Raw genomic sequence first — 109,010 nt, forward strand, 5'->3', positions numbered from 1 at the left:
CTGACCTATGTCCCCAGTGTTCTCTCTCTGACTCTCTCTACCTCTCTCTGTCTCTTGCTCCCTTTCTCTCTTTGTTTATTTTGAGACAGTCTCACTGAGTTGCCCAAGTTGGCCATGAACTTTCAATCCTCCTGCCTCAGACTCCTGAACAGCTGGGATGACAGCTCTGAGACCTGGCTGAGATTTTCTTTTTCTAACTTCCTGTCAGACATTTTGACAGTTTACTGTGCTTGTGTGTTAGAAAGAAAAAGCCTTGGTATTTTGGGTGTGTGTATGTGTGTGTGTGTGTGTGTGAGAGAGAGAGAGAGAGAGAGAGAGAAGAGATTGTAGTGTGTATGTGGTGTGTGAGAGTATGTGTGTGAAAGAGAGAGGGTGTGTGTGTGTATATGTGTGAGAGAGAGTGTATGTGTGTGGTGTGTGGCATTTGTTTCTGAGAGGGTGAGTGTGTGTGTGTGTGTTGTGATCGGTGTACATGCGCATGTGCAGTGTCTACGGGGTGTGTGTGTAGTGAGGTGTATGTGCAGATCTAGTCTTCTCGTCACACTCCAGCCCACCACATTTACAATCTGGAGGGTCTGCAAGGGTGGGCTGATGCCAGGGGGAGCCTTTCTCAGAGATGAGGTGAGAGGCAGAGGCGCCTTTCTCTTAAGCATCAGGGAGCTGTGCTGAGGTCTGTGCTAGAAGGGCTTGCTGTGCTGCTGGCTGGCCCCCTCACCACCCTCCATTAGCAGAGAAGGTGGTGGGGCTCCCTGGTTGCAGCCTACAATATCTCAATTTGTCTGAAGTGCCCAGGCTGGCTGAGCGCCACCCTGTGCCGCCACACCAGCCTCTCATGGTGGGCTCAGCCAGGGGGGCTCAGCCAGGTGGGCTAGCCGGAATAGCAGAGCCGGAATAGCAGAGCTGAGCTTTGAGGCTGGCTCCGGGTGTTCCTTTGAGGCGGGCTGTGGTATCGCAGAACCACGGACGGGCAGCCTGAAACAAAACAGAATATTGCCCCTCCCTCCCCTGTTCTGAAGTCTGCTCAATGTGTGGGCAGGGCTGGTTCCTCCCTCCGCTTCTCTCCAGGGCTGACAGATGGTGTCTTTATGTGTCTGCCACTGTCGCCTGCTCCAGCTGACCTGCCAATCCATGCCCAGACACCGGCTGTGAGGCAGTGGGAACAACTCAGCGTTCTGAGCCGCACTCCTGGCTCAACTGTTTTGTACAGATGACCCCTCTGCTCAGTCTTACCAAATTGCCACGGGGTGGGGGTGGGGGTGGGGGTGGGGGGGATTGCTTCATATCTCCTCCCTTTCCTGCACACAGTGGGTACTCAATAGCTGTGCCGACGGAGGGTCAGTCATGCAATGGCTTTACAGGCCTGGTTGACCCCAGGACCCCCCTAGGGAAGCTAGTAGTGCTGGGGTCTAAACTCCCGCTTGTGGGTCAGTGTGAGTGAATGTGTGTGCACATGCACTCGGACACCAGAGAACATCCACGGTGTTCCTCAGGCACTGCTGACCTGGCTTTATTGAGATGTGTGATGGCTTGTTCTGCTCTGCCCTCTGGAGATGGAGTTCTGGGCACACATTCCCAAGCCTGGTTTTTGTTTTTTTTTTAAACACAGGTCTGGGAATCAGAACCAAGTTCTCATGTTTGCATGGTAAGAACCCTAACAACAACATTCTCCCAAGTTCCCATCCAGGAGCCCTGCCAACATCTGAACTCTAGAGAGAAACAGCACACACATCTGGTGTGGGAGCATGAATTCCCCGTGTTTCCTACACTGTGTAGTTAATGTGAGTGGTGTGTCTTCTAGAAGGCCATGCATCCGGGTGCAGTTCCAGCCTGGACTCCACATAGACAAAGGCATTGGGGGACAGTGCACGCGGGCCTCTCTGGCAAGAGGATAGGTTTTTGTCTGTTTTAGCCAAGGCTGCCCCATCTACACTCACAGGGCAATGACTGGACTAGCCCTATGTGTCACACCCATTGTCGGTTCTGGTTTGGATATTGTGTGTCCGATGTAAGGTTCCTCATAGGGGAAACGGCATGAAGGGTCTGTAAGTATGTAAGTCCCTGCAAGATTATCTTCAGAACTTCCCAGGAAGTTGGAAGTTGTTTTTATTTCAACATGAGCTTAAAGTCCAAGACATTTTAACATCTTTGAAATTTTTAAGTTACATCTCTCTCTCTTTCTGTGTATGTGTGTGATGTGTACATGTGTGTGTATATGTGTGCATATATGTGTATGTGTATGGGTGTGTATTTGTGTGCATGTGTATACGTGTGTATATATGTGTGTATATGTGTGTATATATGCGTATTTGTGTGTGTATATGTATATATACATATGTGTATATGTGTATATGTGTATGTATATGCATGTGTATGTGTGTATATATATGTGTGTATGTATATATGTGTATGTGTGTATATGTGTGCATGTGTGTGTATGTGTGTATATGAATATGTGTGTATATGTGTATGTATGAGTGTATATGTGTGTGTATGTGTGTTAATGTGTGTGTATATGTGTATGCATGTGTGTGTATGTGTGTGTATGTGTGTATATGTGTGTATATGTGTGTATATGTGTGTGTATGTGTGTGTATGTGTGTGTATGTGTGTTTATGTGTATGTGTGTGTATGTGTGTATGTGTGTGTGTGTGTGTGTGTGTGTGTGTGTGTGTAGGTCAGAGGACAGTTTGTAGGAGTCAGTACTCTCCTACTATGTAGGTTCAGGGAATTGAACTGAGGTCATCAGGCTTGGTAGCAAGCCCCTTTACTCACCAAGCCCTCTCAGTGGCCCAAATTTTAACACCAGCGCTAGTGTGTATGTCACCGTCATACCCCCAGCTCAGTTCTTCCTGTCACCGTGTTCAGCCCATGGTGGTTGTGACATCCGCACGGCTCAGTTGCAGCCCCCAAGGTGTCTCTGGCATGGCTACCCTGGAGGCAGAGATGCCATGCTGCCTCCGCATCGGCTGCTTGCTGGCTGGACCAGCTCCTGATCTTCCCGCCACGCCCCTGAGTAGGAACGATGAGGCTGCCCAGCCCCCTACAGAGCTGTCTGAGGGATAAATGACATTCTTCTTTCCAGGGTCTAGCCTGGGCGTGGTTCATTTTAACCACAGGGCAGGAAGTTGGACCACCTCATTTAACTTGAACCCCTGCCTGACTCTTGGTGGACCTGGGTACCCTGGCCCTTCTGTAGAGAGTTAGACGGAAGGGAAGAGGACAGCACAGAGGTCTCACAAGCCTCTTGTGAAACTGAGCACTTCCTCCGCTCTCCTGGGCCTCCCTTGGTGGCTGGTGGGTGGCTGCTCTTGGCCGTATAAGGCAATGTCTCCTTTCAGTGACAGGTGAATAGGCCACCACAGGCCTCTCTTAGCAAAGCCGCAAACTCTCCCAGCTGTGCCGCACACAGGGGACTTCAGCGACAGAGTGACTTTATCACCTTTTATGGCTTTGGAGGAAGACAAGAGACCTGGGCTTCACAAAACAGAAGCAGAGCCTCCCTCACCCCGTGAGATGTGTGGGTTGTACTCAGAGTGACACCACAGAGCCAGCCTTTGCCGGGTCACATGGGCACTGCACAGAGACAAAATAGGAGGGCTGGAGACCCTGCGGGGGGACAGTAATGGGACAGAGGGCAGAGAGTCCTCCAGGGCCGTGCCCTGGGTCGTCAGCACAGACATCTGCTGTTTCTCCAGCTCAGGGCTGGGTGAGGGCCATGACTGTGAAGCTTTGGGTGGGTGTGAAGGTTCCGAGGGGGGCCATATTGAAGCAGAGGCCTGAGCGGGGGTGGGGATGAGGGGGAGAGGTGGGGCGCTCTGGGAAGAAAGGAAGGTGGGGGAGCATGGGTGTGGAGAGATGTGGGGGATCCGATAGGGTGAGGCTCTGATAAGGCGGCAGGCAGAGCTCATACATGCATTGTCTTTGGAGTCAAGAAAAAGGTGTTGGGTCCACCATGAGCAGCTTCAGATGGTTGTGAGCACCATGTAACTGTCCTAGGTTCCTGTGTGGGTTCCTCTCCGCCCACTCGTCTCCACCCTCTTCCATTCTTTCAGCCCCCTAACGCAAGAGGAGAGAGAAAACGATAGAGAGGAAAGGAAAGAGAGCTCTGAATAAGGTCAGAGGTCAGAAAGGGGTCAACATTATTGTTAGTCTACTTCCTGCTCATTAGGGATATCGAGTTCCTCGGGGCGAGTTTGACCTTCGCTGTCAGAATATCTAATTTGTCTTTGTTGTTGCTTCTCTGTACACTACAAGACTGCTTAACAAACAGATACCAACAGCAACCATCACCAACAGTCAATCAACAACCCATCATGGGGTGTGGGGGGTGGGGGGAGGGGCTAGCATCTATATACCCTCTAAAAGGTCCCCAGAATGCCAAACATCACATAATCACAGAAACTAGCTGCAGCTGGCAAAACCAAGCACTGGGCAGACCATAGTCAGCTGCTGTGAACAGTCTGAAGCACCCCCATACCTCACACCTGGGATTAAAATGACAACCTATTCCCGTATTTCTGTGTTTTTTCAAAGAAACCAAAACTCCAAATTCATCACCACACTGCCATGTGGGTGCTGGGAATCAAACCCGTATTGTGGGTACAAGTCAATGCTCCAACTCCCCACCTCTGTATTCTTTATTATTATTATTATTATATATTTTTATTTTTTATTTTTGGTTTTTCAAGACAGGGTTTCTCTGTGTAGCCCTGGCTGTCCTGGAACTCACTCTGTAGATCAGGCTGGTCTTGAACTCAGAAATCCACCTGCCTCTGCCTCCCAAGTGTTGGGATTAAAGGTGTGTGCTACCACTGCCCGGCTATTCTTTTGTTTTGTTTTTGTTTTTTGGATTTTTTGATTTTTGGTTTTTTTGAGACAGGGTTTCTCTGTGTAGCCCTGGCTGTCCTGGAACTCACTCTGTAGACCAGGCTGGCCTCGAACTCAGAAATCTGCCTGCCTCTCCCTCCCAAGTACTAGGATCACAGGCATGCGACACCACTGCCCGGCCCGGTTATTCTTTTTTAAAAAACTATCATAGTGATGACTTGAAACAGGGTTCACGTACCCAAGGCTGGCATTGAACCCTGATCTACCTGTGCTGTCTTCCGAGTGCTGGAATTACAGGCGAGTGCCATAAGGACCTGCAAAGCCAAGGTTTTTTTTTTTTTTTTTTTTTTTCCTCGTATTTAAGAAGGCGCGGTAGTATTTATTTTGCAGCAAGCATGAGTGCCCTCTCGTGGACACAAGCCTATATGGCATTGCTGTGCCCAGGAAGAGCTCTCTCAAAGATGTGTGGTGCAGAAAGTGGAGGGGCCTGTCTCCTGCCCTTGGACGACTCCTTCCTTATCCGGGGAGGAAAGCCCTCAGCAGCCCTAGAAATCCTGAGCAGCCGCTGCTGCTGTCTGCACTTTGAGCTGACGCATCCCACTGTGACTGACCTGAGATAGCATTTGGGGGATGGCTTCATTTCTTGCTGTAACCCCCCCTCCTGTTTGGGGATGACTAGGATAGACTGCCTCCCCCTCAAAGGGTCCCCCACCCCCACCCCAAGGCTTTTTCCTTTACATTTTTTTCTGTCAACCTGTACGCAGCCAGGGCCCAGAGTCACTACTGTGAGAGCAATTTCAATCCATTAAGGTCCACAGCGGGGCAGATGCAGGACGGGGTCTCCCCTTTCGTCCCCTGAACCCCCAGTACGTGCTTTTGCTTTTACTGATGTTTTGTTTCATGGTACTGTTTGCTGTTTGTTGGTGTTGTTGGTGGTAGTGGTGCTGTGTGTGTGTGTGCGCGCGCACGTATGTCTTGTTTTGTGACAGGATTTCTCTGTATAGCCCAGGCTGTCCTGGAACTCAGAGATCCACCTGCCTCTGCCTCCTAAGTGCTGGGACTAAAGGCGTGTGCCACCACCGCCCAGCATGCTTTTTGTTTGTTCTGTTTTGTTGTTTTGTTTGTTTATAAGAGAGCCGTCACATTTCGTGCTGCTCTTGAATTTTCCACATAGATGAGGATAACTCTGAACTTCTGACCATCCCGCCTCTACCTCCTGAGAGCAGAGCTCGCAGGTGTAAGCACTATGCTCACAGTATCATGAGCTGGGTCCTCCCGAGATGCTGGGGCCATCTGAGAAGCGCTCTCCATCTCAAGGTCCTTGTCTTAGTTGGGGTTTCACTGCTGTGAAGAGACACCATGACCTTATAAGGACAACATTTAATTGGGGCTGGCTTACAGGTTCAGAAGTTCAGTCCAACGTCATCAAGGCAGGAGCAAGGCAGCATCCAGGCAGGCATGGTGCAGGAGAGGCTGAGGGGTCTATATTTTCATCTGAAGGCTGCTAGAATAATGGCCTCCAGGTAGCTAGGATGAGGGCCTTAGAGCCCACACTCACAGTGACACACTACTCCAACAAGGCCATACACACTCCAACAAGGCCACACTCACACCAACAAGGCCATGCACACTCCAACAAGGCCACACCCACCCAACAAGGCCACACCCACCAAACAAGGCCACACCCACCCCAACAAGGCCACACCCGCTCCAACGAGGCCACACCCACTCCAACAAGGCCACACTTCCCAATAGTGCCACTCCCAGGGCCAGGCATAAGCAAACCATCACAATCCTGGACTCACTCCCACCCACAGAAGTCCTTGGTTATGAGCGACGGCACACACAGACGGGCTAGCGATCAGGCAGTCAGGACAGGACCATCTTTGGGAGCAGGCAACTTTGCTCCATCTGAGCCTAGCTCGGGTCTCCCCCTGTCTCTGTCCTCATGGTCGCTTTGGCACCTCCTGCTGGCCTTATGATCCCAGATTCCACATGGCTGGTGGCTTCCCAACTACCTATTGAAGCCCATGGGCTCTCAGAGCCTGGCTCCCACTGCAAAGGTCCCTTCTGTACTGACTCTAGGCAGCTTGGTCACGTCCTGATGACTGGGTGCTGGCACCTGCTGAGGGGACGGTGGCAGGGCTGACAGGTGTCTTCATGGGAAACAGATGAGAGGTACAGCCAGGCCAAACAGTTACAGAGGTAGTGGAGACACAGAAGACAGTTCAGGGGTCACGGGATCGGAAGGTCTGACGGTGGCAGTGTGGGGCTGTTTGGCTCAGGGGGAGCTGGACAAGGAAAGGCTGAGGAGGTCCAGGCACTGGCAGGTAGCTGAGGCTGGCTGTCATGAGGGAGGGGGCAGCCCTGGCTGATATGAGGAATTTGGTGACAGGTGAATTTGAAAAGAATAAACGGAGGGGGGCGAGTCTTGTGAACCGCAGCAGGAAACCTCAAGAGTCTTTCAGGGAGGGTGATTGTGATAACAGCTTTGTTAGGATGGCTCTGGCCACTGAGAGGACACGCAGTAAGGGTGGCAGCCGGCCAGACCGGAGGCTGCAGGGTGGTGCAGTGGGCAGAGCAGTAGGCCATGTGCAGGCAGTGGGCAGAGAGAGAGAGAGAGAGAGAGAGAGAGAGCCCTTCCCACACTTTCCACATCTGGCTCTGATACCTTGAGCTGTGATCCTTGTCCCAGGTAGCTGGCATTTTCTGTGCAAACGTCTCCTGCCAGGGCTCTTTCTCCCCGGCAGAAGGATGCAGTAGAATCCCTGGACCGAGCCGTTCTCGGATGCCTTTTTCAGAGGCTTCAGTTACGTCACGTGAGTGCCCCACCACCACCACAGGGGGATCTCACAGGGCCCTCTAGAAACAAGGCTGGACACGCCTATCACCCCAGCATCTGGGTGGTAGAAGCAGGACTGAAAGTCTGGAGACACCTCGTCTCAAAACAACGGCAAACACCAAAAAACTACAGGGCTCAGTGGGTAAAGCAGCTTGCCACCAAGTCCGATGACATGAGTTCGATCCCAGGCACCCGCACGGGGGAACGAGAGATCCAGCTCCCACAAGCTGTCCTCTGACGTGCATGCTGTGGCATATGATGTGACAATAGTACCAACAGTCTCCAAAAATCCGAACCTACAGAGACCATCCTTTTCTCAGGAAATGGCTGCCAGCCCACATGCCAGGTTAGTGGAAAGAGCCCTCGGCGTGGCACCAGGACTGCCTGTGCCCCAGCTGTGTGTTCCTGGGAAATTCACTTAGCGTCTCTGAACCCTGGCTCAGCATAGGGCCGATTATGAAAGGCCTGGAAAGGTGGTTGAGCCATGGCATAGAATTTAGCTTGCTTGGACGAATGCTCGGCCTAGGCATCCAGTGGGATCCTTATAACCGTCTGGTTTCTGGCTAGTAGCCCCTGAACATCAGCTCCTCTCTATGGTCACTTGCCCAACCCCCATCTTTCACCCACAGCCACACCCTCTCCCCTTAGTTTACACATGCCAGGAGGGGACTGAATGAAGGAGGAGGGTGCTAAGGTGACAGAAGAGGCCTGACACATCTCCATATGTCACAGACTGTTGACCCGAGAGGCCCCGGAGGACCCAAAGGCTGTCCTGGCTGCCTCAGTCTTACTCCCCATGATGGTCCCTGTCCCCTGACCTGAGCTCCAGGCTCCGCCCACTGACTCTGGTCATTTTTGCAGGGGCTCGCTGGAGGATGAGGGTCAAATCAATTCAAGATGTCTCAAGCAGGGGCTGGAGAGATGGCTCAGCGGTTAAGAGCACTGACTGCTGTTCTGAAGGTCCTGAGTTCAAATCCCAGCAACCACATGTTGGCTCACGACCATCCGTAATGAGATCTGACGTACTCTTCTGGTGTGTCTGAAGACAGCTAGGGTGTACTTATTTATAATAAATAAATCTTTGGGCTGGAGGAGCAAGTGGGGTGGGTGACTGGAGCGAGCAGAGGTCCTAAATTCAATTCCCAGTAACCACATGTAGGCTCACAACCATCTGTACAGCTACAGTGTACTCATATACATAATATATATTATATATATATACAATATATAATATATATATATATACATATATATGTATATATATATTAAAGTTGTCTCAAGCAAGGTCAAGACTGCACTCTTCATTCCCAAGGTCTGGGGTTAAGATGACTGTTGAATGCTGCGGACAAACGCTGGGTGGAGCTTGGTTGAGCGAAAGGCAGATGGCTTCTGGTGGACATGTGACTTCTGTCCGCTAGGGGGAGCTAGCTGCCCATTTTCTTTTCTCCTTTGCTCTCTCCACTCGCCTTTTCAAAACTTCCAGTCACAGTATCCCAGGCTGGCCTGGAACTCACTGTGTAGACCAGGCTGGCCGCAAACTTGAAGCAATCCCCCTGTCTAAGCCTCCTGGAGTGCTGAGATTACAAGTGTGTGCCAACACACTCAGCTGGGCCGGTGTTAATGACAATAATAATAATAATAATAATAATAATAATAATAAATGTGTAGGTGTTTTGCCTGATGTGCACCATGTGTGCAGTGCCTCTGGAGGCCAGAAGAGGGCGTCGGATACCCTGGAACTGCAGTTACACGCAGGGCTGAGCTGAAGTGTGGGTTCTCCTGTGTCCTCTGTTAGAGCAGCAAGTGTTGAGCAGCAACTACTCTGCCAACTCTCCAGCCTCTGGTGTCCTTTTTCCAGCTACAATTTCAGACAGCAGTTTCTGTTACTGTGGGGTGGGGAGTGTATGTGAGAGGAGTTCCTTTGCGCCACTCGGACCGTGGAGTTCGCAGGAAGAGGCTGCCTGACAACGGGGATGTCACTGCTGAGAATTCTGGAGCCTTCCTGTACCTTGCCTCTGTTGTGTCTGTCACCAGCACCAGAAAAGGCCTGGTAGGGCTGACAGCAAGCTATCCCGCTCCTGGGGACGAGACCGGCCGGCATCTGCTTCTGTGTGTCAAGTGCTCCATTGGCTAGTGCAATGGACCGCAGGAGGTAAGGAGGTCAGCCTTTCCGCCCTAGGTCTGGGGGGCTAGCCCCAGCTCAGGCCTTCTGGTCACAGTTCCCCTGCTCCCAGCATCCCTACTTGCTCCCAGATCCTCTGCTCTCAGATCCTCTGCTCCCGGCTCCTCTGCTCCCGGCTCCCCTGCTGGAAGCCCCTGCTATCAGCTCCCTGCATTTAAACCCTCCTGATCCGCCCCCAGGCCTTCAGCAGCTTCCCAGCACCTCCTCAAGCCCCACGCACAGCCTTTGCGGAGCCCGCGCCACTGTCAACCATCCGCAGGTGTTCCACTGGTACAGACTCAGGTCCGATCCCAGGCCCCGCCCACTCCCTGTGGACTACAATCCCATTGGTTAAGATCTGACTCGGGCTCCACCTCTAAGTAGTCCTTCTCCAATTGGTGCTCATGACCGTCCGTCATGCTGTTGCTAGGGAATGGGCTAGGCGACCCGGGCAACCTTGCTGCCTCCGACGCACCACCGGAAGGAGCTCGGTCCCCGTAGGCCAAGGCCGGTGAGCCGGAGGGAAGGAGTCCTGGGCGAGGCTGGGGATAGCTCAAAGAAGGAAGGAAGGAAGGCCTTCACGGTGGCCTGAGCAGCCTCCAAGGAATCTTCCCACAGTTAAAGGGAAGCAGAGAGCGCCTGGGAAGGGTGAAGCTGGCCTCTGAAGGGATCCGTGGGCCTGCCTAGTTTTCCAACAAACCCAGCAGGGTTCCTTCAGAGGCACGCTCAAAACCAAGTTAGGGGGAAGCGAGGAAGGTACCCCGGCCTGCACCCCTGCGCGGGGCTGGGACAGATGGAGGGCAGCCAGCTGCAGAGACCCCAGGAGGCTCATGGGCTGGGCTTGGCTGTTCACACGCGGTGGTGGCCGTTGACTCCTGGAAGCAGACAGAGTAGTGTCATGATCTCTTGGAGGCTGTATGGGGAGGAACCCTACTCCAGTCTGTCACCAGGAGCTTGGGGCTGCAAAGAGCTGGCTCTTCCATTCTTCCTCACAAACACAAGGAGCCCTTTCTATTCTCGCGAGCCCTTCTGTGTCTGGCTTTGGTTTCCGGGAAGCAGGACCAGGTGGCCTGATGTTAAACGATTCGCCCAAGCTTTTTTTAAAAAAAAAGATTTATTTATTATTATATGTAAGTACACTGTAGCTGTCTTCAGACACACCAGAAGAGGGCGTCAGGTCTCATTTCGGATGGTCGTGAGCCACCACGTGGCTGCTGGGATTTGAACTCAGGACCTTCTGAAGAGCAGTCACCCAAGTTTATTAAAGCATGGCAAGCCAAACTCCTTTTAAGGCCGTGGGGTGGTGATTTAGTTACGAGGTTTCACAGTTGGGGAGAGGCTGGGCTCCTCTGGGAATGGATCACCTGGTTGCAGGGGGAGGTGGAGTATTGAGGATGGACTGTTGCTGAGACCGCAGTGTCAAGGAAGCCCACGGGTGGGTTTAGGAGACGCAGATCTGGCCGGCCGGGGAAAGGCTTGCCCCTTGATTGTGCCCAGGTGGGAGAGCAGTCATCTGCCCATTGTTTTGGAAAAAGTGTCGGGTATGGCCACCTATGTCCAGATTGCGACTGCACAGCTCAGGTCCCATGTGGAGAACGGTCAGGGCTGTGGGTGACCTTTAAAGGGTCTCTCCTGTTTGGTTCCTGGCCTCCGCCCAGTGGATGTGAGCAGCGTCCCACCCAGCCCCCTTTCTGATAAGAAAAATGGCTTTGATCCTCGGCAAATGTCTCTTTTGGGTTGCAAGGCTGATATTGCTATAAGCGACCTTACCGTAACTGAGCGATGTCTTCACCTAAGAAGGGTGACATAAGTTGCCAGGGGAAAGTGTCCCCCGTGTACCCAGGTGTCCCCATGGAGGGACACATGTACGCCCCCCCTGTACACCAGACAGAACTTGCCTCTGACACATCCAGGAAGCTGACAGATTTCTGGCTGTATGACAGAGCTTGCAGCCTGGGGGGGGGGGGGGGGAAGGAAGGTGGCCTTTCAGCCGTGGCGGCTGGGGTGGTCCAGGGTGCAGCACTGTATTCTCAAAATCTCTCCCCAGTCCTCCCTGGGCTGTGGGCTCCAAACCTGCCCTTCCCTCCCTTGCCCCGCCTTCCCCACAGAGCAGCCGAGCTCTGGCTCTGTCCTGACATCTGGTCATGACCTGTGCTGCCCCTGGCTTGTTTTCTGTTCAAGGCTTGGTGTTTAGCAATTACTTTCTCAGTAAGTCCCCGCCCCCTCCACCGCTGCGGCTTAGTACTAGCAGGCCATGGGTTATGCAGCTGACATCACTGTGCAGGGGCGTGTCGTGCATAGTGGGGTGACCATGGGGTTCTCATGAGGTCAGGGTGGACTTGAGCCCTTGGGGGCTTCTTAGGACCTGGTCAAGAATTAGCACTAAGAAACCCACAGAAATGGAAGGAGAAGGTGGCTTCTGTCTTTTCTGTCCCTGTGACCAAACACCTGACAAAAGCTATTTAAGAGAGATAATATTGATTTTGGCTCACAGTTTGAGGGTACAGCCTAGGGAATTTGGTGCCTCCCACAGGGGGAGTCTTCCTCCGTCAATCAGCTTAATCTCAAAAACTCCTCCACAGGCCCACCCAGAACTGCGTCTCCCAGTTGGCAGGCAAGATTAGCTATGACAGAGAGCAAACCACCTCCTGAGGGGATCTGTACACGTCAGCACGCATGTCCTGGTACCTCAGGCTAAGGCACAGGCGGGTGGTCTTGGAGCAGAGTCCCTTCTTGTGGCCTTCAGATTGGAGTCAGGCATGGCCTGAGGGAAGGGCTATAGGGTCAGGTGTTGGGGTCCCCATGGGGGACAGGGAAGGACAAGGAGAGGGAAGGGTTCGCCCCTGGGTGGGGACTACCAGGGAGGTCCTCGAAGGATGAGAAGGAATCAGCTTGTGGCACTTGGCAGGGTCTCGTTGGAGTTGGGGTGTCAGCAGCACCGAGCTCGTGGTCCAGAGGGCAGGATGGCACAGGGTCCGTGCAGTCTCGGAAGCGAGGTGGGGGAGGGGGCTTTTCAGGAGAAGTTACGAATGCCAAACAGTTGGAAATGGGAGGTGAAGAAGGGTAACGAGGGCTGACAAGGAGGAAGAAAGCCTCCCTGAGAAGGTATGTCTCCCATCTCACAGGCCTTGGGAGATTGGCGGGGTAGGAGCAGACACCAGCAGCCCCTAGCCTCCATCCCTGACCGAAGGCTACTGTCTGCAAACCGTCCCCTTAGTAGGTTTCTTGAGGCACAAGTGGCAGAAACCCTCAGACCTTCGGATGTCTGCTTGCTTATATATATATATATATGGAGAGAGAGAGAGAGAGGAGACCTTACTATGTAGTCCGGGCTGGGCCTTGAACTCACTACCCTGCCACAGCCTCCAAGTGCCCAGATTACAGTGTCACCACCAAGCTAGGCTTCCTTCAGATTTTCTAGGACCAGGGACAGTGGGGATGCTTTGAGGCTTAAAGCCCAGCCTGCGGGTGGAATATCTATATGCCTGGATATATTGCCACCGGTCCGTTGTCTGCAGGGAGGGTGTAGGGAGAAACAATGGCAAAGTTTTTGGTGACACGGTAAATCCACATACCTTTTGGTACGGGAGAGGTAAAACTTGAGATCGCTTGTAGCCACAGGTGATGCCCCAGAAAGGCCCAGGGCTGCAGGGCTATGCCCTGCCTTCTGCCCTGGGTGAGTTTAGTGTGTGCCAGCCGATAGCCGCCCTGTACTGTGGCAGGGGGCAGGCTCTCGTGGCGCACAGACAGTCTGCCGCAGTGGCGTCATTAAGGGCCCCTGCGCAGGGCAAGGCCAGGCTCACAGATGAGTGCAGGCACCATGTATGGACCCAGCATCTGTCTTCCCCCAACCCCCGTGGCCGCTAACCGCTCTTCCTAATTATGCCCTAGCCCTTCTGCACCCTCTTGCTTCTTGGGTGGAAATTAAGATACCGAGTCACTGCACTGTCCCCTCCCGTGCAGTCCTCCCCACACCCTGGTCTGCAGCTCTGACCCCAGGCCTGGAGCTATGCTGGCATTTTCCATTGTAGTTTCCCAAAGAGGTGGTCACCACACTGTTCCCAGTGGCCAGATGGTTTCAGTGGACTGCAGATGCAATGCTTCCCCCGCCCCCCTCCCGTGACACCCCCCTGCTGTGCTTCCAAGCCTGGGTGACCAGCATAGCTGTCACCCTGAACACTAGAAGTCTGCCCTTCTAGCTGCTCTGAAGCCCTTTATTCTACACCGTCACCCTCTTAAACAGCCCCCCTTCCCTAAACAGCTGCAACATTGTATCTGGTGACCACAGCACCTGGAAGTCTGCAGCTGCGGCTGAGTCCCAGATGGCCGAGCTGCTGCTCAGGGTTGCCGTCCCAGAGGTCTGCTCAGTGTGACCACACAGGCTGTGACCCTGGAGGGATGGGGTTCAGCCACGCTGCTGTCTGTCTGCTCTCAAGGTGAGGCCAGCCCAGTGCTCCTGGCTGTGGACTGCAGGCTGGAGCTGCCACTGAGAATCTTCAAAGCAGTTAGGTTGAACTTTGGGGGGAGGGGCGTGATGAAGGAGCCCCATTGCCAGCCTGCTCTTGTGAGCCCTCCAGAGGGACATCTTCAGGAGAAACTTGGTAGCATGGAAACCTGCTACCATGGAAGATCAGCCCCCCCCCCCCGCCCCCAAAGACAGCAAAGCGCAAAGGTTGGCAAGGATGTGGAGGACGTGGAACCTTGTGCTGCTGGGCTGGTGGCAATGTCAATTGGAGAACAAGATGCCAGTCCCTTAAGACATCAAAGCGCCACTCTCCTGGTGTCTGAGACTTGAAGCCTGTGGGTGGAATATAGAGACCTGAGAAGAGGGGCTCAAGTACACAGGACTGCAGCAATGCTATCTGTGACAGCCACCACAGGAGAAGCAGCTCAGATGCCTGCAGTTAGTGACCGGCGAACAAAATGTGGTATGTCCACACAATGGCATATTATACAGTCAGGAAAAGGAGGGCTAAAACATAACTGTGTAGCTCAGGCTGGCCTCAAGCTCACAACCCTTGCTCCAGTCTCCTGAATGGTAGGATTATGGGCCGTGACACCACACCAGGGCCAAGGAGTGTGTTTTCAGAAGGAATCCAGGCTGCTTCAGTTGACTGGGGGGGGGGTGGCTTCGTACTTCACGTGTGTGTCCACTGTTAATTTCCGCCCCATCAGATTAAAACTTCCGTGGAGAGTATTTTAGCTGCATTTTCTGTGCCTCTCACATTGTGGCTTTTCTCTTTCCGGTCTGCAGAGAGCGCCAGAGAACAGGCAAGATGGGGAATGGCAAGAGCATGTCGGACCAGAAGTCAGGCTCCAGGTTCCTGCCCGAGGAGCAGGCGGAGGTAGACAGGCTGTTTGATGCCCTGTCAGCTAGTGAAGGCGGCACCACGAAGGGGACATTCTCTCTGGAGGCACTGAAGGCAAGAGCGACCACGTGGTGGTGGTGGTGGTGGTTGTGGGTGTTTAGGGTCTGCAGTTGTGCCAAGCGTTTAAAAGCTGTTTTTTGGTGAAAGCCCCCTTTTCTGGGGCATGGTTGGCTCCAGGACTATGTCACAGCTACCGATCTGTCCCCGTAGGGTGGCAAGTAGCCATGGGCCATGGGTGACTAACACCCTTGCCCTGGTTTTTTTTTTTGAGACAGAGTCTTGGTATATAGCCAACATTGGTCTAGCCTGGAACTCACTGTATAGCCCAGGCTGGCCTTGATAAGTGGTTCTCCCCGCTTAACCCTCTGAGTTGCTGGAACCGTAGGTGGAAATGTAGAGTGTTATGTGTACTAAATCGGGGACCTGGTGCCCAGCATGGTCTCGCACGCCCGTGGTCCACACACTCGGGAGGCTAAGGAAGGTTGCTGAGACGTCAGGGCAAGGCTACGTAGTGAGGCCTTGTGTCAGGAAACAGGAGAAAGGGTCAGAGGGAGGGAGGGAGGGGAAGGGACAGAACTTGGAATCCCATTGTGATGGGATGGTGTTCAGGACATCTCTAACTTGACATGTGACATCGGAGAGGGGAGCAGCTGCGTCCTTCCGGGTGGTGGCCGGGACCACGCTGGTGTCTCGGCCATCTGTTTTCTCTAGAGCGTGGTCAGGGAATTTCAGAGCATCCTCACTCAGCACTAAAGTCTCAGTTCAAGAGGGGAGAGGCCATGTCCTTGGGATGTCTGACTGCCGCGCTTCTCCGGCCCGGGACACCAGCAAACACCAGCTTATCTCCAGAGGCTGGGGGTGGGGGGTGGGGGATGGGTGTGGTCTGCAAAGCCATTCAGAAGCTTTATCCCCTGGGGCAGTGGTTCTCGACCCCTCTGGGGGGGTCAGCCGACCCTTTCACAGGGGTCCCCTAAGACTATCAGAAACCACAGATATTTATTTACCTTACGATTCATAACAGTAGCACAATTACAGTTATGATGCAGCAGCAAGAATTGTACGGTTGGGGTGAGGGTCACCGCAGCATGAGGAACTGTATCAGAGGGGCGCAGCCTTAGGAAGGCCGAGCGAGAGCCGCTGTTCCAGAGCACTCCGAAGGCAGCGGGAGGGGGCTTTGGGGACCCCACCACCACGTTCAGCCAGACAGCTGCTCCGTCATTTAAGGGACCCCCACATGTGGCATACGTGGATATGTGCGCATGCGCATGCCTGTATGCGTGCGACTAAGGCGCAACTGGGCACCTTGTATTGCAGCTGGAGGAGACAGTCCCGTCGAGCCCACAGTGTCAGTCGAGGTACACGGTGACGGGTTGCCATGAGGCTTGTGACTCTGTGACTCTTCTTTGGGGGAGGCCATAGTGACTATGCCTCAGGATTTTGAGGAAGGCCCTTTCCACGTGCCTGGCAGCAACCGCAGCGTTCAGCAGGGGCAGGCTGTGGGTGCGCTGATGCAGGGAGCATCCGGCACGCGGTCCCTTTGTTTGTGAGAAACATTCTTTTTTTCCACTTCACTGTCAAAGTTGATTCTCCAGCAGGTTGTTAAAGGTCTTAAGAGTTGGCCAGCGCTGTAGTTCAGAGGGAGAGTGTTTCCCTGGCATACTTGAGGCCCTGGGTTCCCTCTGCAGCACTGCAGAGGGGAAGGAAGAATGAGGATAGTTTAAAACACAGAAGGAATAAGAGGCAGCAGCTATTACAGAGCGGCCCGATGTAGAGACCACACTACATCCCCACAGATGGGGCCCACATGCTCATGAGCTCAGACAGACGCTGCAGCTAAAAGAATCTTTGATGGGGGGCAGGGAGGGGGAGCCCAGGCAGAGTGAGAAGTAGAGGTGGGAAGGATGTGCCTGGTCTGGGGAGACTGGGGACTGAGGTGCAGGCAGTGACGGGACAGGAAGTGTCTTATGTCCATGCTGAGCTGGAGGCCTTGGCTTCTATTTCTTTATTTGGGTTTTCTGAGACAGGGTTTCTCTGTGTAGCCCTGGCTGTCCTGGAACCTGCTCTACAGACCAGGCTGGCTTTGAACTCAGAGGATCTGCCTGCCTCTGCTTCTGAGTACTGGGATTGAAGGTGTGCACCACCACGGCCCTGCTGCTGCTGCTGCTGCTGCTGCTGCTGCTTCTCCTCCTCCTCCTCTTTCTTTCCTTCTTTCTTCTTTCTTTCTTTCTCTCTCTCTCTCTCTCTCTCTCTCTCTCTCTTTCTTTCTTTCTTTCTTTCTTTCTCCTCCTTCTTCTCCTTCTCTCCCTCCTCTTTTTTCTCCTCCTCCTTTTCCTCTTCTTCCATCTTCTCCCTCTCTTCCTCCTCCTCTTTCTCTTCTTTCGTCTCCTCCTCCATCTCCTTCTCCCCCTTCTCTTCCTCTTCCTCCTTCACCTCCTCCTCTTCCTCCATCTTCTTGTTGTTTTCACCACTACAGATCAAACCCTGGTCCCATCCACATGGCAGTGAGCCCTCTACACTGAGCTCTGCCTCAGACTGAGCAGTACACTTTGGGATCTTGTGGTTGGGAAGATGGCACCATGGGTCACAGGAAGGTCTCGCAGTTGCAGGGGGCATCTGCGGAGCGTCAGTTGGTCTTGTCCTCCGCTTGTTTCCCAGTAAACCCTGCTTATCTCTTTTCTGTTTGTCCCCAACAGAGCCATGTCAAGGAGGCCCTTCCCCCAGCAATGGTCACCAGACTATATCACGGCATGTGCAGGGTGAAGCCCACCGGCAGGGCACATGGGGGCTCCAAGAGCATTTCCAGGGAGCAGTTCACAGCATTCCTGTCCCAGCTGCTGAGAGGGAGCTGTGAGGAGAAGGGCCTTATGGTTATGAACATGATCTCAGCTGCGGAGGGTCCTATAAAGACCAGAGATGTCCAGAAGGTACACACTCGGTGTCCAGGGTTGGTGGGAACTTGGGACAGCGGCTTAGGCAGTGTTGCTGGCCAGCCTCAGCGAGCTGAGCCCACATAACCGTTTGGCTGATTTGGAACTCTTGAACTAGGGTTTTGGCAAGCTTTCAGGGGAGCTAAGTGCATAATTAGAAAAATGAAAGCCAGGCCTGGTGGTGCAGGCCTCACATCCAGCTACTCAAGAGGTCAAAGGTCAGCCTAGGCATCTCGGTAAGACTCAGTAGGTGTCATAACTTTTGTTTTTGTTTTTTGTTTTTTTTTTTTTGGATTTGGTTTTTTGAGACAGGGTTTCTCTGTGTAGCCCTGGCTGTTCTGGAACTCACTCTGTAGACCAGGCTGGCCTCGAACTCAGAAATCCGCCTGCCTCTGCCTCCCAGAGTGCTGGGATTACAGGTGTGCACCACCACTGCCCGGCAGGGGCGTCACAACTTTACAAAAAGGGGAGGAGGGCTTAGGGATGCATTCTCACATGGCGGGATGTTCACACGACACCCACAAAGCCCACGGTTCCCTCGGCAGCAGCTCTTGAAGCAGGTATAGTGGCCCACATCTGCAATCCCAGCCCACGCTGTGGTCCGCTGTGGTCGGTACTGAGAGATAACCACCACCGTCTTCTCACTGTGATGTGCTGGGGGCAGGGCGGGGCGGCAGGGTTTGGCTTTAACAGTGAAGTATCTCCCAGTTCACAGAGGACCTGGTGGCCTCTGTGGTACACGTGCTGACCCACCGGCATGAGCTTCGAGGCTGGACCTGGAGGAAATCCACGGTGCCCCCCGACAGTCTGCAGGCGATGGTTGCCCAGCTGCTCTCAGAGATGAAGTTTCAAGGCAAGTGCGGGACCGCCCTCTTGATTCCGACCTTGGCGTGATGGGGGCCACAGCTGTCATGACTCGAGCCTCCCAGGGAGGCTCTGCTGTGGCGTGTGCCTGCCTCCCTTGGTCTGCGATTGCTGTGGGATATCCTTGTGCACCTCAGCTGTGCAGAAGCCGTTGTGACATCACATGCCCTCCTCTGGTTTCAGTATCTGAAATCCTTTTCCTTGGTCAGTCTTATAGAAACGGTCTCAGTATTTTTGTTGATTTTTAAAAAAATCACAGTTTTTAATAAAAAGGTTTATTTTTACATGTGGGAGTTGCGTGTGTGTATGAGTGTGTGCATGCATATGCCAATAAAGGCCAGAAGAGGGCGTCAGATCCACAGGAGCTGGAGTTACAGGTGGTTGTGAGCCTCCCAGCGTGGGTGCTGGGAACCAAACTCAGGTCCTCTTCTAGAGCAGCAGCTGTCTAACGTGCTGAGCTCTCTCCAGACCATGAAATTAAAAACAAAACTATTTTTAAAAGCAGTCTAGGAGATTCTTCTCTCCTGCTTTTCTAGTCCATTTTACCTCTATTTGCATTAAACTTGATAGTGTCTTTATAGTTTCTGTGTGTATGTATGTTTGTGTGTGTGTGTGTGTGTGTGTATATATATATATTTCTATGTGAGTGTATGTTTATATGTTTGTATTTCTATGTTTGTGTGTGAGTATGCTTGTATATGTGTATAAATGGATGTTTCTGTGTATGTATGTATGTATATGTTTGTGTGGTATGTGTGTCTGCGGTGTGTGTATATGTATATATGTATGTTTGTGTGTATGTGTATATATATGTTTGTGTATATATGTATGTTTGTGTGTGTGTGTGGTATGTGTATATGTTTGTGTGTGTATGTGTGTGTATGTATCTCTGTGTATATTGTATGTATGTATATGTATGTGTGGTATGTATATGCATGTATACATATGTATCTCTATGTGTACTGTGTGTGTATATATATGCATGTTTCTGTGTGTGTGTACATATGTTTGTATGTCTGTATATTTGTGGTGTGTTTATGTACACTTGTGTGTGTATGTGTGTATGTGTATGTATCTATCTTTGTGTGAATTGTCCGTTTATGTGTATGTGTGTGTATATATATATATGTTTGTGTGTGTGCGTATGTATCTTTGTAGTGTGTATGTATATATGTGTGTATGTATGTATCTCTGTGTGTATTATGTGTGTATGTATGTATATGTATGTATCTCTGTGTGTATTGTATATGTGTGCGCATGTGTATGTATGGTATGTGTGTATATATGTTTTGTGTGTCTATATTTGTGTCTACATACATATCTTTCTGTATAGTATGTACATGTGTGTATATCTCTGTGTGTATTATGTGTTTGTATGTGTGTGTGGTGTGTGTATGTATGTATGTATATGTATGTTTGTGTATGTGTGTGGTGTATGTCCATATGTATCTCTGTGTAGTGTGTGTATATGTATGTATCTCTGTATGTATTATGTGTGTGCATGTGTATCTCTGTGTAGTGTATGTGTGTATCTCTATGTATTGTGTATATATGTGTATGTATGTATCTCTGTGTGTAGTGTATATGTGTACATCTCTTTGTATTGTATGTATGTGTGTATGTATCTGTGTGTAGTATATGTGTGTATATGTGTACATCTCTTTGTATTGCATGTATGTGTGTATGTATCTGTGTGTAGTATGTGTGTACATGTGTATCTATGTATAGTGCATGTGTGTTTGTATCTCTCTATTGTGTGTGTGTATGTATGTATCTCTGTGTAGTTAGTGTGTATATGTGTGTGTCTGTGTATGTATTATGTGTGTTTGTACATGTTCATGGTAGGCATCTTCTTTAACCACTCACTGTCTTATATTTTGAGTCAGGATTCCTCCCTGAGCCTAGTACTTTCCTGTCGGCTAGGCTGGTTGATCAGGGAGCCGAGGGGTGCACCTGTCTACCTCCCCTCTCCAGCGCTGAGGGTGGAGAGACACAGCTGTGGGTCCAAATTCGCGTCTTCAGATTTGCTTGGCAGGGGCTTTACCAGCCAAGCCGTCCCCTGAGCCGTTCCCTGAGCTGTCCCCTCAGCATCCCCTGGGCCATGTTTTCCTAGTTTCTTACAGTTTATATGATGAAGTTGAGGTCAGCTTTCCTCAGGGTAGGTGTTTGTAGCTGTAAAGTTTCCCTGTGAACGGTCCTCTGACTGCATCCCAGAGGCTCCCATAGCAGCAGCTTTTTCCATCGCCCTTAGTGTTTTAACTCATCTAGTTAGTTTTATTTATGTGCGTGTGTGAGCATGTGTGTGAGTGCCTGCCAGGCCAGAAGATGGTGTCAGATCCTCTGGAATGGGAGTTACAGGTGTTTAAGACAAGGGTATTGGAAATCCAACTTTACCACCAGGTGTGGTGGCACACACCTTTGATCCCAGCACTCAGGTGACAGAGGCAGGTAGATCTTTGAGTTTGAGGCCAGCCAGGTAGGTCCACAGCGCGAGTTTTAGGACAGCTAGGGCTACACAGAGAAACCCTGTCTCCAAAGCCAACAGCAGCAGAAAGATCAACCTTACTGAGTTCACACTTAGGTTTCCACTCTCCAGAAACAGTGTGAGCAGAGCCTTTGTCTCTTTCTGTGAGTTTAACCATGTGTGTTTCTCCTGTCTCTATAGCAACAGAGCAGGCTCTAGCATCACCTCTGCTTTATACCCGGGGACCCCAAATTGAAATCCCAATGGTGTTCCACAGGTTATCCTGCAACCCCAACTCTTTGGAGTTAGGTAGTGGAGCGCCATACTGTGAATATTTTTGGGAAGAGGCTTGGTTAGTAGTTGATGAAACCTGCTCTTCCCAGGTAGACCAGTTGGTGCTCCATGAGCCACACCCCACCAGGTCTCCAGCCTTCTGTTGCCCCTAGCTGCATGTGATCTCTGCAATGTAGACATCGGAGCTGAGGAGTTCCCAGGCTGGGCTTCCTTGTAAAGACCCTCCCATTGTTACGGGCTTCCAAAGAGCCATTTGAGGACAGGGAAAAGCTGAGGGGGTATCAGAGTCAAACTGTTCAAATCAATACCAGACAACGAATAGGCCAGCACAGTGGTCACATTAACATAGGACAAAGGTAGGCTTGAGGTGTGGCTCAGTTGGTAGTACCTGGCATCTACAAGGCCCTGGCTTCGAGCCCCAGCACACACACATCAGTGACTTCAGCTCTTGGGAGACAGAGCCGGGGGATGAGAGTTCAAGGCCACCTTCAGCTATGTAGTGAGTTTGAGGCTAGCCAGGGCTACATGAGATCCTTCCTCCAACAAGAGCAAAACTGAATGAAGAAATAGAGAAGAGAGGTTTACTAATATATTCAAAATATGCTTCTGATCTATATAATGTGAATATTGTAGTACGTTACAGTAAATTGTCATAGCTCAAGTGTTTAAAATTGGGAGTGTCCATTAGACCTGTGACATGCCCCAGCTCAGATGAACCACCTCCCAGTGACTTGTGATTTTTAGATTGGTTTTGGAAGGCTTGGACAGTGACCATAAGGTGGCACAGTGCACTTAGCAATCCTGATTTTCTTCTTTCCTTAGATGGTCACCAGTTTCTGGGCCCTCAGAGCCTGGACCAGATCTGCGACCAAGCCATGATCGAGGAGTGGGTGTTCCACGTCCCTCGCGTGGGCATGTTTCTGAGTGTGGTCATCCACAGGGGCCTGCACCTCCTGGCCTCATCCTTTGACCTTTCCACGCTGGTCCCTGAGTGCCACGTGGACCAAGGCAGGCGGTTTGAGAGCATCCTGGACGTGCTGTCCGTCATCTACCTCAGCGCCCACCTGGCAGCCGAGCACCGGCACCGCTGGCGCCTGCTGTTCTCCACGCAGCTCCATGGGCAGAGCTTCTCCCAGCTGTGCAGCCACATCACGAGCCAGGGGCCCAGCTTGGTTGTCCTTGAGGACAGGGATGGCTACGTCTTTGGTGGCTTTGCCTCCTGCTCTTGGGAAGTTAAGCCTCAGTTCCAAGGTAAGCGGTGGGCACCATGCTGGGCAGTGGTAACCGCCAACCTGGCAGAGTCTGACACCTGAGAACCCCTGAGGAGGGTGTCGTGTGTTGGAGGTCACACTGTGAACGCCTCCCCCCCAAGATTGTGTTATTTACTGAGAATGCATGTTTCTACTTGTGCTGTGGGCTCAGTCCTTCATATATGCCTCTAATCCAAACAATGAAGGTAAAGTTAGTTTGTAGAAGAAAGCAGCCATGTTTGAAAGTGATGTCTAACTGAGAGGCAGACAAAGTGACGAATCAGAGAAAGATCTGACAGAATAGGATCTGATCAACTCTGGGGAGAAGAGAGAGGAAAGGGAAGCTACTTAGGGAGAGGGCGAGAAGGAGGAGGCAGTTTAGCCAGGACAGTTTCACAGAGACAGGCTGAAGAGAGAGCAAGCTAGGCACAGGCGAAGACAGAACAAGCCAGAGAGTGAGAAGGAGCCGTACGATAGAACAGAGTACCAGAGTTGGAGGTTAGGCAGAGCAAATGTTCAGGAGAGGCAGGGAGAGGGAGGGAAGCCAGACTGAATCAGTCAGCACGGAGAGGAGTTTGAGTGAGAACAGTTGAGTCGAACTACCCAGCTAGAGATCAGAAAGAACTAGAAAGGGTGAGTTTATTCAGTAGCCAGTCTCAGAACCTCAAAGCATTCTAGGCCTAAATGAGATTGGACAGAGGCTAGAAGCTTCCGGGACTGGGCCTAGGTTAGCAGACAGAGGCAGTGAGCCTCAGAGACAACACTTACACCAGGAGAATAAAGATACCGTGACAGTCTCAGATATTGTCCAGAGCAGACTGTTAATTGATGTGGGAAGATCCCTTTCCTTGTCAGTGGCACCATTTTGTAAAGAAAGCTAGTTGAGAGCCCGTGAGTGTTGTGGGGGTGCTCCCTCCCTGCCAGGACTGTGGATGTGGCGTCCTCAACTGCTTGAGCTCTTGCCTCGACTCCCCTAAGATGATGAGCTGTAATCGGGCACCATGAGCCAAGCCACTGCCAGTCTGGGCTGCTGGTTGTTGGGGTCTCATCAGAGCAACAGACACGGAACCAGGGCACTGAGTTTTATTGCTGTGACCTGACCAAGAGGCTGTGCTGTGGCTTACGGTTTTGAGGGGTACAGTTCATCATGGGGGTCAAGCCGTGGTGGAGACAGCTGCCTGCCTATGTCTTGGTGGCTTTAGAAGCATTGTAGCAGGGCTGGGGAGACGGTCCTGGGCTTAGAGCCCTGGCTGCTCTTGCAGAGGGCCCCAGCCCTTACACAGTGGCTCACAACCGTGTCACCCCAGTTCCAGGGCATCTGATGCCCTCTTCTGGCCTCTGGGGGCACTAGGAACACATGAGATACACACACACACATACACACGCACACACACACACACACACACACACACACACACATTTCTGTGGGGGCAGGGCAGAAGTGGCCCTGGGCTGTAACCTCTAAAACCAGCAAAGCTCCTCCTCCTCCTCTACCTAAAGGTCCCATACCCTCCAATCATCTCCACATGTTCAGACCAGTGAGCCTGGGGGGCGGGGGCGGGGAGGACATTTCACACTCGAATCAGCAGGAGTCTCAGCCCTACTCGAAGAGGCTTGCTTGGGGAGGGCTGGTGAGATGGCTGCTGCCTGGGCACAATCACTGTCTTCCATACATGTTTACACAGATATGTGTGCTCTTGAGCGCGTGTGCGCGCTGCGCGCACACACACACACACACACACACACACACACACAGGTTCCTGACTCTCCAGTTTCATATTATGTATATGAAAACATTTGTACCTGTCTTCGACACACCAGAAGAGGGCATCAGACCCATTACAGATGGCTGTGAGCCACCATGTGGTTGCTAGGAATTGAACCCAGGACCTCTGGAAAAGCAGTCAGTGCTCTAACCACTGAGCCATCCCTCCAGCCTCCTCCAGTGGTTACTTAACTGTAATAGAAGTTCCGTGCCCCTGTTTGGTACCACAGACCTCTTCTTTGGCCCTGACTGGGGGCTGGGGGTGGGGGCTGTCAACCCTGCTTCCGGGGAACAACACAGATGTCACTAGATGGACGCCCAGGAGGGGATGTGAGTCACCTCCTCACAGGGACGCTTCTACTCACGGCTCTGCCCCTCTTGTCGGGCGTTGCCTCGCCCATCTCCTCGCCTTCCTGCTTTTGTGGCTTTGTTGGCTGTGGAGGCTCCATGAGTGGCCGAGTCAGTTGGACCCTTTCCTCACTGCCCTCACAGGAGCGGTCCCCAGCTCCTCCTCGGGCGCCAGGCTGCTTCCTGTGCCCACAGATGGCGAGCTCTCACCCACGGTGCCAGCACTGGTGCCTCTGTGTTACCTCAAACCTCAGTGGTGCCCCCGTGTTCCAGCTCACCTCAGTGCTTCCTTCTCTTCCCTCGGCAAATGTGGCAAATGCGGCTCTGGAGCCCGGGGTGGGGTGAGGGCGGGGTGGGGCGGGACTGCCACCCCCAGGAGAGCTTCCTGTCAGAACATGTGTGTGCTGTTTGCTGTGTTGTCTTAGGAAGCGCTTGCCCTGCACCCCACTAGACAGTCCAGGGCAGGCTGCACCTCACCGTGACCCCACAGGCTCCGCTCGAGGGTTGAGTGAGAGCTAGAGGAACCCCACTTCCTCCAGAGCCTTTGCAGTGCTGCAGGTCTCAGTGGTTTTGAAACAGGCTGGCTTGACCCTGCTGAGGAGGGAGCTTCCAGACCTCACTGGCTCTGTGACCGTGAGCCGGGCGCTCCAGCAGAGGGCAGTCATGCCTGCCTGAGGAGCGTCCTGTCATGGGTGGGGATCCCACACCAGGTTTGCTCGTGCTAGCGTTAGGCCCTGTTCCTTGTTCCGTCACTGTGCCTCAGCTCACGCTGTGTTTCCTTCATGTGTTAGAGACTTTGGCCTGAGCAGCCGGGACTTCGCGTCTCAGCTCCGGCCTGGTGCTTGTTCTCTGGCGTCCTTTCCCTGCGATGCTCACTTGTGTTTGCTGCACGTAGAAAGAGCTGTGCTGTGCTGTGCTGTGCTGTGCTGTGCTGCGCTCAGCTCAGAGGGGTGCAGCAGGGCTCTTTGGTCCTCGCTGGTGAACCGGGGTGTGATCATCACAATGTGGCCTCCTGAGCCCAGGCTGTGGTCCTGTCCTTTTGCCTGGTGTCATGGGGCCCAGGAGCCGTTGAATAGCACTGGACCTTGAGAAATGCCAGTTGGCCTTTTCATTCAAATGCGGAGGCCAGGAGAATGTGGGGGGCCTTGTCTGTGCCAGGGCTTTGACTGACTTCCCCAACCCTAGTCCTCCCTCCCTCCCTCCTTCCCTCCCTCCTCCTTGGATTTCTATTTGTTTGTTTGTTTGTTTGTTTGTTTGTTTTTGAGACAGTATGTGGCCATGGCTGTTTTGGAATTCCATATCTAGACCAGGCTGCTATCTCAAAGAGAGATTCTGAGAGCTGAGACGGAAGGCACGGGCCATGTATACATCCCTCTCCCTCTTCCTCCTCTTCCCCTCCCCCATTCCCCTCCCCCTCCCCCTCCCCTCCTCCCCCTTCTTTCCTTCTTCCTTGCTCTTTCTCCCTCTTAAGAGAGCCGTGCTATAGCTCAGGTTGATTTGGAACTCAGTAGCCCAGGCTGGCCTCAGACTCAAGGCAATCCCCCTGTCTTGGCTGCTCCTGTATTAGGATTCTAGGAGTGTAACACCTGGCTCAGTGGCACCCTTTTAATCTCCCGTGTACCCACCCCTGCATCCTGGGCTGATGGCAGACAGTGACTGTGCTCTGTTCCCATCCTGGCTGCCCTGGAGGTCCTGCAAGGAGTGTTTGTGTGTGTGTGTGTGTGTATGTGTGTGTGTGTACGGGGGCAGCCCCGCACCACGTTGCACACTGGCCCGTGCAGGCTGTGCAACAGCTGTCCACACCTCCATGGTGATGGTTCTGGCCAGTCCATGCTAACACTGGGAAATGGTGGCAGCGCTCTGCTCTCAGCTCCCATGGCCAGGCCTGAAGATGGCCGCATTGTCTGGTCACTGCTGTCAGATCCTTGGGCCCTCACCTTCTCCATCTGAGTTCCCAGACATCCGTGGGGCTTGTCTTGGGCAGGGTCTGGGGCCTGCCCCCGCCAATCACCACTCTATACCCCCCCACCCCCAAAGATGCACAAGATCTTTGTTGCTGTGTTCTGAGATGAAGCCTGTTGGTATCTGCAGTCCTTTGTGCCTGCTTCCGAGGTGGTGACTATTTCCTTGGCTCTCCGTCACTTCCAGGGGACAACAAATGCTTCCTGTTCTCCATCGCCCCCAGAATGGCCACGTACCTGCACACGGGCTACAATAACCACTTCATGTACTTGAATTACGGACAGCAGACCATGCCCAACGGACTGGTAAGCAGGCAGGGAGGGGGCGTCCCCCCAGCCAGGTGTGAGTGCTCTCCGTGAGGTAAGTGCTGAGAGCCAATACCAGGACCCGTCTTCCTCAGTACGGGCTGGATCTTTGCTGGATTTTCCCATGGTTTGTGTGCGGACAGCCTGGCCCTTTCCCTGGACCCCAGAAGATGGGTCTGTGGCAGACACATCGCACGTCACTTGCCATCCTGCCTCACGTCAATACCACCGCCCCATGTGCTAGGCCTGAGCTGAGGGCTCTGGGCACTGGGTCTAGTTAGCAGTAACTCGGGAGACAGAAAACAGGCTCTGCTTGTGGTAGCCATTTTCTTGCCTGTTGCTATCAACAGGAATGAGTGGAGAAGAGAAGAGAGGAGAGGAGAAGAGAGGAGAGGGAGCGGAGGGAGAGGGAGGTGAGGGAGAGGAAAGGATGAGAGGGAGAGGGAGGGGAGGGAGAAGAGAGGAGAGGAGAGGACAGGGCGGGGGAGATCAGCAATGGCAGCTGGATGGAGCGGGACAGAAACCTACAGGGATGTTTGGCATGGGTGAGAGCCACTCGACCTGCTGGCTTGTTTTTCTCTGCTTCCTGACAAGTCTTCTCATCTGTATGCGGTGAGCTGAGAGCCAAGACTGCCTGCTAGACAGGGTCAGGGGTCACCTCGCAGGTACTGCAGCAAGCAGGAGGGACATGGCCAGATCACCAGGACATCAGAGTTTAGGCACCGGAATGGGCTTGTCTGTCAGCCTCAGGATCGGTCTCAACAGCAGCTTCTAGACATAGGCTAAGATCCCTCTATGTCCAAGATGGAAGGCTGTCACATCATGTTCGCCAGGCCCACCAGGGACAAGAGGGTGTGATGGAGATGACATCAGGACAAAGCTGTCAGGGAGTCAGGGCAGCAGCTGGCTCGAGCTGGCAGTGGGACTTTGCGGTGGGAAGGAGCAGCTGAGTTGCCGCTCCTAGCCTGGCGCCTTTTCTGAGGGAGTCATTGGGCGCAGGCTGGTTCCCTGTGGGGACAGGACACAGATGGGTTCCCAGGGATCTTTCTGCTCACCCCGTCCCTGAGTGCTGTCTGGGACACGCAGGGAATTTGCAGATTTTCTAGCCTGCTGTCCCCTGTGTGTAGCCTCAGGAGGTTGCTGCGGAGTGTGGTCTGCTGATGACCATGACTGTTTAGCAATTCGGAACATAATTATAGTCACAGCCCAGGAAAAGAAAACTGGTCCTGAATTCCTACTTTCCCCATGTCTCTGGCTGCTTCCACCCCCACCCCCCATTTTTGAGACAAAGTCTTTTAGACAGGCTAGCTTGGAACTCTCTGTAGCTCAGGCTAGTCAAGAACTCAGGATATTCCTGGTTTTCTCGTGTGACCAAGCCTGCTGTTTCGGAAGCCCCTCCCCAATGGCTGCTGACACTGTCACCTGTCCACACTTCTCTACAGGGCATGGGTGGCCAGCACCATTACTTTGGGCTTTGGGTGGCTGCCGACTTTGGGAAAGGACACAGCAAGGCCAAGCCGGCGTGCACCACCTACAACAGCCCACAGCTGTCTGCCCAGGAGGACTTCCTGTTTGATAAGATGGAGGTGTGGGGACTTGGCAACCTCTTAGAGGCATATGAGGTGAGTCCTACATGGCAGTGCCTTTCTGCTGTGTGTGTGTGTGTGTGTGTGTGTGTGTGTGTGTCTCCTCTCCTTCTGGGGATAGTTTGGCTTTACTAGCTATGGGCCCGTGCCAGGATGCATGTAGCAGAGTGGAGTGTGGGTCTGCCTCCGGAGTGGGGCCTACCTAAGACGCACACCTTGCCCGCCCTACCTGTCTGCATGAACAGTAGATTTCTGCATGACCCTGGCAGTCGCGTCCCAACCCCAGGAGGCTCCAGGGTACCATGCCACCTGGCTACTATGTGGCTCTAGCCTGATATGCCAGCCGCTGGGAGGAAGTCACTGCGTGGTCTAAGGTAGTGGCCGCTGTCATCTCCCCGTGTCCATCGTCCTGACCCCTCCCCCTCTTTCCCAAGGGCAAGAACAAGAAGAGCATCCTGGACTCAAATCCCGAGGCCCGCAGCCTGCTGGAGATCAGCGGCCGGACTCGGCACAGCGAGGGGCTGCGGGAAGAGCCCCAGGATGAGGACTGATGGACGCTCCCAGACAGAGCTTCCTGGAGCAGGAGCGTCGCGCCCCCAGGGATGCAGGGCAGACGAGCGAGCAAGCGGCATCTCAATGCTGGGCGAACAGAGAGAGCTCTTCTTACCCTCTGTCCTCACTCCTGCTTGGCCTTAACACAGAGCCGCATGGTTGCACGCAGACCATCACGGACATACTTAACTCAGAACACAGCCATGCCGAGAAAGATCCCTCCGAAGCCATAACTGATGGGTATTGCCTCCCAGGGGCCCTGGGTGCAGGTTAGAACCTTGGCCTTAAACTTTGTCTTCTGTCTTTTTTTTTTTATTAGATATTTTCTTTATTTACATTTCAAATGTGATCCCTTTTCCTCATTTCCCTTTCTAAAACCCCCATCCCATCCCCTCCCCCTGCCCACCAACCCACTCACTCCCACTTCCCTGTCCTGGCATTCTCCTACACTGGGGCATCGAACCTTCACAGGACCAAGGGCCTCTCCTCTCATTGATGTCCTACAAGGCCATCCTCTGCTACATATGCGTCTAGAGCCATGGGTCACAGCATGTGTACTCTTTGGTTGGTGGTTTGGTCCCTGGGAGCTCTGGGGGGGGGGCACTGATTGGTTCATATTGTTGTTCCTCCTATGGGGCTGCAAACCCCTTCAGCTCCTTGGGTCCTTTCTCTGGCTCCTCCATTGGGGACCCTGTGGTCCAATGGTTGCCTGAGAGCATCCACCTCTGTATTAGTCAGGCACTGGCAGAGCCTCTCAGGAGACAGCTATATCAGGCTCCTGTCAGCAAGGGCTTGTTGGCATCCACAATAGTGTCTGGGTTTGGTAGTCTGCTGTCTTCTGTCCAGGGCATCCAAAGACAAAGAGGCTTGAAACCTGCTGGGACTGGCGGTTCGTCGTTGGGGCGTGCATTCTTGCCTTGTGAGGAGGCACCACATGGCCTGTGCTCTGAGGGTCCTGTAAGCACCCTGATAGCCCATCATGAAAGATCGGTGCTTAGATGAATATCTCGGTACTCTGTGAGAATACCCTTCCCACAAACACACCCCCAGCATCAAATTTGTGTGTTTGCAGCTGAAAGTCTGAAGGAAATGTCTCTGGGGGCAGGTCCTCAGAACAGGCTTGTCGTGGGGGTTCTATGTAGCTTTCTCAACTCTTTTTAAGCGAATCTAGTGAACAATTGGGAAAACCCAACCTATTTACCCAGAGACCAAACCTTTACTGTGCTGCTAACCCAAATGCAGGAGCTGGGACCTTTGGAGACTTGAAGTTCTTGTGTTTGCATAACGCCCACCCATCTCAGATGTGAGTGGTGTGTGATGTCCAGCCTTGGCCTCTAGGTGCCTCCTCTGAGGTCACAGCTCAGGGCTCCTCAGGAGGAGGTTGGATAATGGGACAGCATGACTTCCTTCAGACAGACTCCAGTGGTTCCCAGAGATTGACAATGACTCAGGCGGCCAGACTGCCCATCACACTGTGAGTGATGGGCAACCAGCTCTGTGCACCCAGAGGGCCTGTGGGCCCCCGAGACCCTGGTCTTGTTTGTCTTTTGCTGTAAACTCCAACCTTTACGGATCTGATACAAGTTTTACTTTTGAATGTACAGTTTGCCTCAATCAAAAGCCACAGTGAAGTCCGGTGTGTGTATTTTTCTAGTTCTGCATTTTTTTTTGCCCAGGAAGCTCCCAGAATACCCCACATAACAACCCTGGCCTTCCAAACAAAAGTGCCATTTCTGTGCACGGAGGGGTGGGTGTGTGGTACTGACAAGGGCTGGGCCATTTTGGTTTTCTTGGCAAGAAGCCAGTTGTCAAGTGGTCTGTGGGATAGAGATAGAAAACACTAGAATCTCCAGACACCCCCCGTGTAACTTCACAGAAAACACTAGAATCTCCAGACAACCCCGTGTAACTTCACAGAGCTGGGTCGCTGTGCTATGGAGTGTGTCTTTGTTTTGCGTTTTTTTTTTCTCTTGAGACAGGCTTTCTCAGTGTAGCCCGGGCTGTCCTTCAACAAGCTGGCCTCCACCCCAGAGATGCACCTGCCTCTGCCTCCCAAGTGCTGGCATTGAAGGTGTGCACCACCGCTGCCTGGCAAGTGGCAAGTGTTTTTTGTTTGTTTGTTTTAAATAAAAATGTAGTCGTGTCTTTCATTGGTAGCAGATTTGGCGTGACGCCTCAGGAGGTCATGACACTACGGTCCCCATTCTTTCTGACCTCTGTGCTGGGATGGGATTCTGTGTAAGACAGCGCCGTGACTGGAGGGCCTCACAAGCGTTTGCTCAGAGAGCACAGCCCTCTTGCATACAGGTGACAGGGTTTGCTTCCTGCACCTCTAACACATTTCTCAGGGCAGGAACGCTTGTGGGATGTCAGACAGAACCTTGAGGAACTTCTCATTCCTTATAAATGAGGACTGAGGTCTTCTGTGAAATGGGCAGAAGAATGTCGCTGTGAGCGCCAGAGACCTTCCGACAGGTGGAGGCTGAGCCGAGCCCAGAAAGTGCTAGAAGGAAGAGGTAAAGAAACGCAGACCGCCAACAGTGCTAAATACGTGGTTGTTATGAGCGCCTGGGTGAGGGGCTGGAAGGATGGAGAGGAGAGAAGTATGCCCCCTCCCCAGGCTCCTTGGAGGCCACTCTCTGCACACTGGGGCACAGCCGTGTCCACACGCGCTCTGTCCCTCAGTGGGAGTTGCTCAGGCTTTCTCTCCCTCTTTCCTCACGATGTGTGTGTCACCTGTGCAGATGCGGCATCCTGGATTGGAGGCTGACTGTTGCCATAGTGACCACCCTTCCTGTGTCTGGCCCTGTGTCTCTGGGATGGGCTGAATGACTGGTTTAAGAGATGCCTGTTTTTCTTTCTGGCAGTGCTATGGAATGCACAGGGTGTGGGGTGGGTTGGGCTTGGAGCTAGGCAAGGGCTCCCTACTGGGCCTTGTCCCCCAGCCCTTGGTGTTTTGAGACAGAGTCTTGTTTATAGCCTAGGCTAGCCACGGTCCCCCTGCTTGTGCCTCCAATGCTGTGGCTATAGTTGTGCCCCACCACACCTGGCTGAGGACCACGCCACCTTTACCTCAGCCCTGTATTACCAGGTGCCTGCTCACCAACGCGAGGGGGCACACAGCTTTCAAAGTATCCCTCTGGCTCTCTACGGTGCCCTTCTCCACCTTGATCTTATAAGAACTTTTATTTTTCTGAGGGTGGGAGAGATGCCTCAGGAGGTAAGACTCTGGGTTATAGGTGAGCACTCCTGTAGCTGGGTCTTCAGAGTCCTGGGTCCTGAACTCCCATTGTCCGACTTTCACGGCTCCACTTTACCCTCTGGGCTGCCGTCTCCTCAGCCCCCGATTCCCTTGGTGTCGAATGGTAGGCCTTTCCTCGACTTAAGTTACTTTAAAATTTTTACTTCTATGCTATATATAAATGGGCATTTTTGTCTGCATGCATGTCTCGGTCTGCAGGTGCACATGCATACGAGTGTGATGCACGCCTGTGTGCAGGGGGGACCTATGCCTGTGTATAGATATGTGTGTGGACATATGCCTGTGTACACATCTACATGTGTGTTGGGGAGCATATGCCTGTGTACAGATGTATGATCTGTACAGAAGTTCATGTGTGTGTTGTATGCCTGCGTGAGAGAGTACACTTGTGCACACATGAGCACACGTGTGTGAGACTTGTCCCCGATGCTTGCTGAGTCCCTTCGTATCATGACCCCTGGTCATGAGTGTCACAGATCCTCCTGTCCAGCCTCTTGAGATACAAGAGCGTGGGTTTCCCCTTGTTGGAGAAGTGCGAAGGGACCTAAGGGCCCACGCTGCCAGCCGGTGATGCTCCGCCGCTGGTCCCAGCTCCCTCTGACAGCCGCCATCATGCTTTGTGTTCATCTGTAGGTCGCCTTTGGAGTGTGCAGGCATGGCTCCTTCAGCGACGTCACACGTGTCCCCGTGTCCATGCTTTCAGTGTGAGACTGAGCCCTGGGGCTCATCTGCCAGGTGGACCCTCAAGCGCTTGCTAAGCCCAGCCCTTTTACTTTAAGGGGCAGAGGCAGGGGGATCATGAGTCTTGCTGGGTTGCCCAGGCTGGCCTCGAGCTGGTAACCTTCTTGCCCTAGCTTCCCGAGTACCTGGCATGTCTGGTAAGTGCCCAGCTCAGTGACACCTCCACTGCCGCCGCCTTCTCCTCCCCGCTTCCCATGGAGAGTCTCAGTTCTTTCCCCACAAGGTGTGATGCCCACATGTGCTTTGAGATGTTGGGGGGGGGCGTCCGTTCCTGTTTGCATCTCTGAGGCATCCCTGTCAGGAGTGGGGTTCATTTTGGCATCCACAGAGCGAGAGCTTTGCAGACACTAGGCACTAGCACTTCCACCAGAGTGAGTGTCAAGTCTGTGGGATTTCAGCTTTTCACCTCTCACTAATTGCCCCGTCCACGCTTGGCGACACCACCGTGCTTTTGTTTTGAATCAGATTTTACATAAACCAGACTTTCGGAGTTTTTAATCCCCCTCTGGAGCACAGGGGATTGAACTCCAAATCACGAGGCAAAGCTCTTGGTAGAACAGAACCTTAGATGGGGATTGCAAGGCGTCTGTGGGCAGAGTGGCCGTGAAATCCTGGGCCACTGCGTTGCTCAAGCACAGAGAGACAGGTTAAATAAAAAACACGGTGGTTTAATAAATAGCGCCATGTTTTAGTATAAACTCCACCCCGACCTGGGCGGCACGTCCCAGGAAGACAGGCGGACCCAGTGTCCGGTGCTGCACGGTCTGAAAATTTGCCTCTTGAAGTAGACAGTACAGAAGCATGGGGACAGGCCAGAGGCACGCAAACACACAGGTCAGTCAGGGATGTGACACACTGGTTCCATCACACGGCCTCTGGGAGCATCTGAGTGGGCCTGGCTCTGGAGAAGAACTTTTCCGACAGCTTGAGCAGCTCCGACAGAATGAAGACAGATGAGGCCAGGCCAGTCAGCAGCAGAAGGTCTGTGGGAGGAGAGTCCCAGAGAGTAGTGCCCACCTGCAGGCCACCCGCCGTGTTCTCTGCCTTCCTCTTCAACCTAACAGACTTGCGGGGCTGAGGGGAAGGGGCTTTGCCACCTTGAAGAGGCCAGGGTCCTCCTGTAACATTAGACACCCAAACAAGCAGACTATCTTCCCCACCACGGAAAAGGCTGCTCAGAAACGTGCTTGTGGGTTCCCTGCCCTTCTGAAGTGCGTCTCAGGTAGTTCAGGTTAGCCTCACGCTGTGCAGCCGAGGACTTCATACTCCCGAGCCGCCTGCCTGCACTACCTCACCAGAGCCAGTGTTGGGATTACAGGCCTGCTGAGGTCACGAGGTCACATGGAGCTGGGGATGGAGCCAAGCTACGGAACACTTTGCCAACAGAGCCCGTCCCAAGGGTTTTCTTGAATGTTCAGGCAAAGGCCAGAGATTGACTCTAGCGGCCTCTGCTCTCCACCTTCCTTTTGTGAGACATCATCTCTCACTGAACCTGGAGGTCACCATTTCCAGCTAGGCTGGCCACTGAGCTCCTTGAGTCCCTAGCAGTAGCATGGGTTCTGAGGATCAAACCTGGGTCCTCAGGCTGACCTGTGTCCCCAGCTCCAGGGATCCTTTTCTTTCATTTTTTTTCCCTAAGAATTTCATGTATATGATTACACTGTAGCTGTCCTCAGACACCGGAAGAGGGCATCAGATCCTATTGCAGATGGTTGTGAGCCACCATGTGGTTGCTGGGATTTGAACTCAGGACCTCTGGAAGAGCAGTCAGTGCTCTTGACCACTGAGCCATCTCTCCAGCCCCCTGGGTTCCTTTTCATTGCTCGCTCCCATAGAGTACTCACTGGGGCCCAGTGAGGGACTCGGATTTTAGGTCACAGGGAGGGCTGCCCTTCCTGGCCTGCTCTGAGGTTTCAAGTGCTTGCTCTACTTGCACACCCGTGTGGCCATTTTGGGCCTGTAGTGATCTGTGCTGGAGCAATGGCCTGCTCTGTACTAGAACTGGGAGCTGATTCTATCCCCTGCTCCTGGATGGAGGTGGCCACTGACCAACGTGGGACAGAAGGGAAGGGAAGGGACCTGCAACTGCTGTTCCTGGGCTAGTTTCACCGCAGGACTCATCCCTGCAGGCCTAGGGACTGTTTTACTTCTGTCCCTGCTTCTGTTTGGCAGTGTGGGAGTCCTGGGCTCCAGAGCTGGCACACTGGCTGGATGCCACCCTTGGGCATCCTGTGCTACATCATTTCCCTCACGCTTCACCCCGTTGGTGGTCAAGTCTCCGTTCCCATCACTCACCGAGCGCACTCAGGTTCTCTGTCTGGAAGACCTTTTGCAGGGGCGGGGCATAGATCACGGCCAGCTGCCCAAGGAGGGACCCAAGGATGGAGTACAGGAACATGCGGTTCCGGAAAAAGCCGATCTCAAAGATCAGCTTGGTCTGTGGGGATGAGAGGCGTGAGCGGGCTGGTGGAAGCACGTGGTGTGGGTTCAGGAGCTGTGCCCCGGGGACACTATGCAGTCTATGCCCATCCCCCACCCCCAAGTTGGCAACTGGACAGAATGGCAGGTGCTGGGGGGTATTGGAGCTGGAGCCCCTGGGGGCATGAAAGCTGTACCCCTCTCCCCAAACCTCTGCCTGGAGTGTAGAGACACAATGCCGCAGGGTCCCGGTCTATGGCACCCGGTCATGGGTCCACAGAGGCGGGGCCAGCTCTGCTCACCTGAGAGCGACAGCTTAGCGCATTGAAGAGGTCAAAAAACACGAAGCAGGTGAAGGCCATGGTGGTGGTGCGTGGGGTGCTCGTGCCGTCCTCTGGGATCTGGAACACAGTATGTAGGCATGCGCATGGCAGAGGAGAAAGGGGCCTCCCTGCCTTAGAGCCCAGGGGTGCAGTGTGCCGGGGTGGCCTGTGGGTGCCGCCTGAGCGACGATAGCTGATTGGTCAGCCCAGCCCCAAAGGTTTACACTAGAAGCTGGCTCTGAGCCCTGTGTTGTGCTGGCCCCAGGAGACTCCCACCCTAAGAGGAGGCAGCAGAGAGGAGAAAGGCACCTTCCCCTGTGGGTCATGACCCCTCTGGGATGAATGACCCTTTCACAGGGTCACCTAAGACCATCAGATATTTCCACTTCACAACAGTAGCAAAACCACAGGCGTGTCGGACCAACAAAAATAATTCTATGGTTGAGGGTCACCAGAACATGAGGAGCTGTATTAAAGGTGCTCAGGATTAGGAAGGTTGAGAACCACCATCCGTGTGGGTAACTGCCTTGCAGGTCATCCCACTACACAAACCCACAGGCCAGACCCCATGTCCTATGAGGAGCGTGGGACAGCTGACCTCAGAGATAACTCAGCATGGTAAGAGCGTCTGTTGCACCCAACCCTGTCTGTCCGGGCTGGCTCGCAAGGACTGGCCACAGCCCCCGTGAGATGGATTTGTCGGTGCACGGATTCAGACGTGTTTGCCTCAGTTTTCCCCAACCCAATGGAATCCTTTCCAGGCTGGAACACAGCTCAGTCCCGTGTATATCCCTCCACCCTGGCTGCCAGGCAGGCTTTCAGAACCAAGTCCCCAACTGGATGCCCTGAAGGACATGTCTACACACAACAGGGATTCCTCAGCCTACCAGGTGGCTCGTATGACCACCTAATTCCTCATCTTGGCCATGTCCAACCTTGCCAGAGGCTTCCCGGCCCAGTGGGCCAGGAAATTCACCCATGCTAGGATGGGCTCAAACTGGAAGGGGGGTCTTGTAGCTTCCAGTGATAATAAAAAATGGTGGGGCCTCCTCCAAAAACCCAGCGTCTATGCTCTGGCCCCAGCACTTGACTTCTGTACTTCTCCCCACTCAGTACCCACTCTCTGGGCCCTGATAGCACCAAGCTGTCATGTGTGAGTATATGTGTGTGTGTGTGTGTGTGTGTGTTTGCACACGCACACGCCTTGAGCGAGCACCCAGTCCCCAGTGCCCAGTCCTGCACAAGGCCCTCCCCTTCTTGTCTAGTCTCTGCGAGAGCCCACGCCATGCCTTGCTCACTCACCTCTCTCCAGAAGATAAAGAGGGTCCCCCCTATGATGACAGCAGCCGACATGAGGACCTTCAGGATCAGGGCTCTGTTCAGGATCGTGTCCCTGACGCTCCGTGGTGGCCTCCGCAGGGCGTCTCTGTCCACAGGCTCCACCCCTAGGCTGCACAGGAAGACAAGGGATGCTTTGAAATTGTACAGCAGGTGGTGCACAACCTGTAATCCCAGCTTTCGGGAGGCTGAGGCAGGAGAATCTCTGGGTTCAAGGCCAGCCTGGGCTTCATAGTAAATCCCCAGGCCAGCCTGGACTACACACTGAGAGCTTTCCTCTAAAATAGGACACCTGGCATGGACTCAGCCTCGTCCTCCAAGCTGTCACCTGTGAGCGGGGCCACTCTTGTTCCTGAGCAACTATCCTATGGATAGCAGTGTCTGTCTGTCTGTCTGTCTCCCTCATCTGTCTCCAAATAGCCAGATGCGGAGAGGCCAGAGAACCTAGCAAGGGCCCACACTGGCCTTCAGCCTTCCCCATGTCACGGCCTCCTAACCCCCATGTGTCCCCATTACCATAAGGGGTCCTAAGTGGGTCGGAGACACAGGGTCCAGCTCTGACACCCAGAAACATCAGGAGAGCCCAGATGCACATGGGGTAGAGACCTGGGAGCCGCCCGACCTGCTGTCTCACAGGAGCCTTATGGGAACCTCAGTCCCTACTGGGCTCTGGGGAAATGGGCTGGGCTCTCCCTCTGCACAAGCACAGATGATGACACTGATGCTGACAGAAGCATCCGTGTGTTTGTAATGACACCTCCCTGTGTAAGCAACCAAAGCTGTCGGGCACACGGGCCTTCTGTACCCTCCAGCCAGCCCACAGGTCCCTTCCCAGGTGCTCCTGCGGCACCATGAACATCCCTATCACGCAAGCAGCATCCTAAGGGTCAAGGGGCATCAGCTCCATGGTAACCAGCTAGAGTGGGGATGGACCCAATCAATCAAAACAGTGACACTTTCCCCTCCAGGGAAAGGCGGGGCAGAAGCTCAAGGATGAGGTCACCACTGGTCAGTAATCAGAGAGGACTTCCTGGATGTGGTGGCCTGACTTTACAGTGGGACTGAGCCATGGGCCCCAGGAGCTCCAGTCGGCCCTTCCCGAAACTGTTCACACTTAAGCAGCCTGGAGATTCCTTTCTGGGAGCGGGCACACGTGGTCCTGCCTGCAGTCCACTGCCTCACCTCTGTGCCGGTGGCCCGTCCATGATGATATTCACCCACAGGATCTGCATGGCGTTGAGAGGGCTGGGCAGGTTGCACACGGTAGACAGGGTGATGAGGCTCAGGGCTGCGATGCTCCTGTTGGGCACAGGCGACAGCTTCTCAGTGCACACACCAGACACTGCAGCCAGGGGGCACAGGGTGGGGGTGGGAGGGGAGATCCAGCTCTGCTTACGTGCTGAGTTGGAAGCGGACAAAGTTCTTGATGTTGTAGAAGATGCCCTTGCCTTCCTCCACTGCACTCCTGAAAGGGAGGTAGGAGCATTTGTGGGCAAGGGGGATGGGGGGGGGAAGGGGGCTCAGCCACAGAGAGAGTGGTCAGCCCAGGTACAACAGGGCAGGTAACCCTTGCTGGCACACCTGGGGCACACTGGTAGGCGTGTCCCTTCTGTGCAAATCCTGTGTGACCCCTCATGCTCAGGATGCTGAGGGTTCAATACACCTGCAGCTCAACAGCAGATGAAAGAACTCAGGTTCCACACTGGAGGCAGAGCAAGGGGTTCGGAGACATCACTGTCCGTCTGTCTGTCCTGTGTGTATGCACCTGGACATGTTGCATGTCCTGCTGTCTCTGCCTTATTCCTGCAAATCAGTGATTCATGGAGCCTAAAGCAAAGCTAGCAGCTGGCAAGTCCCAGAAATCCAACTATCTCTGCCCCTCACAGTGCCAGGGTTACAGGCGCTCCTGTGGCTAAGTCCGTAGGGACACAGACAGACACCCACGTGCAATCATGCTTGGAAGAGTATTTCTAATGGCAGAGAAACTTTGCTATGATGGCACCTTTGTTGTTAAAAAACAAAACAAAACAAAACACCCTTCTAAGTGTTCTGTGCTCCAACTATTGGGATTTACTTAAAAGCAAAGTCTTTCAGCTCGTTAACGTTAAATCCAGAGGAGGGCAACTTCAACCCTCCTACCTCTGCCTCCTGAACTCAGGAGTCACATGTATGTGCCTCCATGTTGAGCCTCCAACCATGGCTTTTATTTATGCCAGAGAACAAGCCCAGATGTCATCTGCAGGAAGGTGATCTCTGACTGGCCTGGAGCTTGCCAGTCACAGCCTCTACCACCCTGCGTGCGTTTCTATGACGACGCAGGGTGCCACATTCATGTCCCCATGCTTCCAGGCCAAGTGCTTTGGTGCAAGCCATTCCTCAAGCCCCTGAGCATGAATTCCAACAGCCGCCCCTGGTTACTGGTCAGTCAAGTGACTCTAGGCCTGTGGTGCCCAATCTGTGGGTCATGACCACTTTGGCAAACCTATCTCCAACAATTTGTTATGCTTCGGAACTAACAAAATTACAGTTATGAAGTAGTAACGCAATAGCATTGTGATTGGGGCTCTGCACTAGGAAGGCTGAGACCCACTGCACTAGGCCTTTATATTCCACAGGGAGGACAGGGCAGCCCCAGGACCCTGCCTGGAGACACTGCGTCCATCTGGAGTGGGGGACTTGTGCCACAGTGATAAGCCTGGGATGGAGCTCTCTCCCCAGGGACTCCCCTGAACCCCATGAGAACCCCCTTCATATCCACCACAGTACATTCTGGGACGCAGGTACGGCCACTCACATAATGGCCGAGAAGTCGTCGTCCACCAGAATCATGTTGGCGGCCTCCTTGCTGACGTCTGTCCCCATCTGTCCCATGGCGATCCCAATGTCCGCAGACTTCAGGGCAACTGAGTCATTCACACCATCCCCCGTCATGGCTACAATTGCCCCTGACTCCTGCAAAGCCTGTGTGAAGAGCAGCGGTGGAGGCTCGCACACAGCCCGAGGGCGCTCTTACACCTTTTCTGATGCCCTCCCTGTTGGACCACGGGGTGGAGGCAGTAGCCACCTTTCCTCCAGAAGCTGGGGCCAGCTGGCCTAGTCACAGTCGCTCTACTGCAGGGGCATGGCCCTGAACTACTCAGTTTAGTTTCTTCATCTGCAAGGCAAATGACAGTCACCATCCCGGCCTCAGGGACTGCACGAGACCCCAGGTAGGACAACACGAGTGGCTTGTAAAAGGTACTGTTAGTGAGCAGTGAACTAAGCCAGTTCTCGGGGCTAGCAAGATGTCTCCTCAAGTAAAGGAGCTTTGTCACCAATCTTGATGCCCCAAGTGTGAGTCCCAGGACCCATGTGATCAATAGGAGAGAATGGATTGTCACGGGTTATCGCGCACCTTCACACATGCACTGGGGCACGTATGCACCCACATTCATATACACACGCACGGATATATGTCTCTGTCTCTGAATAGGGCCTTTCTATGCAGCCCAGACTGTCTTAGGTCTCATGATTCCCCTACCTCAACCTCCTGGGTACTGGGATGATAATTGTGAGCTACCATGCATTAATTCTTCAGCATTAAAATCCAAATATCCCAGAACTCCCTCAAACATCCCCCAAAGAACGAAATTCAGCTACCAAAGAGCTGAGCAAACCTCCAAGAACAGATGTGGGCAAAGGGCCTGAAACTCACAGACTTCTGGGTGACAAAGAGAAACCAGGCCAACTCCGCGTGGGCCACCTGAATATCTCCTTACAGCATCTAGCTCCCCCTGCTGTTTCCAATGTCTGTGGTCAGTGGATCCCAGCTTTCCCACAACCACATCTGTAGGGCCCACTCCTGTTTTAGCTGTGAAGTACCCAGCCCATGGGAGATCGCATTTCCCAGCAATCTTTGCAGCTAAACATGAGATGGCGATTCCGCCCTGTAAATGGGGATGGGTGCGAGGGATGCACGCAGCTGCCTAAAATCTAGAGAGAAGAGAGTGACAGCCGAGTCATCTGAGAGCCTGCCCCTTGGACCATTCCTGTCACTTGGCCAGCTGAGAGCCTGCCACCCCGGATGGTCCCACCCTGGATGGCCCCCATCCTTTGGCTCAGTTACCTTTATGATTTTAACCTTGTGCTTTGGGCTGGTCCTGTAGAACACAGACACCTGGAAAAGGGAGTCAAAGAACCGTCAGTGGACATGGGAGATGGAGGGCCCCTCCGTCCCTGCCCTGCCCGCCCGCCAGGAGGACCCACCTGCCTCACTCGGGCCGCCAGTGCGCCCTGCTCCACGCCCTCCACCTCCTCCCCGGACATAGCTTTCAGCTTCTCGTTGTATAGGCCGATGGTTCTTCCTTTGAGAGAGTCGGGGCTGAGGAGTGGCTCCTAGGCCTGGACGGTGGCCCTGACCCACTCGCATGACATACCTGACTCTAACCCATCTTCACCATGTCTGACATAACCATGGTGAACCTTCCTTTACCCATGACAAGGAAACTGCAAAAATTGGCTTCCCCGAGGCCACCCTGCTGGGAAGTGGTATTACTGGCACCTGACATGACCGCTCTGTGACCTCTCAGCACTAGCCTTAGTGGGACAGAGTCGACATGACAGCCCCTAACCATAACGGTGGGAGGCAGCAGAGGCGGCCTGTTGGCCCCCTCATGATGAAGATACTGGAGCATCTGAGTGGTCTTATGACATGTCAAAGACGCCCAGCCACTGGAGGAAGCCAGACTGGAATTACACGGTATAGGATGCCACTTGTGCATGGACATCACAGCCCAAAAGCCCCTAAACACATAGTAGGTCCGCTAGTCTCCATGGAGACTTTCCCCCTTTTGGACACAAGGCAGAGCAGGGAGCACTGGGCGTGAGGCCTCTTCCCTCCCTGCCCCTCACCGTGGTTACCTATGGCCAAGGCCGTCTCCAGGGCATCCCCTGTCACCATCTTAACAGACACACCAGACTCAGAGAGGACCTGGACCGCTTCCTTCACGCCAGCCCGCGGGGGGTCGATGATGCCCACGAGACCCAGAAATGTCAGTCTCCCCAGCTCAGGTCCAGATGCCAGTGCCAGCACTGTGAGAGATAGGAGGACAGCTTGGTGGGAGCTGGGGGCCATCTGCTGTCCCCAGCAAGCCCTACTGTGGCTCTAGGGGCAGCACAGGTGCTCTAGACAGGGAAGGGCAGGTGTGGGAAGTAGGCCAGGTCATACAAGGCAGATTGTCCACTCGCAGCCCCTGGGAGCTGGCGAACAGGCACCTGGGACAAAGCCTTGCCCGCCATGGACTCAGCGTTCCTAGAGTAGGGAGGTGGAGGTGATGGGTAGGGTGAGTTCCCCACCTCCCCTGCCCCCATGGAATACACACATTCCAGGGAATTTTCAGAGTTTTTTTCTCCAGGGACCAGGCAGCAAATGGCACAAGGGTTTTAACATCAGTCTGATGGGGAAGACATTGGCCATGCAGTCAAGAAAACGTCAAAGCGGTCATGGGTCTCCAACAGAGTTCTAGGTTTTGTGGCAAAAGGCAGGGAGTTAGATAGTGCCTGAAATTTAGCTCACGGCACAAACTCCGTATGCACCTAGAGAATGTGGCAAATGACGCTCCAGTACACAAGCCACCACGCCTAGATCGGCAGGGGTCACAGGTGACTGGGTGGCCCGTCCTGACTCTGCAGTTTCACACTGGGCCTTGCTGTCAGCCTACCCCTGTCTGCCATTCTGGATGGTGGCAGATTTGCCCAGAATCCTGTTCTTGTGCATCCCAGTAACACTACAGGCAAACCCCAAGCCCCAGTGAGCAGGGGAGGGAGATACGGCACCAACCCCGCAGGCCAAGCGAGCCCATCTTCTTCTCTTCCTGCTGGCAGTAGGACTTCTGCTGGGGCGTCAGAGGCAGGGGGATGCCCCCATTGTTATACATGCTGCAGTGATGGATCACTTCCTCAAAGGCTCCCTTCATGAAGTAAATGTCTTCCTGATCCTTGGGAAGAAAAGGAAAAGAATCCACCACCGTCACTGGGTGCTTCCTGCTGCATAGACAGCTGCCTCACACTTGAGCTTTTATCAGAACCCCCAAAACACACAGGTCCCCAGTGTCCACACCTGGACTTTCCAATGCAGGTCAGGAGAAGCCTGAGAACCCCACATTGTGGCTGGGTCAGGATCCCCACTGTGACCACCATGGGTCAGAATGCCGAGTTCATAACTGTCATCTTTCTGTTTGGAAGCCCCTGGAAGGTGTAGGGCACCCCTCTTTCCCTTCCCCAGGTGTCTGTGCCTTATTTTGGCTTGAAGGAAGGATAGCATCACAGACATGGTGTATTCCTCTCGTCCCAGTTCTCAGATACTGAGGCAGGAGGTCCCCGAGTTCCAGGCTGGTCTGCGCCCCTTAGTGAGACGTCTCAAGAGAAGCCAAGCTCACCTCGCTCTTCGGGCTGCACTGTACCGCCATCCACTTCTGCTCTGAGCTGAAGGGAATTTCCTTTTTCCGTACGTAGGAATCTTTGATGCCACCTAAGTTCATCTGGGGTGTGAGAGGGGATGTTTTCAGGGAGTCATCCCGAGCCAGGCTGCATGCTAAGCTCTGTCCGTGGAAACCAGCGTTCCAACCTCGGAATCCCAGGCAGTAGCCGTGGGAAGGAAGGCTGCCTGTTTTCGGAGGTCTCACCCAGGAAAAACAATTCCTTTTCTCTGGTCACAGAACCAAGCCTTTGCCTCAGCTTCTGGGGAACAAAGACATTTGGGAAGGTGCAGCCTGGGGCCTGCAGAGCCATCTTTGTATGGTCTTTGAGATGACTTCCGGGCCTGTTGCTCCCCAGGTCAAACTCAGTTTCCCAAAAACAAATTGGCGTTAGCTGGTATCTCATGCACTAGAGATAGTGTCTGGGGGGGAAAGGAATTCCAAAATTCCAGTAACAGTGGTAGATGTGGGAGTGATTTAGGAAAGAAGTAGCCATGAGGACTCTAATCCTCTACTGACACAGGGCCTCACACTGTAGCCCTGGTTAGCCTGGGATTTGCTACATAGATCAGGCTGGCCTTTTACTTACAGGGATCTGCCTAGCTCTTCTTCCTCAGTGCTGGGATTAAAGGCGTGTGTCACCACCCCACCCCACCCCACCCCACCCCACCCCAAGCACAGCTATGCCTGCAGGCCCCGCAGCAGGGAACAATGGCTGAGCTGTGGAGTGCTGTCCTCCGAGAAGGACAGCCATCGGCATCTTCATCAGAGAAGTGTGACTCATCCCCAGAGACCCTCCAGATGAGACCTGTTGACATTCCCTCAGGAAGAGAATCATGGCGGGGCTCTGACCCTCGCCTCCTCATCCCGGATTCTAGCTTCCTCCTCAGCCACACCCCAGATGCAGAGGGGACATGCTAGAGCATGGAAGAGGCAGACGGTTCCCTGCAGGGGACATGCCAGATCGGGGGCGGGCTCTGTCTCTGCAGCTCGGGGGATGTCACACCCAAGCTGGGGTGGGCTTTGCAGGGACACGGCTGTTTGGGGTCACCGTGCTACTTTGAGCAAACCCAATGAACTCAATCAGGGGTAGCGTGTGGCTTAGCCACAGGCCCTAGGTTCTGTTCTCAATACCTAGAACTAAGTAATGACATCGTGAAGGTGATGAAAGACAGGGGTGGGCAGATGTCTAGGCCTGGGGAGGTGGCTTGGGACTAAGAGGCCTTGCAGTGCCAACATGAGGACATGAGTTCAAATCCCCAGCACCCATGTGGGCTAGTCAGTGTCCTCATAGGAACAGAACAGGTAAAAATCAGTACAATGACATGAAAAAGAGAGAAAAGAAAACAAATATCTGCAAATATATATGTACACACACACATATATATGTGTATATATACACACACATATTCTCTCTCTCTCTCTCTCTCTCTCTCTCTCTCTATCTCTCTTTCTCTCTCTCTCTCTCTCTTGGTTTGTTGAGACAGGATTTTTTTGTATAGCCCTGGCTGTCCTGGAACTCACTCTGTACTGTAGACCAGGCTGGCTGCAAACTCAGAAATGCACCTGCCTCTGCCCTCCAAGTGCTGGGATTAAAGGCATGAGCTACCACTGCCCTGCGACACAGTCTCTCTCTCTCTCTCTCTCTCTCTCTCTCTCTCTCTCTCTCTCTCTCTCTCTCTCTCTCTCTCTCTCTTAACAAAGCATTACAGAACACGTCGGTTATAATCCTTGTTTCTATAACTGGTCATGCGACCTTAGCTGGTATTTGTAACTACCTTCCGCTATGACCCATTCTGTATTTCCCCCACCCTCACCCTCAGCAAGCACCTCAGCAGGTCTGGGCCCTTTTCCTGGAGGAGTGACCCACACCCTCATCCCTGAAGCACCTGTGCCCTTTGCCATCCTGCCTGGATTAGGCCGTTGGAGTTTCCCATTGACTTTAAATCACAGGACATGGTAGCACCCAGAGACACCCTAAGGGGTCTCCTCCACTCCAGACGCTTCCATCGTGGAGAAGAAATCTAGTTTCCCCTTGTTTACGGGATCAGTCGGTCCTCCTGACACTGGTAGTCCCTTCTTAGCCTGTTGGCTTCTGAGCACCAGGAGCCCACAGTGGCCAGGGGGACGGTCTGAGTTTCCACTTCAGTGGTGGGAGTTCTTCCCACTCTAGAACCCAAACTTCTAGGCCAGCAAGTGTGTTGTCACCTCAGTGCTGTGGGGGACGGGAGGGTAACAGGAAGATTTCTGAGGATTGCTCACTGCCAGCCTGGCTCTAAGCTCAGGGAGAGAGCCTGCCTCAGAGGAACAAGTGGAGAGTCTCAGAAGACACTCTCTGACCTCTTACCTTCATAGCCAGCACCATCAAGGCCCCTTCTGTGGGCTGCCCCATTACAGCATTCTTCCTGATGACAGCGTTGTTGGCCACGCAGCCTGCCTGAAGCGGGGAGGGTTTGCAATATCTGCAGTCAGTATTGGAAACCAGCGCCTGGACCCTGGGCTCACTCACACCAGGAAAAGGCTGGACGCTGCAGGCATGGCCTCACAGCTGCGCCAGGCTATGAGAGTTTCCTTCAAATAAGCCACCCCCTCAGACACACACAGGTGTGTGCTCCCCTTCCCTCCCCCACACTCAGGACTGGAACTCAGCGCCACTCACATGCTGGGCAAGTCTTCTGCCCCCTGCGCTGTACCCTAGCCTTAGCTTTAGTTTTTTCTTGTTTTACATTCTGAGGTAGGGCTTGCTAAGTTGCCCAGGCTGGCTTTGAACTTGCAGTTCTCTTGCCTTAGCCTCTTGAGTAGCCAGGATGCCAGGTCTGTATCTCCGGGATAGGAAATGGCCTAGGAGGAGGGCTGGTTCTAGAAGCTGTCATAGGGGAGCCTGGCACAGGTGGACTGGCGTCTGAGGTGGGGTGGTGGGGTGGGATGGTGGGGTGGCAGTGACCGCTAGTCCAGTCTCTACTTAGGGTGACACTGTGCTCTGGAGCTGGAGAGCTGCGGTGACTACAGGGGGGAGGGTGTGTGTGTGAGCAGGTGTCACCGAGCCACAGGCTTTATGAAAGTATTCTGCAGCAATTAACTTAGGGAAAGATCTAGGCTAGAAACTGAGAGCATGAGCAGCTGCTGCTTTCCCGCCACACCCGGGCTGAGCTCCGCCCTCCAGCGCTGTCTCTGAGCGAGTTCCTGAGTCTGTAAGGCTGGAGCTGAGGGGGCTGAGGGGAGGGAAGGCAGCTGAGCAGAGCCCATGTAAGAGGAAGGAGTGCTGTGCAGGATGGAGGCTCCCGGAGGCCACACAGAGAGGGCAGTGACCTAGGTGGAGGAGGATCAGGATCCACCATGAGCCCAGCCAGGTTCCCGCCTTCCTCTCCCCTCGGCCTTCCTGTCCATAGGGGTGATGTCTGAGCAGACCCCTGAGGTCAGTCACACGGTCACCCCACTTCATTTCAGGCAAGTCACACACTTTTCCACTCCGGTCATGCAGTTCTCACCTCCACCAGCTTCCCCACTGACACATTGCTGAATCCTTTGATTACTTCTTTGGACGGCAGAAGACACACAGTCCCTTCGCCACTGTATCCGACGCCACTGACCTGGAAGGACATGGCAGGAGGGCGTCATCAAGAGCCAGCCTTCCCCCCACCCTGTACCCTAAGCCGAGAGGAAACACTGTGGCTTCTGCAGCTCATAGTCCTCTGTCAGCGAAGACAGCGAAGACTGGGGCTGAAAAGCAACCAGGTATCTAATGTTTACAGATCGGCAGGGCAGTGTGCCCAGACAATGTGGTCATCGTCATCATCATCATCAATTAATTTATTTTTTACACTCCATATTTTATTCCCCCCATCCCACCCCCCATCTATATACCCTCTGACTGTTCCACATCCCAAACCTCCTCCCCACCCTCCTGTCTCCACGTGGATTTCCAAGATAATGTTATTAAGAGGTGGCCCAAGGGGTGGCCAGTGGTTAAGAGTGGTCTTATAAGGGACACATGTTCAGTTCCCAGCATCACCACTAGATGGCTCCAAACTGCTTGTAACACCAAGTTCAAGGGAATCCAACGCCCTCTTCTGGCCTCCAAGATCACTGCATTTATGTGCACACAGGCATATAGACAGGCACATAATACATCTTTAAAAATAAAAAGGGGGGGGGGTGTCATTTTATCCACAAGAGCAGGCCATGGCTGGTGATCTACCACTTGGTGATCCCTTTGCTCTGGAAAGTTCCATGAAAAATATCCATGCCCCAAACTGCTGGTTAAGGGATCATTTGGCTGCGCCACGGGAGAGGCAGGGGACAGTGACTCAGGGTCAGTTTGTCATGGGTGGTGACAGGTACTTCTGTAGCCTTTAAATTTTGTAAAGAGCTGGGTGTGGGGACTCAGGCCTGGAAACTCCATCATATGGGAAGCTGAGACAACAGATTTACTACGCAGTAAATCCTGGGCTCCACAGCTAGGTTCAGCCCTGCCCAGGCTACAGAGTGAAACTTTGTTTCAAAAAGCTCCAGGGCAGATGGGCCTAGTGCCTCAAGCCTGTCGTCCTCGATACCAGAGAGGCTGAGGTCGGTGATCTCAAGTTCAAAGTCAGCGTGGCTACAGAGGAAGACCTTGTCTCCAAATACAAGTGAACAGGGAGCCAGAGTGCGGCTCAACCACAGTGTTTACCCAGCATGCCAGGCGAACCTCAGCGCCAAAAAATCAGGCTAGGAGTGTGGAGCAGTAGTACAGTGCCTGTCTAGCAAGGAGGAGACCCTGAGCTTCATCCTGCAAAAATATAAAAAGTGAAATTTGATAATTAAAAAAAAAAGAGGAGCTGAATGGAGTGGTGGTGGTCCTTTAATCCCAGCACTCAGGAGACAGAGGCAGGTGGATCTCCGAGTTGGAGGCCAGCATGGTCTACAGAGTGAGTTCCAGGACAGCCAGGGATATACAGAGAGACCCAGTCTTGAACAAAGCCAAACCAAACCAAAATAAATGAATAAATAAAATCAAAGAGGCCATCTTAAATTGGTTACAATACTTTTGTTTTGTTTTGTTTTGTTTTGAAGACAGGGTTTCTCTGTATAGCCCTGGATGTCCTGGAACTCACTTTGGAGACCAAGCTGGCCTTGAACTCAGAAATCCACGTGCCTCTGCTTTCCCAAGTGCTGGGATTAAAGGCATGCACCACCACTGCCAGGCAGGTTACAATACTTTCTTAGACCAACCTCTGAGGTATTTACTTTTTCCTGGCTGTTCTAGAGGACTCTGTCATTTCCCCGGGCAGGAGAGGGCGGCAGGGCGATACCTTGGTCTCCTGCCTTGAGAGAGCATGAGGCTTACCTCGGCCTGGAAGCCATCAGAGGTGACAAGCTGGGTGGCTGTCATTTCGTTGGCTGTCAGAGTGCCTGTCTTGTCAGAACAGATGACATTACAGCAACCTGGCACCACAGAGACAGGTTTAGAGAGGTGAGCTGTCGCCACGCCTGGGTTCATACAACCCAAGCCCGTATCATCCCCTGACTCCGTCTGCACGGGAGGGGGAGCCCTCACCAAGGGTCTCTACGATGGGCAGCTTCTTCACGATGACCCGCTTCTTAGCCATCCGCAGCACCCCGAGGACCAGCGTCACCATGACGACAATGGGCAGCCCCTCTGGAATGGCTGCCACAGCCAGGCTGGGTAGAAAAGAGGAACCAGACTTAACACACCAAAGGGTGATAGAACTCTCAGCTGGCACCCGCCAGTGATGACGACTTCATCTAGGGAAGCTTGTCTTTGCCCTGGCGAACATTCTGTTCAATTTCTAATCCCATGATGCACTGGTCTCCTGTACTATTTCTGCCCTGACCACATCCCTGGTAAACTACATCCGTAACTCAGGAGAGGCTCTCCAGTCATGCAGTCACATGTTAGTGTGAATTGGTGCCTGCTATGTCTTTTAGCATTTCAAGCATTCTTGTTTATGAGAATCACGAGGTAGAGTTTCTGGGGAGGCACTTGGCTGTTGGGAGGTGAGCTGTGCACAGGTAGCCTGGGACCAGGTTGAGCACAGACCTTGAAGCCCGGTGACCTAGTAGGCGGGGCTTCCCCCCCCCCATGGGACAGAAGGAGTTTGGTTACGCCCCCCCTGGGCTCCCTGGCCCCTGTCAGTTACAACCCCCACAGCTCCCTGTAGGAGAGGTGTGTGACTATCAGTTATGGGTAGGAGAAGCACCAAGCCTTCCCACATGTAAATAAGGTTTCCCAAGCTCTCAGTCCAAGTCAATGAGAAATACCTGCTGTCAGACCCTGAATAACCCCCCAAACTGTATATAAATCCTATATACCTAAAGGTGTGCGAGAACTACTCCGTCATCTGAGAGCTTCTGTCATAAGAGCTGTAACACTTGGGAAGAGGTCTGCTCTCTGGGAACGCCATCAGCAGCTCCGCTGCAATCCTCCCTGGCTAGGCGGCCTTTCGGCGGCCCACCAGACCCGACTCAGTATAGGGCGACACAGGTAACCAAGACATGGGAGTGGCAGAAGCGACTTCCCTACCGGCTAACCCCCTCTCCTTTCTGCCAGAACTCTGGCACCCGGCCAGGACTCTGCCCCATTGGCCCACACTTGGTAGTTCTGGACTCGGGAGACTAGAGAAGGTGGCGGCTTTGGCATGTGGACTCTTCTCTGGGTCCCTTGAATTCCAGTGGTCACTGGCTAATTTAGTGGTTTACTATTTTTCCTGTGGCTACCAAAGAAACCAAAGCAGAGGGAAGCCCCCACCCCACCCTGTGCACACCTTCACAAGAGTACATCGGATGTCTGCTCACTTCATTACTGAGCCCCTAGCACTGTGACCCCCAAGCTGAGACCCCAAGAGAAGCTGGCCACACCCACCATCCAATCCCCCTCCTTTAGCCCTAGAGTGGAGGTGGAGATGTTCTACTTGTAACCACAGTGAACTCTCAAATATTTTCATTAGAGGGGGCTGCCCACAGTAATTTCTAGAAAGTGTCTACTTGGGTTGTAGACATGATAGGGAAAGCTGTTACCTGAGAAGCCACACACAAGATAAGAGAGGGGTCAGCCCAAGCCATGCTGAACACGGGAGTCCCAGGCCAGGCCTTCCCAAAGCAAACTGTCACTCAGCGGTCTGGGACAAGTGTATGCCAGATCAGCTATCCTTCCCAAGAAACTGGAGGCCAGGTGTTGTTCTAATAAAGTTACTATATCTGGTTTTTACAAGAGAGTGTCTCACACAGCTCAGGCTGGCCTTGAACTCACTGTGTAGCTAGAGATAACCTTGATCTTACTTCCGCCTTGACTGTGTGGAGATAGACACAAGCACGGCCACACCTGGCTTCCATGGTGCCTGAGTGGAACCCGGGGCTTCGAGCTTGCTAGGCAAGTGCCCTACCAACTGAGCCCCATATCCGGCCTTACAAGGACCTAATGTTTAAGCATTAGTAACAGAAAGAAAAATTAAATATGACAGAGTTATAATTGAGAGTCACTTCTGGCTGCGTTGAGGCGGGGGCAGCCACTTCCCCTCGCTACATCTCTCAGGCCACAGGTATTTGTTTGATACATGCTAAAGGGTCAGGTGTGAGCTCCTGGGTATCGCGAGGACCTGACCCTCACTGGCGGGTGCAGGGTGAGCATTCGGCTCAGGCTGGTGAACAGTTAGAAGAATTGGCCTTGGCGGAAGCTCACAAGCCCTTCATCACCCAGGCACTTGAGTGACTGGATAGACCCAGCGCATTATGTTTGGGTTTCCCACTGAGAAAAGAGAGAGGCTGCTGAAGGGACTCAGGTGGTAAAGATACTTGCCCCCGAGCGCTCACGACCTGAGTTGCATCTCCGGGACCCACGTGGTGGGAGGGAAGCGCCGACTCCTGCAATTCGTGCCCTGATTCGTGCTCCATGTGCACATCTCCAACAGAGCCCCGTATGTGCCTACTCACCCCCAAACTGATAAACTTTTTTTTTTTTAAATGCAGTGTGTATGGTGTAGTATGAGTTTTCTGGTCTAAGCTCGCTGGTCAAGCATGGTGGCTCCCACCTGTAATTCCAGCACTCAAGAGGTAGAGGCAGGGGGATCACCATGAGTGTGAGGCCAGCCTGAGTTATACCATCAGACCCTGGGCTTTAAAAGCACAAAACAATCAATCAAACAAAAAGAGGAAAGAGGAGAGAGAAGCGCCCGCGCGCGCGCGCGCACACACACACACACACACAATGAATAGTGTGACCTTTCACCTGGAGACAATGAGCCATTCAGAGACAAGTTATATAAACCAGGATTACTGAATTTGGCCGGGGTGGGGAGTCGGGGGGGGGGGGGTCAGTTTCCAAGGTAACGGCAAAGCCAGTTTCCTTGGTTTTATGACCCAGGCTGGATAGACCAGCTAAACAAACATTTACTTTAGATTATGAGGGGGACACCCCCTATGTCAAGAGATGGGTGTAGTGTGCACGCCTGGATATGTTCATAGCATAAAAAAATAATCCACAAACTAATAAAGATCGGGAGAGACCAGGAAGAGCAAGTTCCTTGAATCATCTTTAATAATGCTCTGGCCATCGGGGCCTGAGGTAGAGTTTCTTGAAGAATAATTGTCCACTTTTATTTCCTTTGCAATGTCTCCTTGGTGTCTCTTCTGCTTTTCTACCTTCTGGGTCAGTGGTGCTCCCCTCCTACTATCTCTTCCTGCCTGGTGCTCCCCTCCTACTATTCTTTTCCTGCCTGGTGCTCCCCTCCTACTATCTCTTCCTGTCTGGTGCTCCCCTCCTCCTATTCTCTTCCTGCCTGGTGCTCCCCTCCTCCTATTCTCTTCCTGCCTGGTGCTCCCCTCCTCCTATTCTCTTCCTGCCTGGTGCTCCCCTCCTCCTATTCTCTTCCTGCCTGGTGCTCCCTTCCTCCTATTCTCTTCCTGCCTGGTGCTCCCCTCCAGCTATTCTCTTCCTGCCTGGTGCTCCCCTCCTACTATCTCTTCCAGATGCTCCCCTCCTCCTATTCTCTTCCTGCCTGGTGCTCCCCTCCAGCTATTCTTTTCCTGCCTGGTGCTCCCCTCCTACTATCTCTTCCAGATGCTTCCCTCCTCCTATTCTCTTCCTGCCTGGTGCTCCCCTCCTCCTATTCTCTGCCTGCCTGATGCTCCCCTCCTACTATCTCTTCCAGATGCTCCCCTCCTCCTATTCTATTCCTGCCTGGTGCTCCCCTCCTGCTAATCTCTTCCTGCCTGGTGCTCCCCTCCTACTATTCTCTTTTTTTTTTTTTTTTTTTTTGTTTTATTTTGGTTTTTTTTTTTGTCTTTTGTTTTTGTTTTTGTTTTTTTCGAGACAGGGTTTCTCTGTGTAGCCCTGGCTGTCCTGGAACTCACTCTGTAGACCAGGCTGGCCTCGAACTCAGAGATCCACCTGCCTCTGCCTCCCAAGTGCTGGGATTACAGGTGTGCGCCACCACCGCCCAGCTCCTGCTATTCTCTTAACTGACTCTTCTCAATTCCCTTCTTCAATATCCCAGAGAACACACCCTGGGCACTTTCCCAGTCCCAGTCCCTTCCTAGCTCCTTCTCAGTCTCTCTCACAGCATTTCCCACAGTGTCCCAATACAGCATGGATGCTAGGCTGTAACCGCATTGCTCATTTGTTAGGATTTATTTATCTTTTACTCTATGTGCACCAGTGGTTTGCCTACATGTGCGCCTGTGAAGGTGCCAGATGTCCTGGAATTGGAGCTACATAGAGCTGTGAGCTGCCGTGTGGATGCTGGGAATCGAACCCAGGTCCTCTAGAAGAGCAGCCTGTGCACTTAAACCACTGGGCCATCTCTCCAGCCCTGGAACTGCGTTGTTAACCCACACTTAAATCATTCACATTTACTTTCTTCTCCAGCACTGATGACGTAATGGCCAGCCCATCAACACTCAGTCAATATTTGTAGGCCAGAGATGGCTGCCAGCTGCCAAGGGTGGGGACAGAGCCTTAGCAAGTGAAGGGTCCCATCCTGCCACGAGAGATGGCTCAGAGTCTATCCTCCATTCCTGGATTCTGTAGCCATGGGTAGCTGTGGCGCCTGAGTCTCAGTTTCCCCACTTATAAAATGGAGCGTGTGTGACCTTGTGGAGCAGAGCAAAGACCAGGTAGCATCACATGTTCAGTTCCTGCTCCTTGTCCTAGTACCAGGAGATCCAGGCTCCCGGTCCTGGGTACCCCAACTCTGGGCTCACTTCCCAGCAGATCATATATAAGGTACGTGCAGGATATCAGAAGCTCAAGGCCAGCCTTAGCTAGATAAGAGCCAGCCTGGGCTATATGAGATCCTGTCAGAGACAGAGACAGAGACAGAGACACTGATGGATTCATCCAGATCCTAACCCTGGGTGTATGGCTGACCTTAGCTGAGAACAGGGTCTTGGTAGATATAATCAAGCCAAAGTGAGTTGTGCTGAGCTTTTGTGGTGCAGGGAAGGAACCCAGGGCATGCCAGTGATAGTGTACTGAGCTCCGCCCTGGTCCATGTTAGAGTCTCTGGACTGCCAGCTTGATTGGACAGAGGAATCAACAGGAGATTAGTAATGCAAACCTCTGGGTGTAAGAGGACTGACTGAGGGGTGGGGGGGGGGGAGTAGTGTCACCCCAAAGGGCCTAGATGGAATGAAAGAGGAGAACCAGGAGCACCTGCCTGACTCCCTCCCTCCCAGATTTCTGCTGCCAGGAGAATTTCAGGCCTGCTGCACCTTCTGCCACAGTGTCTGGCTCACCACAGGAGCAAGGTGACTGTGGCGGGAGGGGGGGGTCAGGGGGGCCCTTTGAAACCTTGAGCCAGCCAGGTGGTGGTGGCTAATCCCAGCACTCTGGGAGGCAGAGGCAGGTGGATTTCTGAGTCCGAGGCCAGCCTGGTCTACAGAGTGAGTTCCAGGACAGCCAGGGCTACACAGAGAAACTCTGTCTCCAAAAAACCAAAAAACCAAAAAAAAAAAAAAAAAAAAAAGAAAGAAACCTTGAGCCAAAAGAAATTATTGCTCCTTGCTCCTTGCTTCCTTCCCTCGTGTGTTTTGTCACAGTGACTAGACGCTGATAAGCAAGGTCAGCGTTGGGGACACACTCTTACTTAGACAAGCTACTGTGTGTAGCCCAGGCTCTCAGCTGGACAGACCCAAGCCCTCAGCAAAGAGGGATGCAAAGGGGTCTCCATGTTCTATACAGTGCATCCCCTCCCCCCCACACCACTGCAGACCCAGTTTGGTGGGGCCAAGACGTTTCTCCCCCATCCCTGCCTGCCCTGCAGCACGCCACCCGCTCTGCTGGGGAAGGGACCTGGGAGCCTGGGCCACATACCTGACCCCGATAGTGAACATGCTGAGAAGGGGTTTCCCTTGCGCCCAGCCAACCAGCATCAGGAGACCTGCAAGAGAGAACAGCATCGGGGTGGGCTCCTGTGTCCCCAGTGCCTCACTGTGCTTATAGCAGCTTCCTGAGGGGCCCGGCCCTCTGGGAACTCAAATCCTGGGACTAAGGAGTGGCCTCAGGAGCTTGGCGGCAGGGCTGGAAAAGGAGGATAGCCTTGTATGCACGGAGCCCTGGTCCAGCCTCTGGAATTGGGAGATGGGGGGAGTAGTTCAAAAGGAATTAAACTGGCTATGTAGGCATGTTGGCTCATACTTATAATCCCAGCATTCTGGAGGCTGAGACAGGAGGATAGCCATGGGTTTGAGGTCAGCATGGACCTTGTTTCAAATGAACAAAACCAAAAAGGACCCATATCCACCCATCTTTTTTATTTAAAGAAAACACATTCTATTGGGAAATAAAATCCTGTTTAGATTCCCCCCAAGCTTAGGATGAGACATTATCACCAGTTCACGCCGCCGGTCTCATTTACATTCTGCTACTCCTCTGAGGGCTGGGGCAAAGCCTCTGTTGCTTTTTTCTTGCTTTTGTTTTTTGGTGTTGGGGATGGATCCCAGAACCTCACACACACACACACACACACACTAGCAAACTCTGTACCACAAAGCCACACCCCAACCCCCCTCCCCCCGTCACTGTTTATTAAATATGTCTTAAGTCCTTATTAAATTTCCTCTTCCTCCTTTGCCGATCAGTTATCAAATGTTTGCTAAGCACTAGGCATTGTTCTGGGCCCTGGAGGTGTGGGGAAGAATTGGCTTGAGTCACCACGGGGTCACCAGTGAACAAATTCACAAGATGTTCTAGCAATAAAGAAAAGGACTGAAAGACCTGGAGTCTGGGCCCTGTTGTCTGTTGCCCTCTCCCCCTCTCCACTGTCCACCATGCCTTTCTCTTCCTGAATAAAATATCTCTACATCTCTCCCCATTCACAAGCTTCTGGTCCATTGCTTTGTTCTAGGATACAAGAACCTGGAGCTCTGCCAGGTGGTGGTGGCGCCTTTAATCCCAGCACTTGGGAGGCAGAGGCAGGCAGATTTCTGAGTTCAAGGCCAGCCTGGTCTCCAGAGTGAGTTCCAGGACAGCCAGGGCTATACAGAAAAACCCTGTCTTGAAAAAACAAAAAACAAACAAAAACAAAACAAAACAAAAGAACCTGGCGCTCACAGCAGGTACCTTCCCTAGTTGGAGTCTTTCCTCTAACAATGATGTTACAGGATCCGGAAAGACCATTGAGGTTGGGCCCCTTTTCTAATGGCTCTTTCTTTATCGCTTGGTAGAGACAGGGCATTCTGATCTGCTCCATAGCTGAGACGATCACAGGTCATTCTCTCTTCCCTTATGGGTTAATCCAGCCAGATCGGTCAATAACCAGCTAGAGACCACCCCTAGGAAGTATGATTCACCAGAAGTCCTTCTAGGGAGGTGGGAGGAATAATTTCCCCCTTAAGAACATAATGCACAGTTCTTCCCTGGAAGATGCCCTTCCAGAGTCCTTCATAGAGCCTCACGGGCCAACTCTGATGAGCTGGCCCCATTTCTTTGTCCTTGTAGGGATAATCTCCTGTGTACTGTGTGGAGGCATCGCCTGTCAATAAAGAGCTGAATGGCCAAGAAGCTGAGGCAGGATTAGTAGGTGGGACATCCCACGGGTGTGTGTGTGTGTGTGTGTGTGTGTGTGTGGTGTGTGTGGGGTGTGTGTGTGTGTGTGTGTGGTGTGTGTGTGTGGTGTGTGTGGTGTGTGTGTGGTGTGTGTGTGGTGTGTGTGTGTGTGTGGTGTGTGTGTGGTGTGTGTGTGTGTGTGTGTGTGGTGTGTGTGTGTGTGTGTGTGTGTGTGGTGTGTGTGTGTGTGTGTGTGTGTGTGTGTGTGTGTGTGTGTGTGTGTGTGTGTGTGGTGTGTGTTGTGTGTGTGTTGTGTGTATGTGTGTGTTGTGTGTGTGTGTGGTGTGTGCATGTGTGTGTGTGTATGTGTGTGGTGTGTGTGTGTGTGTATGTGGTGTGTGTGTGGTGTGTGGGGGTGGTGTGTGTATGTGTTTGTGTTGTGTGTGTTTGTGTTGTGTGTATGTGTGTGTGTGTGGTGTGTGTGTGGTGTGTGTGTGTGTGTGGTGTGTGGTGTGTGTGTGTGTGTGGTGTGTGTGGTGTGTGTGTGTGTGTGGTGTGTGTGTGTGTTTGTGGTGTGTGTGTGTGGGTGTGGGTGGTGTGTGTGTGCTTGTGTTGTGTGTGTTTGTGTTGTGTGTGTGTGTGTGGTGTGTGTGGTGTGTGTGTGTGGGTGGGTGGTGTGGGGGGTGGTGTGTGTGGGGGGGTGGGGGGGTGGTGTGAGGGTGTGGGTGAGTGGGTGTGGGTGTGGGGGTGTGTGGGTGTGTGTGTGGGTGGGTATGTGCGGGTGTGAAGATTGAGGAATTCTGGGAAATAGAGAAGCGTGAGAATATTTCCCTACCTAGCCTCTGAGGAAGCAGACATATGAACTACTCTATGTCTAGCCATGGGGCAGACATAGAATAGTATAAATGGATTAATGTACATTGTAAGCTAGCGGGGAACAAGACAGAGTTATGGACTGGGCATTTTTTTCCATAATAATAATCCTCCCAGTTGTTATCCTGGAACTGGGGCGCCGGTGGAAAAGCCCAGGGTTACAAACTCCAACTCAGAGAAGTGGCTTTTCCTTTCTGTTCTTTTTTTTCTTTTGGGTATTGACTAAAGCCAGAACATGTTTTCTCTAGTGCTTTGGGCTTTCTCGTGAAGCTACCCCTGACCCTGTCTCTTTCTCCATACAACTGCCCATTGCCCTCCACGGCAGAACATTCTGGTCTAACTCTAGAAAGCCGTGGATACGTGTTTCTCCTCCTGCCCCCTTCTTCTCTCTGAAAGATGTTTAATTATTTTCTCTCAAACTCTAATAAAAATGTCCCCAAGCTCTCTTCCAAGCTTATTTAAAATTTCTTTTATTGCTGGGGGCAGGGGACAGGGAGTTTGCCGCATGCCTTTAATCCCAGTACTTGGGAGGCAGAGGCAGGTGGATCTCTGTGAGTTCAAGGCCAGCCTGGTCTATAGAATGAGTTCCAGGACACAGCCAGGGGTACATAGAGAAACCCTGTCTTGAAATAAATAAATTAATTAATTAATTAATTAATAAATAAATAAATTTCTTTTATTAATGAGACTAAGAACCCAAAGAGAGGACCCCAGTTTCAAGTGCATGGTGGTTTGAAAATGGTTGGTCCAGGGAGTGGCACTATTAGGAAGTATGGTCTTGTCGGAGGAAGTGTGTCACTATGGGGGTGGACTTAGAGACCCTCCTCCTATCCACATGGGAGCCAGTGTTCCCCTGGCTGCCTTCCAATCAACATGTAGAATTCTCAGCTCCTCCTGCTGAGACCATGCCTGCCTGGATGCTGCCTTGCTTCCTGCCTTGATGTTAATGGACTGAACCTCTGAACCTGTAAGCCAGCCCCAGTGAAATGTTATCCTTTAGAAGAGTTGCCTTTGGTCATATCTCTTCACAGTAGTGGAAACCAAACCCTAAGTGGTGTATAATGTGTGGCGCCCAACACGGAGCCCTGACAGTTCATCAGCACGGCCCTGCTGGGTCTGAAGAACCCATCAGGTACCGATGTCACTCACCGATGATGCCAAAGGAAAAGACCGTTAGTTGCTTGCCCAGTTTGTCCATGCTTTTCTGCAGCGGAGTTTTAGGTGTCTGCAGGTTGAGGAGGAGAAGAAGGAAGAGGAGGGGTGGAGGGACCATGGTTAGAAACCTTGGGTATCATGCACATATATTTACATATATTTGATAAACATGGTAAGTTTTCTTTTTCTTTTTCTTTCTTTCTTTTTTTTGTGTGGCTGTGTGTGTGTGTGTGTGTGTGTGTGGGAGTGTTGAGGCACACATGGAGTTCTGAGGATAATTTTCAGGAGTTGGTTCCCTCCCATGTGAGAGTCATCAGGCAAGCACCCTTACCCACTGAGCTATCTCGCCGGCACACATGCTAAAACGATAAGTATGCTCCCAAATCCTGTGTCCTCCGGCTTTCTGTAGGGGAGCAGGGCTGACTCTGGCTTAGAACAATTCTGATGGAAGCTGCGGCTGGCCACTCTCAGTCCCACTGCCCTCCCTCTTCTGCCTCCCCGCAGCCCCATAGCCCCTGCAGCTCCCGGTCTGGAAGCCCTGTAGCCCCGGACCCCCACCCCACCCCCAACCCGCAGCCCCAACCCGCAGCCTCATAGCCCTCACCTCTTCTGCCCGCATCATCTTGAAAACTTCTCCAAACTGAGACTGCTCCCCGGTTCCGATCACAACTCCCTGTGTGGAGGAGAAAGGACAGTAACGCAGGGCCTGGAGCTATAACTGGCAGGTCCCCGGGGACTCTGTTTACCTGACCCTTCCCGCACTGCACCAGTGTCCCCATGAAGACCACGTTGCTCAGGGTGCTGAGATCCCCACCGCCAGCCAATGGGCTGTCTGTTTTGCTGCATGGTTCCACTTCTCCCGTGAAGCTGGATTCGTCCACCAGGAGGTCTGTGACCTGGAGGGGGGGGCGGGAGGGGGGAGCAAAAGGTGAGACCCTCGGATCCCCTCTCGCAAGTCTCGCACCCCTTGTTTCATGCTGTTTGCAATGACAGAATTAGCAGGAAACGCGGCTCAGCTGCTCCTTGGGACACTTCTTTGCCTCTCACCTGCTGAGAGAGCCAGGTGGTAACCGAAGGCTCCACTCTGAATGCAGAGTGAGCTTCCCCAGGGGTGTGTGTGTTGCCGCTGAGATGTTAATAGGGTGGGACAGACCAGTGAGGTGGTTCAGCAGGTGAAGACACAGGGCAAGGAGAAAAGGCCCTAGGAGGAGGCCGGGCAGAAGGACACACCTGAGCTTAGACCTCAGGATGGAAGGGCCACTGGGAAACAGTCCCAGCAGCACCCCTGGCCCCTGCAAGGAGACAGTAGTACCTTGGGGTGGAGCCTGGCCTAGAGGTCAGCTTGGGCCTTTCCTGTTCAAAACAGCTACTTCCTGTCCATTTAACCTTTAAGGTCAGCCCCAAAGTGGTTTCCTCCAAGGAGCCCTTCCTGCCCTCTGCAGGCAGGGGCTGGGCTCTTGGGTACCAGGCCTTTCAATCAGACTTTCTCAACAGCCACTGAAAAACTACCCCCAAGGACAGGCTTAGACATGTTCCTCTGGGCTGTAAACCCAGGAGCCCAGGGTTATGTCTGTTCTCTGCTGTTTTCTTGGCACCCAGCACAGAGCCCTGCACATAGAAACATAGGTCAGCTGGGGCTGGCAGTGCCCGTATGCCATCCAGAACTTGGGTGGCTAAGGCAAGAGGACCAAAAGTTTAAAGCCAGCCTGGACAACTTAGTGAAACCTGTCTCCAACTAAAATGTGAACCGAGGGCCAGAGCTGTCACTCCAGGGTTGTGTCATTCGGCGGATGTGGGCTCAGCATGCACAAGGCCTCGGGTCCCCCTACCTCAGTGTTAGAGGGCAGTGGGTACAAGGGCAGGGCTCTGGAATGGATCCTCCCAAGGCACTGACACCCACATCTTCAGAATGTACAGATGTGTTTCCCAGTTTAGCAGAGGGAACGTGGCAGGTATGATAGGCACTCTGTAATGGGGAGCTGATACTAACTCCCAAGAGAGAGAGGTGGTACCCCAAGATCCTTGAGGAGGGCAAATGGTCAGAGAGGGGCTGAAAGTTAGAAGGAGCCATAAGAAATGCGGGGGACTGGCACCTTTCATCACTGGGAAGCTCCTGGTCTCTAGAACTGGAGGAGGAAGGAGGAGGGAAAAGGGAGGAGGGAGAAAAGAAGAGGGGGGAGGGAGGAGGGAGGATCATGCCTTGTCAATACTGAATCCCGGGGATTGTTACAGCAGCTGCTGGCGCCTGGCAGGCAGAAGGGACATAGAAAGCCAACTGGCCATGAGAAGGACAAGAACAGCTCAGGTTCAGGTTCAAAGCTACCCCGAGGGCCACCTCGGGAGGCTGTACAGCTCTATAGGCGATGAGGAGCTTCTAAGAGAGACGGGCTCCTTAAGTCCACACATAGCCACCCCAGGTAGTAATGCTGGGGCAACGCTCTAACAAATGTGCCGCTTGCAGCTTCAGCTTGAGTGGACAGAGTCACAGAGCGTGCAGACAAAGCCAAGATGGCAGTACCATCACTAGGGAGCCAAGCTGGTGGCTACACCACTGTGCACAGGGCTCTGGTGGCCTAGAATCCAGTTTGCAGTCTATGATCATAGGTGAACACCAGAGCGTTTGAATGAAGAAGAAGCAGGCTGTTGCGGTGAGGAGGACTCAGTCTTTGGGGATGAGGCAGGGGTTGGGTGAGGAGAGACATGAGCGAGTCCAAGACAGAGTTGGGGTAAGTAGGTCACATGATCCCAGTGTGACCAAGGTGGCTGTGCTGGAGATGGGGCCCACGAAGGCGCCCTCCTCTCCCTGGCCATCTATGTGCTGCTCACTATCCTGCAATCCTGTCCTAGTGCTAGGACCTCTTGATAAAGCTTACGTGGAGTTCTGACAATTCGGTTCAATTGTCTTCACTCGGGACTCCACAGCGGGGAAAGAATAGCCAAGACTTTCGCCTCTGTTCCCACGCTGGGGAACAGACGGTAAGGCTTTGTCACACCATGCAGCTGTGCACAGGCTATTGTGGGTCCTGTCCCCGAGGCTTCTGAACCTCCTGTTCCCGGAACTCACTGGTCAGGGCTGGCCACTCCCAAGTCTCGGAGCTTAATTGCTGATAAAGATTTTCTGCCGTGAATCAACAGAGCTATTGATTGTCCCAGGGAGCTGCAAAATGCCAATGGTGGGGCACAATGGTGTCATCTACCAATACGTGCAGGTGTTACTAAAATGAATACAAGGCTGTGTGAGCCGGCAGCAGCAGTCAGAGTGATGCTTAAACTGACTGAAAAGCCTGAGGTCTACTCAGGGCTACACAGCTTAAATCACCCAATACCTGCTGTACTGGCTGGTTTTGTGTCAACTTGAAACAAGCTGGAGTTATCACAGAGAAAGGAGCTTCAGGTGAGGAAATGCCTCCAGGAGATCCAGCTGTGGGGCATTTTCTCAATTAGTGATCAAGGGGGGAAGGGCTCTTGTGGGTGGGGCCATCCCTGGGCTGGTAGTCTTGGGTTCTATAAGAAAGCAAGCTGAACAAGCCAGTAAGAAACATCCCTCCATGGCCTCTGCATCAGCTCCTGCTTCCTGACCTGCTTGAGATCCAGTCCTGACTTCCTTTGGTGATGAACAGCAATGTGGAAGTGTAAGCAGAATAAATTCTTTCCTCTCCAACTTGCTTCTTGGTCATGATGTTTGTGCAGGAATAGGAACCCTAAGATACCTGGGCTATTACAGGTGGTGGGTTACCTGGTCCTCACAGTAATCTGAACAGTGTGTGTAGAGTTATGCAGTGAGACACCAGGGCAGGACTCAAAGCCCAAAAGCTCCCCCTGCTTCTCCCACAGACTGAATTTCTTACGAGCCAGCCAGTGTTTCCTCGGTTCTGTATCCTCAAAGCTACTTAATCCTCCTAACTGCCCCAGGCTGTTATCACCTCCTATGTTACATTTAAAGAAACTGAGGCATGAACATGGTGGGTAAGCAGAGAAGTCCGGGTTACTTACACACTTGGCATTTTAGGTGTTGAGTTGAACACCAGGCTCATGTGCTGCCACTCTCATGGCTGTGCCGCTTCTCTCCCAAGAGCACTTGCAGCAGAAAGAGTGCCTCATCCTCAGAACTCCATGGATGAACCTCTCTCAGTCACTCGCCTTTCATCTCAATGACAGACCAAGCAGTACTCACCCATTCTTGGGAGAGGCTGTCACTCACGTGACTGCCACCCAGTCCTTTCTCCAGAGTGTAGCATCATCTCACACAGCATGGTTCTACTAGATGGTAACTCTGAACCTTCAAGGTGTGAGAGGAGACCGTTTCACTAGGGTCACCAAACCAGACCTCTGCTCACTTGATGGTTCTCTGCCTCAGTTTCTCTCCTTGCTATGATGCAGCCCATAGCCTTCAGTCCTGCCCTGGATGATTTTGCCACTGTGATCTGATCTGTAAACCACATTCCCTGGGTGAGGGAGTAGTTTAGTTGGTAAAAGGTTTTCCTTGCTAGTACAAGAATCTGATCTGAGTCCCAGACCCACGTGGGAAGAAAAGAGAGAAGACAATGAGAAGGAGGAGGAAAAGGAGAAGGAGGAGGGAGGGGAAGGGGAGGAATACAAAGAAAAGGAGAGGGAGGGGAAAAAGAAGAGGAGGAAGAGAAGAGGGGAGAGTTAAAAGAGGAGGAGGAGGAGATGGTGGTGGTTGTGGTGGTGGCGGCATTACAGCAGTGTGCAATGGAAATTCCAGAGCTAGGGAGACAGACAGGCAGGTCTTAACTGTTCAGCCAATTGAGGCTACTTGGCGAGCTCTGGGCTCAAGGAACAGTGTCTGAGAAATGACACTCAAGGTGGTTCAGGAGCCTCCATGCTCACACGCGCGCACACGCATGCGCATATACACACACACACACACACACACGAGCTTGCACACACAATGCACAGAATCCCTAACCAAGACGTGTTAGGCCTGTGCTGGCTGCCCCCCACCCCGCCATGGGGCAGTGTTCCCAGTCCCCTAGATACTCAACTGAAAGAACAGATTATAATAAATAGTCTCTCTCTCTCTCTCTCTCTCTTTCTCTGTCTCAAGAGAGAAGACAATTACTAATATCTTTGGACCATTGTTGACTATGGGTAACAATCTGGAATGGAAGCCACACAGCCAAGCTGTTCTAGAAGAATAAGCTTTTTGGTAATGGTAGATTTGGGGGGTTCTTGTGCCCGCACTGCCTGTTCATCAGGACTAGCTATTATATGTAGGCTACAGTGTCAAGAGGTGCTCACCTCAGTGAGTCGGATGTCAGCAGGGATCCGGTCTCCCATGGACAAGGACACGATGTCTCCTGGAACCAGGTCTCGTGCGAGCATGTGCCGGAGCTTACCATCTCTCAGGCTGCATGGGAGAGGAGACAGCATGGTGACCCCCGTTCCACACCCTTTGACAACTGGATGAACAGATCGACCTGGCATTTTTTTGATTGCAGGCAAACTCTCGAGACTTTACCAGTCCTACTTTTAAACTCTTGTAACTCAAAATACTTTGGGGAGGCATATGACTTCTGAGGGACCCTGGGTCTCCTGAGAAATTGAGGCTACTGCTACTGACTTTGGAAGGTTCAGTAGGCAGAGGCCATCTAGTCTGTGGCTTCCAAATGGCACCTGGGAAAACACACTTTGATGCTGAGAGAGCATACTACCCTGACTGGGAGGCCCGGAAGGAAGGATGCCATTGGGTGGAGGGGCAGCTTCAGGGCCAGATAAGCCTGGCCCTCCTGAGTGCATGGTCACCTATGACTGACTGGGCACAGACCTCTACAGCAAATGTCCTCTCCTCTCGTTCCCCTAGCTCAGCAGCTAGGGAGAGTTAGGACAAGCTCCCTCTACCCAAAACCCTCCAGTGAGTGAGTTCTCATGACCTTGGAAGCAATCCCCACAAAAATCTGCCATCTGATCCACCTCCTACTACTCCTGGGTCCACTCAAGCCTCAAACACACCCCCTTTCGTGGCCTTGGGTCTTTGTAGACCTTGACAGACAGGGTGGGAATCCCCTTCCTCTGGCAGGAGACTTAATTTTGCTTACTGTTTATTTAGCTAGCGGGCCGTACCTGGGTATGATCATCAGAGTGCTTCCATCTTTGCCTGTGACATGCTTATGAGACATGAGGTGTTGGCTGGAACCTGTGAGAAAGGCTTCCTTGCCCTATATGCACAGTCTCTTCAGTGGGACCTTTATATATTTGTGACCTTGATGGCTAGAGCTGTGGCAGCCATCTTGGCACCTCTAAGGAAGCCAGTCAGAGGGAGGAAGCCAAGCCCAAGCCCATGGTACCACGTTAATCAATCCTCACTCTGATCCCTTGCTATGCCATGATATCATTTCCTCATGTCCTATGCAATTAAGTTTTCCATTCTTTGTAGCCAAGAACACCAGGATCACTCCTGCTGTTCCACGGGTCCTTCCTTCAGTGGCCTCCCTGCCTCCAGTGTTCTGTCAGGGCCAGCCACATGGTAATACTCAATGCTGCCCTTGTTTTCCCCCTCCCCCGCCCCCATCACTGCCACGCCCCTGCGGGTTTTTCTTGGTTTGATGGTTTGGGCTTTGGGAAGTGGTGAGCATCTGCTGCTTTCCCAGTCATCCTGTCTCTTGGCACACTACCCTGTCTCTATCACGAGAGGACCCCGAGCTTTTGGGGACCCACAGCCCCCCCCAACTCCTCCCACCAGGATGATCTCATCGCTGTGCACCTCATTGGGTCCTTGGCCCAGATTTGAAAGGGAAACTGTCTCTGAATTGGCCTCTGGGACTATCGGTAATATACCCTACTACGAAAAGGTCAAGATGTGGTATTTAAGCATAAAGTTCAGTCATCATTGTAGCTCACTCATTTCTGGCTGCTCAGATGATAATGTCACCTCTCTGGGTTTCCGATGGCCTTGTACTCCAACCAGTGGACCCAGATGGTCATTGTCCCTTGCAGCTTCTGGAATGTTCATCCTACCTATGGGTCCGTATCTCCCTCTCCATCCCAACTGTGCCCCTCTTCCTTGCATCTGTCTGTTTCTCTGTGTCTGTCTCACATACACCTCATAACTGCTAACACCTTGGCAGACCAGCCAGACCCATGCCCCATGAGGCTTTCTCCCCACCCAAAGCCCCAACTCATGTCGTGCGTGTTCCTGAAAAATTTCTGGGCAGGCTCAGAGCCAAGCTGAGTATCTGAGTCTCCTAACATCTCAGGGCGCATGGAGCCTCTAGTCCTCGTTTTGAGCAGCACAGGTACTGAGGGGACCCAGCCACATGTGGGACTCTCAGTCAGGTCTGTGGGTTGGCGAAGGATCCGTCTTTCCTGAACCACTTCAGTTCTGGGGGTAGCCTGTGAGTTCTACACGATGCCCTTGGACGCTGGTCCCAGAGCCGGAAGATGGCTCAGCAGAGTCAAACCTGTCTGAGTTTGACCCCTAGAAGTCCATGGCAAGAGAGAACTGGCTCCCCCAAGTTGTCTTCTAACCTTTCACATAGCACGGCATGCTCCACTGATACAAATACACACAAATAAGTAAATGTAAAAAACATGTGGTTGGCTCCTAATGCATTTAGATTCCTCTCTGTCCAAGCATCCCTTCTCTCCCACATTCTCATTCTAATAAAATCAAATCAAAGAACAGAAAATGAGGACCTTGGCCTCTCAGTCAGCCATACGTGGAGTTCTTAGAAACCATGGCTATCAACCCCACACTGTACAGAGCGGGTTAGATGATACTTCTAGAAGTTTCTACACATGCATGTTGCATGAGGTTGAAGAGCTGTGAAGGACAGATGGGTGCTTTTGTTGATTTTGTTATTTTCCTTTTTGAACATCAGTGATGGGAGCTGGGAACAGAAATGGCAGAGGAGCAACATGTGGGCTGGCCAGAGGCTGCCACCTGCTCAGAGCTGCTGACCCCAATCAGAGAGAGAACACCCTTGTGGTAGTTTGAATGAGAATGGCTCCCATAGTCTCCTATGTTTGGTCTTGTTGGAGGAGGTGTGGTCTTGTTGGAGGGGTGTGGTCTTGTTGGAGGAGGTGTGGTCTTGTTGGAGGAGGTGTGGTCTTGTTGAAGGGGTGTGGTCTTGTTGGAGGAGGTGTGGTCTTGCTGGAGGAGGCATGCCCCTGGGGTTTTTCCAAAAGCCCACACCCTCCCACTCGGCTGGCTGGCACTCTTGCACACGTACTCTCTCTCTTCTCCCCCTCGTGATTGTTTTCTCAGTGTCTCAAATGTAAGCTCTCAGACACTGCTCTGGTGCCACGCCTACCTGCCCCGCTGCCATGAACCCTGCCACCATGATTATGAAGCCCCCTCCTGAAACAGTGAGCCCCAACAATCTCCTCCTTTATAAGCTTCCTTGGCCATGGTGTCTCTGCACAACAGAACAGGGCCTAGGACCACCCTCCACATATAGCCATGCCAGAGCCGCACCACGCTCTGCGGCCCGGGCCGGCTTGACTTCATCTTGGCACTCTGGACCCCTCTCTCCAGGCAAAACTCAGGGTTTTCTGCTTTATTTTCCAGGTTCTTCCTCTCACCCCCTGCCAAGACAAGTTAGTCCCTGATGCCAGAGCAGATGCCCAGAGAGGTGGAGCCTCCTGTCTATGGTCGCACAGCAAGCTACCACCAGGGCAGATACCAGGTCTCCTTGTCCGCCGTGAGACCGAGAGACTGCGCTCCTCATGCCACACCATGACGGTGACAGCATTGGCCAAGCATCTGTCAGACCCGTTAGCATAGTCAACAGCTCCTTCTGTGGACCATGGGCTCCTGGAGGCCCCGACTTACCAATTGCACTCTGGAGGTACCAGCTTGGTGAGCTCTTCCAGAGACTTCTCCGACCTGTATTCCTGGCAGGAAGCACATCAGATGTGCTGTTCAAGGGTGGGAACCCCAACAAATTCCCGCCAGGGCCCAGCTACTCCACCCAGATGGGACTCGGGCTGTACGCACCTGGATGAAGCCAACAGTCACGACGATGAGAACGGCCTGGAAGACAGGGGTGCCGGGAGGGAGGGGGATGAGAGCCCTATTCACAGTGAGGCTCTGGCTTCACTGCTGGGACCCAGGGACTCTGAGCACACTGCACTCCAAGCCCGGTGGTGCAGACCTGTGATCCAAGGCCTGTATATACTATATATAGAATATATAAACCATATATATAGAATATATATAAGCCATATATATGTATACATATATAAGCCATACATATATAAACCCTATATATAAACCATATATGTATGTGTGCATGTGTTGGTTTTGTGTGTCAACTTGACACAAACTGGAGTTATCACAGAGAAAGGAGCCTCCCTTGAGGAAATGCCTCCATGAGATCCAGCTGTAAGGCATTTTCTCAATTAGTGATCAAGGTTGGGAAGGCCCAGCCCATTGTGGGCAGTGCCATCCCCAAGCTGGTAGTCCTGGGTTCTATAAGAAAGCAAGCTGAGCAAGCCAGGAGAAGCAAGTCAGTAAGAAACATCCCTCCACAGCCTCTGCATCAGCTCCTGCCTCCAAGTTCCTGCCCTGTGTGAGTTTCTGTCCTGACTTCCTTTGGTGATGAAAAGCAATGTGGAAGTGTAAGCTGAATAAACCCTTTCCTTCTTAACTTGCTTCTTGGTCATAGTGTTTTATAAAGGAATACAAACCCTAAAGGAATATATATATATGTATAAAATATTACATATATTGTATGTGTGTATTTATATATACACATATGTGTGTATAATCAACCATATATATAGAATATATATCTCAACCATGTATATTGAATATATATATATATATATATATATATATCCCACTACCACAGCCATGCCTTCACCTGGACTGTCCCCCACCTTTTTTTTTTTTTTTGAGACAGGGTTTCTCTGTGTAGCCCTGGCTGTCCTGGAACTCTGTAGACCTGGCTGGCCTCAAACTCAGAAATCCACCTGCCTTTGCCTCCCAAGTGCTGGGATTAAAGGTGTGTGCTACCACTGCCCGGCTTCCCCTCTTAAAGCTGGAACCAAAACGACCGACCGGACCGACCGCATGTCACAACACAAACACTACACTCAGACCTCATGGGGAGGGGAGAAGATGGCAAACAACCTACCCCCAAATGGTGCCTGAGAAATGAGGCTGTCCTTTAGCCTCTGTACAGGTGTACACGTGTGTTCCCACATGCATGCATATGAACATACGTAAACCATGATCTTTTTTTTTTTTTTGAAAGACAGCTTCAGCAGACACAACCAGCCCTGAGCATGCCAGTCTGGGAGTGGAGGCCGCCCGTCACTCACCAGGGCAATGCTCACGGCGTCCTCATACTCTTTGGTGAGGACGCTCACCACGGAGGAGCCCAGCAGCAGCAGGATCAGGGGGTTCCTGAACTGAAAGACAAACAACAGAATCTTAGCAGAACAAGAGGCAGCGGAGGTTCCTCCCTGCAGCAGTTGGGCACCTCAGACCTTCAGGTGAGGCCAGGTTTCTAGTCCTCCCTATACAGGAGACCTGCTCAATCCGTTGTTCCTCCTCTGTCGGTAAGTCCACCACTGACAGACTTGTGGGCTAATCCTGATACCATCCTTACCCAGACCTGCCCTGACTTTGAGTTCTTTGTCTCGCCTGGCCACAGATCAATCCATCAAGGATCTCTTTAGGATCCACGGTGAATGCCCATCCTGGCTACCACTAGCAAGCACTCCTCTCTTGCTACAATAGACCCCCAACCCTGTGCACCATAGTCAACCCAGCCCTGTGATAATATCTGGGGACTCTAGTGATGTTCCTTTTAGCCCCCACATGTCACTGCATGTCACGTAGGCACTGAAGTCCCAAAGACCTCTCCAAAGAATTTTCCATTAGTGCTTTGTCTGTCAATCCTTCCCTCACGATGACCCATGCTGCAGAGAATGCAGAGGGAGAAGAAACACACCGAATGTCAGAGAGCTGAGCCAAGGAGATCAGGGAGAGCTTAAAGGACCAACAAACGTATATCTCTGCCTCTGAGCTTCCCAGTGGCCAAGGCACAGAAGGAAACATGTCCAAGGACACAGGTCCCACCCCCCACCCCGGTGAGAAGCACCGCAGTGTATGTTGGTGAGAGACATGAAGGGGCTGAACCCCCACTATCACCCCTGGAGCTGTCATGTTTAGCCTTTGTGGGAGGACCTGGTGGTTTGAGGTAACTCAAGCAGCAGGCCTGAGTGGCCCTACCAAACACCTTTGCCACACCAGAGCCACAAAGACACTTTGACCCTACCAGCCCATGACAGCTGGGAGGTGACAGTCCTGAGGTCACAGGCCTCACCTAGCCTGGATGCCACAGTGTTTTTGTGATTCAGTACAGGCTCCAGTGGTGTGATATGGTGGACAAGAACTCAGGAATCTTGTTCTCTCCTGCCTGTCTCCACCACTGACTCAGTCTGCATCCACCTCCGTCTTCTCCCAGCCTCTAGTTCCTAGTGATTAGGAATGCTGTCTGTCTGTCTGTCTGTCTGTTTTTTTTTTCCTCCTCTCCCCTCCCATTCCCTCTTTCTCTTTCACTTTTGAGATAGGGTCTCCTTAGCTCAGTCTCCCCTCAGACTGGCCACACAGTCAAGGATGGGTTTGAATTCTTTTTGTTTGTTTGTTTGAGACAGGGTTTCTCTGTGTAGCCCTGGATGTCCTAGAACTCCCTCTGTAGACCAGGCTGGCCTCGAACTCAGAAATCCGCCTGCCTCCGCCTCCCAAGTGCTGGGATTAAAGGCATGTGCCACCACTGCCCGGCTGGGTTTGAATTCTTAGCCCTTGGCCCCAAGTGCCTGGGGTCACAGGCTGTGCCTGGCTAATTTATATATCTCTGGGTCAGCATCTCACTATCTAGCCCAGGCTGACCCAAGACACACAGCAGTCCTTTCACCTCAGCCTCTTGACTGTTGGGATTCCACGTAAGAGTCTCCATGCCCAGTTGCTTCTGGCTCTTTGGAATCACGGCATGAGAATAGCCTGTCCAGGGCTCAATAAGTGGCCACTGCCCGTGGAACCAGGCTGATACGATAGTATTTAGTATTGGCAGAATGGAGAAATATTGGCTGTGCAGCCCCAGGAATGGTTCCTGACCCAGCCGGAAGTTTCTCCTCCTTGCCAGGGCTGCAGGGAGGGAGGATGGGAAGGGATAGGAATGAGCCTGTCCTTTAGAGAGAATCCCACCACACAGTGGAATGCTTTCAAGCTCTGCAGTTGGGTCTGAGACACATGGGGTAGAGGTCTGCTGGCAAGGAGAAGGAACCTGACCCCCATAAAGCCTAAGACCTGCTCCAAAATACACAGATTCACCCGCAAAGCTGCAGTGTGCTCACAAGGCAAAGTCAGAGCGTACAAACGTCTCCTCTCTAGACCCCACCATGTTCCAAAGATTGTCATAAGTCATTTAAGGGGACCAGCCACCCAAAGCTGTGAGTACACAGGTATTGTTCATACCCTTTCTGAGACTCAGAAGCCAGTCCACTGGTCACAGAAAACATAAAGGAGGGTCCCCCCTGGTTGCCTCACCACAGTTTAGTGGATGTAAGAAAGGGATGAATGTATGGAGGATGGACAGAGAGAATCTGTGTGCCCGTAGGACCACAGACTCCAGCCACTTTCCGTAGGTGTGTCCTTGAACTTATAGAGGGAGCCTTCAGAGTAAGCAGAGGGCTCCAGAGGAAAAGACAGGGTGAGCACCAACGGGGCAGAGCTGCCTGAGCCCCGGCTGGTCTGAGCCTCCATCCTTAGACTCTGACTTCCGGCAGCCTCCACTGCCTGGACAATGACTCTTCTGGGTTTGGCCAGCCCCACCCCTGTACCAATGAACCAGTTTGGGTGCCACATGCGTCAGTGCAGGGCACTGAGAACCGGGTAGTCTCTTGAGGCACACTCCTTCTTAATTCTTTCTTGGCTTGTTTGCCAGGATATCCCGAGTCTCTCGTTGCTTCCTCTGGCTAATCTGTGTGCCAGGAGGAAAGGCTTCCTGTTCCTCAGCCGCACTCCTCCACACCTTTACAAATGGCTTTAGAGGGGATGATAAAATAAGTTGACATTACTTATTTACTTACCATTCGGCGTGCTGCCTGGCGTGTGGCAATTGTTCCTAGTGCCCATGATTGCTAATAAGGGTTATTATGGCCACTTATATATTTTTGGTTTTGTTTTGTTTTGTTTGGTTTGGTTTTTTGTTTTTGTTTTTGTTTTTGTTTTTTCTGAGACAGGGTTTCTCTGTATAGCCCTGGCTGTCCTGGAATTCACTCTGTAGACCAGGCTGGCCTCGAACTCAGAAATCCGCCTGCCTCTGCCTCCCAGAGTACTGGGATTAAAGGCGTGCGCCACCACTACCCGGCTCACCTATATCTTTAGTCACCCATGCAGGGTTCCTCCCGGAGGCTCAGAGCATCCAGAAGGACAAAACTGTTTATCTTGAAACTTATTCATCCCACACCCCAGGTGCAACCTGTCCAAGGACACCCAGGATCAATATTTAAAGAACGAATGCTTGCCCCGCCCTTCCTGGCCAGTGCCCCGAGTGACCACAGAGGAGGATGTCAGCCCCTACCTGATCCAGGTATTTCTTCCACACGGGTTCAGTGTTATCAGTGACAAACTCATTCCAGCCATGGACCAGCCTGCGCTGGGCCACTGAAAAATCTGACAGGCCGCTGTCCAGGTCCACCTAAAAGGAGATAGGAATGAAGGGTGAACGCACTGCCAGGCCCAGTGGGGGCCAAGGAGCCAAGTCACAGGTGCCTGGTGAAAGCCAGCCTCTTCTGGGGTGGGGTGGGGACTGGGAAAATGGGTGTGCCCCTGGAAGATACACTCTCCCCTGAGGAGTCCGCATATAAGATCCCATAACTCAACATATCCCATAACTCCTTGCCAGGTCTGATATATAAGGGATATGTCCTTACTGACCAGGTTGCCTCCGCAGGCCTGTTTATGACCTTCTCTTAAACACTCGGACTGATGCTAGTCACACACACACACACACACACACACACACACACACACACACACACACACACACAAGGGCTTCATACCCATTTCCCCGCCTTCCTCTTGCTCAACTTCAGAGGATTCTGAATGTCTTATCACTACCGCTGCATTACAGACCACGGGTCCCACTGAATCCAATCACGTTCCCCAATACAGCTGCCAAAAATACATCTTCATTACGGATGACACATACTTTTGTTTCATATGGGCTATTGCAATTGGGGGGTGAAAAATCACTGCCAATCAGGTTCTGGTTCAATATCAAACCATTCCCAATGTAGATGTTGACTATGACGATACTGTTCCTTTATAAAACAAACGGGGGGAGGGGCTGTGAGACTCTAATGGCCTAGGGTTACAGAGGAATGGCTCGATCCCGGATACCAGGAGTTGGCTATCTCCCGCCTCCCAACCTGGCATCGTAAACCCGGCTCCCCCACCATTAACCCTCGTAAGAATTAATTACCCTGCCGGTTACCAGACTTCATTCTCCATTTGACCTTATAAAATTCCCCTCTCCACACATACACTCTACAGCCCCCGAGTCTGTAGACTCAGCATCTTCAAACACCCTTGCCCTGGCCAGTGGTACACACGCCTTGCTCCACAGAGACCCTGACCACCTCTTCAGGCTGCTCCCAGTGTTGTTCTTTGAACACACACTCACTGCCTGCTGTGATCCTGCCCTGCGTTCACCCGTACCCGGCTAAGCTTCCCTGCCTCCAGTCCAGCTTGGTGTGCCTTGGCCTGGCAACCCCAAAGAAGAAGCAGACACTTGGCACCTATGCACACAAATCCCCCCCAACACACATACATCCTGATACCCATGCACAGGTTCACATCTGCCCATGTAATACATATATGCATGCACACACACACACACACACACACACACACCCCTATATACACATGCAAGTCACACATATGTGCATGCACACAACACACACAAACATGCATGCACATGTGTGTACATATGGTGTCATCACTCTGCCTGGTGTTCCAAGTCACATAAGCCGAAGCTATGATGTTGGTTCCATCCTGTGGCCCCAGAGGTTGGACTCCTAGGCCAGCTAGAGGTAGTTGGCACCTGCCTCTCCTCCACTGCTCACAGATTCTAAGTCCCTCAGACACTCGTGAGAATTTGATGTCTGTAGCTGGCGTCTCCGCGCCATAAAGGATGAAGAGTGAGAGGCAGGCGTGGGGAAGAGTTTGAGCCCGGATGACAAGAGGAAGCCAGGCCGAGCAGTTTCCTAACAGTGCTGCTCTCTGTTCCCCTCATTGCCACAGGAGCAGTGGGTGGAAGGACTCCCGACCTCTAGCAGGGGCTGAGTGGGCTGGCTCCTGGGACAGCTGCGCTGCTGACTGAGATTTTGTGTGGAAACCTGAATCATTCCACTCCCATAGCTTTACGGTGTTTTCTCTCAGTCTACAAACCAGTTCACGATGGTATGGGCTGGCTTATCTCGTTAACCTGACAGGACTTGGAATCCCCATAAAAACACTCTGGCTATGTCTACGAGGGCATTTCCAGAGAGATCTAGCCGAGGTAGGACCCACCCTGAATGTAGCTAGCACCGTCCCATGAGTGGGAGGCCCTGGTGAGCATCCGACTCTCTGCTTTCTGGCTGCAGATGTAGTTGCGACCAGCCGCCTCACGCTCTGTCTCTCTGTCTGCACTATCCCTGGAAGTGCGAGTGGGTGTAGCCCCTCCTGTAAGCTGCTCTTGGGAGGTGTTGTTTTCTCAAGACAGTGATAAGGAAAAGACACAGTTACAAAGCTCTTACGTGGAAGGCCCTGGCCAGCTCCTCTTGGCTGTATTTGCACGCTTCTCTGGGCGGCAGAGCTGCGACAGTCTTCTCTCTCTCGATGGCTTTCAGCTCACACTGCTCATCGATCTGTGGAGAGAGCAACATGGCGGGTGAGCACAGGACATCTTGCTAGGAGGCCTCTGGGAAAGCAGGGCACATGTATGCAACGTCAAATACAGGTGCCAACCCACAAGACCGCGTCTATGTCAGGAGACAGGTGGCTTCAGTCCCCAAGCTACCTTACCAACCACCCAAAGTGGTTGTTCCAATGTGAACTCTGCAGAGACAGTCGTGTGCCCAGCACACCCCCATCTGTGCTTTCTCTCCATGTCAGTGACCATGTCCCGCATGCCACATGGCTCTTTCTACAGGCACTCAAATCTCCTCAGCACGGGGAAATTCAGCTCCTAGATGTCCTGCTAGGGGCACGCAGAGTTTATTTATAGTCATTGCCTATTACTGACACATCTGTCTGAAAATAACTTTTTTCTATCATCATCATCATTATTATTTTGTGTTTGTGTGTGTGTGTGTGTGTGTTGGTGATCTTATATGAGTATGTGTGTATGGTAAGTGTATGGTATGCTTTTATTATTATATTCTAGTGTGTGATGGCATTGTGTGGTGATATTGTATGAGTATGTGTGTTTTGTGTATGGTATATGTATGGTTATTATATTTTAGTGTGTATATAGTATGTGTATGTATAGTGTGCACATACATGTGGTTAACATATGGTATTTTCCATCACTGTGTTTACTTTTTGTTGTTGTTGTTGTTAAAGAGACAGGGTCTCTCATGGAACCAAGGATTCACCTGTTGGTGAGACTGGCTGGCCGCTGAGCCCTGAGGCTCCATGTGATTCTGCACACCTGTGCCTGGGGTTAGGTTACAGACATGTTACACATGTGTACCACCATACGCACATCTATGTGGACCGGGGAACCATGGTCATGTATATATATCAAAGCACTTTACTGCCTCAATGATCTGTCCAGCTGCACAAAACAACTCCCCACACCCACACCCATCCATACCCCCACTCCCAAACCCCGGGGAAGAGTTTCTCTGTATAGCCCTGGCTGTCCTGGGACTCACTCTGTAGACCAGACTGGTCTCGAACTCAGAAATCCACCTGTCTCTACCTCTCAAGTGCTGGGATTAAAGTCATGTGCTACCACTACCTGGCTACAAAGCACCTTCCTAACAGGATTAGGGTGACATTTTAAATGTTTAAAACCCTACCACCTCACCACTGGGATCCAAATTAAACAAACTGTAGAGTGCCTCCTGTGGCAACTTGTGATATCACACCCTATTTCTACAAGCTTTTATAAATAATTCCAGGAACCAGGTAGAGGCCACCTGTTAGGCTCTCCAGGCCTGAGATCTGTGCCCAGACCCCAAGGCACATCAAATGCCCAGAGGCCTGAGACACTGCAACAACAGGCAGACCTCAGCCAGGGCCCATCAAGACGTTTACAGTGCTCTTCCCAGAATTCTGACACCGAGACATGATAGCATCTCTTCCTTCTCAGGCTATCACTGGGAACTGGGAAGGAGGAAGGGAAGAGGTGGTGACACCTCCCTGCAGCTGAGGTGGAGTCCAAGTTCCTCTTCCTTTCTCACCGAGGCAGCACCCCAAGCAGGAGTTAGCACCAGATGGTTCATTTGTTACAGCCACCAGAACCACATTTGCCTCTGGGATTCTGCTTCTGCTACCAAGAACCAGAGCCTGTCGGTGAGGACGCAGCTCCTCGCCAGGCTCTGTGCTCCCCTGAATGCTTCCACACCAGTAATGAGCTTGCTGCAAATTCCCTCTACAGAGAAATATGCACCACTGGATTGTTGGGCTCTAGTTCTGCGGTGCCTGTCCAAGCTGTCTTAGTCAGAGTTTCTATTCCTGCACAAACACCATGACCAAGAAGCAAGTTGGGGAGGAAAGGGTTCCACATTGCTGTTCATCACCAAAGGAAGTCAGGACTGGAACTCAAGCAGGTCAGGAAGCAGGAGCTGATGCAGAGGCCATGGAGGGATGTTTCTTACTGACTTGCTTCCCCTGGCTTGCTCAGCCTGCTTTCTTATAGAACCCAAGACTACCAGCCCAGGGATGGCGCCACCCACAATGGGTCCTCCCCCCTTCATGGTACTGGCAACTCCAAAACACTGCTGTCTTCCTCTGTAACTAGGCTTCACCAGTAGCCTCTCATAGGCTCTCTTCATGGTACCAAACCTCAACTCCTTTGCATGATCCCTTCAGTCCTGGGCCATCAATTGCAATTGAGGCTGCACCTTCACCAATGGCCTTCCATGGCCTCTCACAGTGCTGAGCCTAAGCTGCTCTTCATGACCCCTAATGCCTTCAGAACCAGTACCACCTGGGTGACCCTTACACATTACCAAGTGCAGCCACAGCACAAGGTACGACCTTGGCTATCAATAGACTACAGCCTCTGTGTGCTCTCAGAAAACACTTCCCAGATTTCACCTCAGTGATGCTGGTCTCTTCTTAATCACCACTAGTTTCTTAGCTCCAGATAACCAGCATCAATAGTCCCACTAACACAATGGTTCACTTTAGTGGTTCTGGTATCTTGTTAATCATAGTTGATTCTTCAGCCCCAGCCAACAAAAACAACAGAATCTTCACAATCAAAACATGTCTTGATAAGAGTCTTTAATCTTCCCTCTGAAATTTCACAAGCCAGGCCTCCATCTTCTGCACTGTTCTTAACATTGTCTTCCAAGCTCCTACAGAATATTCCACAGAGCTCTTCACATCCTAATTGCTCTTCTAACTCAAAGTTCCAAAGTCCTTCCACAGTCCTCCCCAAAACATGGTCAGGTTGTCGCAGGAATACCCCACTATGCTAGTACCAATTTGTCTTAGTCAGGATTCCTATTCCTGCACAAACATGACCAAGAAGCAAGTTGGGGAGGAAAGGGTTTATTCTGATTACACTTTCACGCAGCTGTTCATCACCAAAGAAAGTCAGGACTGGAGCTCAAGCAGGTCAGGAAGCAGGAGCTGATGCAGAGGTCATGGAGGCATGTTCCTTACTGCCTTGCTTACCCTGGCTTGTTCAGCTTGCTTTCTTATAGAACCCAAGACTACCACCCACAAGGGGCCTTCCCTTCTTGATCACTAATTGAGAAAATGCCTTACAGCTGGATCTCATGGAGGTATTTCCTCACCTGAAGCTCCTTTCTCTGTGATAACTCCAGCTGTGTCAAGTTGACACACAAAACCAACCAGTATACAAGCCCTTACTCTTGTTCCCGCTGCATGAGAAGCCAGCCCTGGGTGTGAGCACACTTGTACCTTTCCCCCTGTCTATACCATGCTCACTTTCCAAATGTAGTGTCCTGTGACCTTGAAACATCACATATGTGCACACACATACATACATGCACACACATATACATATAGACAGACACAAACATACATATACACATACACACACAAATACACACATATATACAAATACTCCCAGACATACACCCAAAGGCATATGAAGACATATATACATGGGCACACACAAGTACACACACATACCACACACACACAGGCTTGTTGAAACTCAGGTCCTGGCTGCTATCAGACACACCCATGTCTCATGACCTGGCTATGGTGACTGAGACCCCCTCAGGTGTCTGTCCCCTGTCTGCTCCCCTTGCCCTCTCTAACCCAGTCTTTACAATCACAGCTTTATTTTCTCTGAGGCTTGACCTCTGGGTTTGGTACAATAGAATCCCATATTAGCTGCCCTTCCCTGCCCCCATGCCCCCTTTATGACCCCAGAGTGTTGTTTGCCTACAGCAAACAGCCTGTCGTTCCCATGTGGAGCCCTGAGGCAATAGTCTAAGACACAGAGACTTCTCAGAGAAGCTTCCTCTAGCAGCAGGCTCAGGCTGGAACCTACAAAGGACAATTATGGTCTCCAGTGGAAGAGATAGGCTCAACAGACAGCCCAGAGCTCAGTGCAGAGGGACCATTTGGGCAGCAGGGCACAGCCTCCTTCATCCCTGTTTATATATGTATTCTCGGCACTTGGGAGGCTGAGGCAGGAGGATTGCTGAGAATTCAAGACCAATGTGAGTTACATAGCAAAGTCCTGTTTTGTTTTGTTTTGTTTTTAAAAATACAATGAATTATTTAAAGCCATAGTTCTTGTGTGTGTGTGTGTGTGTGTGTATCTTGCAATGGCACTAGGTGTAAAGAATTTGAGAGACACATATGTGGTACTGTCTTGATGGAGCCATTGGACTGTTAGGATAGAGATGGAGGAGTCACAAGCTAAGAACAGCAAGTGCCCTCCTGAACTGAGAGGGGCAGGGAAATAGTTTTTTCCCCTCTGGAACCAGCACAAGAAGCCACCCTGGTCAGACTGACTTTTATATGTGAGATTCGGGTTGGACTCTGTTCTCTGAGCATTAAGGAACACACGGGTGTCACTTGGAGTGGTGGAAGTCTGTGTTAGGGCAAAGCAACAGTGGTTTTCAACTGTGGTCATCACCTGCTTGCTGAGCTCCAGACTCCAGCATCTCCCTGTACCCACTCAGGCCTGCTGGCCCAGACACAGGCCTCCCACACCGCTCCACCGGCCTCATGGGAGAGGGGGCGGCCACAGTCCAACTAACACAGGCATGTCTGCACGGTACACACAAAATGGAAGGTTCTACAACATGCTGTGGAACGGAGAGACAGTGAGAACTGTCTGTATTTCTGCTAGAAAGGGCAAGTGGCCATGCCAGCTGCAGGCCCAGCCGTGCCCAGGAAGGCAGTCAGAAGGCTGGGAGTGGCAGTCACAGCACAGGATGTCCCTTATGGTGGCACCACCTTCCTTCCTACAGAGGCCAATCAACGCCTGTGCCGTGGTCTCTGCAGCCGGCGCACGTCTACCCTAACAATGCTTCCTTGGCTTCCTCCTGAACGCAGAGAGCCCTGCCCGCTGCCTGGGAGACCATGGTTCCTGCACTATGCCAAGACGTTACGCAAGCACCTCCACTTAAATCAACAAGTAAAGACACAAGGACAAAGAGAAGCCATCCAAGTGCACGAGGAAGCTGAGGCCTTTTCTTAGGATCTCGGAGTGAGAAAGGGTTTTCCACGTACAAGATAAAACTCAGACAAGAAACTCATTCAGGTTCCCCGGATAGAAAGAGGACGGGGCTTCCTAGCACACAGGGCAGGCAGCATCCAGAGAGAAAACTGTTCCAGGCGAAATGTGAGCCCCTGGCCTGTGAGAGGGGAAAGTGACTGCCCATTTGGTTTTGTGTTTTTGTTTTTTTGTTTGTTTGTTTGTTTTTTAATGAAGATTGGGGAGGGGATACGGACTAAGGCTGCCAATCCCATGATAAAGCCGAGGATATCCACACACCAGTTCTGGTGCCAGAGAGATCTCGTCTCTCACATACAGCTGTGGGGCATGAAGCACGACAGTCCCCATTGCAGGGCAGGTGGCACCATCTACGTTGGAAATGCTCTGCTCGCTTCTTCTTCAGACAGACCTTCTGACAGAAAGGTTTTCTCAGAGCCTCACTGTTTGTAACAGTTCTGGTTAGTACCAACCCACACACCCGCTGATGGGCTGGCTGGCCAACCAGAAGACCACCATGACGCATGGTCCAATACTGCCCCCTGAAAAAAGACCAAGAGATGACCTCTCCAAGTTCCCTGATTGGAAATGTTAACTTTGTATTGAAGAATACCTGTTATAGTCAGGGGTGCAAATCACGCACAGCTGTCTGGACACTCACATGTGTGTACACCTGAGTGAGAACCAGGATGGAACTACAGGTCCCAGAATCCCTCTGGCACTGGGCTCCTCTCACACACTGCCTTCTATAAATATTAAACATTGCTTTATACACATATCTGCTCTGCCTGCTTCAGAAACCCACAGAACTATCATGCCCAGGGGACCCCAGCCCTCCTGTCATCTTTGTGAGGGTGGCTGTTTGTCCCCCAATGACTGCAGGTCACTTTTTGTTGCTTTGTGGGGTCATGGGCATTTCATGCCACCAGCATATAGCAGCCTGGTGTGGTGATTCATTAGCTGACTGGAGGGATGGGCACGCAGGCTATGCCCATCATAGGCATGCAAAACAGTTAGTTCCCACGGCGGGTGTTTCGCTATAATGGACATTTCCACAGTCTTCCCCAAATAGTGGCCCCATTAACAGGAGATAGAGATGGAAAAAAGAGGTGTGGTCTGTTGTGCAGAAGGTGACCTATACAAAACCCGGAGGAAAAGAAGATAGAAGACGCTTCCAGCAGAATCTGTCAGACAATGGTGACTCAGGTGGCCTTTGAGTTTGGCATCCTGGTAGCTAAAGGCTACCAGGGACAGTGGGAGGTGGTTTTGTGCTTTTGTGAGTCTTGAACTTCTTATAAGAGCTACAGATTCAAGGTGGGCAGTCCTGCCTTGCCTGGGGGCAGGGATAGACAGAAGGGCCGTAGCTTCCCCAGAAAGAAATGAGGAGAGACCATAAGACGCAGCTCTATGGAGAAAGGGGCTTATGAGACAAAGCTTCCATGTTCCTCCAGCAGACCCAGAGGCCATGTTGCCTGGCAGAGACCAGCTATGGGGGAGCCTCCTGACATAGTGTAAGCGAAACAGAGAAAAGAAGGGGCAGATTTTGCAAGTGAACCCAGTAGGGCCCAGTACTTTTTAGTATCAAGTGGAAAAATTCCTCAGGGAGCTGTAGATAGACCAGAGGCTGCTCCCTCAGGATTCCAATTCTGGTTCCCTGCCTGCCCATTGGGCCTCCTTCAGCAAAGCCCATGGCTTTCTTAAATATTGGTGTGTCATCCTGTGATACAAACGCAACAAGAGCATACAGCCAAGACTGCAGACAGACAGCCCCAACTGCAGCCTCAGGTCAAAACGGACAACGAATTCCTGCCTGGGCTGCAACAGTGTCCAGAGTATGCATGTGCATGCAGTTGCATGCATGCATGCATTTGTACATGAATGCATGTGTATGCATGAGAGTGTATGTATGTGCACATGTATGTGTGCATGTGTGTGTATATGTGTATGAAGCAAGGCCTAAAGGAGTATCCAGCTCTCAACCAGACACATCATGACCCACCACATGCGCTGTTCACGCGGGACGGCATAGTCAGGGGCCAGGGGACCCAGCTGGGCTGAGCGGCATTCAGTGCAATTGGAAACCAACACATAGCTGTCAAGGGGAGGAGACTGCTCACACACAGGTAAACCGCATGATTCAGAAATAACCCGATTACCGTGAAGTGCTCAGGGAGTGGACACAGGCTGTTTGGGATTTATTGGGTTGAAATGTACGGGTGTATGTATGCACAGACGCGCAAGGCTGAGTATAGACAAACAGTGCATGTGCACACGCACCCCTCATCCCTTTAGCAAAGACAGACAGAGAGAGGTTTTTTGTTTCCTTTCTCAGCACAGTGACCCAAGCAAAATGCATGCCAGGATCTAAGAAACAAGGCTGCTTCTCGTGAGTCCAGCCTCGTATTTCTTCGCACTTCAACAGGCTCACATGCTTCTGGGGAAGACTAGAAGGGCAAGGAGACCTTATGAAGGGTTTCTCACAAGCCAGATCTGGGCACCTCAAGCAAACAGCCGTGAATCCTGACAGCGGCAAACATGAACACAGTCAAACTGGAATTGCTGTGCTCCTACGGGTGTGGATGACTCAAGGGGTGGGCGGGGAGAAGAGGAAGTGTGGGAAGTGGCTCAACAGAGGGATTAGGACATCACTCTTCATGCTTTTAGTCAGACAAGCATCACCCATGCAGGCCTGAGAGGGACACATCAGTCCTGGCTCGGGCTAGGAGCTGCCACCACCAGCAATGGGACACCCAGCATCACAAGGGCACAGGGCACATGACTCCATTGGTAAAGGGCACGGTGCACAACCATGAGGATCGGAGTTCAGTGCCCACCAGCACCCATGTAAAAGTCACACATAGCAACACATGTCTGCAGTCCCAGTGCTGGGGACACAGAAGCAGACAGTGTAGCGGAACCAGCGAGCCCCAAGTTCAGTGAGAAACTCAGTTTCAAAACGTGGAGAATAGAGGGAGATGTCCAACTCAAGGCCGACCTCAGCACTCAGCTAGCGCGCGCACGCGCACACACACACACACACTCTCTCTCCACAAGGCCCCTCAGAGAGTGGATCTAATGTGTGCCTGAGGAGACACCAGACCAGCCCAAATGGGGGAACATTCCACAAAGTTATGAGCGTGGAATCTTTAAGATGGCCGGGGACCTCAGATGGGCATGGTGACACACTGTTAATGCCAGCACTCGGGAGGCAGAGCAGAGGCAGGCAGATCTCTGTGAGTTTGATGCCAGCCTGGTCTACAAAGTAAGTCCAGGATAGTCAGGGCTACGCAGAGAAACCTTGATTTGAAAAAATAAAATGTTCTATTGATCTTGGAAGAAAGTCAAGGGCCTCAAAGATCAGGAAAAGCAAGGAACCAGTGCATATAGCAGATAACAAGGAACACTGGACTCCGGAAGGTTCCAGACCCCAGTAAGTCCACATACCATGTGAATGTGCCTGTGGCTGAGTGGAGGTACGGAGGGGACTGTAAAATCTTTGCTTCAATTAGGAATGAACATCAAGTGTTTAGGGGTAATGGAGCACCGTGTCATTGGTGCTCCAAGGGTGAAGGTCAGGTAGTTAGCATAGACATGTATTAACTATAAGGGTCTGGACGAAGGACATTCAGTGTCTGTGTCTTATGGTCTTCTAACAGGTGGCCTTTACAGCTGCAGACCCAGTTTGCATATTCACTAAGCACATCTGGTCCAACACAGCTGCTAAGTCTGCATGCACTGACTTGCAAGTCCTTCCGAAAGGTTGGTGACTTCCAGTGAACACTTTGTTGAAGGGGCAAATGATCTTCCAGGATCAAAAGACTTCACCCAAGGCCACTGAACCTACCTCCTGTTGGGCTGTGGTGCCACCTCCCTGCCTCACAGGCAATGCCGGGGCTCCATGTCACCCACTCATTCTGCGGTCAGTTGTGCAAGGTGGGTTTCCTTAAGACCTGCTGTGGGCTGTACAGCGGGCCTGAGCTGGGTCCAGGATGACAGGGAAGGCAGCTCCAGGAAGTACCACGCCTGTGTCCCTGGAGGCGGACTCCAACCGCTGGTTTCAGCTTCAGGCTCTGCTTGCTGATCTTGAAGTTACCTCTGTGGGGCCTTACTTCTGGAGACCAGTAAATAAAGGTTTTTCTGGCCTTGGGAAAAACCTGCCTGTCTCTGCCTATGATGCCAAGGACCTCCCTGGTGGGCTACATCAGACCCCTAACCTCAGTAAGGTTGGGCCTCTGATCCCTGGTCTTGGGAGCATTTGGCCCCAGGGGTCTGGGATCCATCTGGCCAGGAAGAGTCAGGAAGGATGATTGGCTTACTCACTTGACAGTCAGTCCCTGTCCGAGGGGCCATTTGCACAAAACATTTTGAAAAGAGGCTGAGGAGCCTAAAAGAAAATTATCCAGCACAAAGAAGTAAAACTTACAAGTCAGACGACCAGCCTTCAAATTCCCAGGCAAGCTGTCTTAACTGTAGACAAGCTCTTGAAATTTCGGAACCTCTGGGACTCCCTCTAAGGGTTCAAAGTGGGAAAGGAAACTGGGTGGGTATGGACACCAGCCAAGGTGAATACGCCTGCCGGGCAGTGTTGCAGGACTCGGGGGAAGTGGGGGAGCGGAGAGGCAGTGGACCTGGGATATCTCACTGAAGGCGGAGAAAAGATAGAGAGACACAATAACACCACCTACAATTAAAGAGTGACAACAGGGACTGGGCCTCACAAGCACAAGGATCCAAGCTTAATTTCCAAAAACCACTTGAAATTAAACAAAACAGAACACCAAGCAGTCCTGGGAAAGAGGCAGTTGTTAGAGGCAGAGACAGATGAACTACTCTCTGGCCAGCCAGCCTAGCCTACTTAGCAATTTCCAGGCCAATGGGAGACAAAATATGGTGTCCAAAGGACAAACACAACTGAAGTTCTGGCCTGACCTCCATGCAGGTGTGTGCAGGGACATACCCACGAACAGCCCTCAGGTGGCTGTCTCAATGCTCCACTCCCTATTTAATATGTAATCACTATTTAATGATCTAAATATTTAATCCTGTATTTAATCACTCTTTCCCAGGAGGCACCTTGGATGCACTTCGTTTATCCCCCTGCATGGAGGGCAGATTCAGGCGTGGAGACACGAAGGCGTTACACAAGTTCTCACAGGGCCGGGTAGAGCAATGGCGTCTACAGGAAAGCAGCCTGGGCCGCAGAATCTTGCAACATATCCGACAGTCTTTACAGCGACTCCGAGGAGGAACCAGAATGCCCATGCATACCATAGCCTGGCTGTCACACAGCGACAAGCTAACAGTGCCCCGGAGGAGAACGGGGGCCAAAGTGTGTGGTGGGGAGGGAGGTGTGGAATTGTGGCCATTGAGATTTGCTGTGGGCTCATGGGGGGGAAATAGGGCATGTATAAAAAGGGGGGAAATGGGAAGGCAATGATGAAAGGGTCACATCCAGTCCCAGGTGCTCCAGAGACCACAATTAATAACAATGGTATTGGGCAGAATTTAATGTAAAGAGAAGGCAGTGCACACTGGAATTTCACTACCTCCATACTTGGGGGAGGGATAGGGAAGGAGCAGCTGTGAGGGAAGACTGAAGAAACCAGAGAGAGACAGACAGACAGAGACAAACAGAGAAACAGAGACAGAGAGACAGACAGAGACAGAGAGAGACAAAGACAGAAAAAAAGACAGAGACAGACAGAGAAACAGAGAGACAGAGAAAGACAGATAGAGATACACACACACACACACACACACACACACACACAGAGAGAGAGAGAGAGAGAGAGAGAGAGAGAGAGAGAGAGAGAGAGAGAGAGAGATCTGCCCTTAGGGCACAGCCACCTCCCAGACCACAGAGGAGGAAGAGAGACTTCATTTCCCTGGACTCTGTCACCAAGGCCATGATGGGCTTTGTGGCCTGTGCGTGGTATCCCCCAGGGGCATCTCAGTCAAATCCAAGTCTTGGTTCCCTGAGCCCCACCCCTTCCTCCTGAAAGTGTCCTTAGCACAGCAGAAGCAACAGGCTTTGTCTGTCTGTCCCTCTCTCATGGGGTCTATCTCAAGATACTCTGTAGTGGGGCAGGCATTCTGCTAACTCACTCCAGAGAGGGAGCACAGGAGGAGGAGGATGCCTAACCGTTGAGAGGCTACTGAACCATCGAGTGGGTCTCATGGTCCAGGGAGCCCCAGAGCCACCAAGGCCAGCTAAAGCCCGGAGTGTCAGAATCACCCTAGGTGTCAGTGTCTGAGGTGCAGAGCAGGCCCTGCGCTCTGCTCACATGCTCCCTGGGGCTGCTAGGAGTCAGTACAACTTCTTGGTCATTCCATTAAGTCTCCATAGGTGCTGAGGGGAGGCCTGTGGACGTGCAAGGAACATGAAGACTGCTAATGCTGCCTAAATCCTACGGACATCCTGTGGACAAGGCAACCCAGAACTTTGGGAATGAGCCCGGCTCTCACTGATTCTTATGACCAAGGGTCTCCTTACACAGCAGAACACAAGGAGAGACCAAATGAGTCATCTCAGCCTCCTTCCTACACCAGGAAGGGGTGAACCTGCCAGGCATTCCAGCTGGAACTCTGGGCCAGGGCTGGTCTCATATCAGACTCCCTCGTTTGATCTGCCTAGAAGCAAAGGCTTATAAGCCCTGGAAATACACCCGTGGTCTTATGGGTGACACACACACTAACCAGGGTGCATACTCACAGCTGTTCAGAGAGGTCATACGCAATGCTGACCTTGGTTCTGGAAGTTTCCAGAATCACAAGTCATGGGCGCCATCTTCCCTGTCTATACTTGATCGTGCTTGGCTGGGCTCTCCTCCCTCCTGTAGGTCAACAGAAGGTTCTGGCAGAGGCCTTGCAGTAGCAATACTTTCTGCCTAAGTGTGGAGACAGAGGGGGGCTTAGCCTGACTTCAAGTACCACACAACCTCCATGGTTTTCTCACGGTGGCTGCAGCTCATGGGAGGGTAAGGACTCCTCAGGAGATTTTTCTGGAAGGACCTTGGAGCTATGTGCTGCCTCTCCTCACACAGCCACCGCCACTCCAGCCTCAGGCTATGGCTCCTCTGCAGTCAGGACTTTAGAAGAAGCCACAGAGGGTTGTCCATCAGGTTGGAGTTCTTAGACACTCAGGACACAAGATGTCCTCAGAAGATGACCAGGATGGGTCAAGGGAGATGGTGCTCTCCAGCTCAGGAGAAGACAGGAGCTAGTCTCTCCTCCATCCCAGGCCTCCGGCATGAGACAGAGCAAGCTGCAGAGACAGCACCTCCTCCAAGGGTGGGCTGGCTCACCTGGGGCCTCAGTACCCAAGAGCAACACCCCTGAACCCTCACCCCCAGCTCGGTCCTGTGGGCAGGAAGCTGAGAAAGACTCCAGTCCTCTAGCCCTGGAGGCCAGAGTGACCACACTGAATGGTGCTGCACTCCCAGCCTGCTGACATTCCCAAAGTTTCACAGGTCAAAAGCCCTCCCAGGAGATGGGTGGGATGTCTCAGCGAGGAAAGAAAGATCCTTGTGGTCAAGCCCGAGGATCTGAGTTTGAGTCCTGGGACCCATCTGGCTGGAGGAGAGAACAGACTCCCACAAGTCATCCTCTGACCTCCACATGCATGAAATAATCTTTTAAAGTGTAATTAAAACCACTACATGAACTGCCCAGCAGAGCCTAGGTAGCACAGGCACAACTGTGCATTGGTGTTAATCTTCCCCTTCCTCTCTGCACAGACCACGACTGTGCTTCAGTGATAATCTTCCCCTTCCTTTTCAAGGAGAACTCAAGACACATCCACTTGAGGCTTCCTGGGTGTGAGACCGACCACAGATGCAGAGATTTCCCATCCCATCTAAGAGATGGGAGAAGCGGTACCTAGAGCTTACTGTTCCATGTTCACCATCTTGATTTTATCTTTACATTTGTGCCATAAGGAAGAAATTCAAAGGAACAAAGGCAGATGCTTAGCGTGGGGCTGAATGGCTCTGGTCGTGCAGGGCTCTGCTTCCCATCACCCACTATTCTAGTGGCTTTAGCTTCCCTTCCTCTGAGATCTCTGCACATGCCCAGTAGTTATCCATAAAGTACAATCCTAAGGAAGAGTCAAAACCCGAGACAAGGCCATTGAGGTGGCTCAGTGGGAAAAGGAGTCTGTCACTAACCCCAATGACCAGAGTTCAATCCCCAGGACCCGCATAGGGAAATGTGTGAACCAACTGCCTAGGGTTGCCCTTTGACCTTCCTACATGTACTGTGGCACGTGTGTACCCTGCACACTAACCACTGTTTTTAAGACCCTGAGGCTAGCGAGATGGCTCAGTGGACAAAAGCCCCTGCTTTGCAAGCTCAGATCTCATTATAAAAATGGAACCAACATCACAGAGTTGTCCTCCGACCCCCCCGTATGTGTACTGTGCCCAATATGCACCTTATACACTTATACACAGTAGTCAATCAAATATATTTTGTAAAAGCCATGAAGATAGGAGACAGAAACACACTCCCCTCCCTTTTGCACAGGGATCCATTTTCCTTCCACACCCAATCCCGTGGAATTAGGCAGCCAGCTCTGGTCTCATACCCGCTGTGAACTCCTTGAGCCGAGCCCCTTTCCTGAGCCACTCACTCTATGGTACTGTCCCAAAGCAACTCTGCCAGGAACTAGTGGAAGTGCGGAAGCCCGAGAATGGCAGCCTGTGTCCATCTGTCCCCACCTTCCCACTGGCACCTCATGTGACAGGCTGGGGTCTGGCCAGGTAGAGCTGCTCACATTCCCAGCCACCTCACCCAGCCACTGCAAAGCCCTAGCTCTCGACTCAGCCAGGGACCCTGGCCAATGCCCAATGTGTCCCAGTTATGGGGTCCCTGGATATAGTTTCTGCCAGTTCTCATTTCAACTGGTCATCAGCAGGGTGGGAAGGGAGCCCCAGCATTTAGGTCCTCTATAAACCAGACTGCTTTGAGCATGAGACGGGCAGGTTCCAACCCTGATGGAAGTAACTGCCTTACTAAGGAGGGACACCCATCCATCTGGTGGATAGCCTGTGCTCACTACTGCTGGGAGCCCCAAACCCCAGCTCTAGCCCCTCCCCCACCACGCACAGACACACACCAAACACTTCAGCTGTGTCTATCCTGGCTAGAGAGCTGACTCTGGGCTTCTTTGCCTTTTAGGCCAAGGCTTGTGGTGTCAGGACTAAACAGTCACCACGATATCATCTTTACACATTGATTCTCCAGGGCCTTCGGGCTGCCTGAGAACTTAATAAGTTGAATCTCTTTCAGTGGCCTGATAAGCACAGACCTGGTGGCACCAGTGACAAGATTCCCAACACTCAGTAGAATGGAGACATCATAGATCTCAGTTGGGGACTCTCGAGTGTAAGCTACGGAGGCTAGAGAGGCAGAGGGGGCAGGCAGTCACAGGCAGGTGCCTGACATGAATTCTGTCTTTGTTCGCAGCTCTGCCTGCCACCACCAAGCAGCCCTGGAGCGAGTTATTATATACAACAGACCGAAGTGAAGCAACACCATCCTGTAATCCAGATGTTCTTTATCTGTAAGCGGCCGAGCCAGTTCTGCAGCTATTGGTCACAGCCAGCTTGCCGCCAGGTGTCACAGGCCCGAGACTGATCACCTTAAACTAGTAGGTGCCTGGATAGTGACATCCTGGTCAACACACACACATGTGGACGTGGCCATTCTTGGCGTGAGCATGCTCACAACTCCAAACTCTGAGCCCAGGAAAAAGAAATAGCATCAAAAGAAACATCACAAAATTAGGGACTCCCTAGCAGGCTGTGTGTGTGTGTGTATGTCCATGTGTATATCTGTGAGAGTGCATTGCATAAGTGTATGTGTGCATATGTGTGTACATGTGTGTATCTGTGAGTGTGCATGTATGTGTGTGTGCATGAATGTGTGCATATGTGTGTGTCCATGTGTGTATCTGTGTATGCTTGAAAGAGTACATGTGTGTATGTGTGTATCTCTGTGTGTGCATGTGTGTGTGCATGTATGTGTTATGTGCATGCATGTCCATGTATCTGTGTGAGTGCATGTATGTATGTGTGTGCATGTGTGTATGTGTGTGCATGTGTGTATCTGTATGTGTGCATGCATGCGTATCATTTTTTATATGAATCATGTCAGTTAAAGAAATCATCCTCTCTTTTCTGCTCTTTTCTGGCAGGGTCTCATGTAGCCCAGGCTTTCCCTGAACTATCTACAGAGCCAGGGGTAACCGAATGAGCGGAATGTAGATCCTCCTGTCTCCACTTCTAGAATGCTGTGAGGACAGATATGCACATCTGGCTGGAAGTCTTCCCACTACTATGGGAGGGAGCCCCTAATTACCACCCCACTCCCTAGTGTCCCCTCAAGTAGTGTGCCACCCCTTTCCCTTTCCTGTAGAGGGAACTAAGCCTGGAGTTCCTCCACGAACTACAAAGAGGTCTGGCAGAAGTTGCAAGTCCTCATTCGTGGGGTTCGTTGTGGGCATTCTAGGGCTACCTTTACTCATTCCCACCGAGCCATCCATCTGGGGGGCAGCAGTGAGCCCCAGGGCCAGCAAACAGGCCTGCCACAGCCGTAGTGCTTAGAATTGGACTGCTCCAGGTGACACCACAGCCCTGCACACAGTGTGACCACCACCTTGAGAGAGACCCTGAGCCAGGAGCGCTCAGCTGTACAGGCGAAAGCATCTGTTCCGAGCTTGGGGGCAAAGTGTTCTTCAGCCAGGGGTGGAGAACAGAACCAGCCATTGCACATCATGGGGTGGGTCTCCGTCTTTTCTGATCTCATCACAGCAGCTTCGGACTTTATACACACACGCCTGTGCCCACTGCTGAGCTGCAAGCCCGTGGCTCCTTTGATCAGCAAGCTGAATGATAACTTGGATTGAAGTCACACCTCCGGTTAAATTTTTAAGATGACAAGGGGAAAAGGATGTATTGGAGAATTCTATTCTGATGGATGTGAGTCAGCCTCAGGCTAAGAAGATATATGTATAAAATCTGTGACACATAGTAGAGATACATACATATATGTGATATATACATATCATTTCTTTATGTGCAATGGACACTATGTCATTCAATCCAGACTCCAGTGACTATTGTGAATTGGGCTGAGGAAAATGTCTCCACTCTCTGCCGATTTCTTTAACTGACATGGCTCACATAAAAAAGGCTACACACATGAACACACAAACATACACACATATGTACATGCATATTCATGTGTACATACATACAGCCTGCTCAGTATATACCAAGTTATATATATATATGTTATATATATATATATATGTTTTATATATATACACACATATATGTGTGTATATAACATATGTGCATTTATGTATGTGTTATATATACATATACATGTGTATGTGTATATATGCTATAGAACCCTGGGCCTTGCACATGCTAGACAAGGGTCAGGTCTTTTTTTTAATTAATCTTTTTTTTTTAATGTATATGGGTGTGTGTCTCTGTGACCACATGTATGCAGTGATTCCGAAATACATAGAAGAGTACATGGATCCCCTAGAACTTGAATTACAGATGGCTGAGAGCTGCCATGTGGGTCTGGGAATCAAACCTGGGTCCTCTGGAAAAGCAACCAGTACTTTAACTGAGAAGCCATCTCTCCAGCCTGAGCATCGGGTCTTAAACATACAAATCTGTGATTGTTTTACTGAGTCTCCTAACGCCTGGCATGTTATATATATGAACAACTGCCAAATCCTGATTTAAAACCAGTCAAAGGTCCCCACGACTATAGGACAGATTCTTTCTGCTGAGGCTCCTGGGGTCACCTGTGTCGCCTGACCTTCTCAGACCAGGCCCTCCTCCTGGCTGGCACTCTGCCAGGCTCACTCATCTTTCTACTCCTGTTAATCTCAGCTCCACAGGCCACAGTCAAGGTCACCTGTGACCTGCTTCCACCCACCAGGATGGATGCCTACGGGCACAGAGTGTGGGCTTTTTTCTCAACACAACCCAACACACAACAGCTGCTTGAGCCCGGGTTGAAGGATATGGTGCCCATCGCACATGCCATCTCCTGGCACCCAGGCCTGGATCTGGAGAGCCCAGAGGGGTGACAAGGTCAATTGTCAGGATGGTAGGCCAGGTAGGAGTCGAGTCCACCTCATGAGCAACCTCGAGGGCAGAGTTCAGATCCTGGGAACTAGCACCTAGTGTCCCCAGGAGCAGGAATTTCTAGTCTCAGGTTCTCCTACTGTGCAGGATATCAGAGGGAGCTTTGTCCAGCATCAAAACTAGAGTCTTGCAGACACCTGCCCACTCATCACTCTGGAAACAGTTTAAAAAAAAAAAAAAAAGCTACCTCACCAGCCGAGTGCTGACTCTCAAATCTGTCGTGACCCCCGTAACCTGGGGGTCTCCCCACCCCTCTCAGCCCCTTCAGGCTCTTTGCTGTTCTTCCTCAGCACATCTGCATTAATGAGACCATTGATGAGGCAGCTCTTCCTCCTCTTCCATCTGTCACTCTCCTCCCCTCCCCATGAATTGATTTGGGAATATTGTCTGCTGTGCTACCCTCTGTGCTGCCCAAGACTGTCCAGTCAATACTCCGTGAGAACCAAATGATGCCCACTGGAACCTTGGCGCTTGTCTCCATGCCAAAATGGCCTTGCAGCTTACCTGGAGGCCAAAGGCCTTGGAGGGGACCCAGCCAGTCTCAGGACAGCTGCGTGTGCCAGGACACAGCACACACCGAATGATCATAAAGTCAAGTCACGACGATTGCAGAAGCGATCCCGGGGTGAATTGGGTTCCTCCCCAAAGCCTCTTGGGGGCCACAGGGTTCCAGCCCCAGCAGGATGCAATGTCTCCCCAGCCTTCTTCCTTCACCTCATTCCTGGAGGCTGGGTTTTAATGTGGTTGCTTTGCTTCTTGTGTTACTTGAGGTTGGAAGCCAGGGACTTATGCTCTGACCTACCGTTGAGCTCCACTTTCCCCAGACTATGCATCCTGATTGTGTGCCCCTTGTTTGTAAGGCCAGCTTTGGAGACAGTACACCTGACCCAGCTGGCCTTTTCTGAGGACTCCCTGGATCACTGACCTTCCTATAAGTCTACACTACTGGTCACCATGTGCCCAAGGCTCCCTCATCTTCAGAGCGTACGGCCAGGTGGGAAAGTCACCTGCAGACAGGTTATCTTTGAACAGCATTCCTGAACGGCTCGGGGGAACGAAGTCCACCTGGCTCAGAGCGTCTCCAGATGGACTTCACCAAACCCACACCTGCATACTCTTAGAATCCCTGATGACACCCAGGTACACATCAAGAGCGCTTAGGGATGCCCAGCCTTGCCCAAAACATCAAAAGACAGAGGCAGAAAAGAAAAGGGGGGGGGAGGAAACCATCAGCATCAACAAATAACACTTCCAACTCCTGCTAACCACACATTACAAACGTGTAAGGGCACACTTAGCATTAGCAAAGGATTACGGTACACCGCTAACCCACGAGGCGGCAGAGAAACACGGATTGTTTTGGGTCCTGTGGTTCACAGCCCTAACACCAGAATTCTTACATCAACACCAACACGGATGCATACAATAACCTCTGTAAACAAATGCGTAGATCTCTAAGAACCACACCATCAAGTGTTTTGACCGTGGCATTTCTTGGGAGAAAATAAAATTTGAAATATTACAAAACATCTTCTGTTGTTACAAATTTAACCTGGCCTCTCCTCCCCCCGCTTGGCACGAAAAGACCATATTTGAAGGGTTTGTTCTCCATGGACAAGCATGGAGTTCTGCGTGTCCTGTGAGTTTCCACTCTCAGACGTTAGAGAGCTGGCGGGGGTGGGTCACCAACCTACTGGCTGGACCCCAACGGCCCCATCAGATTCACAGAAACAACTTTATGGTTTCTGTAAATGTTTTTCTGTTATGGTTGTTCTGTAAGGTTATCCCAGAAGTCCCCTTGAGGTTCAAAGACATTATACAGTTCAGAGTGGGTTTTTGTTTTGTTTTGTTTTTAAGAAAGGGTTTCTCTGTGTAGCTCTGGCTGTACTGCAACTCACTATATAGATCAGACTGGATCAGACTGGTCTCCCTCTCAAAGATCCACCTGCCCCTGCCTCCCAAGTGCTGGGATGAGAGGCATATGCCACCCTGCCTGGCTCAGAGCAGCTTTTTAAAAACCACATTGATGCAGGGGAAAGCCTGCTATAGGAGCCCTACTGAGTCACCTCAGTTTTCACTCTTAAACCTGAGCAGGATTTTGTGTGACTTTTTTTTTTTTGATCCCCATTCCTTTCAATCCCAGCAGCCCTTCTTTAAAGTCCACGCAGCTGTCTGTGTGTGTAAAAGTATTTAAACTCCCTTGAATCGGAGAGAACGAAGTTAACTCCCTGGCTAGATGGCCTTCTAGCTCCATGCCCTTAAAGAGCACAGGCCTCAGTTTCTCGGTCCCAAAATGGGCTGGCCTAACCAAGTGAACTGAGTTCTGTGCCTTGAGCCAGGTGGAGCTGCTTACTTCGAAGCTAGCTTCTTTTCAGAGCAAAAAGAAGACTCTCAGAGTCCAGTGACCCACGGGGTCCCAAGGGTCAGATACAGAGTCCCAGGGGACAGATGTGGGGTCTGATCCCATGTTTCATACCAAATCGCCCAGACTCACCAGGGTCTCCACCTCGTCCCTCTCCAGCGCCTTGTACCGGTGGCTCTGGCCCAAGAAGGCCAGTTTCTGCAGAAACTTGAGGCGTCTCCCCATGGTGAGCTGGTGGCCAGGCCGCTCCACAGCCGGCCGTGGGGCTCGTCGCAGTCCCTGCCCGCGTCCCTGGGGCCCTAACGAGGCCGCGGCTGCTGCGCGCCCAGGCTTCCCGGGCGGCCGGGTTGCCTGGGAGCTGCCTACCTGGTCCCCAGGTGAGCTCCGCCCCTGGGCAGGGCTCAGCAGCTCCGCCCTCTGCACGTCTGGCCCGCCCCGCTGGCGCCAGGACCCCAGACTCCCAGGGTCAGTCGCAGCGGCTCTGGAAGGATCAGGAATCCACTGTGTGGTCTCAGAGCTGCATTCTTGTCCAAACCTGCCAGAGCATAAGAATCACCTGAAAGGGAGAAAGTCCCGAGTCAAAAGCCTTACCTGGGCTAGAGCAGCTCGGGGCCAGTCAATTATCTGGCCTCTCAGAGCCACCGGGCCGCAACCGTCATTGAAATAGAGCAGAAAGCTGTGACCTTACCTACACCTATGTAGATGCGCCCCTGGGAATAGGGAAGCGGGGGGGGGGGGTATCACAGCCACCTGTGGAAGATCTCCGACCTTTATGTTCACCCGTAGAGAGCACACCTCTCTTTCTAATGATCAGAACAGCACCCCAATCCCCCAACCCCCGTCCCAGGAAAACTGGGCGTCCTGAAGGACGCAGCACACTGGTACCCTGGGGCGGGGAGTGGGGTGTCACACACTTTGGGCTGCCCAGTATATGCTATGGAAAACCACAAGGCTTTAGGGTGGACCAGGCTCGCTCCACGGAGCAGAGGTGGCCCTAGAGAAGGCTGGGTTGAAAGCAAACCCCATCCTAGGTTTGCTTTTAACCTCAAGCAGCATATTTGTGTGACTAAACTGCCTGCCCCCTTTGAGCAAATAGTTGCCACCTGCCTCACTGGCTCCCCCAAGCGGTGGCCACTGCAGCCCTAGTCAACCGGGTGGGTCCCTTTAAAGGGCTTCGCCTCTCCCCTGCATCTTTCTCTCTTAAGGAAACCGAAGCATCTCCGTCCTGCCGCCCATCCCCCACGACGATGCCTGCTCCCGCTGCGAGGCCCCTCCCCCCAGCATGAGACTTCACCCCGGCCCCGCCCCCACCACAGCAGTCCAGGCCAGATGTGTGTGACCTTGGGTGACTTTCCCCTCCTCTCTCCCCCTCAGTTTACTTCTCCATGAAATGGAGGTGCCTACGCACCCGAGTCCCCGAGTCGGGTCCCAGAAGAAAACAGCGCCAGAGAGTTGGAGTGAGAGACTGTCTCCAAATGTAGACACGCTGGGAAAAGCGTAATGGACCTGAGAGAGAAATAGGGTGAACTGCCTTCTGTGCGTGGAGGGCCTGCAGGGCAGACACCGAGAGAGGGGAGACTCACTGTGTGCAGGTGGGGGAGCTTCAGGGGAAGAAGTAGCTCTGAGCATAAGCCACTGGTGTCCCCTCCTGGGCTGAGTCTCTAGGAGAAGGGGATGAACACATTCTGTAGATGCAGAAGAGAAACTTCCAGAACAAAGGTCAGGGCCTGCTGTGTTGCTGGTGTGTGCTTGTGTAGTGGGAAGCCTCGGCCTAGCGCTGGCATCTGAGCTCTCTGGAGAGTCTGTGATTCTTGCGGAGAACACGTGGGAACTTGGCTCCGTTCTCTCCTGGGTCTTCTGCCGCTTGCCTCCTGTGACTCTAAAAGGGATGCTCTGGTGGCCAGGAACCTCTCACCTTTCGGGGCATTGCTGATGGGGGCAAGGCAGGTTCTGGCAGCAGCAGCAAAGGGGTGGTTGGCTAACAGCTTCCCTGCACAGCTCAGCTCCTAGATCCTGGAGCCTATCACTACAGCTGCGCCGCCACCCGATGTGTGGAAGCTGGAAATTGTGGGCAGGCATGAGAATGTGCAGGGAACTCTGTGTGGTAGACGTCATGGAACACCCCCCCACCCCAAATGAAGCAGATGGGTGGGCACACTCAGGCTTGGGAGACTAAGGTTTGCATTAATGGAGCCCGCGGACACAGCTCTGCTAGGTTTTTATTTTCTGAACTGTTATCACAGCCCCGCAGGCCACGTTCTCAGGCCATCTCCATGGCACTGTGAGGTGCGTGCGAAGGGTGTTGTTTGTACGCTAACTGCCCGTTTGAGCGTTCTGGTCCTGTGCTTTCTATTGGCGGCCACTTGGTCGGACACGGGGAGAGGGGCTTTGATGGTTCCTTTCCGCCACTTTCCTGTCCCTCTGAGTTTGCTCTTCCCACATTAGTGTGTCCTGCTGGCCTCTCCCCACCTCTCTCATGCTTGATGCTGGCCTTTGGAGGCCAACGCTCCTGTCTTTCATCATTTACCTTGATCTGCAGGATGCAGGGCTCTTGCGCAGATGTCCTCCTCGGCAGTGACACCCGGGGCTTCTGTTTGGTTTCCAGCTCTCTTCTTGTCTTGTCACCTGACATACTGCAGTCACCCCTACAGACTCCAAGGGTTTTTATGTTTTCCTTTGAGAAGTTCTATTTCATTTCTTTCTTCACCTTGGGAGATTCTAGACCCCTCCTTTTAAGGAATGTCTTCAGACAAAACAGCCACCCCACCTGGGAACCCCTGAGGTGTGCAGTTTGGAGATGGCCCTGGCAGCTGAGCCAAGGGCGGGGCCTAACCAGAAGCATGTAGCCTTTCTTGAAATGTCTGCTCTGGACACCTTGAGCTAGAGTGAGGTCACACCGGTCAACTCCCTTCACTCTCTCCCTGAAGCCCTTTCATTCCCTGTGAACTGGCTCCCAAGAATGCATCTAGAAAAGCAGGCTTGACACAGTCTCGAGGCACCTGAAATTTATTTGGTCATAAACTACACTCCGGGGTTTGGCAACTAGAGGTGTCCTCTTCCAAGAGGGCACACAGGTGTATCTCAGAGACATTCTTAAGTTGTAGGAATGAGCTGGAAGTGACTCGTTCTTGTACAAACACTCCCCTGCTTGTGTGTTAGCAGCACACACAAAATAGTACAACCACAGGAGCAGGTGTGGCACATCTGTAACCCCAGCACTCAAGAGGTAGAGGCAGGAGGATTGCTGTGACTTTAAGGCCAGGCTGGGCTATGTAGTGAGGTCCCAGTCCAGCCTAAGCTACAGTGTGAGACCTTGTCTCAAAGCAGCAGTAACAATATACTGTACAGTTGAAGAAAGCTAAGTCATGCTGGGCAGGGGTGGTGCACACCTTTAATCCTAGTACTTGGGAGGCAGAGGCAGGTGGATTTCTGAGTTTGAGGCCAGCCTGGTCTACAGATGAGTTCCAGGACACTCAGGGCTACACAGAGAAATCCTATCTCGAAAAACAAACAAACAAACAAACAAAACTCAGTCACTGGAGGAAAAGGAGTCTCATGATTCAACATGTATGTATGTGCGTGTGTGCGTGCGTGTGTGTGTGCGTGTGTGTGTGTGTGTGTGTGTGTGCACATTTGTGCTCACGGTACTGCACAGGCATGTGTGTGTACTTGTGAGTAGAGGCCGGAGGTCAACCTTGTGTGTCTTCCTCTATTGATCCTCACCTTGGTTTTTGAACGGAGGTCTCTCACTGGTGTGGCCATCGAGCTGTGGGAATTACTCCTCGTTGTCTTCCCAGCGCTGGGAGTCCCAGGGTCTCACCCCCTCGAACTTAGCTCTTCACACTTGCATGAAAAGCGCTTTACAGGCTGAGCCACCTCCCGGCCCCTCAGCAATATTTTTTAAGCCGTGTTCAGGGTCTGGGGGAAGGAACCGGAAACACAGCATACTCTGGCCAGTCCTCTCCTGGTGGTGAGACAGGACCGCTGCGACTTGCTGTGGGGTGCAGTACGAGGCAGTGAGGTAGCAGATGAATAACTAATGGCTGGATGGGAGAAGACATGTCTTCTTCTAACCCCTCCTGGGTCACTCTCCTCACTGTTGTGACAAAGTAAGTGCCTGGCAAAGCAACTCAAGGAAGACTTGTTTGTTTTACATTCAGTCATGGTGGGGAGTCACAGCGGGAGGAGAGAGACACCCCTCACACTGAGCCCAGTCAGGAAGCAGAGGGAGAGAGGCAGATGCTGGTGCTCAGCTGGGTTTTCCTTTTTAGAAAGCACGGGACCCCAGCCCATAGCATGGTATCACCCATATTTAGGCTGGTTGTTCCCTACTTCAATTAACCTAGGTAATTCCCCATAGTCAGGTACAAAACTTTGTTTCCACAGTGACTGTAAACCCTAGCATGTTAACCATCACATCAGTGGGTGGGTCCTTATCTGGAATGAAGATCTTCATAGATGGGCTGTTCCTAAGCTTCCAGGAGTACATTCAGCCTGGGTTGACTGGGGGTCTTTGACATGAGGCTATTCACCGAAGAGTGCTCGCTCAGACACGGGTCTAAGCCAATAGAAAGTCTATTAGCTGGCTGGTGCATACCCATGAGCCTTTCTCAAGGTGAGATTTTTTTTTTTTTTTTTCGAGACAGGGTTTCTCTGTGTAGCCCTGGCTGTCCTGGAACTCACTCTGTGGACCAGGCTGGCCTTGAACTCAGAAATCCGCCTGCCTCTGCTTCCCAAGTGCTGGGATTAAAGGTGTGTGCCACCACTGCCCAGCTCAGGGTGAGACTTTAAGCACAAAAATCATTGTCTGGGTTAGCATACTTCAGTTAGCAAGAACAGTTAGCCAGAAATGCAATCACAGAAAGCCCAAAACAGGAAGTTAGTGCATGTAGAGACTTTCCCAGAACTATGGACATTGATGGATTAGGCCTTTGTTTTAGTTTTGGCAGGTGCCCTCTAGGTTCTGAATGGTATTCCATCACGACGCCAGCTGTGCTACGATCTCAGGTCCCTGTAACAGTGCTGACTCCAGCACTGGTGACGTCATCAGAGTGACAGCATTGGAGATAGGCGGGTGAGGAAGGCTCAGAAGCTGAAGAGCCACCAATGAGGACCACCCAACCCTGGAAGGAGCTAGAAGGCCCCTGCTCCAGATCCTGCAGAGGGAGTGTGGCCCTGCCAGTCCCAGACTTCAGTCTGTGACTTCTGGATCTGAGAGAACTAATACTTGGGATTTGGAGCCCTGAGGGTAGGTGCTATTCACTGTTACAGCCCAGCGCTGGGGACAAGCAGCAATGCCGTGAAGACAATAGTGTATTAAAAGAGGTAATGCAGCTCAGAAAAACAAATTGTGTGTTCCCGCTCACACACAGAGCTTAGCATCTAACTGTGAGTGTTTGTGGGTGAGAGTTAAGGCCAGGAACTGAAAGAGGTTCATGAGGAGGCAGCAGGGGGTGGGAAGGGGTGGAGAGCAGGAAAAGTGGAAGAGAGAGAGAGTAGATACTGGGGGCTGGGAAGGTATAGCAGGGGACAGAGGTACGGGATCAAACAAAACCAAGTGTGTCAGAAACCCCAAAATGAAATCTGTATACTAAATGAGAGACAGACAGAGACAAAGATGACAGAGAGAGACAGAGACAGAGAGACAGAGACAGAGAGAGAGACACACACACAGAGAGACAGAGACAGAGAAACTGAGACTACAAAGGGCCCAGGGCTGCAGAGGAGGCTCAGCAGGTAAGGGTACCTGCTCATCCAGAGGACTCAAGATCAGTTCCGAGCCCCCATGTCAGGGAGCTCACAACTGCCTGTAACTCCATCTCCCGGGACACCCTCTTCTGACCTCCATAGCCTCAGGCTTATACACGATACACGCACACATGCAGGCAAAGCTCTTAGACACATGGTATAAGATTAAATAAATAAGTCTTTTAAAATAAATAAGCAGGGTGCCTTGGGTGGGGGCCTTTGGCGGAAGTGGCCGGGAGGTTACACAAGAGTGGCAAAGGAACCCTGGGGGACAGTAGGCTCCAAGGAGAGCAGGGTACAGCCAGTGTCAGCAGTGAAGGCCCTGCAGTCCGTGCCACAGCTGTGACAGCCACTTCCTATGTTCACTCTCAAATTATGACTCATACTCTCAGAGTCTTCTCCAGAGCTGTCCTGCTGTCACCTCCTCTCCAGTGACATCAATGGTCTTGCAGGGTTTTCATCCCACCAGAAGGGACAAGCTCCAACCTGTGTCTGGGAACGCCAGCAACCCAGCAATGGTGCCCCAGGATTCATGGCGGCCCAAGGGGTAAACACATAGCTCAGATGCCTGGCGCCTCCCCCTCCTCCCCCAGCCATAGGCATCTCTATTCGGTCACCAGGTCACAGCAGCGGGTCATTTCCCCTGGGCTGAGGCAGGCCTGGGAATCCTTCTCTCTTACCCATTCTTAGAAGCCACAATAGTGGTCTTCCTGCTGCCATTGGCACCAGGGAGCCTGGAGACTCCACAGCCTTCTGTGCACAGCCCGCCAGGAGAGAGTGATCTCCCAGCAGCACTTTCACTTCTGAGAGCAGAGGTGAGATCTCCACCTTCTCTCTGGAGGGAACCAGCTAAGAGCACACAGGGCCTAAGATCAGTGGAGAAGCTGGTATGGAAGTCTTCCTGTCGCTATTTGCACCAGGGAGCCAGGAAACTCCACAGCCTTCTGTGCACAGCCCACCAGGAGAGAGAGATCTCCCAGCAGTGCTTTCACTTCTGAGCTCAGAGGAGTAAGGACAGTCTTACAGGCCCACAGGAGGAACAAACTCCAGCCAGAGACAGCAATACCAACTAGCACCAGAGATAACCAGGTTGGGAAAGGCAAGCACAAGAACCCTACCAACAGAAACCAAGGCCACATGGCAACATCAGAACCCAGTTTTCCCACCACAACAAGTCCCACATACCCCAACACACCGGAAAAGCAAGAGTTGGATTTAAAATCATATCTCATGATGCTGATAGAGGGCTTCAAGAAAGACTTAAATAGCTCCCTTAAAGAAATACAGGAGAACATCAGTCAACAGGTAAAAGCCCTTAAAGAGGAAACACAAAAAAATCCATTAAAGAAATACAGGAGATCATGGGTCAACAGGCAGAAGCCATTAAAGAAGAAACACAAAAATCCCTTAAAGAATTACAGGAAAGCACAAACAATCAAGTGAAGGAACTGAACAAAACCATCCAGGATCTAAAAGTGGAAGTAGAAACAATAGAGAAATCACAAAGTGAGACATCTCTGGAGATAGAAAACCTTGGAAGGAATTCAGGAGCCATAGATGCAAGCATCAACAACAGAATACAAGAGATAGAAGAAAGAACCTCAGGTGATGAAGATACCATAGAAAACATTGACTCAACAGTCAAAGAAAATGCAAAATGCATAAAGCTGGTAACCCAAACCATCCAGGAAATCCAGGAAATGAGAAGACCAAAACTAAGGATTATAGGTATAGAAGAGAGCAAAGATTTCCAACTTAAAGGGCCAGTAAATATCTTCAACAAAATTATAGAAGAAAACTTCCCTAACCTAGAGAAAGAGATGCCCATGAACATACAAGAAGCCTTCAGAACTCCAAACAGACTGGACCAGAACAGAAAGTCCTCCAGGCACATAATAATCAAAACACCAAATTCACTAAACAAAAAAAGAATATTAAAAGCATTAAGGGAAAAAGGGCAAGTAACTTATAAAGGCAGACCTATCAGAATTACACCAGACTTCTCACCAGAGACGATGAAAGCTAGAAGATCCTGGGCAGACCTCAGACAGACCCTAAGAGAACACAAATGTCAGACCAGGCTACTATACCCAGCAAAACTCTCAATCATCACAGATAGAGAAACCAAGATATTCCATGATAAAACCAAATTTACACAATATCTGTCCACAAATCCAGCCCTACAAAGGATAATAGATGGAAAATGCCAACACAAGGAGGGAAACTACACCCTAGAAAAAGCAAGAAAGTAGTAATCTTCTACCAACAAACCCAAAAAAAAGATACCTACACAAACATAAAAATAACATCAAAAATAACATCAAAAATAACAGGAAGCAACAATCACTATTCCTTAATATCTTTATCTCTTAACAACAATGGACTCAACTCCCCAATAAAAAGACATAGACTAATAGAAATATTTCTCATGTAAATCTTCAATTTTATCAGAAAATGTTGTTAATTCCCCTTTTAATTAATTTAGTAATTTTTTGTCTACCATTTTATCTGCATTATTTTTCATAATAATCTTCAATTTTAATGCCTTTCTACATATTTCCTCTATTTTATCAGAAATGTTTTCAATGTAAATCTTTTTTATCACAAATGTTTCTAATTCCACCTTCAATTAATTTAAAAAGAGTTTTTATATCTACCATTTTATATGTAAAATTTTCCATGAAATAGTCAATTTTAACGTGTTTTTCTATATATTTCTTGAATTTTACCAGAAATACTTTCCATGTAAATCTTCAGTTTTATCTGAAAATGTTTATAATTCCCCCTTCAATCAACTTAGAATTATCTTTATGCCTATCACTTTATCTGTGTAATTTCCATGATAATCTTTAATTTTAACATGTTTTTCTATATATTTCTTTAATTTCATCAGAAATATTTTCCGTGAAAATCTTCAAGTTTATCAGAAAATGTTTATAATTCCACTTTCAATCAACTTAGGAGTACTTTTATGCCTACCATTATTACATCTATATAAAATTTTCCATGATAATCTTAAATTCTAACATGTTTACAGTTTTTAACACCTAAAATTTTTCTACAATTTTATCAAAAATATTTTCCATGTAAATCTTCAATTCTATCACAAAATGTTTCCATTTCATATTTTAATTCATTAAGCAATGTTTTACATGTCTAGTACTTTACTCTTTAATTTTCCATGAAAATTGTCAATTTTAACATATTTTTCTACGTATCTCTTCTATTTTATCTGAAATATTTTCCATGTAAATCTTTAATTTTATCATAAAGTGTTTTTTACTTCCCTTTTCAATAAAAAAGTGAGCAAAAAAAAAAAAGAAAGAAAGGGAAAAAAAAAGAAGAAGCTGTCATAGCTGTCGACACCTGACGTGTGACTGTTATCTATGAACTGAAGGGTCTTCACAGGGAGAAGGCCGAGCTTGTCTGGGAAGACCTCCAGAAGGTAGACAGTCAGATGGAGCACTCCAAGTCACAGGCCTTTGCTTCCCAGGCTGACAGCATGGCCCGGTAGGAATTTGTGGTTCCGGATACATGGCTCCCCTGGGCTGGCAAGATGGGGCTGGCAAGATGGCTCGGAGGTCGCGCCTTGCTGTGGGACACTGAAGCCTCAGACTTGGGTCCCCAGAATCAAGGCCAAGCTTGCCACAGTAGTCTGTGTACAAGTAGGCCACTACAGCAAGACAGGACAAGGTGTGTGTGTATGTGTGGAGGGGGGGGGGGGGGGGAGACAGGACACTGGAACCTTCTGGATCAGCTAGCTTGCTCTGCACAGTGGCAAATAAAAGATCCTGCCTCAAACAGGGTCAAAGAGGAGGATTGACAACCAAAATTATCGTTTGACCTGCACACACAGGCGCACACACACATAGGTATACAAAGAGGAGGGGGAGGAGAGGAGAGGGGAGAAGGAGGAGGGAGGAGAGGGGAAGAGGGGAAGAGGAGAAGGGAGAGGAGGTAGGGGAAAAGGAGGGGGAGGAAGGAGAAGGGAGGGAGGGGAGGAGTAGGGGAAGGAGGGGTAGGGCAGGGGAAGAGGGGAAGAGGACGAGGAGGAGAAGGAGTGAGAGAAGAAGCAAAAACAGTGGCAGGCAATTAAGAGGGGCATTTGTTGCCTCGCAGTGGTGGCGCACGCCTTTAATCCCAGCACTTAGGAGGCAGAGGCAGGGTGATTTCTGAGTTTGATGCCAGCCTGGTCTACACAGTGAGTTCCAGGACAGCCAGGGCTACACAGAGAAACCCTATGTTGAGAAAAAAAGAAGAAGAAGAAAGAAAGACACATTTGTCATTGATCTCTGGTCTCTGCATGCTCACACACATGCATGAACACATGTGAATAAACGCACAGACACAAAGAAAAAGAAAACGTCTCTTCTTCATGGTTCCCCATGGACAAATTTCCCAACCTGCAGGACCTGGACCCCCTCGAGACCTGAACCAGGACATGGGTAAATCTAAGCACCGAGCCAAGACCAAAGACCCCTCTGTCATCCTCACAGACCCCTCTGTCATCCTCACAGTTCCCTCTGTCATCCTCACAGTCCCCTCTGTCATCCTCACAGAACACACAGTCATCCTCACAGATCCCTCAGTCAACCTCACAGACCCCTCTGCCATCCTCACAGACCCCTCTGTCATCCTCAGAGTCCCCTCTGTCATCCTCACAGTCCCATCTGTCATCCTCACAGTTCCCTCTGTCATCCTAACAATCCCCTCTGTCATCCTCACAGTCCCCTCTGTCATCCTCACAGTCCCATCTGTCATCCTCACGGTCCCCTCTGTCATCCTCACAGTCCCCTCTATAATCCTCACAGTCCACTCTGTCATCCTCACAGTCCCTTCTGTCATCCTCGCAGTCCCCTCTGTCATCCTCGCAGTCCCCTCTGTCATCCTCACAGTCCCCTCTGTCACCTCACAGACCCCTCTGTCACCTCACAGACCCCTCTGTCATCCTCACAGACCCCTCTGCCATCCTCACAGACCCCTCTGTCATCTTCACAGACCCCTCTGCCATCCTCACAGACCCCTATGTCACCCTCAAAGTCCCCCTCTGTTGTCCTCACAGACCCCTCTGTCATCCTCACAGTCCCCTCTGTCATCCTCACAGACACCTCTGTCATCCTCACAGTCCCTTCTGTCATCCTCACAGACTCCTCTGTCATCCTCACAGACCCCTCTGTCATCCTCACAGTCCCCTCTGTCATCCTCACAGACCCCTCTGTCATCCTCACCGTCCCTTCTGTCATCCTCACAGTCCCCTCTGTCATCCTCACAGTCCCCTCTGTCTTCCTCACAGACCCCTCTGTCATCCTCACAGTCCCCTCTGTCATCCTCACAGACCCCTCTGTCATCCTCACAGTCCCCTCTGTCGCCTCAGAGTCCCCTCTGTCATCCTCACAGTACCCTCTGTCATCCTCACAGACCCCTCTGTCATCCTCACAGTCCCCTCTGTCATCCTCACAGACACCTCTGTCATCCTCACAGTCCCTTCTGTCATCCTCACAGTCCCCTCTGTCATCCTCACAGACCCCTCTGTCATCCTCACAGTCCCCTCTGTCATCCTCACAGACCCCTCTGTCATCCTCACAGACCCCTCTGTCATCCTCACCGTCCCTTCTGTCATCCTCACAGTCCCCTCTGTCGCCTCAGAGTCCCCTCTGTCATCCTCACAGTCCCCTCTGTCATCCTCACAGTCCCCTCTGTCATCCTCACAGTCCCCTCTGTCATCCTCACAGACCCCTCTGTCATGCTCACAGTCCCCTCTGTTGTCCTCCCAGAGCCCTCTGTCATCCTCACAGTCCCCTCTGTCATCCTCACAGTCCCTTCTGTCATCCTCACAGTCCCCTCTGTCATCCTCACAGTCCCCTCTGTCATCCTCACAGTCCCCTCTGTCATCCTCACAGACCCCTCTGTCATCCTCACAGTCCCCTCTGTCATCCTCACAGACCCCTCTGTCATCCTCACAGTCCCCTCTGTCATCCTCACAGTCCCCTCTGTCATTCTCACAGTCCCCTCTGTCATCCTCACAGTCCCCTCTGTCATCCTCACAGTCCCCTCTGTCATCCTCACAGTCCCCTCTGTTGTCCTCACAGAGCCCTCTGTCATCCTCACAGACCCCTCTGTCATCCTCACAGTCCCCTCTGCCATCCTCACAGACTCTTCTGTCATCCTCACAGCCCCCTCTGTTGTCCTCACAGTCCCCTCTGTCATCCTCACAGTCCCCTCTGTCATCCTCACAGTCCCCTCTGTCATCCTCACAGTCCCCTCTGTTGTCCTCACAGTCCCCTCCGTCATCCTCACAGTCCCCTCTGTCATCCTCACAGTCCCCTCTGTCATCCTCACAGTCCCCTCTGTCATCCTCACAGTCCCCTCTGTCATCCTCACAGACCCCTCTGCCATCCTCACAGACCCCTCTGTCATCCTCACAGACCCCTCTGTCATGCTCACAGCCCCCTCTGTTGTCCTCACAGTCCCCTCTGTCATCCTCACAGTCCCCTCTGTCATCCTCACAGTCCCCTCTGTCATCCTCACAGTCCCCTCTGTCGTCCTCACAGTCCCCTCTGTCATCCTCACAGTCCCCTCTGTCATCCTCACAGTCCCCTCTGTTGTCCTCACAGACCCCTCTGTCATCCTCACAGTCCCCTCTGTAGTCCTCACAGACTCCTCTGTGCTCATTAGCGCTGGTTGCCCTTCAAAGCAGAGCCTCCCAGCCCTGCCCTGCAGCCTCCATACTCCTGGCCTCCTCGGCCTGGCCTGGCATGCTCTCCCCATGCTCTTTGTGGGTTTTCAGCTTTTCCTGAGGCCTAGGCCTAAGGGTTCCCCCTCAGACGCCTCTTGGGAATCCTGCTGCCACTGATCATTGTACACCTGGCTCCTCCATTTGAAATACCCCCCCCCCCCCCACGGAGAGAGGGTGAGACTCATGAGAATCCTGAGAAATTGACAATCCTCCCAGGTCCCCTCCTGAGGTTGTAGAAGCCATCGCTGGGGAGAGGAGACTCTTCAGTGGAGCTGCCTACAGAGGGCAGGAGACTCCAGAGATGCAGAGTTTTAAGCTGTCATCAGTGCTGAGGCAGGCTCCGAGTCCCCCATGCTCCTGTGGGGAACCCCAATCATTGATTCGCAGATGGCCTGGGATGGATCAGTTTCTTTGGCATGTTACTTCCCTCTCTATCTGAGGTGAATAAGAGTAGTTTCCCTGGGGAAAGTCCTGCGGCAGGCCCGAGCCTCCAGCGAAATCCTGTTAGGGCAAAGCAGGGGAGGTCGGTGAGGAACAGGCCCTCTGTGTGGCCCTGAAACGTGTGCGCATAAGACACTTGCCAATTCCAAAGGGGAAGCAGTCACTTCACAGGGAGACACTTAGGAGCCAACAGAGCCGTCACCAGGAAGGGACAGTAGTGTGCTATGCCCTGGTAGGAAAGATGCACCGAGGATACGTGTCACCTCGAGGACAAGTGTTCCTGCCTGAATCTCAGCTCTGTGGTGCTGAGTGAGACTTCTTGGGGAGTCTTTCTATTCACCCCAGAGAGAGCAGTGAGTGGCAGACCAGAGACGATTCCATACGTGTCCAGTGTGCTGAGCCAGTGGGGATATTGGGATCGTTTCCAGATGCATGGGGGTTCAAAGGCAGTTAGGTCACCAATGATTCTACCCCAGCATGGGGGATACCCAGATGGAGTGTCCTCCCCCAGTCAGCGCTCTTCTCCTGGCCTCTCCACACCTCCAGGAGGGTTACATACATACAGTTAGGGCCGTGAGTAGCTGTGTCCTCGGCAGAGCATCTGATGACCCCACTCTACCTGACCTGCTGAGGATCTCAGGAGCCTGGGTGACCACAGCTGGCTGAGTCTCACATAGCAGAGGCCACCTCACAGTGTTACACAGCGGGAACTCCAGTCACAAGGGAAAGTGTCTGGCTCATTTCTTCAAGAGCTGTCGCCATCTGGATTCGGGAAGGGATTGCAGAACATTCCAGAAGGAAGGAGACCAAAGCTGCATCTCAACCAAATACAGCTCATGGCTCCGGACTCAGAAAACAGTTCACCCTCTGTCGTAGGGAGCACCGTGAGGACAGGTAGGTGACAGTGGACTTGCAACAGTGTGGCCTCCCAGCCTTTATTGTACTGTAGTTATGTGTGTGAGAGAGTTTTTGGACAGGTGCACTGAAGCTTATAGGGCGAAAGGAGAGAGAGAGAGGAAGGAGGAAGGAACCAGGAGGGAGGGGGGAGGGAGGAGAGGGGGAAGAGGGAGAGGGGGGGAACTGAGAGAGGATACTTGTGGCTCAGAAGATTGTTGCTGTGGAATTCCACTTACGCATTGTCCGGGAAGTGGCGTGAGATTTCAGCACAGACATGGGGAAGCCAGGCTAGAGGCAGCATGGTTAGGATATCTACAGAGCAATGGGCCATTCTGTTCTGATACGGGTGATAGTCACATACAGCCATGCGAGTTACCCAGTAGCACAGAGAACACACACTTGCCCTACAGCCAGCCCATGTTCCTGGTTCTGATGTCACACTACCGCCATGTCAGACATAACTGTCGGGGAAACGGTTCCTGCCATGATTCCCCACACCTGCGAGTTCTCTCTGGAGACCATCTTGGCACCCAGTGGTAACCCTGTACTTATTCCAAAGTAAACACGTGGAAGAAACATCAAGTGTCCCCATCCCCCCTCTCGAGTTCCCCTGTGGCTCCTCCAGAATGCTTCTGCCCACCAACTGACCTAGAGCGCTGCCAACTGTCTGTCCCCTGTGGGCTGTCATCCTCA

The 109,010-nt window shown here is 51.9% G+C and overlaps 2 protein-coding genes across 5 annotated transcripts; one reads left to right on the forward strand and one right to left on the reverse strand.

The window, feature by feature from the left end:
• Positions 1–7,462: 7,462 nt before the first annotated feature.
• On the forward strand, positions 7,463–31,666 carry Meak7 (MTOR associated protein, eak-7 homolog). Of its 4 annotated transcripts, XM_052167357.1 has the most exons (9): positions 7,463–8,015; positions 9,704–9,821; positions 15,085–15,253; positions 17,893–18,123; positions 18,835–18,979; positions 22,571–22,999; positions 27,260–27,378; positions 28,821–29,000; positions 29,399–31,666. In XM_052167357.1, exons 2-9 carry the CDS (start codon positions 9,808–9,810, stop codon positions 29,513–29,515), a joined length of 1,404 nt encoding a protein of 467 aa, XP_052023317.1. In that variant the 5' UTR covers positions 7,463–8,015; positions 9,704–9,807; the 3' UTR covers positions 29,516–31,666. The 4 variants fall into 4 exon arrangements, with proteins under 4 accessions (XP_052023317.1, XP_052023318.1, XP_052023319.1 ...); XM_052167358.1 differs by lacking the exon at positions 7,463–8,015 and having other exon boundaries at positions 9,666–9,821; XM_052167359.1 differs by lacking the exons at positions 7,463–8,015; positions 9,704–9,821 and adding an exon at positions 10,279–10,341.
• Positions 31,667–34,187: 2,521 nt separating this feature from the next.
• On the reverse strand, positions 34,188–94,720 carry Atp2c2 (ATPase secretory pathway Ca2+ transporting 2). The gene is made up of 27 exons (XM_052167356.1): positions 94,628–94,720; positions 74,841–74,951; positions 72,620–72,736; positions 69,351–69,440; positions 68,023–68,058; positions 67,858–67,919; positions 64,326–64,434; positions 59,810–59,959; positions 59,668–59,736; positions 59,058–59,133; positions 55,362–55,428; positions 49,590–49,714; positions 49,380–49,477; positions 47,542–47,643; positions 46,401–46,490; positions 44,015–44,116; positions 43,417–43,573; positions 42,498–42,668; positions 41,844–41,941; positions 41,704–41,754; positions 40,393–40,559; positions 38,995–39,063; positions 38,781–38,897; positions 37,563–37,710; positions 36,240–36,338; positions 35,815–35,956; positions 34,188–34,502 (listed from the first exon to the last, which is right to left on the reverse strand). The coding sequence occupies exons 1-27, from the start codon at positions 94,718–94,720 to the stop codon at positions 34,384–34,386; spliced, it is 2,835 nt and encodes a 944-aa protein (XP_052023316.1). The 3' UTR covers positions 34,188–34,383.
• Between the last annotated feature and the right edge of the window lie 14,290 nt (positions 94,721–109,010).

Source organism: Apodemus sylvaticus, chromosome 21 (genome assembly GCF_947179515.1).
Source record: "Apodemus sylvaticus chromosome 21, mApoSyl1.1, whole genome shotgun sequence".
Taxonomy (NCBI): domain Eukaryota; kingdom Metazoa; phylum Chordata; class Mammalia; order Rodentia; family Muridae; genus Apodemus; species Apodemus sylvaticus.

Coding starts and splice junctions, on each gene's coding strand:
- Atp2c2 (XM_052167356.1), bottom strand. CDS start 94,720: ATGGGGAGACGCCTCAAGTTTCTGCAGAAACTGGCCTTCTTGGGCCAG. Junction 49,478..49,589: donor GCCCATCGTAGAGACCCTTG/GTGAGGGCTCCC, acceptor CTGTGGTGCCAG/GTTGCTGTAATGTCATCTGT. Junction 43,574..44,014: donor AGTGCAGCCCGAAGAGCGAG/GTGAGCTTGGCT, acceptor TTTCTTCCCAAG/GATCAGGAAGACATTTACTT.
- Meak7 (XM_052167357.1), top strand. Junction 23,000..27,259: donor AGTTAAGCCTCAGTTCCAAG/GTAAGCGGTGGG, acceptor CGTCACTTCCAG/GGGACAACAAATGCTTCCTG. Junction 27,379..28,820: donor AGACCATGCCCAACGGACTG/GTAAGCAGGCAG, acceptor ACTTCTCTACAG/GGCATGGGTGGCCAGCACCA.